Source organism: Diospyros lotus, chromosome 13 (genome assembly GCF_014633365.1).
Source record: "Diospyros lotus cultivar Yz01 chromosome 13, ASM1463336v1, whole genome shotgun sequence".
NCBI lineage: Eukaryota > Viridiplantae > Streptophyta > Magnoliopsida > Ericales > Ebenaceae > Diospyros > Diospyros lotus.
Genome location: NC_068350.1, coordinates 13651436 through 13795614, shown reverse-complemented (window position 1 = coordinate 13795614; position 144179 = coordinate 13651436). Strand labels below are relative to the sequence as shown.

The following is a 144179-nucleotide window of genomic DNA, read 5'->3' as shown; positions in this document are numbered from 1 at the left end:
TAGTCATATATATATATATATAGAGCCAATAGGATTTTACCCATCATAAAACCCTATTAGGCCTACACTTATTTTACAAATCACATATGAATACAAATAGGCCTAAGCCTATTAAGGTGCACCAAACCCAATGTCTAATTATGATCACATATAATTCATTTGGGCCTCAAGACATTGTTAAGCTATAGCCCAACTGACTTTTTTTTAAAACAAGATCCAATTAATATTGCACACATAATCGAAAAATTCTAACACTAACATAGTACAAATGTCACTTTGTGGCAGTGATTGGTATAGAAACTTCCATTGCAATGAAAAGGAAACCAAAGGTAAGATCTGAAAATGCCATATGATGTGGGTAAATTTTAAAAAATTTCATCATATGAAAATCCAGAGAAATTCAATACAAACTATATGATAATTTAAATGTTTGAACAGAACAACATTAATACATTATATACAATAAACTGAATGCGTACCTGATAAAAGAAACTAATTGAATGCAGAAATTGTTTCTACATAAAGATCACTTTCTCCTGAAGTTATAGGGTCTAGCCTATCCACACCAATTTAGTCGCTCTGGAACCCTTCGTTGATTTCCTGTGCTAGACAAAATAAGGTGAGTGACAATACCGTTCCTTCAAACCCCGTTCATATCTCATAAACATCAACTGGCCGGATAGAGTGAAAGTGGCAAGAAGTTGAAAAAGCTATCGGCAACTCTTGCCAAAGCACATTGTCGGAAACTCGCCGGAGACAACCACCGGCAACTCTTGCCGACCTTGAAGCAACCACCGGTGAAACAAAACATCGATTCCATCGGCAACGGTTGCCGGTTATCGCAATAAACTATTTCTCCAGACTGCTCATCGCTGCAACAGCTCGCTAAACCGCTAGCCACCACAATTCCGTCCACTTGCAACCCCAGTCACCTGCATGCTATTTATCGCTGCAACTTTTGCGCTCGCCGGCAACCTTGCTGCTAATGATGATGGAGCTCACCAGAAACTGTAAACGCAACACCTCCGGCAACTTTTGCCACCGGCCACTAGCAACACTTATCGGCACTGGGATACTGCTATCGATGTTGCGTTACCGGAAGCCATACTGAAAAGGCCAAGAGGAAAGCCACCAGATCTGCTAGCAACTCTTGCCGGTGCTGGAGCTAAAAAACAGCTACTGCTTGCGACTGGCGCTGCTTGTTAGCCGCCACCCACGCTCACGCTGCCACACGCTCGCACACTGATCGCATGCTGCTGATAGGGTTTATTTTTACACATTTTTTTTTTTTTTTATCTAATCTCAAGCTTTAGCTTTGTGTTAATTTTTCTACTGTGAATTTTGATGTACTTTAGATACTCTTTTTGTAGGAATTAATTAAAGGAAATTAATTCAAAAAATTTGACATAAACAGATATCATAAGTTAATTTATAAAGTTAATTTCATAATTAATATTCTAATATAATTAAAGAATTAATTTTAATCAAGAAGAAAGAATTCTCGGCAAGCAAGGAATTCAAATTAAAAAAGTAGATCAAGGTGGAGATGAGGAAGAATTCAAAGTGGAGGAGGACTAGGGCAGCAGAATTATAATGTAAAAGAACTAATAGAAGTTGGGGCGGCCGATTATTAAAACAGAGGAAACAGAAATTAATTAACGAGAAAAACAGAGGAAGCTGCGGACAAACGAGAAGCAAGAGGAGAAGAACAGTGGCAATAGGAGAATTTTCAATTTGGTAGTTAGAGGCAACGTGGGGTAGTTCTGAAGCAAGCTCAAGCATGGCAGCAAGGCGTTGTGCGGCTGGGGCTCGTGCGGCGCAAGGCAGCAAGCTTGCGGCAACCAAGCAGCAATCATGGCCCAGGTAAGGCGCAGGAGACTTGCGACAGAAAGGCTGTGTGCAGCAACCAGGAGCAAGGCACGACCCACGGACAGATTCGGTTTGGATCTGGGTTCAGATCTGGGCAGGGAACCTCCTCTTCTTATAACGCCCCTAAATTCTCTCAATTTTGTCCTTTATACAAGTTCAGAAAATTATAGCGTCACCGTCATTGGAGACCCTGCATTCAAGAAATTCGAGAGGGTCCATCAAAAAAGATGACATATAGGCAAAACCCAATTAAAAGCGTCATACATATTCTTGGCTATTAACAATGGAAGCCATACTCATACATCATTACTCATAGACATACCTATTATATCCTATCAGGGGTACAATCTAAAACATAAACAAAACATAACTTAGTATTATACATCTTAAAAACACCCCTAAAGACCTTCCGGTTGGGACAACTCTATACACACTTTTACCCCACAACTCCAATGTCACTTGACTCGCCCAGCTTTTTAACCTTACCCTGATATGGAATGATACAAATAAATATGAGTCACAATATTTAGCAAGTATAACTGAAAGAAAGTAATCATTAGAACCATGGGTATCGAGAAGTAAACAGAATCATGAATAACATTTAAGGCACTCAAGCCACACATCTTTACATCATTCTACATGATAACAAGATGAAATATGCATTCATGCTCATATGCAATTTTTTAAAACCATAATCATGAGATCGAAGTTCATATCATAACTGTCGACGTGCGGAATTGGTCGATTGTGATTCGTCGGGCCGCACTGATGTAATGAATCCAAAAGGGAGAATGATGTGTGGTATGATTTTGTTTGTTGATCCGTCGGCCAGTCGACCCCTGCAAAATACTCCGACACTCAAGTAAGTAAGCAAGAAAAGAGATGCAAAGTATCAGGAAATTGTCAAAGAGAGAGCATACCATGGCTCTGGAGAGAGCTAACTGATATATAGGAGGAGGAGATGTCCTCCTGCATGTGCCGTACATCTGCAGGTGATGGGACAAAATATACGGTGCCGGCGGAGGTGCCTAGTGTAATACCCCATGTTTGTATGAGGTTACCACGTAATTTCGATAAGTTTGGAATACCGAAAAAATTAGTTTTATAGCAATTTTAAGTACTGAATCTACTGCAGGGAATGCCTCGGAGTGAAATTATCTAAGGAAAATGATATGATCTCGATAAGCATTCTGAGATAAGATTTATGGTATGGAAAGAAATCAGATCGGAAACAATTTTTGGTACAGCTAAAATGCAGCTACCATTTAGGCTGCAAAATCAAATCGTTATAGGAAACTCCCGGGAAATCAACGGAAGCTTGAGGGGGTTTCGATTTTTTGTAATGAGCAACCCTTCAGTGGTTTTGAGATGAAAAAATAGCCCGGTGAGGACACTGGGAAAAATTGCCCTTTTCGAGAAATATTGGATTATTAATTTTGTGTTTTCGGTATTGAAATGAAAATTTAATTCAGCATTTGAGGGCATATTTGCAATTAGGGAATTGCATAAATGAAATAGAAATGAATTTTAGAATTTAAATGTGAAAATTTTCTATTATTATGCTATAATATATATAATTATATATGTGTATATAGTCATGCGTGTGTGTACACGCAAACCCCGTACCCTCTGTAACTTCAAACCCATGCTCTGTAAGATTGAAGCCAAATCATGGCTGTCAGTGGAGGTTTTGCACGCCAAGAGGGTTCTTCACGTAAATAAGGTATGGGCAAGGCAAGCGTGAGGCGATGGAGATTGGCTATAAATAGGGAGTGAGCAGCTAAGAGCAATTGGAGAGAAGAAGAAGAAGCATGAGAGAAAGAGAGAGTGGGAGAAGAGAGCTAATGCGAGAGATATCAGAAGAGAGGGTGCTGGTGGCTGAAGCTGAGGCCGAGCTTGGGAGAGAGACGGTCGAACTTGGCCATGGCAGTGAGCTCCAAGAGGTCATGGCTGACGAGCGGAGCAAGAGCGGAGCAGCAGTACGTAGGAAGTTACAAGGTGGTGCGAAGGTGGCTGGAAGAAGCCGAAGGAGCGGCCATAGTCGCTAGTGGCAAGCGTGACGGAGCAGGCCGCGGTGATGGTGGCTCGGAACGGTGCATGCGCGCGTGGTGGCAAGGATGGTAAGGCCAATGGCAACCGGAGAAGACGGTCGACGGAGGCGGGAGGTGGCTGCGGGGTATGCGCAGGTAGTAGGAGGCAGGGGAGGAAGAAGAAAGGAAGAAGAAAAAAGAAAAAAATTCTAAAAAAATCCAAAAAAATAAAAAATAAATATTTATTAATATTTTAGAGATTTTGGGCAAGAAAATGGTTCGGGCAAGCTTTTTGAGATTAGGGCACGCATATCGAGAAAGCCAGAGAGGCCAAGTTAAGGTAAGCAAAATTCCCTAAAAAATTTCAGAAATTCAAAAATATTATTTTATGAATTTTCATAGTGAACTATTTGAGAAAATATTTAAAGAATATTTAGTTTGGATTTATTGAGGAAAAATAGGAAGAAATAGAGAGAAAATTAAAGAAAATGGAAGAAATTATGAAAAAATAGGCTTTAATGTTTATTTAAATAAATATGGTGATTAGGATGCTTTGAGGCTTAAAGTTGAAGTGACTTGCGTGAATTTTGAGGTTGGCACGCAAATTGAGGTGATGCATGTATTTCGAGGCAAGGCAAAGATATCGAGGTAGCCCGATAAGCTTGAGAAGGTAAGTGGCACTTCCCAACTGGATTTAGTTTTATGGAAAATGCTGGGTTTATAAGTGGTTCCACCCAAAAACCCGATTTTAAGTAAATGATTTTATCATTTTGTTATGTCTTGATGTGAATATGTCATGTAGATTACATTTACATGTTATGATGAAATGTGCATATGTACATGTTGATATCATTGATCACGTGCATGTTGTTCGTTGGGAGCACGAACTAGCACCGCTGCTTTACCAAGAGTGCCCCCATACACCTCGGTTTCAAAAGAGGTGGCCGTAAAAATGGCGAGTAGCATGAAGGGTGCAGTTGACCCCTATCATGAAGTAAGACATTGCATACATACATGATAAAATATTTTGTACCCTTACTTAGATGATTCATCATCTAACTTGGGGTTTGTCCTTAGAATATTCAAACGTTCCAGATGGAGATTATAGCAAATACGAGGATAAATGAGACATGAAATGGCATTTAGTAAAGTGCATGATGAGCTGAATGATGAATGAAATGTATGTAATGTAGCCCATGTATTTAAGTTCTGCTACTTTGAAATCTAAATGTTTTGAGGAATAATGATATATAACCACTTGGTTATTAATGATATAAAACCCTATTTAGAGTTAATGTTAATTGAGAACTTATGCTTTATATTAAATTATGTTGAGGATTGTTGATGTAAGAACTTATTTAATGTTGAAGTAAGATGTCAGGTTCAACCATTGCTTCTGCATTTGATGTGTGTAATAATTTTCTTTCGAGAAAATGATTGGGAATTCTGGTACGGATTCGAGGTATGATGTGATTTAGGATTAGTTTGAAAGAAAAAATTTATTGTCCCACAATTGTCCCAAGTTATAACGTGCCCAAGAAAGCGAGGCGTTTCACCCAGACTGCAGCATGGTACTGATGGGACCCTCATTAATGTGGATGGGATTCGTTATTAATATGGATGGGATCCATTATCAATGAGAATGGGATCTGAGGCAGGCGCGTGGAAACCCATAAGTGGTTGCAATGATGTTGTTGCAAGCGGGTACAAGGCTAGGATGGGTCCAGCACGGGTTAAGAAAATGGGTCGAGAAGGTGGGCCAGATTGGGCCTGGGCAATCCAATCAGAATAGCCCCTAACCCCCAGTTGTTCTTTAGTTACTCTATGGTCTGCAAGCTAATTAGTTAGGCTAGCGAGATGGAAGAGTCGTTAGGAGCTCTCTAAGAGTATTGCTGGGAGCTCGCTGGAAGTATCGTCGAGAGCTTGCTGGAATTATAGCCGGGAGCTCGCTAGAAGTATCATTGGGAGCTCGCTGGATCTGGTGATCTGAGCTTGGGTTTTAGTAGCGTGTGAGCTTGTTTCGACATGCTCGGTTAGGGCTTGCCGGGCCTTAGTCGATTGGGCCAGGCTGCCGGGTTGAGTCCAGTCCATAAAGAGTGGTGTGGGAAATACCCGTAACAATAACCATGGGACCAAAGTCCTTCTTTGAGTTGAAGCTTTCTCTACAGATATATTCTGTAGAACCTGTCCATTACGCATATTATGAAGCCTTTATACATTTTAAAACCCTTTTTATGTACATGCTCTATGCATCATCATAACCATGCATATTTACAATATCTTATCATATATAAGTGTCACACAATTACCCGAGCAACATACACACGAGAGAAAAACTCATGCAAGACAACATTAAATCCTTGCATATCCTCAACAAAGCATCATTCCCAAAGAAAGATAGGGTGATACAAAACCCAATTTGAGGCTCATTCGATATAAATGAGAACCATGAAAAGTTACCAGAGTAACCACATAGGCCACATGCAAGTTGATCCTTCCATAATCAAAGGTTTACTTATCCCAACTGAAGAAATCAAGGCACCGTAGAAGCAAGGGCAATAGAGTATTTAAGAGCTTGAAAGATAGAAGGAACATGAAATAATTTACTATAAAAGGGAAATAACTTGCAAAATGAGAAAAGAACTTGCCTTAGATATTTTCCCTTAACATTGATAACATACTAGGGTCCCTGGTGCCATAACTCAAGCATTTCCTTGACAAAATTAAGCCTACCCATGCCATCAAAATTTTCCCTAATTTCTTTCCAAAATTCTCCCATTTCACTCAAACATTCACTACATAATTATAAGCTAAGAAAAATGAGTGTTGTAAGAACATCGTGGCAACAAGGACAACCTATTCTGGTGGCAAAAAAGGCAATTTGGACATGTGACAGGGCGTAAGGTAACAGGTGGCAATAGGTGCAGCAAGGTTGTACCTAGCTGCGCTGGTGCCCACAGGCATGGGCGCCATTTAGCCCCTTGAAACGACATTATTTTGGCGCCTAGTTAAAACCCAGCCATTTTCCTTGCATGGCCGTGAGTTTGATCCCATGACTTTCACCAGCCCTTCATGCGCACACGCCAACTTGCCTACATGCTCCCTTGATTAAAATTGTGCATATTCTATATTTAAGGTGATTCGACCACCAATTTTCAAAATTACACTTAAACCCCAATATTTTTGAATAATTGCTAAAACTCTCTTGACCAAAAATACATTAATTTTAATTTCTTCTACTTAATTTCTTACACACAAATTTAATTAATTCATAAATAAATGGGTTATTACAAATCTCTCCCCCCCTAAAAGAATTTGGTCCTCCAAATTCGTACCTAGTTATTTAAACAACTGAGGGAATGAATGCTTCATTTCTTCCTTTAACTCCTATGTGGCTTTTTTTGGATCGTGATGTTGCCATTGGACCTTTACATAAGGAATAAATTGATGTCTCATCTCTCTCTTTTTTCATTCTAGAATAGCTACTAATAGTTCGTCAGATGATGCATTTTCTTTGACCCCAAGAGTTTGATAATCAATAATATGCTGAGGGTCTGGCATGTACTTTTGCAACATGGACACACGAAATATATTATGAACATTGGCTAATAGTAAAGGTAAGGCTAGTCGGTAGGCTAAGAATCCTACCCATTCCAATATCTCAAATGGTCCTACATATCAAGGACTGAGTTTTCCTAAGGTCTCGAATCTTTGCACGCCCTTCATAGGCATTACCTTCAGCCATACATGATCCTCAACAACAAACTTGAGATCACATCGATGTCTATCAACATAACTTTTTTCCCTATCCTAGGCCACCTTCATTCGAGCCTTAATGAGTCGGATCTTCTTAGAAGTCTACTCAATTATTTTTGGCTCGAGTAAAGCCCCGTCTCCTGCTTCTTCCTAACAAATGGGTGATCTACATGGCCTACCATAGAGTGCCTCATATGGTGGCATTCCAATACTGGAATGAAAATTATTTGTAACACCCCTCTCCTAAAACTGCCTGAGAAGATGTGCTATGGGGAAAATAGATATAATAAACTAAAACTCACCATAACACTAAAACTGAATCATCAATAACTCAACTGACTAATCATAATTGAAATATCTCAATCAACTGTAATAAAATTTCTGAGTCAATATAAACTGAAAACTATAATCACTGTCTAAGGTAATCCCTCAACTGGAAATATAAAGTACTCCTAAACTGACAAGACACAATAAAACTCCTAGTCATTTTTTGTTCTTGAGCGGCTCCACGTACACACACTACTGACCAACGCTACTAGGCCCCACATCTGTTACTCCCCCGCTAGGACCTAGAATGGTGAAGAGTACAAGGTGAATTACAAAGCTCAGTAAGTAATATATATGAAAGAATAACTGAAGCTGAATCGAAGAATATCAATACTCATACAATACCGATTGATCTTGTATTGAGATAATTGTACTCACTGAATGATGCATGAATAAAATATAAATGCACGTAATATGTAAACTAAATGCAGGTAATGCAACTTTAGCCATAGGCCCACGTAATCTGAAATACTTTGAAATCTATAATCATAAAAACTGTAAGCATACACTGTGGACAATATGCCCCTAGCCCCCGGGTCGTCACCAAGACGAGCAACACATAACTGAATTGTAACTGAATCTGATGGGATCCCCATGGACTAGCTTCCTGGAAAGCATAATGCAATGCAATGCTCATATACATGCTCGCACATGATATGCAGTGCTCCATAGAAAGTCATGCTCAATGCTCATTCCAAGATGTATGCATATAACATCAAACATGCCATATAATAATGTTAAACATGATATATGTGATCGAGGCTGTCGAACCGACCAGATTAGTGTATGTATTAGGACTGGTTTGCAGCTAGGATGCTCCCCAGGTCGTCTCCCAATGAACTGCCAAAACAAGATTAAACGAGGGGGGGTTGTGATGAAAACTGAACTTAAAAACGCTCAAGAATGAAACAAATATGAATTCTTGACCAACTAAAACGTAACCTGCTACAAACCCTACCTTCTTACCATGGTAATCCTCGTCTCACCTATGAAAATAATCTGTTTGGTTGATTTTATTCCTCTACAACCGTAAAAGATTAAATCAAAACTAGCAATCGCTCATACAATTTATAAAATACCATTTCTTTCTAATCAAATCCTCAACCGAGCACGTCAATTAAACCCATCCAAATATCATGCATGCATTCACACAACCGCGTAAAAGAAACATACATAAACTTAGAGAAGGAAAAGAAATGAAATCATCAATAAAAACATGAGAATCGAGTTCCAAACCGGATTCGACTACATGATCGAGACTCAAATCGGGCAAGGGGTACGAGAATGTAGCAGATTACAAACGAATTAGCCTTCCATAGCTTCTAGGTTGAAACCCGAGAATCCTCCCAAAATCGGCCACCCTTAATGCCTCTTTGCTAGCTCTTATTTATAGGGTTTTGGAAAAGAAAAACCTAGGCTAAATGGGCTTAGGGTTTTTAATACAAATGGCCCATAATTTAATTAATTAAAAAGGGCCCAATGGATTCTAAATTTTCCCATAACCCATAATGAAGTATGGTTGCCTCTTTCAGACTCGATGTCCATCCACCTTGCGAAGCCCACTTGCGCCTCTATCAAAATAGCTCAAATCTGCGGCCCAAATCTGCCAAATAAGAATAAAAATAGTGTGAAGCCCAATAAAATATAAAATAAAATAAACACAAGACAAATGAAATAACCTAAATAGAGTGCAATGAAGATGGAATAAGAGGGATAAATAATATAAAATATGCGCGCCATCAATATGATAATCATCTATATATTGGAATACACTGATTTACGAGTTATGGGCGTGTTACATTTATTATAAATGTCATACGATTCCAATATTTGAGGATATTTAATCTTTATTTAGCTAATAACTTGGATTGGGGTTCACTGGAAAGCATATTTAAAATTATGGAAAAACCATCCGGATATGAATGAAGATATCCGGATATGAGATAAGCCATCCAGATATGAATCAAGTCATCCGGATACACTAGAACTTCATAACACGAGTCATTTGAATATGCTGAGATGTATTCAAATGTAGCATAGGACATCCGGATATGATTCAAGCCATTCGAATATCTCACTAATTCATTCACATGCTACAAGAGGTTCATTCAAATGGGGATTCAATTTTTATGAGAGGACATCCGGATATGGAAACAAGACATCCAGATATGCTGAACCTATCTGGATAGAAGAAAAGGGCATCTAGATATGAGCTTTGACCTATCCGGATGCATGAGGAACCATTGAATATCACACTGAATATATATTGGACACATCTGAATACGATACAAGGTATTTGGATATCACTCACAAAATTGGATAGACACATCCGGATACTACTCAAGATATCTGGATATCACTCACAAACACCATTGGACACATTCGGATATGAAAAAGAAGCATCCGAATATTACAAGACCATCCGAATGCGAATAAGGGTTATCCGGATGTTACTCACAAAAAACAAATAAGCCATCTGGATATGAAAGGACCTATCTGAATGCTACTCACAAATCTTGACAATACCATCCGGATATGAGGGGACTCATCTAGATGTCTGAAACTATATAACCCAGAAACGAATGTTACAAGGACTCTGATTTCTGATTCAAAACTTAACAAATCTACACCATTCCGAAAGAAATCTTGGGAAAACAATCTCAATCAACATGAAACAACTTTAAGGATGATTCAACGATCATATATAAAGGAATCACTATAAAGAAATCATGCATATCTTGCTTGTAAACTCACTACATGCTGATATATAATACATACATATATATATGCATACTGACTGTAAAAAACATCTGAGAAGAAGACTAAAGAACCTTGAATAAATTGAGAATAATACTAAAACATAATTCCATAAGAAGGATTTACAGGGATAGATACTTGCCTTTCAATTCTTTAGATTGGATTCAACGCTTTGGACTGCAACTTCTCCTACCCAGAACTCGCAGAGAATTGTTCTTCTTCAATGCTTTGTTTCTTATGCGGCATGAAGAAATATGCATTCTATGGCTATATATATATAAGAAACAACCCTAAAAGCCATCTCATTCTCCTATTATAACTTGGAGACCTTATTCTTAATTAAGTTGGATAATTTCCACTTAATCCTTCTCACTCATGGATTCTCACTTAAATACATAATATCACTAATAAATAATTTCTAATAAAAGAAATTATTATTAAAACTCCAGAATTACCATCCTACCCTTGCATTTAATTTTCACATAATTTAAATGCCTTTAAATGTTATTTTCTCACTTAAAGATTCTTAAATTGCCACCTAGGAAAATTATTTTTTAACCCAAAAATTAAATAAGCCCTTAAATAATGCTAAACAAATTCTAGACCCTTACATTATTATTATAGGCAAATTCCACTAATGGCAAATGATCATTCCAGCTAGTGTAAAAATCTAGCACACAAGCTCTCAACACATCTTCCAAGGTCCAAATAGTCCGTTTTGTCTGCCAGTTAGTTTGCGGATGGAATGCAGTACTACATTTTAATTGAGTCCTTAAAATTTCATGTAGGGCCCCCTAGAACAAATACAATACTGGCTGAACTCCCATGTAACCTTAGCACCTCCTCAATATAAAACTTAGACAACCAATTTGAGGGAAATGTCTTCTTAATTGGCAAGAAGTGGCTTGATTTCGTTAGTCAATCTACTATTACCCATATTGCATGATACCCCTTTGAAGTTCTAGGCAACCATGTGATAAAATCCATAACAATGTGATCCCACTTCCATTCTGGGATTGACAGTAAGGGTAACAAACTAGCGGGTTTCTGGTGCTCTATTTTCACTTGCTGACACACTCGACATTCTGAGACAAACTTGGCCACGTCCCTCCTTATACCATTTCACTAAAATTATTGTTGTAGATCCTGATACATTTTTGTCGTGCTTGGATGAATGGTATAACGAACTTTATAAGTTTCAGTTATAATTTCTTGTCTCAATTCTTTGTTCTCTGGCACACAAATTTTCCCTTGAAAAAGGAATAGTTCATCGCCCCTTTGGCTGTATCCTACAACCTCAAATTTTTTCATGTTGGCTAAAACTTTGGCTAGCGTCTCATTAGTAAACTATTGGACCTGAATCTGTTCAACTAATTCTGATTGCACCTTTATATAACCGCAAAACACAATCGGTCTTTCCTCAAAAACAGAGATAGAAAAACCACTCAACTGTTCTAACATTAACCATTCCTGCACCATCATAGTTGCAATGGATGCTCCCCATTGACTCAGAGCATGAGCCACCACATTTGTTTTCCCTGGGTGATATAAAATGTCACAATCATAGTCTTTAAATAGCTCCACCCACCGACGTTGCCTCATATTTAATTCCTTTTGGGAGAAAAGGTACTTTAAGTTTTTATGGTCTATGTAAACCTCTACCTTCTCACCATATAGGTAGTGTCTCCAAATTTTGAATGCAAACACCACGAAAGCCAATTCCAAATCATGTATTGGGTAGTTCATTTCGTGTTTTTCAATTGCATCGAGGCATAGGAATTTACGCGACCATTCTACATTAACACACATCCCAACCCTGTATGAGAAGCATCACTATATATCGTAAATTTCTCTCTCCTCCTAGGGATATCTAACACTGGGGTGGTAGTCAGTTTTTGTTTCAATTCTTGGAAGCAGGTTTCACATGCCTCATCCCACTCGAACTTCACCCCTTCCACATTAATTTAGTCATAGGAGTAGATAAACGGGTGAAGCCTTCTATAAGTCTTCGGTAATAGATAGCCAAACCAAGGAAACTACGAATCCTAGTCACTATCATAGGCCTCGGCCAATCAACCACTGCCTTAACCTTCACAAGGTCAACTAAAATACTCTCACCACTACAAAAAAATGAATTTTAATGAGAAGAAATTAACGAGAGGACAAATATCCCTTCGTTAAAAACGTAATTTTCATAATTATAGCGAGGGATTATTTATACTCTCGTTAAATGTGATGTAAAATTAGTTTTCTAACGACGAGTATTTAAAGTTCTCACTATTAATTAAAAATCCCGTCATTATTGAATCTTAAAAATTAACTTGAATACTTCCCGCCAAATATATACTCATAATCTTAATTAGTTAATTTTTTTTCCCACCAAATATATACCTATAATCTTAATTAGGCAATTTTTTTTTATTAATTTCTCTTTTAACACTTCAACTTTATTTTTTTAAAATGTTATTTTATTAGTTTCTGTTCTAAATTTTCCAAACCCTTCTTCTAATTAACACAGCACTTCCATATCTTCTCCTTCCCACGCGTCCAACTCTGCCTCTCTTTCCGTTGAATCCAAATCCCGCCAATCCAAATCGCACTACCCTCTGCATAAATTGCCTTCTTCCCGTCAATCCATATCTGTCAATCGACGATCGAAGCTCCTGCATATCGCTGTTGCCTGCAGTGTCGTTGTTGATCTTGGTTTCGTGTAAGTTTCTCTATCTCTCTTCCAAGTTTTCTTTTGGTTCATTGTTTAGGTCTCAATTAGTTCGAATATGGGTTTCTTTCCTTTTGTTCAGTTTCAATATTCAGGTACTTAGTTATTAGAATCCTTCATCCCTTTGTATGTGTAGCGAAACCCTAGCTAACTGTTACTTTGTGATTTATACAATTGTGGTTGATTTTGAGGGTTTATGTTTTAATTTATGCTACATGTTAGGGCTTTTTGTGAATTTCCTTATTTTTGCTTCTTGATTGATACCTTATTTTGTCTTTCTTTTTCTGTATCCCTAATCTTATATATATATATATATATATAGGTGTAAAGATAAGTCTTAAGTTGTAGGCTTGGATTGTATTAACAAAAGCACAATTATATCAAATGTTATATTTATTGGTAAAGTGTGATTCTGGGGCATGTTGTCGTCATTAATGATAATTGGTTTGTGATTATGCAAGTTATGTTATATTTGATGCCCAATGTGTCGCATTCCGCCTTGATGTGCTACCATCAATGAGACACCTAACGGTTAAAGTAAAGAAATCATAAATAATCATAAAAGGCAATTTAAAATGGCTAAAACACGATAACAGTAGCAGGAATGCTCCTAGTTCAATCCGGCTCGTCGAGCTACCCTAAAAGCATATATTATGGGCTGAAAACGGACACTGTATGCGAACTCTACGCCCATAAGACCGAACACCAATCACTATGACCATATCTTTGAATTCTTTCCATCATGCTTGTCCAGATACGCTAATGCATCACGATCCCGTATCTCCACTCCTATTTTCCTTTTGAGAATGTGATGTGCTTGTAGTTGGGAAGAGCAAGGGTGGACTTTTATTGGAGACCTGGATGATTTGAGACTTTGGCATGGTTTTTTAAAGGTTTATATAGGTAGACTACAAATTTAATGTCCTTAAAACCCTGTGCAAGGCATCTTTTGTACCTTTGTTTTCATATATTACAGATAGTGGTTATGTCTACAATGGAGAGGAGCTTAGTTGAACATTGTGCATTATAATAGTGCCCTATTATTTCCTGTTGATGGTAATGCCTTTGATGTATTTCTTGTCCTTGTTATTTATACAATGTAGGAGCATGTTTCAACAAACATTCTGATTTGAAGTTTCATCACTAACTCAATATTTAAATAATACACAATTTTGACATGCAGTTACCCAATCTTTAAAATGATAATATCAGCTTAACCCCTTGTAAGAATTGGTGGTCAAAACGTGAATTAAAATCCAGTTACCCAATCTTTTTGACAAATTTTTCTTCTTCTAAATTGACATTTGGCAATATCTTGTTGGATAGAGGGATGAAATGGCATGTGAGTAATCATCTTTTCTGATCAGAAATGAACTACTAGTTGTGATTATTATAAAATGTTGAATTTTGTTTCACCCTGTAGAGTGTTTACTTTACCTGTTGTGTCTACTTCAACTTTGCTTTGTAATTTGGGCATTGAATTTTGCTGGAATCTCTAGTGGTATGGTAGACTACAACTATTTGTTGACTTGATGATTCCATCAATTTCTGTTGCTTTGCAACAAGTTGATTTATTTGGATCTTGCAACTTGCAAGGCAGGGGCTGTAGGAAAAGGTTATTTTTTTTTTATAAGAATCTTTCGCATTTTTTATATGAATTTGAATTCCTACAGTAAAACACTTGTGATGGGTTTTTGGTATAGTAGTGATAGTCCCTTGACAGCTTGAATTCCCACAGCCAGTTCCTACAATAAAACACTTGTCCATATGCTAATCCTTGGGGAAATAAGTTGGGTTATCTTGTTGAGATGCAAGCTATTAGTATTTTAGAGCCATTATTTATATTATAACTCTGCATGAGATGCAAGCTATCAGTATCAGTATTGGATAGGGAATTATTTTGATCGATCAATCATGAAATCCCCACCTTTCCTCAAATTCTATCAAAAAATGTAGCGATTGTTTGGTGGAAGTTTCATGGAGTACTCAATGTTCAAATTCAATCATTTTTTCATATGTATGTAAAGATGCATGTACATTTCTTTTTCTTTCTATTAAAAAATCCTTGTTTGGAACACAATTTAAGGCCTTTCCCTATTTCTATGAACTTGACACATTGGTTTACTTATTCCAGTACAAGTTACTAGAAGGCTCCTTCTCTTTGTATTAAATTAGATGACTAAAAAGTACAAGTTCCAAGAAGGACTTTTGACTCAAGATCAGCGTTGCACGAAGACTCTTTTCTCAGATTCAGCATTGTGCAACACAACCAACACTCTCTACAGATTTCCCTCATGTTGTCCCCTTCTTTTCTAGGCAGACTGCCATTGCTGCACTGTCTCCAGCACCAACGCACCACATCCAGTGCCTACAACATCAGTTCTGTTAAGATCTGGCACCGCCAGATCTGTGTTCTCTTCATCATATCTATGCTCTCTTCTCTTCCAGCTTGCTAAAGCAACCTTCAGTCCAAAATCTGAAGAATATCGTCCACAACCAATGATACCCCAGATTCCACTTCATCAACAACAGTCACAAACTTATCAACAATAGAAACCGTCCCTCATTTTTCCAGCTTAGGATTCATGACTAGTCATACTAAGCTTGAGACGGGGTGAGATAGGACAGTGCTAGACTGGTGTTTTTCTATGTAAAAGGGACGAGAACCCATTCAAATCACATTAAAGATTGGTCTAAAATCATTAAGAATTCATCCAAGCTTACCTTTTAGGATTCATTGAATCTGTACGTTACCAAGGACTAACAAAAACCTGCTCCCACAAAATCAATGCTTAATTTAATATACTACAAAAACAATTCCAAAGGAATAATTCACAACATTCAAACAGAGTAATTATTAGAAAAAAGTAATTATCTGTCAGAAAACTTAATCAAAAATTTTCTACAGAATGTATCTGAGATTGTTGGGCTTAATTTTTTAGATACAACAATAATAATCATTGCAAAGCATCTCCTTACAACTTGAGGAGCATCTAAATCACTTTTCTCCACCTAGATAATTCAAGTATATACTAAAACTCACATATCAGGTTAATAAAAACACAAACTGTAACTTTATTTATGCAAAATCTCCTATAGTATAAAGGTTGAGATAAAGGAATTGATGAAGCCAGAAGTGATAAAAAGTATTTACTAAAAATCAGACATTTGGTTTAAAGAAACACAAAGAAAGTGTAACTTTGTTTGCACAAGATCCCTTGAGAAGAGAAATGCCGACATATAGTGTTGATAAAACCAAAAGTAATTAAAAAGAAGAAAGAAGAAAGAAGAAAGAAAATAAAAAAGCCTACTGTTGAACTAAACTAATTTAGTAGAATAAGAAATCAAAACAAAGAAAACCAATACCTTGAGTTTATTATATGCTGCATAGTAGTGTGGGTACCTTCTTATGGGCCCTCCCAATGCTTCTTGCCATGTATCTATCAAAATTAATATTTTCTCCCTTACATTTAAATCAATCTGCATATAAAAATTACAAGTATCAAATGTCCAATATTTTAGGATTTGACACGAAAAAAGAAACGCAAGATCATGGAGAAGGATATATCACAACCTTCTTCTTTGCTATTTTGACCATTTCACTTAGGATATCTCGCTCAACAATTTTCTGGAAAATGTTTTCCCCACAGTTCTTACTAATGGTCTCCAAAACCTGCATGAGAAATTTCCAAAACAAAAAAATCTGTTAGCCAATTATTTTTCATGAAAGTACCAAAAATGGATAAAGTGGAGATGGAGTATACTCAAACTTCAGTAAGTTAAGATATGGACAAGATGTGATGAGAGAAGGGGCGTTTGGGATCTGATTTACAAGTCTAATACCGAGTATACCTAAAACCAACTTATCCCATCAAGAGCTGATCCAGTTCACCCTGAACTAATTGACTAAAACACCCACACTCAATTAGAAGATATAGCAGATTAGGGCCTCACAATTAGCTTTTATGCAGTAAATTTTCTGCCATGCATCAAATTATGAGTTGAGGCAGGAGAGTTCTAGTTTACACAACCAGAAAGTAAAAACCATGTATTGGTAATGCATCATCGCGAACACTAATGAAAGGCATTCTCACTGGCCCAAAGAAGCATGCCAAAAAGATGGGGCATTAGCATGCCACACAAACTAGATTACTTTTTAAGTACTCAGAAAGTTTCTAGTGCCATAAAAGTATATAAAATAAGGGACTTCCCTTGCCCCATGTATACCTCATAAAAGTATATGGAGATTGATCAAAACCTTCATCAATCTCTATTTTTCAATGCAATTCAAATTAGGCCAGCCTTTGGGGTATCATTGATTATAGCGTATCATTTCTCTATTTAGAAATGTTACTTGAATACTTATATTATGAGTATATTATATGTCTAATCAATGCAAATGTACAAATATATTAATGTAGAAATATTATACTAATATATTACTTCAAAGTGTTTAGAGGTAACATTTTCAAATAAGATGTTAGAAGGAGAGAATTTAATAATTACTGCTTTGTGAGATGGGATGGTATGATGATAAAAGAGAGAGAGAGAGAGAGAGATTTGATGGAATGGGGACTTAAATATAGAACTAAACTTCTTCAAGAGTCTAATCAACATTTAGCACTGCCTTAACTTCAAAATTCAATTGGTTATTAATAAGTGGAACCTAATTCAAAGTTTGACTCCGCCTCGTCGCGGAGTCAAAATATTAATTCAGAGCCATAAATCTAGGTCTGTATATTAATTTTTTTTAATATTGCATTAAAATGATTATAAACTCAGAATTCAATTAAATAGTTGATAAATAGATAAATTAAGAGAAAATGATAATTCACATGTATATATGTGTATAAAGTGCCCGTCTCTTTTTATTGACAATTCACATGTAAGCTATCAGTATTTTAGGTCTAAGCATATTTCTTCCTTTGAACCCATTACATAACAACAGAAATTTGAATTACACTTGGAGATGTCCTGTATGTAATATTTAGGTTGATTTTGATTTATTTATACAAATTGGTGATCATCATATCTGTGCTCCATCTTTTAAATTTGGGTAATTTCTCAAATTCAAAATTCAGAATTAGATAGGAATTAAATCTTTTACTGTTATGTCAGTTTAAATTTGTCATTCAAAATTAGATAGGAATTAAATCTTTTATTGTTCCTTGTGCATCCTTTCATATCCTTAAATGTATTTGAATTAGGCATACTTATTTACTTATTTGATTCTTATTGATAGATTGAAACTCATTATATTTTTGTTTGATGTTGGAACTCTCAGATTAGTGTCATATTAGTAATGGCACCCGATAAGCAGTAGATGAATCTTGTTAATGATCGGCTAAGTGAAACATATCAATTTGGCATTAAGGAATTTTTAAGATATGCTATCAAAAAGGTGGGAGATTGTGACATTCGATGTCCATGTGTCAAGTGTAATAACACTTACTTAAGAAGTCATGAAATGGTTGAAACCCATCTAACAGTTTATGGCATAGTCCAAAATTATACATTTTGGTATCATCATGGAGAAAAGGTTAGGTGAATCTGACTCTGAATCTGAATATGGATCTGAGGATGAAGAAGATGAGGTATTAGAAACTAGAGGAGAGGAAGATATTCATGGGATTATGAGGGACTTTTTTCCTACTTTAGATGCTTTCAACAAAAATAGAGCAGATTTTGGTGGCCCAAGCAATAATATGCAAAAAGAGGACCCTAATGATGAAGCAAAGAAATTTTATAGGCTATTGACATATTTGGAGCAACCATTATATGAAGGTTCTGAGAGTTCAAAATTGTCTACTATAATCAAGCTATTACATATCAAGAGCCTTGGTCGCTGGAGTAACGAGTCATTTACTATGTTATTACAAATATTACAAGATGAATTACTCCCTGATGGTTCGACTTTGCCAAATTCATATTATGAGGCAAAGAAGATTAATCAAGATGTTGGACTTTCGTACAAGAAAATAGATGCATGTGTTAATAATTGTATGCTATATTGGAAGAAAGATGAGAAGTCTGACTTTTGTAGTATATGTGGAGCTTCGAGATGGAAAAATGATAATTGTAGCGGAGAAATCAAAGTTGGAAGGAATGGTAAAAGAAAACTTGTAAAAATATTACGATATTTCCCATTAAAGCTGAGGCTTGAAAGGTTATTTATGTCTAGCAAGATAGCATCCTTTATGAGATGGCACCATGACAAAAGAGTAGATGATGGAGTAATGAGGCATTTAGCTGATTCTTTACAATGGAAATCTTTTGATGAAATGCATGAAAATTTTGCTTCAGAGCCTCGTAATGTGAGACTTGGTCTTGCAAGTGACGGGTTCCAACCATTTGCACATTCCAAAACTTCATACAGTATTTAGCCAGTATTCCTTATTCCATACAATTTGCTTCCTTGGATGTGCATGAAAGACTCTAATTTCATTTTGTCAATGCTCATTCCAGGTCCTGAGGGACCAGGGGATGCTATTGATGTCTATCTCTAACCTTTAATAGAAGAATTACAAGAGCTGTGGAAAGTAGGAGTTGAAACATTTGATGCATCAATTCACCAGAATTTCAAGATGCATGCAGCTTTACTATGGACCATTAATGATTTTCCTGCATATGGAAACTTGTCAGGTTGGAGCACTAAGGGTAAATTGGCTTGTCCTTGTTGTAACAAGGATACCTTTTCTATGAGGTTAGACAATAGCAGAAAGCAATGTTTCATGCGCCATCGTCGCTATCTTCCAATGAATCACAAATGGCGCATTGACAAGAAATCATTTGATGGCACAAAAGAGTATGGATTACCACCAAAACCTGTTACTGGTGAGGATATTCTAAATCAAGTGAAACATCTTGAAGGAGTCATTTTATCTAAAGATGTTAGTAAAAAGACAAAAGTTTCACATGATAATAGAGGGGATAATTGGAATAAGAAAAGCATTTTTTTCAAACTTCCAAACTGGAGTAGTCTTTTGTTGCGACATAATTTGGATGTGATGCATATTGAGAAAAACATATGTGATAATGTGCTTGGAACAATTATGAACATTAAAGGGAAGACCAAAGATACTGTTAAATCTCGTCTTGATTTGGAAGCAATGAATATCAGACAAGAGTTGCACCCAATACAAAAAGGAGACAAGCTTGTGTTGCCAGCTGCAACTTACACATTAACTCCACAAGAAGAGCATACATTTTGTATGTTTTTAAAGTAATTAAAAGTGCCAGATGGGTTTTCATCTAATATTTCACATTGTGTTAATATTAAAGAACATAAGATTTCTGGCTTGAAGAGTCATGATTACTATATTCTCTTATAACACTTACTTCCTCTTGCATTACGTGGTCTTCTTCCCAAGTCAATATGTGAACCACTTTTTAAATTGTCTTTGTTTTTCAAAATTTTGGGTGCAAAGACTTTACGAGTGGATGAGTTGGAGTAGATTGAATCTCAAATTCCCATGACTCTTTGTAAATTGGAAATGAACTTTCCCCCTTCATTTTTTGATGTGATGGTCCATTTGCCTATTCATTTAGCCCTTGAAGCCAAAATTGCTAGACCTGTCCAATATCGATGGATGTACCCTATTGAGCGAGAGTTGTATGAGTTAAAACAACTCATTCGTAACTTAGCTTATCCTGAGGGCTCAATTACAAAGGGTTACATTGCAAAAGAATGTATGACACTTTGCTCAAGATACTTCACTAACATTGAGACAAAGTTTAATCATCTTAATCGAAATCATGATGATGGTTGTCAAGAATACAAAAGTGAATTATTAATATTTTCACAACCTGGACATACATTGGGATCTGGTATGACTCGGGATCTTCACATGGATGAGTGGGAACAAGCTCATCTTTTTGTTATGAAGAATTGTGATGCAGTTCAACCTTTTTTAGAGTACGTCATCATCAATAAATAATTTCTTTTATGTACGTTGTTTTATGAAAATATTGTTAATAATTTTGCTTCTTATTGTTCATATGATATAGGGAGTATTTGCAAGTCCAAGCTAGAGCACCACTACAAATGTCAAATGAGGAAAGTGATAGAAGGTTTATTAATTGGTTTAAAATTAGAGTAAGTGAATTCATGTTTCAACATATTTATAATCATCATCAATAAGCATATATTGAAATTGATTTAGTACTTTATTTTGTAATTTGTAGGTTGCAACGCTACATAAACATGACAATCGTAAAATAACAGAGGAATTGCTCTCTTTGTCACGTGGTCCCTCCCAATCTGTTTATTGCTTCAATGGTTATGTTGTGAATGGGTATAGGTTTCGTGTAGAGTGTCATGACAAAGGATTTAGAACACAAAATTGTGGGTTGGTTGTGAGTGGTGACATTGGGTTTGAAATGGGAAATATAGATTACTATGGAATCTTAACTGAGATTATTGAGTTGCAATATCTTGGTGGTAGAAGGGTGGTACTCTTTCGCTGTAAATGGTTTGTTATGCATGATAAGGAAAGGGGGGCCAAAGTAGATGAGTATGGTTTCACCACTATAAATTGTGATCGCTTGTTAAAAACAAATGAGCCATTTGTCTTGGCATACCAAGCATTCCAAGTATTTTATGCCATTGACACTATCAATAAAGGTTGGAAGGTTGTTTTGAAAACAAAACCACGTGATTCTTATGACTTGCCTTTACAAATGGATGATAGTTGTGATGAGATGGATAATGTTAGTGAAGCGTATCAACAAGAGGAATCATTCAATTGTAAAGAGGCAAACCCCATTTCAACTACAATAAACAAAGATATCAATTGGGCAAGGGAAAATGTGGAGCCAATGGCGGTTGAAGTAGCAACTAAAAGAAAGAAAAGAAAAAGATGTTAGAAAATTCATTTTGTCTTTTGTAAAGGTAATATATATATGTGTGTGCATATATCCTTTAAAATCTCATTTTTTGTTGCACCTTAATCTGTTGTGTTTATTTTTAACTCCAAGTTTATTATTTTTGTCTTACTCTAAGTTTAAGTAAATGATGCAAAAGATCAAAGCTAGAAAAAGGTTGACGACCATGGCAAACAAGTTTATAGCCCCAGGTGCATTGGGTAAGGGATTCGAACAGGGATTAAAACAATTACAGTCAATAAGAGATTTAAATGGTGTTACAGATTTACGAAGAGGATATTCAAATGGTGCTATTAGAATATATGCTAGATCAGGTAAATATTATGTAGCTTCTAATTTCTCACAAATGTAAAACTTCTAATGATTGCATTTTGTTTTTTTTTTTTTTAGGTGAACTCACATCCCGCCATCTTTTTGTTCACTTTGGCGAACTGTATTATTTTGACAATGACTTTCAACGAGATTGTAGCTCTTTCATTGACATTTTGAATATATGCCAAAAATTCATGGACATATACTCATCTGGTGTGAAAATCTCCTATGGGGATGGGAAGCAACTAACTGGGGATGCTGATGTTTATGCTATGTTTAACGACCATAAATGTATAAGAGACATCCATATCTATGTTGAGGAAGATACAGAAATGGATGTTATCCCTTTTAGACTGCCACATGATAATCCAAGTTCTGGTATAGTTCTCTATTAATGTCTACATTCTACCATTATATTTACCTTGTTCTGTAATCTATCAAATGTTTATTGATTGTCTATATGTTTCATAATTACTAGAACCTCCAAAGGTAACAAATTTGAAGATACAAGGTGATCTCCAAGTGAATAATAAAATAATCATTACTGGCACTGTTATTGGAGGGGCTGAAGCTGCTAGTGTAGTTCAGTGGTATAAAACCACTACAACACAATTAGATATTCAAAATGGTCTTGAAGAGATCAGCATGTCTAGTACTGAAAAGGCATGTATATATTATGCAAGGCTATTTATTTTTGAATTCAATTTTGTTGTGTATATATTAACTTGTAATTTTGATCTATAATATTAAATGATATTGCAAAATATTTTAGGAATTTCTCTTACCAATAGCAATCGTTGGGTATTACATTGTTACAAAGTAAACTCCTATGACTCATGATGGTAAATCAGGTGAACCAGTGTTTGTTACCTCAGAACAAGTTGTCAAGGGTAAGTATATGCAATTCAAGTCTTAATTTGGTTTATATTTAATTATATGTATTTTAATCTTTCTTTAATTTTCAAATTCTTAAAGGTGAAATTCATACTTAAAAAAAGAAAGTTCGAGGAAAAAATCAGAACAAGAAAGTAGCTAGGATCAAAAGTGGAGAAAAGCTTCCAATTATATTCTACAACAATCAAGCAGTGGGACAGAATCATCAATTATGGTCAAGGCACTTGGGAAGAATTGTGCGTGATCGAACCATTTGTCCTATATAAGTAAAATCTTGGAAAGAAATAGGGGAAAATGAAAAAAAATCACATGTGGGAAGCGGTTAAGGTAAATTATCCATTTTACTCTATCTTTTAGTGAAATTTATTTTAATGGGAGTAATTTTCACAAGTAGTTGATGTTTTGACTAATGGAGTGTGTTTTGACTTGCTATTTTACCTTGACATAGTTAGGGTTCCTTGGCTGTATCTTTGAGGAATTTGAAGAGGCCATCTGGGTCACTTAAAAGCATTGCTATGGTAATTTTATAACACATTGTGAGTTGATGTTATTTATTTGTTGCCACTGGACAACAGTTGAAATAGGAATGCTACTTCATAGTGATTTTGGAAAAGAATATTTTATTTAAATGTGATATAACTAGTAAATTTCGCTAATGAAAAAGCTGCAACAACATACAACTCAAATGATATTTGATCTTATAGAAGTTTATTTTTAGTTCCTGATTTTGCTATAAAAACATGAATGGTTGCCAAACTGATATTGGTAATTATAGTTTCATTTGTAATAATATTTGTGTTTGATGGAGCTTTCATTTAATAGGGAGAGTTCTTTTTGGCAAAAAAAGTTTTTGGGTTTTAGTTTGCAATTTTTCTTTAAAATAGGCTTAAAATTTTAAAAATAAGCTTAAATTTAAGAAGTTTGATGGCAATTATGTATCTTTTCTATTTCTTGCTTCATTCATACCAGATGTGATTTTCCTAAGATAGTTTTGAGATCTTTCATGCCAAATTAAATGAATGAAAGGGTAGGTCAATTATAGTTTTAAGATTGGAAATAATAAATTCTCACTCAGTATTTTGCCTGCCATGTACACAAATTTGGAGTATGTTTGATGCAAATTAACTTGTACAGTGAGATTACATAAATCAGTTGAAATATTTCTAGCCTCATTTACATATTTCATTATTAAGACTATACTCGTACTAGAAGCTCAAGCTATAGTTTCTTTTGAGTTCTTAAACTTGATCTTACGTTGTGGATGAAATGAATTAGAAACACATGGAATCAATTTCCACCTTGTTGGTTATCTTACATCTTAAGTACTCCAGTGAAAGTTTCATGCTGCTCCTTTTTGTTTCTCTGCTAGTACAAGGTTCCCTTTTGAATTGCTACCGCACCACCTTTTTAATTGGTTTGAGTATACCATGGATAATGAATTGTCTAAACTATTTTCTTTGTTACCCTTGCTTGTAATAATTTGGCACCTTTTTGACTTAATGCTCATTAATCAATATGGGGTCACTGATAGCATGCATATTTATGCTATATTTTGGCATTTCACCTCAGTCTTATTATGCCATTTGAAGTAATTTTTGCTGATCTTTCATGGTTTCTATTTTATTATACTTCAAATCGTCCTTACACTATTTTCTATCTTACTTCTATGGATCCAAGCTTGCTTAACTTTAGGGAATATTGGATGGGCTAGAGAAGCAGCTGGAAAAGACTTGAAGTGGCTTATTTCGGACTTCATGAGGGTAGGCCGGCCTTGGGCAATTGTGGGACTCATCTAAAGGAGCTTGGGCTCACTTTCAAGGAGCAGATTTGGGCTGCTGGATTTTGCTGTTTTGGGCTCATTTATCTCTCTTTTGTTTCTTCTCTTTTCTGTTGGACTAGGCCCAAACCTAGCCTTCCTAGCTCTTCCTTTCTTAGTCATGTATTTAAGGCCTCTTAGCACTTATTTCCAGGAAGAGGGGGAGAGGAGAAAAAAGAGGAGACTCTAGCCATTTTTCTTGTTGTTAGCATTTTTCTGTTTTATTCATTTTGTCTCCATTTTGTCTTCCTTGCTGTAATGAAAGGCTAGAGCTATTGTAACTGGTTGTGTATCTTGAACCCGTGTGGAATCTGAGTCCCGGATGAGCTGCAAAAACCTAGTTTGTTTATTTTAATCTTATTCATTTCCATTTGGTTTAGTTTGAGCAGATTTTCGAATGCATGGAGTTCATGGCAAGTTTGTGTGAATTTGCATGGATTCATTTTCTATTAAATGCTTAAGAGAACAGAGTGCTGTAACCGGTTGGTATAACATCTTGGAAATGAATATGATGTGCTTGAATGGTTGTTCTTGCATAGCTCCGGATGGGTTGAATAGAGAGTGAATGGTTGCATTTTGTTTATAAGAGATTTCTATATTCATTTTGTTGTTCCAATCATTCTAATCCTTGGACGGTTGTTGGGGATGCTTTAAGTTTGATATCCAGAGATTAAAACATCTAACAAGCCAAGATTTATAGGTTGGACGAGGAAGATTTCACAGTGGGGACAAATACACAGCTGGTTGCATTTCATTTACTGATTTTCATCTATCCTTGTCTTTCTATTTTGTTACTTAGTTTTCTGTCAAACCCCCCCCCTAAACAAATTGTTGTTTATATTGGTTCTCCTTGTTGGTAGAAGAAAGTGAGGCTCCTTGTGAGAGACGACCTAGGGTGCACTTTGCCTTTGCTGCAAACTAGAGAAGAGATACATAGATATCTAATCTGGAGTGGTTCGACAGCCGCTGGCCAGTCACTAATAATAATCTTCAAGGAATAGGGAAAAATAAGAAAAGGAGAAAACTTTCAAGACTGATACAATAACCAACCCAAATACTTTAGAGTTTAGAAGGATTTGTTAGCCTAAAATGAAATCTTAGAAGAATTGAAGGGAAAATTAGCAAACCAGAAAAGACCTTGACAAAGAAAGAAATATCCATGGTGGTGTTCCTTTTTGTTGGTTTGCCGTATATGTATTTTTTCCCCAATTTTGGGGTATTATGGGAATTTTATTTTGATGTTCTCAACAAAATTGATTCTTGATTCTACTTGGTATTTTTTTCAAAGAAGGCCTTGCTGAGATGTGATAATAATTTGCATTGCTTCCATCTTCATATAGTTTTGTGACATTTTAATTGGGGTTTGATGTGTTTAGTCATTTTGTGTGAAGTATGATTTTGTGTCCATGAGTTAGTGATTGACTTTCATGTTTTTAAGGGTATTTAGGAAGAGTTTTATAATCTAAATTATGTAGTTTTACAAGCATGTTTTGATTTGAATTTACTTTTTACTATGGTGAAAATTGCTTAATTGTAATTAATGCAGTCTGAAAATATTGTTGTTCATTGGAAGTCTTCAAACATTTACTTTGTTTGAAGTTATTCAGTGATAATCTAGATGTAAACTATTTATTGCATGGATTTTATTTTCTCTGCAGTGGGCATTTTTGTTGATATTTAGAAGTTTACTACTGGCCGATACCTAACTTACTGGAATGCTCATTTTTAATAGGATAAATTTGATAATCCTAACATAGAGTTGTATCGTGACCACACCTTGGAATATATGAATGTCTTGTGGTCGAATTGGAGATCAAGTTTAAATACTATGTATGTTAAACTTTGCAAAACTGTAGCTGAGGCTTTGAAAAATAAGCCACAAAGTATGGATAAGGAGGATTGGGAATGGCTTCTGACTGAATATTTTTTAATTGAGAATTTTCAGGTATGATCTAATTTTAAAATTCAAGTGCAAAATGGTTTTAATGTTGTGATTCTTTATTGTTACATGTATCTGATGATTATTTTTTGGTTCTTATATAGAAAATAAGCTCTCAGGCTTCTCAAAATAGAGCTAAATCTTCAATGCCTCATCACACGGGTAGTAAGCCTCGTAGAGATCTTTATGAAATGGTAATAAATACTAATTTATTTATTTATGATGTTTATTGTTCAATATAATTTTCTTGATGATTTTATATATAATTTTTGAAAGGGAGGAAAAGAAGGTAATCCACCTGATATGGGAAAGATTTTTTTGAAACTCGAAAGAAGAATGGAAAGTTTGTTGAGCCTGAAACTGAAGAAAAACATGTAAGTTCTACTACTTTAACTTTGATTAAAGTTTCTTTGAATAGTATTATCTTATTCTATTTTAAGTCTTTAAATTTTGCAGGATCAAATTGTGGAGACCATTCAAGCAGAGCCAACACTTTCCAATATTGAGGTAATTCAAAAATGTTTTGGAGCACAACGTCATAGCCATGTGTTTGGCTATGGGGGTGGAATCAAACGAAAGAACTTCAAAGATCTTAGTAAAAAGAGGATGGAAGAGCTTCAAACTAAATTTAATGATAAGGATGAAGAAAATCGCATCCTAAAGAGGCACATTGTAGAGTTTGAAGAGAGATTGAGAAGAGTTGAATCTGTCATACAACAAAATCCAAATGCTTCAACTAAATTTTCCCCATCTTCCCTTGATGAAGATGTTCATGAGGTTCTATTCATTTGAAGTCATTGATACATTTTTCAGTTTGCATGTTTCCTTTGCTATGTGCCTTTTTTCACATGAGGTTCTATTCATTTCATGTAGGGATTTATTTATTTTTTCATTACTTTATGGTGTAATACTATTTTTAGATACATGATTACTTGTGATTCTAAAGTTTTTTTTTTTTTTATTGAATGATTTAAATTTTTGCAAGACAATGTTCAAAGCTAGACCATATGAAAGTTTTTTGGCAACTTCTTATTAAATAGGTATGACATTTTTAAAACTCTTACATGAGGTTAATGGTGAACTTAATTAATCGCTAATAACATTGATTATTGAGTAGAGATAGTGTTAATCATGGGATTAATGTATTCAAGTTTTTATGGAGTTTATTGAGTAGAGATAGTGTTAGAAATTTAGTACTACTATTCTGAAAGATGATGAGTAATATGATTTTCTCTTTGCAATTTGTAGGTACTTGAAGATACAAGTTTAGCAGGGAACACTTGGTATTGGTTGTGACTATAATACATGGATTCTAATGACACTTGTAACAATGTTTTGATTTTGATTATAGGGAGAGATTAGGATAATATGAAACCTGTAATTTTTTTTCCCTCATTTCTATGATTGTGGACGTATGGAAGTTTTTAAGATGATTGTAATTAGTACATAATCAATGTCAATGATAATATTTTGCATATATCTTGTTTTTATTAAATTAATTGAGAATTATATTTTTATTATTAGTATCTCTCTTGCCAAAATTACTAGGTACAAAATAAATTTTTATATAATAATAAAAATAATCATTAGAATTGTAATAATGATAAATAAATATAGATATAACGATAGAAATATTCATCATTGATATTATGTTTAGTGACTGGTAAATATATATATAGTTATAATAATGGGATTATTTATCGTTTAGATCATGTTTAGTGACTAAAAAATATTACAATAACGACGGGAATATCTATCGTTGATATTATATTTAATGATTGATAAATATTGCAATAACGACGGAAATATCCATTGCTAATAATGTTTTCAACGACCATACATATTATTATAGCGACGGAAATATTTGTTGTCGTTATTATTTTTAATGATGGGACTTTTGCCTCTCACTACTTGTATTAACGATGGTACTTTTCTTCCGTCGTTAATACTATTAACAACGGAAGCTTTAACGACGGATGACGACGGGATTTTTTCCGTCGTTAAAACTCTTTAACGATGGGAAACTGACTTTTAATGACTAATTTTCCCCTCGTTAAAAACTTTTTTTTTTTGTAGTGCACCAAAGACTACATAACCTAGAAATCCTACTTGTCACTGCCAGAAGTCACACTTCCTGAGTTTGACATATAATTGTTTTTCCCTAAGTCTCTACAAGATTAGTCTAAGATGGACCTCATGCTCCTCTAGACTTGGTGAGTAAATCAAAATGTCATTGATGGAGACAATTATGAAGTAGTCTAGATACTCCTTAAAGACTTGATTCATCGGGTCTATGAAAACTGTCAGGGCATTAGTTAACCCAAAGGGCATAACCACGAACTCATAATGCCCTTAGCGGGTTTGGAAAGCTATCTTTGCACATCTTCCTTTCTAACACGCACTTGATGATAACCAAACTTCAAATCAATTTTTTAGAATACTGATGCCCCTCGAAGTTGATCTAGTAAATCATCCACATGCAACAATGGGTATTTATTCTTTATGGTAACTTAATTCAACTAACGATAATCAATACGCAATCTCATCGATCCATCATTTTTCCATACAAACAATACCAAAGCACCCCATGGCGACGCACCAGGATGAATGAACCCCTTAGCAATCAACTCTTGCATCTGAGTCTTTAACTCTTTCAATTTATTTGAGGCCATTCTCTAAGGAGTTTTTGAAATAAGTTGGGTGCTTGGCACTAAATCAATACAAAATTCAACCTCTCTTCGAGGTGGCAATCCTAGAAATTCATCTGGGAACATGTTAGGGAACTCAAAAACTACTAGAAGCTCTGATAATTTTGCCTTATTGTTCCCATTAGTAGTCACAAAGGCAAGGTACGCCTCACAACCGTGTCGTACCAACTTTTTTGGCTTCATTATCGAGACCATTGGGATTGAACTCATCGGCTTAATACCCCTATACACAATAACTGGTTGCTGGGGTAACTCAAAATGAATCACATTTCTCCGAAAATCAACCTTAGCATAGTATTGAGATAATCGATCCATACATAAGATAAGATCAAAGTCCCTGAAACCCAGCACCATTAAGTTGTCAGGACATTCCTTGTCATACACCTTAATTTCACAATTCTAAAGTACCTCACTACCCATTAATATCATATCCCCAGGTGTAAACACAACCAGGTGATATAACAAAATAGTTCTAAGGATGGGAACATGACATATAACATGCGGTGCAATAAGAGAATGAGTAGAACCAGTATCAAAAATCACACGCACATCGACACCATATAAAGAAAGAATACCTTGAATAATCTCATTCCCTTCCTCTATGTTTGCTGTCGTTAAGGCGAATACCTTTCCCTGCACACGGGGTCTATCTACAGTAGCAGGTCGCTGAGGTATCGTCATCTATAGGACTCTTCCTTGTGCCCTAGGTGCTGCTGGCCTTTAGTTAAGCTAAGGTCCTTATCCTTTGAATCTCTACCTTCATACTAAGATTGGGCCGGTTACGGATAATTATTTGCTTGGTGCCCTTTTGACCACATCGAAAGCACTTCACCTCTACCTTAGTCATTGCCCTATCTTGACTACGAGGACATTCCCTTCGTACATGCCTCGCCTGTCCTCATAAATAGCAAACTCCACTACTAAAACGACAATGTTCCTTATGTCTCTTGCCACACTTACCACATGGAGAAATTCTTATCATCCCACTTCTCGGACGTGCTTCCCATTTTCTCTTCTTATTACCCATTCTTTTTTGCACCCTTTGTCCATTCCCAAATTCAGTCTTGTCTCACTCAATGATGTAAGCTCTCTGTACCACAATCGAGTAACTTAGAATCCTTGCTCCAGCTAGTGCATATGGGATGTCAACTCGTAGACCCCTCTGGAATTTCACCGTTTTCTTCCCTTCAGTCGATGCTAATCTGGGGCAAATCTAGCTAAAGAAATTAACTCAGTTTCATACTAGACCACTGACTTATTTCCTTGCACTAGCTCAATAAACTCATATGTCTTGTCCTCTCAAATCCAATCAAGGAAGAATTGCTCATTGAGTGCTTCTTGAAACTCTGCCCATAATGGTTCCTTGCCAATGTACCTCTGACGAGCTGTTTCCCACCACCTTTTGGCATCCCCTCTCAAAAGAAAGGAGGCAAATTGCACTTCTGTGCATCACTGCATCACATAGTTCAAAGATATTTTTCCATAGATAACATCCAATTTTTCATGACCAAAACATCTACGCCTCCATAGTATTCAGGAGGTCGAAGTGCTATAAAATTTGTTAACAATTAGCCTCCTACATTACCCCCCATCCCTTGAACCACTAGATTGGAGACTTGACCATTATTATTCTTGGCCTCCCGATGTACTTGATCCTGCCCCTGATCATGCCTTAACTGGTTGGCAGTAAGCATATCAACCGTCATCCATATCCGTGCTAAAGCTTCTTACACCTCACTCATCTCTTATCGAAACCCTCCACTAGACTCCCCTAAAGTGTCAGGTATAGGTGTGGGTGCAGGTTGGCCACGGCCTAGGCTCTAGGTTGGTGGCCTTCCTCGATGAGCACTCATCTTCTTGTACAACTACCTATTTAGATTCGAATTCTCATTTAAACTCATATCTATTTGTTAAAAACACCCTTAATTCTACCCAACATTCCTATGTGTATAAAGACTCATCCCAAACTTGGCTCTGATACCACAAATGTAACGCCCTTAAATTTCTCCTTTAGACAAGCTTAAAAAATTATAGCGTCCCCATTACCGAAGACCCCGCATTCGAGGAATTTGAGAGGGTCCGTCAGAAAGGATGGCACATATGCAAAACCCAACTAGAAGCATCATGCATATTCCTTACAATTAACAATGGAAGCCATACTCATATGTCATTAGTCATAGACATATACATAATAGGGTTAACATACCCACCACATCCCTTCAGGGGTACAACCTAAAACATAAACAAAACATAACTTAGTATTACACATCTCAAAACACCCCTAAGGACCTTTCGGTTGGGGCAATTATGTACATACTTCTATCCCACGACTCTAACGTCACTTGACATGCCCACCTCTTTAGTCTTAGCCTTACCTGGAATGATGCAAACAAATATGAGCCACAACTCCCAGCAAGTATAACTAAAAGAATGTGAGCATGAGAACCATGGGTATCGAGAAGCAAATAGAATCATGAATAACTGTGAGATCCCCCGCCTGGGGATCCCGGGAACCCGTGGGCCCTAAACGAAAGTTTTAGAAAAATGAGGTAAGACATCCTAAAAGGAATCCCTGATAGAAAACATGCTAAAGGAATAATATACTAGCACAACGCAAGCATGGTATATACATACATACAAACAGTAAAGTAGTGGGGTGGCAACATCTGTGCACCCTCCAGCAAAACTTGGGCACAAGAATCATGACATGCAAGCACAACTAATAATCTCCTGTACCCTAAAACCACAAAAACAACCCCATGACAGTCAGCTAAGATAACCTTATACAAATAGCTACCCAAGCACTCAGACGCTGTTGCCCTCACCTTCAACCCTCGCTTTTCCTGTACCTGGAATGATGTAAAGCAAGGGTGAGTCACAAGACTCAGCAAGCAGATAAAAGAATAATGGTAGGGCTAGGAATCAAATTCCCACACTGTCAACCACTTACAACATGTCATGTAGTGAAATAAATGCCACACCAAACCATGTATTAGGAACTTAAGACCCCACAAATATAAATACCAATGCACATAATGGTTCCTGGGGCCCACATAAGAAATGCACAACCTGACACCCAAGTCCCGGCATACAAACCTGCCGTAGCCATGGACTGGCTAGCATAAGGCACAACACAATCCACACAAGCCAGAAGCTCCTATCAGAACCACATACCGAAGTCCCCGAGTCATAGCTATCTAGAGCCCAGCTCCCACTCATAGCTATCGAGGGTCAACTCCATACCACAATCCATATTAAACAAGAACCATATAATGCAGCAAGTAATAAATGCAATTGCTTTTGAAACATTAACATGATGACAAAACCCCCATAAGCCAAGCATCAGGCCATGTTACGCCCACGTAGGAATTCACAAGCGAATGCTCTAAATGCATATACTCACCCAAGATACGCAAGTCAACACTCAACAGGCCAATTGTGTCATGCCAATGTTCACACTCCCAACACATACAAACATGACCTCCAATGAATGCAAAACCCAATCCCATGCACTGTAATGTTATGCGAAATGTCATATAATGACAGAGCTGGTTGACAATAACCAGGCACCGATCGATAATTGGTGACTAGGAATAGCCGATTGATAGCCTTCCTCGGCTAATCAACGATCTGCACCTTCATCACCAGATGATCAACGCTTACCTCACTGTTCGACAGCTCATACCCCTTGTCACGACCGCTCACACTGAAGGGACCCATAACTGAATTCCAACCTCTAAGAATCTAATCCTGGAATTGGTTCGGCATCATTCCCAAAGAAATAGAGGCGTTACAATGCCCCACAAGTATTTAACAAATAAAACTTCAGTGAATCTCACATTTAATTCAAATGAATTTATACTAATGAAATCCTTAATCCAAATAATTAATACTCGGAACCAAATCGAATTAAGGAATGGTATTAACAAAACCATGAAGGCTTGTAAAAGGGGTAAAGAGCTTGCCTTTAGTAAGCTATTTTCAACGTTTTTATGCCCACACGTCGTTACGTTAATACACGCTGTAAAATAGTATAACTTCCCAAAATTAATAAAAATGAACCCAAAATTAAATTCTAATCATAAGGAATTATTAATGTATTTTCCCCTATTTACCTAGCTACTTAAACATGGATTAAACTAAGTTTAAACCTTGAATTTCTCAAAATTTTCCCACTCCGTGTGCCTTCTTCTTCCCCATATTTCACCTTTCTGATGTTGTAAAAAATTAACCCCAATTCACGCTAAAATCAGGGGTTTAAAAGGCAAAGGTTGGGCTGCCCAGTGTGTGTCGCGTGGTAGCAGCTACCTGCCAATTGCCTAGCCCCAAAATGACGCCGTTTTGGGTTGGGTTGCTGATTAAAATCAACATTTCTCCTAGCCGCACGCACCTCCAGCCCAACTCGATCCCTCGACCTCCAGCATCCCCTCTCGCGCGCGTGCCATCTCACCTAGCAGCTTCTTCACTCTATATATGCACATAATTAATTCTAAAGTGATCCTCAGCCAAGTTTCGAAATTTACACCTAGACCCCATAATTTTCAGAAAATATCACACATAACCCACTTAATAATAACACTTAAACCCCAATTCTTCCAAATAATTTTCTAATTCCCTAAATTAAAATTATTTAATATTTTCTTTAATTTAACACCCTAATTTATTTAAATAAATTAAATTACAATCTAAGTAGGTTTACAATAACATTTAAGGCACTCACGCCACACCTCTTTACATCATTTTACATGATAACAAGATGAAACATGCATTCATGCTCATATGAAATCTTTTAAAACCATAACCATGGGATCGAAGTTCAAAACCATAGGATCGAAGTCCATATCATAACCATGGGACCAAATGTAACGGCCCACTCCCACTTACAGGCGCCACCGATGAATAATCGGCTGGATTACTCACACAACAAACCAACAACTGAAGGGTTGGACTATATTTCAACAGGAAACGCCCTAGGTGGGAATTAGGCTTCATCATTTCCTTCACTCTACTAGAGGAATCAGTCCCAAACACAACAAGGAAACACAGCGAAATGGGATCTGAAACTCGAGAGGTGGGTAATTTCATGCTTTAACCAATAATGTGCACTACTCGAGTCCACACCTCAAGCTTAACAAAGCACACACCATACCACTCTCCTAACTAGGAATTCTTTCCATGCTCAACAAAGATACTAAGGCTTTTCTTATTAGCCGATACCACTAGCCAACTGGGGTCACTTACCCACATCTTGGACTCTCGTCAAGCAACCCCTCTTAAATGTTTTGCACCCATACCTCAATTTTTTTTTTCCACAATCGTGTCCCATGTTAGGCCTTACTCTGGCTGTTAAACTCTACAACAAGTAAGTGATCCTACAATTTTTCTTTAAGGTCGTTGCACTTTTAACCATAGCCCTTGCCATCCCCTACTGTCCATGCTATAAATCTTTAGCCCCTGCCCACCCGTATAATCACTGTGTTGCCCTGTGCATTAGGTGAGCCAACACCCAGTCCTCACGACCGTGTTGCTCCCATACAGCACATCGGGGCCCAACACCAGTCTCCAGCAGCATGGCTCAAGTCTGTTACTGATTGCATCACACTCGTAGTATGACTCTGAGCCTTTAGGTCCCATCTCCACTAGCTCAAGCCATCATGGTTACACCACTACCCATGTAACGATTTTCTAGCCAAGTTTACTAGCCTATTTTCAATTCCATTCAATCATTTCTATATTCCACAATTCTTCGACACAGCCTCACCCTCACCGGGCACAAGACTTCATGGTCATCCCCTAACAGCGTACTTCTCAATTCACAATTGACACCTGACCTTGAGACTCTACCATACACAATGGTACTCTTTGTCCTCCTCGACAATGTCCTCACCATGACCACAACGAGACTCTTCCCAAGGTTGTTGCATCTTAAATTTCACAGGTCGTCTTAACCTCCATGACCAAAATCTTGGATTAACCTTTCCCCCATTACTCTGTCATTCATTGAATAGCTTACTAATCCTCGAGAAACTCTGACTTCTCCCGGATTCTCCTTATACCTTTCATTTCAGTCGGGCTCACAGCATCTGGTTAGCAGCCATATTGGCTCTAATGTTACCATCACCGACGAAGACGGCCTCCTGCAGATGTTCATCGCCACATCCAGCCACAATCGATGCTCCTGAGCCACCAGCACCGCTGACTGACTACTCTTACGACGTTGCATGACTATGGCTGGCCCCTGCTCGTCGTTGTCGCTATCACCGATTAGCACTTCTGGTCGCCACCAGCCTCTTCCAATCGACCCCACTAGCTGTAGAAACCCTCTCGAGCTTAGTCGCTTGGCAGCTCGGCCCTCTGCCAGCTTAGCAGCTCGACGTTCCACCAGCTCGACAACTAGGCCCTCTACCAACTAGGCAGCTCAGCCTTTCACCAACACCTTCCACCAGCTCGGTAACTCGAACTTCTACCAGCTAGATAGCTCGGCCTTTCACCAGCTCGATAACTTGGCCTTCCACCAGCTCGGCCTTTCACCAGCACCTTCCACCAGATCTCGTTGAACCCTCATACTAGTGGCATACACGGCAATCAACAAAGCCTTACTTCACAGTTCTCGAGCCTCACATTCCCAACATTGCCATTATAGGTGCTACTGATATGGGAATTTATTCACATTTATTGGTTATAATTGAATAGTATTTTAAGTATTTTATATGTGTTTTATCTATAATTGTCTAGTATTTTGAGTTTCTTTTTTATATATTTAATTTTTAGTATTTTTTGTTATTTTACATGAATGTTACTTTGTGCTTGGGTTAAAAAAATAAAAATAAAAATAAAAAAGATATTATAAAGTTAATATTAGAAATTAATATTATAATATAAATAAAAAATAAATATTATAAATAATAGTATATTAAATATTAATTATTATATTATATATTATATTATTTATATATAATATATATTATAGATTATATATATTATATATACGTGTGTGTGAAGTGGTGAATGCATGAGTGATCAGTGTGTGCATAATAATATATTATAAAATAAATGAAGTCCAATTGCAATGCAATTGGAACTCCATGCCCTAAGTATTTAAAGAATAAAATTGCAGAAGCTTGGGGGGCCATTAAGGAAATTGATTTGGCAAGAGGGCGGCAGACTCAAGGAAACAGAAGGAACCAAAGGTAGGAATTGGATTATGCAGAGGCTTGCACACGGAAGTTGAAGAAGGCTACGGCAGAAATTGGCAGATTGGAGATTAAAGAGTGCAGCAGAAGCAAGCAGCAAGCATAGGGAGATGCGAGCGAGAGACTGTTTAACCCAGATCTGATTCAGATCTGGGCTAGGGAATTTCTGACTTCTCCTTCCTTGTTTAATTAACTTTCTTATGCTTTCGTTGTTACTTTAGATTTTAATTAATTCTACCATGAACTAATCTATTGAACTAAGGCCATGTATTGGCTGAAACTATGATGATGCATTTTTTATAATTTTATGTGATTGAATAATTTGAGTTATGTTGAGTTATGTGATATTGAATTTAATGCTTATAAATAATTGGCCACTATTTACATGATTTGATGCCTAATCTTGAGACCAAAAGGAGATAGCTTGGGGATTGCATCGTAAGTACCATACACCATAAAGTAAAATCGACTAGAAATACAACTCAATTTCTTTGTGCGGCTTTTAGTGATATGCTAGAAATTTCACAAATTGTAATGCGTTTTCATTTAGTTAAACTTTCATAGAAATATAGGAAGTTATTAAATGAGAATAGACTCGTTATAACCCAGAAATAGGGTAACGAATGCATTAGGAGATTTCGCCGTCACATACTCAATTTACCAATTCATTCACATAAAAATATATGATTTGCATTGCATAGTTAGGTTTATACATGTGCCTTAGTTATTAAAATCCACTTATTTCTTTTATTCAAGTTTTCTTCCAAATCAATTTTATTTTATTAATTAATTAATTTTTTTTATTTTTTATTAAATTTGAAATTTTTTATTGTCTAAATAATAAAGAGGGTTTAAAAATTTGGTATTTGAAATCTTTCCTCGTGGGAACGATATTCTGACTTACTATTATATTACTTTTTCGACCCGTACACTTGCGGTATATTTTAGGGTGATCAGCTACCACTTGGCAATAGATCCTGTGTCACCAACTGGAAATCTATCCAATGTAATATAAGGATGCCTCCTCATAATCACATTGACACATTCAAGATTAACACTCGACTGTACAACTGTGACCTTTCACAGATCCCGCAACCATGCCATAGCCACTTGTTTAGCCTATCACAACTCACGTCATAGGTTTAGAGATCCATATACCTAAAACCCCAATACGTCTCATGGTTGGGTTTCATCTCGCAAATCTCGCCCTTTACGGCACTTACTTCACCTCCTGAGGCCACTTTCCAACTTTTTTAGTCAACCCTTTATCCCCGCATCGCATAATGTCACATTGCGTCCATCACCCCAATTTACCTTATCACTCCCAATCACAATCAACTCTAGACACAAATGTGCTAAGATCCTTTAACAAGGAACATCATTACACGTCTTTTCATCATCCCACAAGACATCACTTAACCGCTTCACAAACTTTCAAACTACCATGACAAGCTAGCGGCACTAGCACGACACTTCAGTCCCCATGGAACTTAGGCTTAGCCTTAGCCTGGACATAACCTACAGTTCACTCTAGGTCTTCGACGTTTAATCATCTACACAACAGATTAGTTATCCCACATTGAGGGTCACGATCCCTCGTCATGAGATAACCTAATGGCCACCTGCCATTTGCATTCAATGGTCCCTAGCATTAGACCTGTCACTAATAGGCATCACCTGCAACATTATTCCATGCTAGAGCCATTCCTCGTTCCTTAGGTTCCACTTTTGGACATCCTGACCCACCATACGACTTCAACATTCGTCAGACCATTCCATCGCTTAACTACAGCAAAGGATTTAAACCCCACTTGGGCCTTAGTGCACTTTACCCAACTTAACCTCAATGTACTTACTTGACCTACAACTCTCAGCTACTCAACTGAGCTCGCCTTTTGACACTAAACGATTAATCACCACGATACACGAGACATTATCGTTAACCGAGCTACCCCAATCTCATGGTCACCTTCACCTTCACGGAAGATTATCGGTCCTACAAAACCTAGACCCTTACCCGACACAATTCTTGTGGTACTACTCCAGATCTTTGGCATCTGATCGTCACCTACAGTTCACTAAGTTGCTTCAGCCAATGGGCCACCTGCCTTACCGCGAGCTAACTCATTAGTCCTCTGCCACATGGTCCATAGCATCAGATCCACCACTACGAGCCTTGCACCCATAACAATAATGCCATGATGAAGCCTCTGCAAGCTACGTTGGTTTCACCACCAATAAACGAAAACCATCTCATTGGGTTATCCTTGCCTTGATAACCTCAAGCTCACTCCATGAGCCTTATTCCTTAAGACTTTATATCTCTAACAACCCTCAAGAATCTCAAACCATTTCAACTCTTGAGGCCTCTTGATCTTACCCCACAAGATTATACCTCACGGCTTTTTAACCAACATCTGAAAGTTCCAATTTTCCATAACATTGGATCTTGATCCATCACGAACCACTTTGCCACCGAGCTCATCCCAAAGCTTGACTACCTCAGGTTCCGACACCCATCATCCGGCGCACATACTGACTACCTGATGAGGAGTTAATTTTTCTAAATCTTAATGAATTATATCCCTATTTTTTATCTTATATTAATGTTTAATTTGAATAATTATGCACATTATGTACTATTGTTAAAATGATATGAAGAAATTGACATTTACCGAGTAATTGAAATGTTAAAGAGTCAATCGGATGGCCAACGTTACTACTCAAAATCTAGTGCAATTGGGTCAACTATTCAATGGAGTCCAACTAAAGAAGGCCCAAGCATTTTTAATTCTAGGAAAGGCCCAAATCCAACATAAAAAAGACCCAAAACCCAACTTGTAAAAATTTATTTTTTTATTTTTATTTTTAAATATTTGCTTTATGAGTACTTCTTTAGGTGTGTCTTTTAGCTAAAATTCATTTAACTTTAGGTGTGTATTTTAGCTAAAATCCATTTAACTTTAGGTGTGCGAGTGCCCATTAGATATAATTATGTCTAGTTGAATAATTGAAATTGTGTGGTTTGTATTGCATCTTGTGGGCTATAAATAGCTCACTTGGTTGCACTTGTAAGAGGTGATTATTATTCTTGATTCAAAGCTTAATTGTTTTATTAGATTTTCTTTTTGAGAATTGCTCTTGTTCTCTATTCTTTTCTCTATTATTTTCTCATGTGATCATATTTTCTTTTTTTCTTCTCTTGAATTCTTATATCATTTATTGTTACTTTATTATCTACCGCCTAAATGGCCTGTTAATTTCTGTCTTTAAATTTCTACAATTTTAATTCACGTCTTTTTATTATCCACCGCCTAAATGGCCGATCAATTTCTGCTATTTTAATTCCTGTCATTTAAATTCTGTTATTTAAATTACGCCGTTTAAATTCTTGTCAATTAACTTTTAAATAGAGATGAGTAGCTAAATCCAATCTTGGGTTAAGGCAAGGACAGTGTCCAATGCCAATGATTCCCAAAGAAAGCTGAGCTTTAAATGAGTGACATTAATTTAATTTCAGTATGAGTGTGTATTAATTATTGAGAAATCACTAGGTTTGGATTGGAGCGTAAGCCTAACTTAGAGCTTTCATGCCACGCATGAGAGTTACTAGAACTAGAAACGCTATCATACCCAAACCCGGATGATTAATTTAGTTATTTTGTGTATTAATTACAATCGAATTTATGGTAGTTGCTTAAACTAGAACTATCATCATCTCTAATTGCATTTAATAACAAACCCTCATATTTGAAATTAAATTAATGTTACTAATCTTTTTTGCTAAAAATTAGGGATCAATGGGTTGGTGCTGAAATTGTCTTAACTCAAGTGCTATTCAATTTCATATTCTCACATTCAACATTTATTTTAACTTCTACCTCGCTTTATTTCCTAGTATCTGTTATCTAAAAATCCATAAAAAAATCTTGCTGTCAATTCGTCCAAATACGTGTGCATGTGTGTGACATTCTTTTTCTTTTGCCATAAATAAATCTCTCAGTGGACGACCTAGACTCATCCAAAAAATACAAATTTAAATTTGAACTACAACTACACTCGTACACTGATGAGTATAAACCTCTCACCAAAATAAAGAAAAAAATACAAAGGTTTTATTGTATTTTAATTGCAGAGTGAGAGTGCAGCCACTACCTCAGACCACACAACTCGTTTATACCTTTCATTGGGTGACCTCCTCATCATTCCAACAAGGATCTCGTGATCTTAGGCGTCATCCCCGACCCCAAGCATCACAATAAGGGTCTATTCGTTCCTCATCTCCCGTAACCTTAGGCGTCCCCTGACCCCAAGCATCACAATGAGGATTTGCCTGATCCTTCACCACAAGCACATGAACGATTCTCGGCCCTTCACAACATGAACTTCTAATCCAATGGCTTTCACATACACGCCGACACATGCCCCAATTCAATCATCCCCGAATCGGGTTCCTTTGAATTCCAGCTCAACTTGCTAGAGCTTTTCCAGCTCATACCAATGCCCACTAGGGTCGAATCGCAACACACCTATCCTTTCCTAAGATAGACCTCAATTCACCTTGAAAACAACTAGGGTCCACTCATACGCTAGGCACATCCCCTCCAGGATCATCATAACGATACGATCACATCGCCACATACATCTAACATGCATACATCACACATGACTCCTCTCGGAGTCATTCCAAAAGCTACTTACGCCATGCCTACACTGGCTATGACATGTACATGCATTACATGCACGCTTCCCTTAGAGCCTCACTGCAAGCAACCTTACTCCCTTCCTCGAGCTCGTCACATGGCTTGTTGATGACCCTTTTCCTTGAGCTTCGAGCTAAATCCCACTTTAGCTCACTCTATCTCTAGCGCACAAGCCTTATTGCACAATTTTTCAGGGAAAAACTCTATTCTCTCATACATGCTTGGCCAAATCCCCAACATAGGGACGTTCCACTAATCCCCTCCCGAATTAGATATGCCAGGCTCTTCTCACCCTTCATGACTCTTGCCTTGCTTTGACTTCATGTCCCCACACAAAGCCTCAACACTTCAATCTCAAGGAACTCTCACCTTTAGAATGCTTAGTATCCTCCAAATTTCCACATTCGGGTCTTTTGACACCAACACCCACACTTGGGATTTCAGTTCTTCATTGCCCCAATCCATATACCTCTTACGGGTATATCATCTGAACCCATGATATTTTTCAATTCTTATAACAAGAATATCTGAGCATACCCTTCAAACCATCACAGGCCTCAATGCCTCAATGCCTCAAACCACCTATCCATACTTTCGAGACCATTGAATCAACCTCACATTCGAATCTCAACATTACCCACCAATTGTTCCCATTCCCAACTTAGCAACTAGGACATTCTGACTCACATCCAACTTATGCCAGACATCCTCGATTCAAAATTCTAGCAATCGCTCACATCAATCGCTTAATCAACCATACATAACACGCCAACACGCTAGCTTTGCCCACTCATACTACTAGCCATGCTCTGATACCAACTATAACGGCCTGCTCCTACTTATGGGCGCCACCGGTGAATAATCGATCGGATTACTTACATGACAAACCAACAATTGAAGGGTTAGACTATGTTTCAACAGGAAACGTCCTAGATGGGCACAAGGCTTTGTCCTTCCCTTCGCTCCACTAGAGAAATCGGTACCAAACATAGATAAGAAAACACAACGAAACGGGACCCAACACCCAAGTGAGCCTCACCTTTCTTCAGCTTGCCTCACAGCAAGCCAAATGTGACCCAGGCACAAAACTAGTGCATCAAACATCCACTGAGTACTGGAGATTTATGGGAACATACATTTTCAATGCTTACCTAATCTGAAACTCGACTCCACTAACAAAAGCCATATACCTTAAGCAATCTCACAATCACCCATCACACTATGACAATTACAACAACTAGATACATCTAGCATAGAACAACATTTACATTCAAACACATGAATCCATATATGACTATATACCACATACAAACTCAGGCAACAACACTAGTCGTCACATCATCTTCCCAACGCCATCCCTACTTGCATCTAGCCTCGCAACATCAACAACATTAGGTAAAACCTTATGAGTTATAAAGACTCAGTAAGGGTGCAAATGCATAAGTAAATGAAACATGAGAAAGTATGTAATGCAAAACTGCAATGCAAAATGGGTAGTCTTCCACGCCCTCATAACCTCCATAGGTTAAGGCATCAACCAACCCTTCCCATAACACTAGTCCTTCATATGGCCATAGGTACATTATAACTTATCATGCAAGTGTAACCACTACATGCAACTCATAAAGAAAACCCTTTACAAATGCATTCAAGACCCCCACCCTTGGGGTCATCTCTTACCTAGCTCAAAGCCTCTCTCAACCATGAGTGAGAATGCTCGCCTACACTCCAAGCTCTTCTAAGATCATCGTCTTCCCGGTCGAAGCTAGATGCAACACAAAACCCAACAACAACACAAATTAAACCAAGGTCTATGGTTTTTCCATTCATCGCAAAAACCCACCCATCGACAATTCCAAACAACCCCAACCAAGGATTTTATCCAACCAACACTCATTCCACATTATCTCGCATAATGTAATTAACTCAAAAGAAAATAACTTATTTACCTCAACCAATCTGGGGAAGAAAATCGCTCAAATGCCCACACCAGCGTTGCCTTCTTGACTGCCATCTTATGCCCAAATCTTTGATTTCAAGCCTTTGGCACACTCCTCAAGTCCTAAAATAATTTTCAAACTTTTCCCTAATTTTTTTGAAATTTTTCAAAAAAAATTTCTCCCTTTTTTCTTATTTTCCAATTTTATTTTATTTTATTTTATTTTTATTTTTCTTTATTTCTTCTTTCTTCTACACCTTCCTCTGCTTCTTCTCCACCAAGCATGCGCACCAGCACCACTGCCCATTGCCATTTCAGCCATCGCCGACCACGTTATGTTGCCGGCTCCGCCATCGACGGCCGATGCTGTCTCCACCTGTTTCTACGGCACCGCCGCCATCAGCGTTGCTACTGCCCAACATCCATTGTTGCTTCAGCTCCACTGGCCCCCATCGTAAGTGCTTTAAGCGGTCGCTGCTGCCTCCTAGTCATCACTCGTCATTGCCGTTGGTCGCCCCTCAACCACCCGCACTGCCATCGACCTTCATTGCGCAGCCATGATCGCGGCTTCGTTATTTCAGCCTGCCACCGACCACGCCCCGATCATCGCTTCAGCCACCATCTCTCCATCTCTCGAGGTCTCTATCTCTTGGCCCGAGCTCTCTCTCGAGCCTTCCTCTATCTCAAGCTCTCTCTCTCTTTCTCTGTGTGTGTGTGTGTGTTTCAAAATATCAAAGGAAAGGTACAAAGCTTCCTCCCTAAGTTTGTGCACGCACATATAAATTACACATTAACCCCTTCTATATTCTCATAATCCCACTTGAGGATTTTTATAATTCCACTTGGACCCTCCAAGACTTAAATTAATTACATCAAAACGACATAATAACTTGATTTCTAAACAATTAATTATCAACGTTTACTCAAGAATATCAATTTCGTCCCTACGCTTACATGGGACCTTTATTCTACTCGAATACCTTTCAGGGTTGCCTTACTTGCAAAATTAGACCACCCCTAGGGTCCCCTTAGCTTCCAGAAGGTCCCCTACAACCATTCGGTACCAGCACCCATTCGAGTTTATACAGAAATTATTCTCAGTCTGACTGCTTCTAGGTCATTAACCTCGTGTCGGGATACTCACCAATCTCATGCCCTTTTCCCTAGACATCAAAGTCCCGGGGCATTCCCTATCGTTGAGTCGATAAATTTTATTAATTAATTCCTTGAAATCGACCTTTGGCTTCCTGGACCACCCAAGGTCCTTTCAAAAAAATCAAAAATCATATCTTTTCCAATACCATATAATACCGGGTATTAAACCAAAGTCCTTATTTGAGCCGAAGCTTTCTCTGTAGATATATCCTTTGGAACCTGTTCACTGCGCGCATCATGAAGCCTTTATACATTTTAAAACCCTTTTTCATGTACATGATCCATGCATCATCATAACAATGCATATTTATAATGTCTTATCATATATAATTGTCACACAATTACCCGTCCAACATACACACGAGAGCAAAACTCATGCAAGACAACATTAAACCCTTGCATGTCCTCAAGAAAGCATAATTCCCAATAGAAGATAGGGTGATACAAAACCCTATTTGAGACTCAGTAGGTATAAATGAGAACCATGAAAAGTTGCCAAAGTAACCACATAGACCACATGCAAGTCGATCCTTCCATAATCAAGGGTTTACTTATCCCAACTTAAGAAATCAAGGTATCGTAGAAGCAAAGGCAATAGAGTATTTAAGAGCTTGCAAGATAGAAGGAACATGAAATAATTTACTAGAAAAAGGAAATAACTTGCAAAATGAGAAAATAACTTGCCTTAGATATTTTTCCTTAACCCTCGCAACGTACCAGGGTCGTTGGTGTCAGAACTCAAGCCTTTTCTTGACAAAATTAAATCTACCCATGCCACTAAAATTACCCCTAATTTCTTTCCAAAATTTTCCCATTTCACTCAAACATTCACTACATATTTATAGGCCGAGAGGAATGAGTGTTGTAAGAACATCATGGTAGCAAGGGAAACCCATTCTGGGGGCAAAAAGGTAGTTTGGAAACGTGGTAGGGCATAAGGCGATAGGTGGCAATAGGTGGTAGTGGTTGGAAACCATATGGCGAGCAGCACAGCCACGCAAGCACTTGTGTGCATTGGCATGCCATCTGGCGCTCTGAAACAGTGTCGTTTTGGTGTCTGGCTTGTATGGCTGTGGGTTTGATCCCGCAACCTCCCCAGCCCTTCACGCATACATGCCAACTTGCCTACATGCTTCCTTGATTAAAATTGTGCATATTCTATATTTAAGGTGATTCAGCTACCATTTTTTAAAATTACACTTAAACCCCAATCTTTTCAAATAATTGCTAAAACTCCCTCGACAAAAAATACATTAATTTTAATTTCTTCTACTTAATTTCTTACACACAAATTTACATTAATTCATAAATAAATGGGTCATTACACTTCTTCTTCTTCTTCCTTGTTTAATTAATTTCCTTATGCTCCTACTATTGATTTGGATTTTGATTAATTTTGCTAACAGGGAACATCTAGCCCAAAAGTGTATGAAAAAAGCCAGATGACCCTTTCAATTTCCTGGTGCAATTAGGATGTCTTTTAGTTTTCCTACTATAATTAAGATTTTAGTTTTAATTTTCTACTTCAATTAGAATTTTAATTTTCTACTTTAATTAAGATTTGACTTTTGTCTTTCTCTTCATGATTCAACTAGGAATCCATTTTTTCTAGTGAATTAAGGTTTTCGGTAGCCTATAAATATTTTTGTTCCAAGTATTAGAAAATAGTTTTAGAATAATATAAGATTTCTTCTCTTAAATTTGATTTTTTCTTCACTTTTAACATGGAACTAGTTTAAATCTCTTCTTACATTCCATCAGTTGGTATCAAAACAGGCAAGCTCACCCAATTAGATGGCTAGTGACGACAACATTTGTGGCAACGATTCCCTTCATAGTGATCAGGGTACTAAGGCCTCAAATCTTGAGGCAACATTAAAGGCCATGGACAACAGGATAGATATCCAATTCTAATGCCTAAAGTGGTGTTTCAAAGAGGGCTTGGATGCCTTAGCCCTAAGTGCCAACAAAGATCAAGAAAAGGAGGCATTACTTGTAAGAGATGAAGTTGCTTATACACACGATGGTCATTTCAGCAAACTTGGTCCTGCAAATTAATGAAGGCAGCCTACGTATGATGACGATACAAAAGATGAAAACCTAGAGGAACTTGTGAGAAATTATTGCATAAATAATCAATATAATCGAGGTTACTAAAGAAACGTTTACAAGGACAAAGATGAGTTTAAGTTGAATGTAGACATTCCATACTTCAGTGGTAACCTAAATATCGAAGAATTCCTAAATTTGATTATTGAAATTGACAGGTTCTTTGAATATATGGAAATACCTGAAAATAAGAGAGTAAAGCTGGTGGCATGTCAATTAAAAATGGGTGCTTCCACCTGGAGAAATTTTAGTGGTCGCTACTAACTAATTATCATAAATGATGACTTTTGAGTGGCCACCCCAATTGGGAGTCACAAATGACTCAATTTCAATGGTTGCCCATGACTAACTGTCACAAATGAGTCAATTTTAGTGGTTGATGAGTCTTGGCCATCACTAATTATCAACTTTCAGCGGCCAATTTTGTTCAGTCGCCATTAAAGATGTACTTTCAATGACAAAGGTTTACGACTACCACCAATAGTTGTATTCAATGACAGTTATCTTCTGGTTGCCACTGAAAGTCGCTTTTCTTATAGTGCATGTAGACTTCATTCAAGGTCATGAATAACCTCATAGACTTCTCCCTCATTCATACTTCATCTTTGGGATTGGGATTGACTTCATCAAGGGTGGCAATCTAGATTTGTTCTATGTTTGTCACTTCTGATCTAGGAATGACTTCTCCAACTTTAGCATTCCTAATCATTCTACATTTGGTCTTCATGATTAGGATTTCGTGGTGGAGATTCTCCAAGTAGTGTACCTTCTTTAATGCCATAAGTGATTCTCCTCCATTATTAACTTGAGGTTGGTTGTTATGTCTAGTATTGCTACTTGTTCCTTGATTATTAATAAGAATTTGGACTTGTCTACTTAGTTTGTTTAATTATTTGAGAAAAGCTAAGTGATCTGGGGTTTCTAGAAGTTCATCTAATTGTCTTTCTTTATGTTGAGTTTCTAGATTGGGCGAATAGTGATCGTCAATGATAGGTGTTAGTGATATGCCTTAATGCTAGATTTAGATGACATCTAAATGGAAATTTAAATGTATCCTTGTATTTAGTAAATGGTAGCTTATCTTCATTAATGACTCTCCAATTTTATATGAATGAGTCCTCAAATTTCTTGTTAAAGATCTCATTCTTAAGTTATTGAGAATATGATAACAAGATTCTTCAGTTCAAGAAATTTTAAATTGTTCGTAATCCTTAGCTTTCTTAAATGAGGACTGTAAGCAAGCAACTACGGACAAGCACAATTGTTTACTGCTTTCATTAGTATGAGGTACTAAGGATAAAGGGAGGTGAGTCACATGCCACAAAGCATTAGATTCTTATAGTAAATGTGTGGGTGGTTATTTGTTAAATAATGCACCAAACGTGACATTGATAACAATTCACATGGCTAAAAGGATTAATGATTTGTTATCAGTTGTGATTATGTAACTGATCATTTGACTTAGAGCAACATGGTTGTCTTGTGTATTAGTGTGTGAGATTCGCTAGTGATATGGACTCATCCAATGATGAAGTGAGAATGTTCATTGTGTGGTCTCATTTGATTGGTATATAGAGGATGTGATTGCCATATAGGATCCATTACCTCTGTTGTGAGATGAACGTCCTATGCAATCTTCTGTTGGTTTGTAATAAGAGAAGTCCTTGGTAAAGGCATGAATGATTGAAAATGAGTTTTTAATGTCATTTCATCACTCCGACTAAGATCTATCACATAGAACTGAGTTAATGAGTTTGATTAGTCCATGGATCTCATTGGATTGAAATGTTAGTAATGAAAGAACTGAATTACATGGTACTCATCAACAAAATGGGTTCAATATGAATTAACTTCATTGCCATTTAGGTTATCTTGATATGTTGTTAGACTTCACTCAAGATCATTAAAGTGTTTTGACAAGATGGAGAGATTCTTAGAACATATTGAAGTGTTTGATTAACATCAAAAAGAGTTTAATGTTTCTTGATTGTTGTTTGGTGGTGAACCTAGAAAGTCACACACCCAAAGCAAAGTGATCGAAATAAGAATTGTGTTGCTCATATATATTATGTTTTCGATGCCTTTAAGAGTTAATGGAGGGTCTAATTATCATTGAAAGTTAATAATAGTTTTGTATGCGATAAAGGAATGGCCTTACAGTATTGAACACCAAACTGTTGACTCCTTTCATGAACGATTGACAATTTTTCAAAAGTTGAAAGTTATCTACTACTTGATGAATATTGTCGATAATTTTTGTTCTGTAGATAATGCATGGAAGTTTTGGGAGTCAGTGGATTGTCCACTTACTCCCCTGCTACCTGTTAATCTCTAAAATTGCATGGTTTTGAGGTGCAAAATCATTGATTAGCCTTGCAATTAGCATATAAAGTGAGATTAGAAGTTTACAGAAGTGGTTGGAAACTTACTATTTTCTACAGAATTTCTTGCCCCTTCTCAGCAACTTCTTTTCTCTTTCTTGTTCTTAATGGAAAACCCGTGCATGAGCATGGAGAATTTTAAAATTTTTATGCACATTAGATGTGGGACCCCCACCCAGATCCTCCAACCAAGCTGAAGAACCCTAGCAGGTGGCCCCGAGGGGAAAAAAAAAACAAAACAAAAGGAGGCAAACTTGCCATGCATGCACACCTGGATTCACATATACTTAAGAATAAATCTGGCAACAGAAGCATAACCATAATCAAGGCCTGCATCTCAAAACACAACTGGCCCACAGGGCTACAACATTTACATATTTACAAGACAACTCAAACAACTCAAAAGACACAACAACCCTGTCATACAACATTGCCACATGGTAAGGTCAACGTGGATTTCCCTGTACACCAACTCATTAGGTAGGCCATTAACCACTAGACTCACCCTCAACTTTGGCCTTTCCTTTACCTGGAATGAAGAGAAGTAAGAGTGAGTACAAGACTCAGTAAGCATATAAGAAGGAAAGGCTAACAAGAGCAATGAGCTAAAGAGTAACCTGCACGCAAGTACAAAACTCATGCAAAGCATGTCAATCAATCATAAAAGAAATAACAGGTACCAACTAAATAATAAAGATATGCACAAACTAAATCTTAGGGCCCAAATAAAAATGTACTAGCACCCAAGTCCATATCACAAACCTGCTACTACCTTGAAGGCAAGCTATACTTGTGACTAGAGTCGAAGCTCACTCTGGTGGGAGCGACCAACACCCGTAACTTGAGTCGAAGCTCACTCGGCATGCTAAAATGTCTATAATTATAATCTCAGTTCTGATTAACCGACATCGTACAGTTTTAATACGAGAATCGACGCTAAGAACCATGCAAATGCATACAAATAAGATGGTGGCGTAATAGACCATAACGTGATACAAAGCCCCCATAAACCTTGCATCAAGCTAAGCCTCCCTTATATAGGAATACACATACTAATGTCGTGCTCGTGCCTAATATACCAACTTAATAATACTTGCACGTGTAACACATTCAAGCCATGTGAACCTCATAACGCATAACCCATACCATGCATTCAACTGGCATGTACAACTCACAAATAAGAAGCAACTGAATATGTAAGCAACTTAAAATGCACCCTCGACAAGCCCACGTTGGCATTACCAAAGGATTTTCCTAACTTCATTCCATGAAAAAAAGGGAGAGTGAACAAATCCTCCCGAGCCATTTCAAGGACTCCATATATCATCCCAATTGACCCCCAAAAGATATAAAAGCCCTCAAAAGGGAAATCTCCTGAGACCAGCAATAAATTTCCATTGATTCAACCCAACCCTGCTTACTAAGGTATATACAACATACATAAATAAATATATATATACACACACATAATAATTTAACGCTATAGGATCTCAGCCATGCATAGGGTTTCAACATATCTACATAATTTTGCATCACTCACCATGCAAATAGAGACTCGACTATATATATATATATATGACCCACCCTTCAACCATTTAATTCAAAGTATGTGCATGCTTCTTGGCCATGTCTACAAGCATGTATATATATATAAACATGCCTAGCAGAGAATAACCCCCATCCATGCAAGCTGAGATCCAAAGGCACACCATCTAGTTAACCACCAAAAGAAATGAAAAAAGGGAAAAAGAAAGATGGAAGCTTGCCTGCATAAAGGATGAACTTTCTTCTTCTTCTTCTTCTTCTTCTCACTACTCTCAGCCACTCTCTCTGAAAACAATTCCCTCTCTCGACTCCACCTTAATATATATATAAGGAACAAGGAGAAGTGGAGGAAAACACATGGCAAGAATGGGGAACAAAGCTCCTGGCATATTCCCTGAAAAGCAGCTTATGGATCGAGAAAAATGGCTTGGGTATTACTGAAAGTGGAGGGTATCTGGATATGGCAAGAGTCATTCAGATGCAAGAGACAAGGCTGGGGAAAGCTGATGTGAGTAATATCCGGATGTAGGGAAGGGCCATCTGGATATGAGAGGCATTAATTAAAAAAATGGAGGTTCTGGACATATTTGACACATCATAGTATTTTGGAAATAACTCTCTGGTCCAAGCTCCGATTGAGATGATTCAAGACTCTGTGGAAAGAAAAGAGAAATATTTATAACTTTCATATTTTAAGTTTTTTTATATTTAGACTGAATCAAGGTCAAAATTAGTCTATAATGTGGAAACCGCATTGTTGAAACATGGTCATCCGAATGCAAAAGCTCATATCCTTATATCATCAATTCATATCCTGATACTACAGTCCCATATCTGGATGTTACTCACAAAAAATCAAAGAGACATCCAGATATGCCACCAACCATCCGGATATCACTCACATAACTCAAAAAAGTCACCCGAATACTCCACACCAGATCCGGATAACCATGACTACCTATCCGAATATAAATCACCCTCATCCAGATATCTCACCACCCTATCCGGATGCATCTTTTCCTATCTGAATAGCCTCATACCCCATCTGGATATTTCAATAAATTTTTAAATATATACACAAACACCACACACTAACATCCAAATACTAAAAAAAAAAAAACAAAAAACTACCCATTACACATTTAGGCTAACTGATTCAACCTCAACGCATAATAAACATTGCATAATTAGATTTAGGTCATTACATTACATGTGCGCAATAGAATATATACATGCATGTCATTGATGCAATTTGGGTATTTAAGCAACACGCATATTCATCACATGAATATAAATACACACATACTTGCAACCCAATGTAAGGTTGGTACATAAACTATTTCTATACTGAGACCGTTCCACCTTAAGATGTGATAGTCCTAGTCGGTCCACATTGTAATGACTCGCTCCCATTTACGGGCGCCACCGGTAAATAATCGACCGGATTACTCACCCGACAACCATCACTGAAGGGTTGGACTATGTTTCAACAATAAACTCCCTAGGTGGGAACTAGGCTTCGTCTTTCCCTTCGCTCCACTCAGGAATTGGTCCCAAATTAAACAAGAAAACTCAGCGGATCGAGACCCGAAACCCGAGTGAGCTTCACCTCTCTTCAGCGCGCCTCAAAGGAGTTTCGGACCAAGTAAAGATCAGTGAGGTAAGTTCTCATAAATCCTCAATACTCAGCGAAGTGTTTGTTATGCTAGCTTTGTGCCTGGGTCACCTCTGGGTTTCGAGTTTCGGGTTTCGGGTCTCGGTCCGCTGAGTTTTCTTGTTTAATTTGAGACCGATTCCTGAGTGGAGCGAAGGGAAAGATGAAGCTTAGTTCCCACCTAGGGAGTTTCTTATTGAAACATAGTCCAACCCTTCAATGATGGTTGTCGGGTGAGTAATCCGGTCAATTATTTACTGGTGGCGCCCATAAGTGGAAGCGGGTCGTTACAGTTGGTATTAAAGCCAGGTTTCGATCCTGGAACCTATGGGTTATGGGCCCACCACGCTTCCGCTACGCCACTCTGATAACCGAACCACCCCTAAGGTCCCATCAACTTCCAAGAGGTCCCCTGCAACCATTCAGTATTGGCACCCACTCGGACTTATATAGAATTTATTCCGTAAATTATTCCCAGTCGGACAGCCACTAGCGTCATTGGCGTCATCTTGAGACGCTCACCAATTTCTTGCCCTCTTCCCCAGTTATCCAAGTTCCAAGGCACTCCTTGTCGCCAACTCGACAAATTTCATTAATTAATTTCTCGAAATTAATCATTGGGCTTCCCGGACCATCCTAGGTCCTGCCAAAATAATCCAAGAATTATTTATTTTTAATACCATGTAATACCGGGTATTACATTATCACATTCTTAGGCTACTCTTTGAATCTCCTACTCGAGAATCTCGTAGCCGAACCTTTAAGTGCTTTCGGGTCGAATAAAGGTCTCATGCAGGCGCAGGGATGAGGTCGGTATTCCCGAGTAGCGGTCGGTTATTAATTTCGAATAAATCGAGATTTTGAGTGGCTTAATTATAATTAATTTAAGCATTGGGAGGGCCCAAGTGTAATTATAAAGATCTTCAAGAGCAATTATTAATTGTTTAAGTGAAATTTTGAGATATATGGAGGGTTTATATGTAATTAGTGTATTATATATATATGTATATATATTCCTGCGTGAGAGGAAGCTTCTTATGTAATGATCTCTGCCATTTTGAAATGGCCGAGAAATGCAAAGCGGGAGAAGGCTTGGCCGTGAGAGGATTGCGCTTGCGAGAGAGAGTGAGAGTTAGAGCATGTGAGAGAGAGGAAAAGATCGGCCATGGCAAAAGCCGCCATGGCCAACGATTGAAGCAATGACCGCGGCCGAGGCAGAGACAGCCATGGCGTGCTCGGCGGTGGGTAGTGCTGCGAGCAGGAAGCTGATGGCTGGCTAGTGGCTAGAGGCGGCTGGAATCAGCGACCGGTGGCAGTGAGAGGCAGCGACGTTGGTCGCTGCTGTTGCAGCGATAGCGATGGCAGGGGGTCGGTGGCTGGAGGTTCGCGGGAGGCTAGCGGCGGCGGCTCTCATGGAAGCGTTCGGCGTTGAGGCTGGCTGAGGTAGCAGTTGTCGCCGCTAGAAGCATCGAGGCGGACGTCCATGGAAGACCAGAGGAGGAAGCGTGCGCTCGGGGGAGGCCAGCCGCAGTGGAGACGGCGCAGGCCGGTGGTGGCGCGATGTAGGCCGGTGGTGGTGTGGCTATGGGGTGCGGCTGGTGATGGTCGCAGGCGAGCGGTGGCCGCCGACGGTTGGCGCACACGCAGGTCGGCTGTGCGAAGATGACAATGAACAGTAGCCCCGCGCGCATGAGAGAAGATGGAAAAGAAGAGAAGGGAAAAGAGAAATAAAAAAATAAATAAATAAAAGAAAAGAAAATCTGGAAATAAAGGAGAAAAATAAGGAAAAATCCCAAAAAATTTCAGAAAAATTGGGGAAAAGTCTGAAAATTAATTTGAGACATGAGGAGCGTGTCAGAAGCTTGAAATCGGAATTTTAGGTGCGAGGTGGCGGCTCAGGAGGCATCATCGGAGTAAGCATTTTTGGATTTCTCCTCCAGATTAGTTGATGTAAATTTATAATTTCTTTTCGAGTTAATTTTCCATATTTGAGATAGTGATATAATGTGAAGTGTTGATTGGTTTAAACCCTCGGTTGGGGTTGTTTGGAAATTTGTTGATGAGTGGCGTTATGGTGTGGCAAAATCATAGGCTTGGGATTAATGCCTGATATGAGTGGGTTTTTGTGTGTGGTTGCTTTTAGGTCCGACCGTGAAGGCAGTGACTCTAGAGGAACTGGAGATTCAGGCTGGAATTCATGCCGAGGCAGAGATGAGGCTTCGAGCCAAGTAAGGGATGGCCCCATGTGGAGGTGGTCTTGCAAGTTGGTAAATATGTTTGATAATATTTTTATGTTGCATTGGCATGTAGTGGTTATATCTTGTGTGATGCAAGATCTAGTGAACCTATGGCCGTATGGAGGACTACTGTTGTGAGGACTGATAGGTTGATGCCTCAAACCTTAGTGGGTTGTGAGGATGTGTGGGCCTAGCCTTATTTGCATGCATTTGGAATACATAAACATGATTATATTCATATTTACATGCACTGCACCCTTACTGAGTCTTTATGACTCATGAGGTTTTACCTCATGTGTAGATTATGCAAGTCCAGATGCAAGCAGGGATGGCGTCGGGAGGCTGTTGTGGCAACTAGCTGTGTTGCCCGAGTTTTGTATTTTACTACCTCTTGTACGTAGCCATGTGGTGTGATGTATGTATACCCTTGTGAGTAAATGTATGTGTTATTGAGCGTTAAATGTATTTAATTGTTGTAATCATCAGTGTGATAGATGATTGTGAGTCTGCATGATTTATATGTGGCTTGAGTTGTTGAAGCCAAGTTCGGACCGTGTAAAGATCAGCAAGGTATGTTCTCATAAATCTCCAATACTCAGCAAAGTGTTAGTTATGCTAGCTTTGTACTTGGGTCACCTTTGGCTTGCTATGAGGCGAGCTGAAGAGAGGTGAAGCTCACTCGGGTTTCAGGTCTCGGTCTGCTGTGTTTTCTTGTTTGAATTGGGACCGATTCCTAAGTGGAGCGAAGGGAAGGACGAAGCCTAGTTCCCACCTAGGGCGTTTCCTGTTGAAACATAATCTAACCCTTCAATTGTTGTTCCTCGGGGAGTAATCCAATCGATTATTTACCGGTGATGCCCGTAAATGGGAGCGGGTCGTTACACACACCTAGCATGTTGTCTGGTACCGTTTCGATTTTCCCTTCCCTAGCTAAACACAAGAGTTGTTGTATCACTTGTACTCGCGTCTCAAATCTCCCCGTATAACTGTTACATGTATTGAATTTTTGGGGACTACAAAATTTTCAGAAGCAAAAGAAGACACAGAAGTCAAGCAATAAACTTTCTACTTCTCCAAATTCGACCACCACCTTAACCCCCAGCCCTTCTCCAATCAACCAACACGTTGCACCCAATTGGAGTAGCAGTTGAGTGACCAAAAGTCGACTCTTGCCTTAGCGAAAGTCAACTTCCGCCATAGGAAAGTCGACTCTCTAGGCCAGCAAGTCAACATTTGACTCGCTAATCCCTGAGAAGCTTTGGGCATAAGATGTGGTTACCAGATACGACATTATATGGTGTGTGTGACTTCCTAGGTTCATTACCTGCTAGCAATTAGATAGCATCGAAACCCCTTTCGGTACTAGTTAACTCCTTGATCCATCACCAAAATCTCCCCATGTTCTGATGACGATCCAAGAGTTCTTGAATAACGCTTAGCTACGGTTTAGGACAATATAGGTGGTAGTGAAGTCTCACTTGAAGTGAATCTATTACAAGTAATAACTCGACTGAGCAAGAGTTATGGAGTAATAAACTTACAAACTCAGTAACTATGTGACTGACCTCGTTAATGTGACTAGATGACACCTCATGACACTCATTTCTTGATATTCAATCTGCCTTAGTAAGGGATGTCTTATCACATTAACAATAGATCACATAGGATATTCATCCCATCAATTATCAATGAGGACGACGGATCCTATTCCCAACACTTGTTTCTATATACCAACAATATGGAACCATATAGATGAATCTCTCCACCTCTCAATTAGATGGTTTGGCTCATTAGCAAATCTCGCACACCAACATACAAAACAACCGTGTTGGTTCAAGTCCAAGGATCAATATACCATCCCAACCTAATGACAAGACCATTATCCACCATACCATGTGGTCTATCATTAGCGTCACATTCAGATGGTTGTTCCCCAACAACTACCCGCAGGTCTACTAGCAATATCTCATGTCACGTGGCGTGTGACACACCACCCTCCCCTCAGTATCCCATATTGAATGAGGCAGTAACCCCTGAAATAGTTTGTAACGCCCCACTTTTCCAAATACACAACATGGAATATAAGCAGACATCACCTATGGGCGTTATGGAAACCCTTACCAACGAAAGCATTGGATCGAACCTGAAAGCTTAACCAAAGCTAAATAAAGGGGGTTTCCACTAGATTTCCTTTACAAGTATAAGAAAAGCTCACGACATCCAATACTCCAAAAATAACTCAACACATAAACCATAAGTACAATTGTAGGACACCCACATACGCACACCTTTTACAATCTTGAGTACCTTAGCTGCTATTACAATACATCATTGTGGTATAATTACATGGGTACGTAATAACTCAAAAAAAAACCCAAAGCTAGCCAAGCATCATCTCCTTGCTCACGCTCGAACTAGAACCTGAAACACCTAGCACTTCCAACATACCTGGAACGTTAAACGTTCCAGGGGCATCAACCCATGTTAGATATTACATCTAAGTGAGTGAATCAAATAATGAAGTACAAGCGTGCAGATGCAATAAAGTCATAATGAAATCCACCCTTGTGGTAGCAATGTCAAGGTGTTGCAATCACCCATGCGGTCATCATAATCACCCCTGGCTCACCGTAAGAGCACGAGATCTTCCATGATGTCCCAACAACTAGCCACAGTCACCAACACAAACATGATATATGACAAAGCAGAAGGAATATGCATAAACAAGGGAAAATATGACATGTAAGCCACGAAGGCATGATATGCAAGCCAACACCCTCACCCAATGAAGCCAAAATGATAGGGATGTAGCAAAAGAATGCAAGAAACACTCGCTTTGCTGGTTTGGAAGCGTTAAGTTACTGTTCACAGGGTTTGGGAATGCTTTTCTGCAACAATAACATACTTTTGAAACTCAAACCTAAAATATTTTTACATGGGGTCCTGAGAATAAATTTAAGGGCCAAGACTACAAAATTTGGGGCCAAGGGGGCCCCTCACGCGCTCTCATGCGCTGAGGGAAGGACCCCCATGACTTGCACTCGCGGCAGTCAAGTGGCGCGTGAACTGCACACGGCGCCCCTCCAGCTTTGACGTCTTGAGGTTTTTCGGCCCGTTCTCCCTCGTTCGGACTCCGATTTGACTTCTGTTTGAACCCACGTGACCCTTATTCAATTATCTATCGAACTACGAAAAGAAATTAGAATTACCTCACTATTTTGAATCTGTTTAACTCCTTTTACGGTGGCAGTCCAACTTTTTCGACGAAGTGTTTTACCACTCTATTTTTGGGCAGAGTTTCTCCTCTCAACTCACCTTCTCTTTTCCTCTTGATTAATGGTGAGATTTTCCCTTCCAAGGCCTTGGTATTTATAGGCATTTATGGCCAATCCAAGAGTGCCATGTGTCACTTGCCATGTGTTACTTAGATAAGGTTGTAATCATTACTTTTCGTAGGATCGTGCCACGTGTCCCTTAAGATTTGAGCCACTTCTCCCCCTTGCGATATGTGTCCTTTGAAACATGTGCCACCACATGTTAATTAGTTTTTCAAGATTCCTCATGATTATGTCTCCTAACTAAGTTAGCTTATTTGGTTCCTTTAACTAACTAGTCACAAGATATTTTTAACTTCTTACAAATACCTCTTTAACCCAAAACTTCTTTGCACTTATATCCCTTCAGCCCTAGAACTCCTTAAACTTCTCCAAAATATCTTAGATGATGCCCCCTTGCAATAGTTTCCATGATTTTTTGGAAAACCCTTCATTCATTCCTTGGCGATTACCCTGAAACTTCACATGTATCATTTGATTTCTAAGAAAACATTGTACTTAATGCCTAGAAAAACTTGGGGTATTACATCCTCTCCCCCTTAAAAAAAGATTTCGTCCTCGAAATTGCACCTCATTCTTCAAGATTATGGTGTCCCCAGAACACCTTCCTCAAGAGATATCATCCCACTCCTGAAGACCCACATTATGACGGATAACGCACTTGGTTGGGTGTGCCTCACCCAGCATGGTCGTCCCAACTTCTGGCCCTAGGCATTTAAATTCGTCTTTGAAAACAAAGTGTTTTATTCGAAAATCAATATCAGGGTTTTCTACCCATTCCCAATTGTCAACCCATGACTACACATTCGAGTATCCTAGAATAGCTTTCCAGATTTGTTTGTCAAATGAGAGTGAATCGCCAAACTAACGACGTAAACATATGTTCCCTTAGGAATCGCTTCCACGAATGAATGGCTGATAAGTTTCCACCAACCTCCATCCTTGGGCCACTAGAACAGGCTATCAAAGCAGGCTCATCCCTACACTAGCCACTACGTTCACCCTCCCGAGGTGGTACTAGATCACACAACCCTTTAAAACTCTATCCATCGTCGCTACCCCACATTCAAATCCCTCTGAAAGAACAAACACCTCAGACAATCATGAAGACCTTGACCTTTTCACATAGGACTGCCAAAGCATGCCCACCACTGCATTATATTTGCGTTACAAGGGAAGAATTCAGGATAATCAAGCTAGAGCTAGTTGCTCACAATTTCTAGGGTGTATAACAATTTGCATACCAAACCGAAGGTTAGGTTGGTAACCAGAATAAAATTTCCCTTCCCCTAAGGCCAAGTATGGGAACCGCAATCCCATTACTTGCTATTACGAGAAAACACATTTCCTAAGCAAGCTCATAACACGTCACATGCCCATATCGGGGGAAACATTCCATTCACAGTTACGACCTACCCCGACCCATGTATACAATATCAATTGCCATCACCCCTTCCCAAACCCCTAAATTCCCAAGCCCACACAACATATTGCATAATAGTCATACCCCTAATACTGCCACTTCCTCACCCATGAATATAAGTACACAAATACAATCACAACTTTATATTTTGAATCCCTTTATTCATTAAATTTGTAAGGGTTGGTTAACTCAAACATCATCACCAGACACAATAATTCATAGCAAGTTCTAAAGTAACTTTGCCATGCCTTCCTTTTGCTCCTCAATTACATTTCTTAAAATCACAACCCATAACCAAAGTTACAATTAACACACATTGACTAACAATATTCCTTAACTCACAACTACCCAACTTACTATTCGACATCCCTTATTCTGCCAAAATATAAGTTAACACGTCATATCACCATTCCCTAGGTGATGTGCCAATGCATGTGAATGGCTCAACCTGGGTTTGACTAACACTCGCACTAATGCATCAAAGAGAAATCGATGTACCTTGAACAACCGTTTGATTGGTATCGGCACCTTCTCCCATCAGACTGAACACACGACCCCGCTGCGGTGCTCAGCCTCCCTGGTTCACCTGAGATTGATTGACCTCTCTTCTTTGCGGGTAGTCCTTAGAGATATGGCCCATCCGCTAGCAATTAAAGCACACAGGTCCTTTGGGGCAATCCCAAGACATATGGTCCTTTCCTCCACAAGTATAACATTTTTTATTCCCTCGATCACAAGGTTTCCCGGGATGAAATTTTTGACATCTAGGACAGTTCTTTTTGTGTTTGAAATTTTCTCCTTGAACCCTAAGATCATGCCTTTTCCCAAGTTTCTTGTCCTCAAGTTCTCGAAATTCTGTCTTCAAGGTGTTCATTCGGTGGAGGTTGCTTTCCACAGTTAGCGCTTGTAGAACCACTTCAGCATATGTGCGGGCTCCCAAAGAGCTCAATGCCAGTTGAATTTCCAACTTCAGTCTACTAAGGAATTTTTGGGCCTTTGCCTCCTCATCCAAATTGTAAATGGGCATATACTTGATCAACTGAGTAAAACTATCTTCATACTGGGTGATGGACATATCCCCAGTCTGTTTTAGGTTCATAAATTCCCGGACTTTTTCCAACTTATTACATAAGGGAAAATATTTAGTATTGAAAAGTTCCTTAAATTGCACCCATGAAACACTAGGCGTACCTTGCCCTTTAGGGTCTTGCTGGGTCCTTTGCATGGTTTTCCACCATTGATCAGCCTCATCCCGAACCATGAATGTAGCACAACCAACCTTGTCTGCCTCCTCACATCCAATGAAATCAAGGATCTTTTCAATCTATTCCAACCAATACTCACTCTCATAGGGGTCGGTTCCTGCCCTTCCTTGAAATGTGGGCAAGTTTAACCGTTGGAACCTGTCACTAACATCAGAGTTTCGGGAATTAACCTAACCTGCTGGTCGTGTCCCTTGCATGATAGCGACCATAATCCCTAGGACTCGTTCCATCTAGTCCATATGGTTACTTCCTCTTTGGTTTCCTTCTGGCAGTGGGTTACCTTAGGGTGTCTTCGTCCCTTCCTCGTGGAGGTCTTGCATCTCCTCCTCTTGAACGTTGTTTCCACGACTAGGGTTCCTAGTTCGGCGAGTATTTACCATTTGTAAAATAATCACACTCTGAAATTATGAGTTCAACACGCACACCTTAGTAGTAAAACGACCCGAAATAATCACAAACCAATTAATGGAAACTCAAAGTTCATAAATTCTCCACTTCCCCAACTCACGTGGATCTAGCTAACTACTACACAACAAACCCCACATAACCATATCTAGAAACGTTCACAAGGATTTCATGAACTAGGTACCTACTAGACCTTTATCGCGTTCATATCCTTAACTCGGGAAACTTCCAAATTCTTGTGAAGAAATGAGAAAGATGATTTCTCTCCACCTACAACCATTTAGTAATTCTAATGAACCTCAATTCAAGCACTTGTATTATTTCCTAACTCACTCATCAAACCCTCTATGTCTTTCAAGCTATCATCTACTTTTTTTTTCACCATAAAGCCTTCATGGTTAGTTCTTCTAATATGGTAGCAAGCAAATACAACTCATAGGGAATTTTCACTATTACATATGTACATAGCCACTTCTAGTGCACCACTTTATTTGCACATTTCGTACATATCCACAAGTCTACTTCCTCAAACAACAAAATTTGTTCCTTAGGATAAAGTTACTCTTCCTCGTTTTCTGATCCTGGGGGTCGCGTAAGATCTCATTCTTCAGGTTCCTCTTCACAACTCTGGTTTGTTGCTTCCCCCATAGGGTCTAGGTATGCCTCTACCTCGCGTAGGTGAGTAATAAAAGTTACAAAATCATCATAGGGTCCCAAAATGCGAAGATCATTTCCAGCACCTTGCCACTCTGGGTTAGTAAGGAAATCAAAAAGAATATTTGTAAGTCCACCATATAGTGATTCATCACATAGGTCAGAAACTGTTGTAAAGTAAGGGTAACTAAATTCAGAAAATCTCCTAACTTCTCCCCCGGATGCATATATCGTCCTCCTAGCAATGCGGTCCATCCTCCCATGATGGCACGCTGAAATTGATTTTCTTCTATCTGTGGATCCATTCTTGTCATAGACCAAGATATCTGCCAAAATTAGTCATATCATAACTCAAAATAACTCATATCACTATTGCATCTTCAAAGTTAATTAACTCAAACCCAAACCAAACTATTTATTCTAGCTCTAATACCAACTGTAACGCCCCACTTTTCCAAATACACAACAACATGGAATATAAGCAGACATCACCTATGGGCGTTATGGAAACCCTTACCAACGGAAGCGTTGGATCGAATCTGAAAGCTTAACCAAAGCTAAATAAGGGGGGTTTCCACTAGATTTCCTTTACAAGTATAAGAAAAGCTCACGACATCCAATACTCCAAAAATGACTCAACACATAAACCGTAAGTACAGTTGTAGGACACCCACATACGCACACCTCTTATAATCTTGAGTACTCTAGCTGCTATTACAATACATCATTGTGGTACAATTACATGGGTATGTAATAACTCAAAAAAAAAACCCAAAGCTAGCCAAGCATCATCTCCTTGCTCACGCTCAAACTAGAACCTGAAACACCTGGCACTTCCAACATACCTGGAACGTTAAACGTTCCAGGGGCATCAACCCAAGTTAGATATTACATCTAAGTGAGTAAATCAAATAATGAAGTACATGCGTGTAGATGCAATAAGGTCATAATGAAATCCACCCCTGTGGTAGCAATGCCAAGGTGTTGCAATCACCCCCGCAGTCATCATAGTCACCCATGGCTCACCGTAAGAGCACTAGATCTTCCATGATATCCCAACAACTAGCCACAGTCACCAACACAAACATGATATATGACAAAGCAGAAGGAATATGCATAAACAAGGGAAAATATGACATGTAAGCCACGAAGGCATGATATGTAAGCCAACACCCTCACCCAATGAAGCTAAAATGATAGGGATGTAGCAAAAGGATGCAAGAAACACTCACCTTGCTGGTTTGGAAGTGTTAAGTTACTGTTCACAGGGTTCGGGAATGCTTTTCTGCAAAATAACATACTTTCGAAACTCAAACCTAAAATATTTTTGCATAGGGTCCTAGGAATAAATTTAAGGGCCAAGACTATAAAATTTGGGGCCAAGGGGGCCCCCCTCACACGCCCTCACGTGCTGGGGGAAGGGCCCCCACATGCTGCACTCGCGGAAGTCAGGTGGCGCGTGAACTGAAGGATCATGAACGAGGATCAAAAGCATGCAACGGAAGCGTTTTAAAATAAAAAACGATCCTCGTATTGGTTAGAGTCTAGGAGACTTACTTTTACGGCGGATTACCGGACGGAATGGAGCGATGGGAGCTTCTTCGCGTGGAGGAGACGACGGCTATCCTGCTAGCCTTCGGCTCCGTCGCATCAGAACTCAAACGCCCCCTTTCGATCTTCCGGAGTATGACTCGAACTCGTGGCCTCTCTTCGGTGAAGAAGAAAAAACGACTTTTGATCAAAAAACAACTAAAGAGAGATTTATATAGGGAGAACCCTAGGGTTAAAACCCTAGTGGGCCAAACCCTAATGGGCCAAGATCTTTTAATTAATTTTCTAATTGGGTTAGCCCAATTAATTAATTAAAACCCTAATGAACTATTATTTTATTTTAGCCCAATGGACCATTCTAAATAAAATAATTCTCTCTTAATGTAATTCATCCAACAAGCCAAATGTATTAAAAATACATGAGTTACATCGAGCTACCCCGGGGACCAAAAGACAAATTATTCACGGCTACTAAAATGACCAAAATATCCCTGCTACCTAGTAGCTATATTTTGTCATTCTAAGTGTTCCAACTATCACCATATGGTAACACTGACCCCACGAATAATTTTGCATATGCCATGTCTTTGACCTACTAGTGTAATGACGAAAATACCCCTCTGCGTAACACCCATTATTTAGAAAGGAATAATGTACTAAACCCTTTCTAAATGACTTCTACCATCCTTAGATCACTAGTCCAATAATCCGTGACTACTCGAATGTACTTGCTTATCATTGGGAGCTACCCAGAAGCACACACTCATAAGTCACGTTCCCAGGGCCCTGGATTATTCGATTATTCTTGGACAATCACAAGGGGGTGAATCACAGAAACTATCTTGTATTAGTCTGTCTTAGCTAATTAGAAACCATACTCCCAACTCAAAAGGATATTGATCTTTGATAGACCTCACCTACAATGAATCTAAGAATATAGCTCTAGGTTCACTAGACCACCAACTAATACTCAAGTATTAGAGTACTCGTCCACGTAGTAGCAGTGATAGACTAGCTCCATGATAATTAGTACTTTGTCATTAGCTTCTATCACAGGTCCACTCTACGCATTCCAAATGCGCTTGTACAATTAGAGTAAACGGACTGTTTACTGGCTAAGGCAAGCCATCCTCCATTAGGATCTATTGTACAATGATCTTATCATGATAGAATGCCCAGTTCTATCAAAAGATCAAGAGTAATATTTTCTTGCTTATTAAGTACCCATGATTCATGCCTAACTGTGAAGAACGACCCATCACATGAATCACTTACTTAATAGCATGGACACCTTTCCAACAATTAAATGCAAATAATATATGTGCCATAAACTGAATAAAAGAAACATCATTACCATAAATTAAACAAAACGTGTCTTTAGGGCATACATTTCCAACATGAACTGCACGCGCCGCCCCTCCAGCTTTGACGTCTTGAGATTTTTCAGCCCGTTCTCTCTCATCCGGACTCCAATTTGACTTCCATTTGAACCCACGCTACCCTTATTCAATTATCTATTGAACTACGGAAATAAATTAGAATTACCTTGCTGTTTTGATGATGTTTAACTCCTTTTATAGTGACTATCCAACTTTTCCGACGAAGTGTTTTACCACTCTATTTTTAGGCAAAGTTTCTCCTCTCAACTCACCTTCTCTTTTCCTCTTGATTAATGGTGAGATTTTCCCTTCCAAGACCTTGCTATTTATAGGCATTTATGGCCAATCCAAGAGTGCCATGTGTCACTTGCCATGTGTCACTTAGATAAAGTTGTAATCATTGCTTTTCATAGGATTGCGCCACGTGTCCCTTGAGATTTGAGCCACTTCTCCCTCTTGCGACATGTGTCCTTTGAAACATGTGCCACCACATGTTAATTAGTTTTTTCAAGATTCCTCATGATTATGTCTCCTAACTAAGTTAGCTTATTTTGTTCCTTTAACTAACTAGTCACAAGATATTTTTAACTTCTTACAAATACCTCTTTAGCCCAAAACTTCTTTGCACTTATATCCCTTCAGCCCTAGAACTCCTTAAACTTCTCCAAAATACCTTAGATGATGCCCCCTTGCAATAGTTTCCACGATTTTTCGAAAAACCCTTCATTCGTTCCTCGGCGATTATCCCAAAATTTCACGTGTATCCTTTGATTTCCAAGAAAACATTGTACTTAATGCCTAGAAAAACTTGGGGTATTACATAGTCCATACTCAACTAATCGAAGTCATCATCCAAAGAATCTAAGGACTAAAAATAGTTTAAGACATCCTATTACTAGAGAATATTGTCACACGGTCTCAATTCCTTGAGAATAAGATTCCCAAACAGAATATCTAAGGACTCGTTCGTGTGTTAAATTGGAGATCTCATGAATGAATAAACTTGCATTTTATAAATATATACAAAGATACAATAAATGTGACAAGTTATACGTCCGCTAGATGTCATCTAAATCTAGTATTATGGCACACAACATGAACAGTTCTTACTATTCTTCCTTTCTTAATTTGCTCAATGAGTTGAGATAGTTTTGAAAATAAGTAAAGCAACAAGACAATACATTCCTTGTGGATTTTAGCTAGCACAAAAGGAAGCACTAAGGAGTTTTGAAAGCTTCCTTGTGTTGGCCAACTAGGCCCTTCACACTTCAAGAGGAAAGAGATCAACTTGTGAAGCTACTTCTACTTTATTCTTTGATTCTTCAAATAGTTATTTTACTAAATTATTCAATTTTACATTCAATAAATATTGCACATTGGTTAAATACTCAAGTTTTATATGATTTTGCATTTAATTTTACTGTGGACATGGTATGTAAAAAGTTTTAAAACCTACACAACCATATGAGATCTCCAACAAGGTATCAGAGCCTTAACTCGGGTTTGATGCATGTGCCTATGTGTTTGTGTCATGTTTTGAGCTATTTGGAACTCTTGGTTATGTGCCATATGCAATCACTGTCGATTGGATTTAACTTGTACTGTGCACATGTAAATAAAAAAATATTTTTTAAATAAAATAAATTTTAGTATGATGGTAAACTATTCATATATTAGTTGTTAATTAGAAGTCTTATTAACATAGTTAATTTTTTGTTCTTAAAACAAAATACATAAAAAAATATTTTAAGAAATTACTTTATTAACAGAGTTTTATAACATTAAATTAAGGTGTTTTTTATATAATAATATAGATCTTCATAATAAACAATAACCTAAAATACAAACTCTGGTTTTTCATAAAATAGATTTTAGTAAAATATCTTATTTACTGTTTGGATTTTTACTAATATGTATGACATATGTTTAGGGAAAACTTTATCCACGCCTCCACAGATTTGACAAAATTTAAGGGGCAACCCCGTAATCTTGAAAAATTAAACTGACCTCCCATGTAAAAAAAAAAAAAATTAAATTCTCTCTCCTCACTCACTTTTTCTCCCTCACCTCCCAATGTACAACAAAAATAAAAAATAAAACAAATTGCATGTGATCATCCATTGTCACAACTGCTTGACAACCACAAGATGATTTGTATGAGTTTATCTCCGTGCAGATCATGATAATATGTGTTTATTTGAAAGAAGTATATATGGTTTGACTCTAGACTCATAATTCATCTATCTATTTGCTCAAATAAGGACATGATAAATTGTGAATTTTAGAGAGAGTAGCACAATCCCTACCAAAAATGATAAATTGATCGGAACCCTCAAGTTTCTTGAAAAAAAAAAAGAAAAAGAAAAACACAAGATTATAAGTCCTACTAAAGTTAAAGGTTGTTCGCAGAGGTGATTTTGTTGCCCGTGTCAAACACGGGTATGCAGGGGATAGGGGTGGGGCCAAGCCTTCCCTTTGAGTTTGCCTACATTTGAGAAACGTTACAATGTTTGACGCGAATAATATAACATTTTACGAATTGTTCGATCATACTTTTTATTTTTAATGACAAATAAGAAGAAAGAGAACCCCAACAATTCGTAAATGTCTAAAGAAATGGCTATGTCATGCGTCAGTCACTCACTTATAATCAAGTATACATTTATTATTATTTTAGCTAATTTTTATATAAAATCTATGTACATATTATTTTCTAATAAAAACATTTGACAAGATAGAGTTCCTTGTTGAAAGTTTGGTAGACGCACTCACACAAAGAGAAGAACCAAGAGAAAGAAAGCTTTCAATTATAAACTTGGAGTTGGCTAGCTGATAAAAATTGAGTTGCCTTGCTCAGAAGATGTTGCGCCTCAGTCCTTTGAGTGTAGCTTTCATTTGTTGTTTATGGCTTACTGGTGTCTCTGTCTTCATTACATAGACCACGACTTTAAATAGTTAACGTTTATTAAGGATAAAACTGAAAGTGAGTGTTTAACCTGAATCTGTGTAAGAGCATACATACGGACACTCTCTTGATATAGTTAATTTACTCACTGAATTACCCATGTATATTCTAAAATTTCTTTCTTTTTACCCAAAAACAAAGGGAGAAAGAAAATAATAGGCCAAAGACCAATTTGGTTTATGTAATATGTGCCAATGTCTAGTATTTAGTCAATTGTTAGCCACCGTGATCTTCATTAGTTAAACTAATAGTCCACTAACAAGAGATATAAAATTCATGACCTCTTTCAAAAGTTTAAGCATTAATTTGACCTAATTTTATATTTATAAATTTAACTTATTTATTGAGCTAAATAAACTAATTTTTTGTGTAAATAAAAATTAGGTTAATTTAATACTTAAAATTTAAAAAAATGAGTCAATTTCATACTGTTTGTCAGTCAATCCTTAGTTTAACTAACGACAATTAACAGAAAATTAAAAATTCACTGAATACAAGTACTAAGTTGACATAATTTTAAACTTTTAAGTACCAAACTAATAAAAAATTTACTAAACTGATACGGAGACCAAATTGACCTTTGCCCAAAATATTATAAACCTGGTAATGTTACAATTTTCACATAGCCACGAACATTGATACAAGAACCCATTATTTTACTTAACAAAACCTTCCAAACACGTAGCTAAACTTGTCAATTCTCAAGAGCACCAGAATGTCGTTTCCCTGCTTGCTTGGGCTGTTTCTGGAATGGCAGAATTGAGCTTCTCCAAATACTTCTACTTTGTCATTTCTCTGCTCAATATATATATATGTATCAGACTATATGAAAGAATGGCGTTTTTTTGATATTTGATATTTTTTTTTTATAGTAAAGTTAACAAATAAAAAGTTGAAGAACATTTTCTGCAACTGAGAATTTAGTTGCAAATTCAATCGAAGATGGGAGCATTAATTACCTGAGGTTGCGGATGGCTGCTACGAGAGACGAGAAGAAGACGATGAAAGCAACGCAGAAAGCGATGTATGCCCACGGAGTCGAAAAATTGTTCCGCCGTAGATGAGCCACCGCATGCGGCCAAAACCGCCTGCTGTACTTGGCGGCTTGCTCGCACGCGTCGGCGAAGTAGAAATGCTCTATTGCAACTTCGGAGCATAATTTATTGAACAGATCAGAAGCGTCTTTATGGGACCCTAAATAGTTGCACATAATCCCAGCTTTTTGGAGCACATCCACGTCCTTGGCGGTGTTGATCAGCCTGTCCATGACGAACGCGTACGACGTAACGTAGCTCTTAATGAGGGGGCAGAACTGCTCGAAGGCGATGAGGTTTCTCAAGAACAGCTCCGTCGAGTCGTTGATGTGCAACTTCGGAATTTTGAAGGAAGCTCTGCAAAACCACAACCGTTTCAGGCCGGAAGGGGCTTCGAATTTGACCTGGAATGGGCTTATGGCTTCGTGGGACTCGAACTTGACACCGGCGTAGTCGAGGTCTATAGCAGATTGAATGAATTGGTGGCAAGTCTTGGGGTCCGGCAGAGGTTCCGGAAGGTAGTGCTTGTGAAGAAGATGGAGGATGTGAAACGTTTCGCCATCTTCTTTTGCTTCAGGTTGGATGATTTGCGGACTCAACAGATCACGAAAAAATGTTAGTACGTATTCAACCAGGGACACGCCGCTTGCGTCAGCAGCTTTAGCCTCCGTGAGCCGGAAGAGTTCGCGGAGAACAAAGAAAGGAAGCTGGTTCTCAAGCAACAGCAAGTCCCGCTGTACAGTGTGGTAAGTCAAGGCGCTGTCTATGCCGAGATCAAAGAAAGGAAGCTGGCTCTCAAGCAACAGCAAGTCCCGCTGTACAGTGTGGTAAGTCAAGGCGCTGTCTTTGCCGAGATCGAGAAGCTCATTCCCATTTGTCTTCTTCCGACCATAGTAATGGCTGCAGAGCAACTCCAGAATTAAACAGCCATCCAGCAAAAGCATCTCCTCGTTCAGCGCCTCCGCAGCTTCTTCTGGCAGGTAGTGCTTCTTGGCTTCGTTGACGTAGTCCTTCATCTTTGTCAGACACTTGTCCAGTAGTTTCTTTGCTTCCTCAGGGGATTTGGCGGCCCTGTAAATGAGTGATTTGACGCAATTCTTCTTGGTCTTGTTGACGCTTGAGTTTTTGAGGTGTTCGTCTTGGCTGTGAAGAGGGCCGATGGAGACTAAGCGAGGGGCATAGGCACTTTTCTTGAGGTCGCGAAGATCCTCGGGAACTCTGCAAATTCGAGCAAAAGAGATGCATTTGAGGCTCTGAGTAGAATTAGGGCCGTTGCCGATTTGGATGCGGATGTCTTCTGTAACGCTCCCCGGAGCAGTAGGCCTGTTGGCATCTTCTTGAGCTCCCGCCATGGCTTCGGACTGAAACTCAAGGCCAATGACTGATAATTGTATTGGGTGCTTGGTCTCGGCTGGAGCAGAAGCACAACTAATTGTCGTTTATTTATAATTGGGGTTGGTTCAAACAATATCAAATAAATATTTTTGACGTTTACAAGCCAACGTCACGACTGAAATAGAAGCCCTCAGTAGCGTGGCTAGTTACTCGAAGTGTACTACTTTTTAGTTTGATAAAGTTAATGCATTAACTACTTAAAATATTTTAAAAAAAACTCTTATTGGGATTGTAGAATGGTGCGGTGTATTAAATAATAAATTATTTAATTATTTTATAATATATTACTTAAACTTTGCGACTTTGTATTTGAGCCACACCATCCTCTCGGTCCCACCAACTTGTATATCCCCTTTCATTTACTTTGGACACTATATTGTTGCAACAACAACTTCCATTGAAATTGAAGACTCCTTTTTGAAGTCTTCAAATTATTATTATATGATAATATTAATTATTATTTCAAAGATAATAACTAAGCTCTAATTAGTGTAGATTATTTAATAAATATATTTTATTTTTTATCTTACATAATTCAGCTAATTTAAAACCAATATATTAATATATATTTTATCTAAAAATAAAACATATTTGATACTTAATTATTATCATAATAAAATAATTAAAATTACCCTTTAAAATTAATAATTAACATTATATATCTTTTACAATAATTTTGGGACCAACAATCGCGTCTGGATGTTCTCACTTTTTCTTCTACTCGAATACGACAGATTTTCTGTCAATCTCCACTTTTACTTTATATTATTTTAATTTATGTAAAATGTTATATTATAATAAATTTCATAAATTAATGTAGTATATATAAACTCATAATTAATTGAAAATTATTAAATTTATGTAAAACTCGTGTATTAGAATAATTAATTAAAAATTATTAAATTTATGACGCAAAAAGTTTCATCGTTAACCGTGAAACCGTGATAGTCATGCAGCCATTTCCTCTCGACTCTCGACCCCGCCACCATCTGATTTTGCTTTGGACAATCTGTCATACTCATCCAAACTGAAATATTATATTATATATATATATATATATATAATTTATGATCCAAGTGTCCGAGCTGCATTTGAGGCTCTGAGTAAAATTAGGGCCTTGGCCGATTTGGGTGCGGATGGCGTCTGTAAGGCTCTGTGGAGTAGAATTAGGGCCTTGGCCGATTTGGATGCGGATGGCATCTGTAAGGCTCCGTGGAGCAGTAGGCTTGTTGGCATCTTCTTGAGCGCCCGCCATGGCTTCGGACTGGAACTCAAGGCCAATGACTGGTAATAGTATTGGGTGGTTGGCTTCGATCGGCTGGAGCAGAAACACACCTAATGGTCGTTTATTTGATTCAAACTATATCAAATAAATATTTTTGACGTTCATATACCAAAAAAATAAATTCTTCACATTTACAAGCCAACGTCACGACTCAAATAGAAGCCCTTTCAACTTTTAGACTCAATAATTAGGATGGTAGGGCGGCTATTTGCTTCCACTGCCCCCTATCTACCACAATCACGATCTTTAGATTTTTGTATTATTATTATTTATTAAACACGTGACTTACCTAATACCATTTGTGTGTCACACAAACACATTTAGAATGCAATATGCAAAAATTAAATATAACCGAGTGAATTATTAATTATCTTTAAATGGGAAAGAAGAAAACGATACAAGGTAGATGACATGACGAGTGATGCTGACTGTCTACTGTTCTTGTGAAATTGTCCTTGTTGGTGGTCCAGCCCCAGCAACAAATTAACTCACAGTGAAGACCGCCCGTAGACTTGCTCGAAAAAATAACAAAATAGATATAAAGTTATGTGACAGTAAGGAAAATGGCTGGAGATAAGTCTCTCTGAGAATTACTCCCCAAGTGTACTACTTTTTAGTTTGATAAAGTTAATGCATTAACTATTTAAAATATTAAAAAAAAAAACTCTTTTTGGGATTGTAGTATGGTGCTGTGTATTAAATAATAAATTACTTAATTTTTTTTTATAATATATTACTTCAACTTTTTGAAGTCTTTCTACCCCACCTTTCCTTTATATTATTGGGATCAGGAGAATACGCCAGGTTTTTCTGTCAACACCCACTTTTGCTTTATATTATTTTAATTTGTGTGAAATGTTATACTATAATAAATTTCATAAACAATTTTTATAAATTAATGTAGTATTAATAAACTCATAATTATTTCATACAAACTTATAATAACTTTATTATAGATTTATTTACTATGATAAATTATTATGAATTTTGATAAAATTATTATAAATTTTATTTATATTATTTTAATTTATAAAAATTATTTGTTAAAATTTATATGTGGATATAATATTTTTGAACATGCGAAGAGTTATTTTTGCTTAAATAATGGTAAAAATGATGACTAATGATTCGTGACACTTTTTGGTTAAGAGAAAGTAAAGGAAATTATGCGTCATTGTCTTCTCTATCTAGTATCTCCTCCAATAAAGATGCGACACGTGACTTCTAACATTATTTTGTGTGTTTTTATGATAAAAAAATTATAATTATTATTTTAAGAGTTTAATAATAATGGAATGTAGGGGGAGGTTTTTAGTAGTAAGTAAATCTCGTGTATTAGAATAATTAATTAAAAATTATTAAATTTATGATGTAAAAAAGTTCGATTGTGAACCATGGAACCGTGATATAAAAAGATATCATGTTTTCAGGACATAAATCGAATAGTCGGATAAATAATATATCGATCTCAATTTAGTGGATTGAGAATTTAATTCTCACCTTATACAAAGATTAAATATCTAATCCTTAATTTATTTTACATAAGATAATTGAGGACTCAAATATCAAAAGTCGCACGACCCGTAATCCCAAAAAGATATCATTCATTTCTGTTCCTGTCGTTTCCGCACTAGGCATGCAGCCATTCCCTCTCAAGTCTCTATCTTGACCCCGCCACCATTTGTTTTCGCTTTGGACAATCAGTCATCCTCATCCAAACTGAAATATTATATTATATTATTGTATTTACGGAAAGGCACTGATTTCTATATTTTGTTTAAAATTTGTCTTTTCTTTCAAATTTTCCCATATTATTTCAAAAATCACATTCACAAGTACTGCAGCCCATATTAAAATTTGTTTCTTGTTTGGAATATATTCCAACCAAGATTGTGTACAATTCTCTTTATCTTTATTATTAATTTCTCAATTACAAAGAAAAAATTCATAAGCGAAGAGTGTCTCAATACTTTGTTATTTCCTTTCATGGGTTAACGTGATCGACGACGAAAAAAGATAAAAGGGTGATTATGAAGTGAAAAATTGTAAGAATAAAGTATTCTTCTATTGCGATTTTTCCCACATCAAATTCATTGGCTAAGCATCATTATATACAAATGTAATAGCTTAATTCTAGCAGCTAATCATGTTATATACAAGGCAAATAATAAACTTCCTTAATTAGGAAGATTCCTACCTAAATAATTCTTCATCAATTGCCGTGATCAAGATTACAATCCCATAATTTGCGTTAACACTCCCCCTCAAGTGGAGCATGAATATCAAGCATGCTCAACTTGCCTATTAGCTCTTGAAACATATTTTTGCCCAATGGTTTGGTGAACACGTTGGCTAGTTGTAGACAAGATGGGATGAACTTTATTACTATATGCCCTTATTGAATCTTCTCTCTTACAACATGGCAGTTAATTTCTATATGTTTAGTACGCTCATGATATACTGGATTAGTGGCAATGTGTAAAGCAGCTTGATTATCACAAAATAGATGAGCGGGTTTTAATAAGACATGAAGATCCTTGAATATATACCTGAGCCATGTAAGTTCACAAGTTGCAGTAGCCATAAACCTATATTCAGCCTCAACAGACGATCTTGAGACAGTTTTTTGTTTTCTTGTTTTCCAAGATATTAAAGAATTTCCAAGAAATATACAGTAACCTGACTTAGATCGTCTTGTCATGGGACAGTTTGCCAAGTTTGCATCACAATAAGCTCTTAATTCCAGTGAACTGTCTGCTAAAAAAATAAACCAAGACCAGGGTTATTCTTTAAGTATTTTACAACCCGTAGTGCTGCATCCCAGTGTGATTTTCTCGGTTCATGCATGAATTGGCTTAGAATATTGACTTAGTACATGATGTCTGGCTTGGTAATAGTTAGATAAATCAACCTGCCAACAACAAGTCTTCTGTAGCGAGCAAGATCATGAAGTAAATCTCCTATATCAATTGTCAACTTGAGATTTTGCTCCATGGGAAACTCACAAGGTTGAGCTCTAAGAAACCCCACATCATCCAATATTTCTAGTGTATATTTCGCTGAGATATAGTAATGCCATTTTTTGATCTTGCAACTTCCAAGCCCAAAAAATATTTTAATGAACCAAGATCCTTGATATGAAACTGAGTGTGAAGAAAGTGCTTGAGTTCTTCAATGGCCTTAGCATCGTTCCCTATAATAATTATATCATCTACATAAAGTAGAATTATAGTTATAGTAAAGCATTTTTTTAAGTACAAAGAGAGAGTGATCAGTTTTGGATTGAATAAACCTAGCTTTCTACACAGCTTGAGTAAATTTAAAAAACCAGTTCATGGGTGCTTGTTTATGCCCATAGAGAGATTTGTGCAGTCAACAAACCTGATTCCCCCTTTATCGACAGAGCCCAGGAGGTGGAGTCATATACACCTCTTCAGCTAATTCATCATGCAAGAAGGCATTGTGAACATCCATCTGGAAAAGAGGCCAGTGACGCACAGCAACAAAAGCAAGGAGGCAATGGACAGTGGTAATTTTTGCAACTGGGGCTAAAGTTTCATGATAATCAATCCCAGCCTGCTGTATGAATCCTTTAGCTACTAGACGAGCCTTGTATCGCTCAATGGACCCATCTAACTTATATTTAATTTGAAACACCCACTTGCTCCCAATAGGTCGATGACCAGAAGGTAAAGGAACTAAGGACCACGTCTTCTAATGTTGTAAAGCATGGAGTTCATGTGCAATGGCTTCACGCCAATTGGGATCTTGAATGGCCTACTCATAAGAAGTGGATTTGACGGTACTAGAAATGGTGTTAACAAAGTGATGGTGTGTAGGCGACAATTGATGATAAGAAATAACACTGGAGAGAGAATAGCGAGTACCTTTCTTGGAAGAGTGTGATTGACCCGTGGTGACAGTATGAGGTGAGGCTTGCACATTTGCGCAATGAAAATCTCGAAGAAAAACAGACGATTGACAAACTCGAGTGTTGCATCGCAAAGAGGGATTATAGTGATTGTCGTCTATGGGAACTAAAGGGGGCGGGACAGAAGATGGTGGTTGGATTGACATGTCATTGGGAATGTGTTGAGCTTGTAAGGAAGAATCATGGGATGGTGGAGTATGGACAACAGGTGGCAGAGCAAGCAAGGTGGTATCAAAATTGGGACATGTGGATTCAGGTGTGACAGTTTTGGATGGAGGTGGAAGGGTGTTTTGGTAAGGAAATGTAAATTCATGGAAAACCACATCCCGACTAGTGAAAAATTGGTGAGTTTCTATGTCATATGTGTAGTAAGCCTTTTGGCCAACTGGGTACCCAACAAAAGTACAACGTCTAGCTCGAGGAAGAAATTTGCCTGCAGAATGGACAATGGTTGCATAACAAAGACATCCAAAGACTCTCAAGTGGGAGTAAAAAGGCAGATGACCATATAGTAATTCATAAGGTGTTTGGTTGTGCAAGATGGAAGATGGTAGCTGATTAATGATATATGCAGCTGTTAAAATACCTTCTCCCCAAAAAGAAATAGGCAAGTGAGAGTGATAAAGCAAGGCTCTACCAACATTAAGTAAATGACAATGTTTACGTTCCACCACACCATTTTGTTGTGGTGTGTGTGGACTAGAGCTTTGAAAAATAATGCCTAGGTCTGCAAAGTAAGATTTAAGAAAGGTAAATTCCAACCCATTATCACTTCGAACATGCTTAATTGGACAATGAAATTGCGTGTGAGTAAAGGCTAGGAATTATTTTAACAAACCCTGTGTTTCAGACTTAGACTTCATTAAAAAAAAACCAAGTAAAACGTGTGTAATCATCCACAATTGTCAAAAAATAATGAGCACCGGATTTGGAAGGGGTTTTTTGGGGACCCCATATATCACAATGAATGAGTTTAAAAAAGGTTTTGGTATGAATTGAACTAGATGGAAACTTCAATCTTGATTGTTTGGCCAAAGGGAACACATCACATACAAAAGAGGAATCATGAGTAAAACTAGAAATAGTTTTGGACAAAATTTCATAAGAAAGAGTTGAGGGATGACCCATCCTATAGTGCTAGAGAGGAGCAGACTTGACTAAAACCTGAGAAATAATAGGAAAGGCTGGCTTGAATCGGGAGGAATGCAGCAAGTAGTACAAGCCTTTATGTTGTCTCCCCAGGCCAATCATCCTTTTCGAAGCTAGGTCCTGCAAGACACAGAAGGAAGGAAAAAATGAGCTGAGCATCGTAAAGAACGAGTTAATTGGCTGATAGATAGGAGGTTAACATGAAATGAAGGAGCACACGAAATATCATTGACATTTAAGATTGGAGATAATTGTATTGAACCAACACTTGTGATGGGAGCATTAGATCCATCAAGAAGCTGCACATGAGATAAAGGTGAAGGACGAGTGGTAATGGAAAGGGAATGAGCAATGTGATTAGTAGCTCCATTGTCAAGGATCTAAGAAATAGATTTATGTGGTATAGTAAAGAAACCAGAAGGAAATTTTTTACCAGTAAAATTGGCAGACATAGGAGCATTGCTTTGACGAAGTAAGGATTTGAGTTGGGACAATTCCTCGATAGTCAACATATCAGAAGAGGAATTGGAAAGAGAATTCTCATCAATAAGATTGGCTTGGACTCCACACCGATTTGGAGAAAGAACGATTTTTCCATGCAGTTTATGTTCAATTAAAAACCCATTCAAATAAAAACAACAGTCCACAATATGAGTAATGTCGTCACAATAAGTATAGTGTAAAGGCTTGCGATTCTCCGTCTTGCTATTTCCATTCGTGCCAGATCGAGTGGTCCCTATACGATTTGTGGTTTTTACATGCAAAGCATGGAATTGATCTGACACAGTGTTTTCAGCAATGCCTCGCTGTTTTTCTTCCTCGCACAAGAGGGAATAGGCTTTCTTGATAGTAGGCAATGGATCCATCAACATGATTTGTCCACGAACACTAGCATAAAAGTCATTGAGACCCATAAGAAATTGACCAAGTTTAATTCGTTCATTTGCAGCTGTAAGAGTTTTAAGACCACAAGTACAAGAAAAAATAGAACTGCATAGTTTTAACTCATCCTAAAGCATTTTTAATTTAGAATAATATTGAAAAATACTATCCTGATTTTGCTTCAACTCCACTGTTGGGTTTTGTGTTTCCTAATGAGGCCCAAGGCGATGACAATGGTTCGGGTTAGCTTCATAGGCTTCGGCCCGGGATTGAAGCAACGGTTCAACCCACTTATTGGCAGCCTATTTATAGAAGTCAGGTCATAAGCCCTTAACCCTCCATTTGGAGGAGAAATGGACCTTGACCCATTTGCTCAAGGGAGGGAGAAAGCCCATGAAGCCCAAGTCCATGAAGCCCAAGCCCATTTCCTCTCTTGCCCTAACCCCACAATATAAAAGGGAATGTGTTTCTCTTCCTTGCCCTATGCGGCGGCCGATTGTGCTCTCTCCCTTATTCCCTCTCCCGGCCTAATCTCCTTTCATTGATGGCGATCCTCTTGGGGTTTCTTTCCTTCTCGATCAGATGCTTCTTTCCTTTGTTGTGTGCCGCACTTTCCTTGTGCGTGGTGGCTGTTCGTCAATGGCGTTTGCAACGCCTATTTAGTCTGAGTTGCTGTCTTCTTTTTAAGGTAAGTTTTTCGGCCATTGTTGAACCCATATCTTTGTGATTTCCCTCTGTTCCCTGGTGGATCCTACTGTGTGTGGAAGCTTGTGTGGCTTGGATAAGAGGTGTCGATCGGTCGAGAGATTTGGGGGTTTGAGGGTTTCGGTTCTTAGGGCTTTTGGGCTCCTTTGTGGCTTGGTGTCCCTATTCGTTGGTTGTTGCCTAAGTGGTGTTTGAACGAGCCCAGATCTAAGCCTTGAAGCAGTCTTCGTGACTGTCATTGTTGTTAAACAGGGAGTTTAATTTTCTGCCTTGATTTGTTCTTGCATTCGGTTATTTTTTGGTTTGATTTCGATTGAGTTCTAACCCACTGTTTTGTAGAGTTTTTCGCAACAATTGGTATCAGAGCCTTGTGTGGCTCCTGGGTTACTCGAAATCAAGACTGAATCTAGAATCCCCTTTTCGATTTTGGGTTCGATTTCATGGTAAGGGTTTTTACGTTGAAAAACCGAATATGTTCTTCTTCTTTTGCTGTGTGCAGGGGCTTGAGTTGGGGTGAATCAACCCCATAGCCATAATCGACCATCCGAGGGGGTTTTCCTCTGACCGGTGCATTCCAGCCTACTCATCAGCCTGCGACAACGTGTGGGGCTGCAGCGGTGACGTGTGAGGCAGCGTGTAGAGGCTGACAAGTGCCTTCCTCAACTCCAAGATCCGTACCAGATCTGACCCTCTTCAACTTCAGATCTCAGTTCTGAGATTTGTGTGGTAACCTCTATGGTTTCAGATTTCTTTAAGTGATTTATTTGTACTTATTCAATTGCTTGGTGCCTTTGATTATTGCTTAGTAAATCTGTGATATCTGTGAAGTCTGCATTATTTCTTAGTGCCTCATAAATCTATTAGGTATTAGAATTATTTATGATCTTTATCCAGTTTTCAACTTGGTATTTTTGTTTGATACCTTTATGATTTACCTGCGCCTGTTTAAATTGCTAAGTGCATTTAAACATAGCTAACTTTGTTTGCTGCTGCATGTAATAAGTTATTTTGGTACCATTTTTGTTGGAATTGACTCTAAGTGAATCTGTTGCCTAAGTTTTAAATTGAAACTTTGTGTTTTTTGTATGTCCACTTAGGTAGCATCATATCTGTGTTTATTTTGCTGCTGCCATATTGTGATTTTTTTTTTAGATTTATCTGTGGCTATTTTAATTGCTTAGTGCTTTAAAATTGTGCCTAGAAAATCAGTATTATCCTTGTTAAAATCTGCTCTTGATTGAATCTGTTTTGTGCATACCCATTGTTTAGGATATAGTGTGAAAAAAAAAAAACTTAGTGTTTTATAGGTTACACTACTTATTTGTGTTGAACATATTCTTTGAGAACATGGTTAAACATTTTGAAATGGGGATGTTCAATGGGAAGGGTGATTTTTCTATTTGGCAACAGAAAATGAAAGGGATTTTAGTTCAACAAAAAGTATCAAAAGCCATTGATGGTAAATATCCTGAAATCACAGCAGCTGAACGGAAATTAGAAATAGATGAACTTGCCTATACTTCTATAATCCTGCATCTTTCTGATTCAGTGTTAAGGAAAGTATGAAAACTTGACACAACTAAAGAACTTTGAGAAAAATTGAAAAAATTATATGTTAAGAAATCCATTCCAAATAAGCTTTATTTGCTTGAAAGTTTCTTTAGTTTTAAGATTGACTCCTCTAGGGACCTAGATGACAACTTAGATGTCTTTAACAAGTTGGTTCAAGATATCACGAATTGTGGTGAAAAAGTGTCTGAGGAATATAAGGCTGTAATTCATTTGAATGCCATTCCTGATGCCTTTAAGGAGGTAAAAAATGCCATTAAGTATGGTAGGGATACTCTAACAGCAGAAATTGTCATAGATTATCTTAGGAGTAAAGAAATGGAACTTGAAAGTGAGAGAAAATATGGTGAGGTCCACGTGATGAGGGGTAGGTCTCAGTTAAAGAGTCAAAAGGAAGGTAGCAAGAAAGGGAAAGGTAGGTCAAAGTCCAAAACCGGAGGGAAGGGTAAGAAGTGTTACGGTTGTGGGAAAACCGAACATTTTATTAAGGATTGTTATGTCAAGAAGGACAAACAAATGGGAAAAGAAAAGGAAGAGACTAATGTAGTGATTTCCTATGACCCTAGTGAGGTTGGCGAGGTGTTTACACTCTTAGAGCATTATTAAGTGTCATGAATAGAACCTCAAGCAAGGTGGAGAGTCTTAGCCAACTCATTTTAAAGTGAGATGCTAACCTAAGTGGTAGGATGAGTTAGATCCTAGTCTAAGTGGGAGGATTAGAGAGATCCTAGTCTAAGTGGAAAGATGAGAGAAGGCCTTAAAAACATGTTTATGCATTTGTTGAATTTCCTATGTGGATGATATGCATTTGTTGCATTTCCTATGTGGATAATATGCATTTGTTGCAAGTTCATGCATTTGTTGCATATTTAAGCTTTTGTTGCTTGTCTAAGCATTTGTTGCCTATCCTATGCATTTGTTGCATGTTTTGCATCTGTTACATGCTTTGCATTTGTTGCATGTGCTTGTTTCGTGTTGCCTGTGTGTGCTGGCCTCATTAGGAATCAAGGTGGAGATTGTTGGGTTTTGTGTTTCCTAATGAGGTCCAAGGCGATGACGATAGTTCGGGTTAGCTTCATAGGCTTCATCCCGGGATTGAAGCAACGGTTCAACCCACTTATTGGCAGCCCATTTATAGAAGTCGGGCTATAAGCCCTTAACCCTCCCTTTGGAGGAGAAATAGGCCTTGACCCATTTGCTTAAGGGAGGGAGGAAGCCCATGAAGCCTAAGTCCATGAAGCCCAAGCCCATTTCCTCTCTTGCCCTAACCCCACAATATAAAAGGGAATGTGTTTCTCTTCCTTGTCCCTATGCGGCAGCCAACTATGCTCTCTCCCTTGTTCCCTCTCTCAGCCAAATCTTTTTTCATTGATGGCGATCCTCTTGGGGTTTCTTTCCTTCTCGGTCAGATGCTTCTTTCCTTTGCTGTGTGCCACACTTTCCTTGTGCGTGGTGGCTGTTCGTCAATGGCATTTGCAACGCCTATTTAGTCCGAGTTGTTGTCTTCTCTTTAAGGTAAGTTTTTCAGTCATTGTTGAACCCATATCTTTGTGATTTCCCTCTGTTCCTTGGTGGATCCTACTGTGTGTGGAAGCTTGTGTGGCTTGGGTAAGGGGTGTTAATCGGCCGAGAGATTTGGGGGTTTGAGGGCTTCGGTTCTTAGGGCTTTTGGGCTCCTTTGTGGCTTGGTGTCCCTATTCGTTGGTTGTTGCCTAAGTCGTGTTTGAACAAGCCCAGATCTGAGCCTTGAAGCAATTTTCGTGACTGCCATTGTTGCTAAACAGGGAGTTTAATTTTCTGCCTTGATTTGTTCTTGCATTTGGTTATTTTTTGGTTTGATTTTGATTGAGTTCTAACCCACTGTTTTGTAGAGTTTTTCGCAACATCCACGATTGAGCATTGTAGTTGATAATGGTGAGAGAAGTCACCTTGAGAAAACCACTCTTAAAGATCCAACCATACCTCGACGGGTGTCTCAATATAGAGAACACTGTTGGCTAAGTCAGGACTAAGTGAATTAAGAATCCAGGACAGAACCATGTCGTTGCAACATTGCCACAAGGCATGTCGAGGATCTGTAGGAGCTGGAGTGGGGATTGTTCCTGTGATGAAGCCTAGCTTGTTTTTAGCACTGAGGCTCACCAACATGGATCGTCGCCACAAGGGGTAATTCCTGCCATCCAAGACCTTTGGAACCATAAGCATGTTTGGGTGATCAGAGGCATAGAGTAGAAGAGGGTCAGACAGATCGAGAACGGTAACTAGGATGGTGGCAGAAGGAGGTGACCCAGAATTGGTGGTAAATGAAGAGGATGTTGCAGGAATGGTGGTAGGGATTTGATAGGGTGTCGTCATGGCAAAAATTATGAAAAAATAAGAAGATGAGAAAATTAGTGCTCTGATACCATGAAAAATTGTAAGAATAAAATATTCTTCTGTTGTGATTTTTACCACATCAAATTCACCAACTAAGTATCATTATATACAAGTATAATAGCTTAATTCTAGTAGCTAATCATGTGATATACAAGGCAAATAATAAACTTCCTTAATTAGGAAGATTTCTACCTAAATAATTCTTCATCAATTGCCGTGATCAATATTACAATCCCATAATTTGCGTTAACATAAAGAAACTAATTATTAATCCAAATATAATACCAGAAAGAAGGGCTGAGGGATGACCCCAAGAATCACAATTACCAACTCTCTATTATAAAATGTAATGCAACAGCTCAGTACCCATAAAGTTGGGCTTTGGGTCTGATTAATCACGAAGCCTTTCCAAAAAGTCTCCAATTATTGTTCCACTGGGGCCTAAATGTCTTTGTCTAACCACGATAATGGGTATTTTAATTGATGTTTATTATTTATTTAAAAATTAAAATAAGTATACAAATTAAGATATAGGCATCAGAATTATTTAAAAAATTTATTAAAATAAATATGTAAATGAGTAAATGGACAACTTATTATCATTCCTGTAGCTCTATCTAAAAGATAAATAAGTAATCTCAGTAAAATTTGTATAACTCAACATTGGGAATGAAATTATTTTGGACTAAGGGGATTTGTTATTTGATGGAAAAAAAAAAAATCAATCACCAATAATAATTTAATGTTGACTTGTAGTTGGGTTTATAAAGAGAGTATTTATTTATGTTCAGTGCTTCAAATGTTTAGTGGTTGCCATTGATCACAACATGATGTTATCTTACTATTTATTCGAGATGATTCTTTGATGGTTAATCAGATGACATTAAGAAGAGAATAAGGAGCTAACTAATAATTGTGGAATATATAATTAATGATGAGAGAGAATGCTCATATGTTGAGAGTTGATAAAGTCTTATATATCGTTATACTTGTGAAGGCTTGTTTCAATTTGAAGTCCATACATATCCCCGGAACTATGAGTGAATATTCTCCTTTTGACGATGTGGGGGAGATTCAGAGATAAGGGAAGACAAGTTGTGGCTCCAGGGTTCAACCGTTGCCTGGATATGGACTTCAGTGACGTGGAGCCGAGGTAAAAAAATGAAGCAGCAGAGGCGACACAGGGCAAAACTATGCCCTGCAATAAATTTTGATTTTCTCTATGAAAATTTTTGTATTTAAAAATTTAATTTTTGTAGCAAAAAACAATCAACTACGAAATTTTATTTGTAGCGTGAATCGTAGTCAAAATCAAGCTAATTGTATTTAGCTACGATTTAAGATTTCATAGAAAATAATACACTTTTCGCTATAGTCAGATAAACGTAGAGAAAACATTAATTTTCTACTACGACATATATCATAGCTAATTATATCGATTTTTGTAGATAATGAGGCTGATTTTCATAGTTGATGTTAATTTTTGTAACAAATAACATAGTTTTTACTACAAATATCAAACCATAGAGAAAACATTTATTTTTAACTATAACAAATCGTAACTAATTGTACCAAATTTCGTAGCAAATTGATTTTCATATACCAATTTTTGTAATAAATTTTCATAGCAAATTAATTTTCTCTACCAATATTTTTGTAATCAAAAGTTAAATTTTCATAGTTAATTTTATATACAACTAATAATCTACTACGATATCACTAAATTCAATTTCGTAGTCAAAAAAATAAAATCCCTCTTTTTGGGAATAATATTTTTCTCTAAACCTACATCAGCACTTTCAATTTAGATTAAATTTAAAACACAATACATAACTTCAAAATCTTTCAATTAATCATATAAAATAAAATTAATGTCCGCCATAATCTCCAACTGTTTTGAATGTGGCTAGTACATAAAACCAATACATGTAATATTGATAATAACATTAAATTCTAAAATGAAAATAGTTAAAAATTTGACACTATAAAAATTTATCTCCAAGTGTCGTTCTTTCTTTGCTGCTTTCACTTTCTTCTTTTATTACTTATGCATGGCAAGAATCTGGAAAACAAAAGTCAATACAAATCAAATGAAGAAATAAATAAAATATTTTTTGAACTCAACTCTATGATGGAAAAAGAAAGGGTCGTGCATACGTACTGAGATGATTACTCTAGTAATTCTATAGAATTAAGATTCCAAAGCAAGAAATTTCGGCAGAGTCTCCCCTGTAAATTGGACTTAACTAACCTATAAAAGGATACCACATCCACAATACAACTAAAGACACCTAATCACACTCATCCAACACCTCAACTACCACAAAATAATTCAAGTTTCAATCCCCAACCTCACAACAACAGAAATATTAACCAACTAAGTATATAAACGAAACAGGGTTGCTCTCCTTCTGGAATGGGTTTGCACAAAGAGGGCAGTTGCACGAGAGGGAGAATGGAAGGGTTTGCACGATTTGCACAGAGAGGAAGGTTGCAAAGGTTGCACAAGAGGGAGGGTTTTCACTGAAATTTTGCACGAGAGGGAACATTTGCTACAATTAATTTTTATATTTTTTATATTTTTTATATTTTTTTAAAAATAAAATATTCCCCGCTCTTTTTTTAATACCAAATGTTCCCCGCACTTTTTTTATATTTTTTAATTTTTATTATTTTTAATTTAAAAAATTAAACTTATCATTTAACTACAATTTAATAATTTTGTAGCAAAATCTTATTTTTTTATTTATCATCTTTTTGAGATGTCCCTAATATGCCATGCAAATAGCAAGCCATTTAAATATAGAGTAGATCTAAGTGACAGATTTGGGTCAAATCTATAAAAGGACAATTGGTGCAAACACATGCATAAATGGGTTGAAATCAATAATGCAAGGCAAAACGAGCAAACAAGAGATAAAGCGAAGCCAAAAATCAAACCATGACCGAGTAGGGGGGTACCCACTTGATCCACTCTATCATGGATGTTTCAAGGCACACTCGTGAAAGATGTCCCCTTGATTCAATGATGAATAGCAACTTACAAAACAAAGCAATGTTGATCAAATCAAGCAAGCGGAAGGCAAGGCAATGACTGAGTGGCCACTTAGTCAAGAAGATCAACACAACAAAAGATGGCCCATTAAGTGATAAACAATGAGCAAAAATGAAACGAATCGAACAAAGAGAAGAGCAAAAAGCCAAGGAAAGCAATAAAGCAACGTTGCTTGGCAAATGACCTAGTGGCCACTCTATCATGATGTAATATTTCAGATTTTCAAAAGGGCTCAAAAGTAATTTTAACGTGGGTCATAGGTGATTATCAAAAGATTTGGGACTTAAGTATAATTTCTTACAATTATCAGTATCGAATCGATTGCAGGGAATGCCTCGAAGTGTAGTTGTCTAAGGAAAATGATATGGTCTCGATGAGCGTTCCAAGATAGGATTTATGGTATTAAAAGAAATTAGAATTATTATTGATAATTTTTGAACCACCTCTTATGGACTAGACGTTACCGAGCAGGCTGGCCCAACCTCCCAAAGTCCAATGGGCCTAAGGCCGAGGACACCTCAGCAAGGTCGTAGATCGCTGAAATCCGAGTTCTAACAGCGAGAGTAAGCGAGCTCTCAGCAAGGTCATTTGCCAAAACTTCATGCACCTCGTCCATCCCTTGTTACAGTCCTCCCTTGGACTCCCCCAAAGTATCAGGCACAGGTGAAGATGTGGGTGCAGGTTGGCCACGGCCTAGGCTCTGGGTCAATGGCCTTCCTCGACGAGCACTCATTTTCCTACACAACTAACATTTTTGGAGTATAATTCTTACTTAGTCACACATCTATTTGCTAGAAATACCCTTAACTCTACCCAACATTCCTATGTGTATAGAGACTCGTCCCAAACCTCGCTCTGATACCACTAATTGTAGGCGCCCCTAGCCAGGGACCCACAATAAGATGACATAAATGCCAAAACCCATTAAAACATTACACATCCTCCTTGATATTGACAACGAAAGCCATACTCATACATTTTTACTCATAGACAAACGCAATAGTGTTCACATGCTCGCATAAACAAGAGCAACTCAATATTACACACCATATCAGGGTCCATAAACCCACCATATCTTCTCAGGGTACAATCTAAAACAAAAACAAGCATAATTTAATATTACACAATACAAAACACCCCCAGAGACCTTTGAATGAGATTGCTCTATACACACTGCTACCCCATGGATCCTGATTCACTTGGCTCACCCTCTACTTTAGCCTTACCCTTACTTGGAATAATGCAAGCAAACATGAGCCACAAGACCCAGCAAGTATAACTGAAAGAAAGCGAGCATAAGAGCCATGGGTATCAAGAAGCAAAAGAGACATGAATGCCATTTAAGGTATTTTCACATGATAAAATGATGAAACATGCATCCATACTCATATGTAGTACTTTTTAGAGCTATAAACATGGGACCGAAGTCCAACTTTGAGCTCAACACTTTCTCTGTGGATATATCCTGCGGACTTGTCTGCTGCGCATATCATGAGGCCTTTACACATTTATTTAAAAACCATTTTCATGCACATGCTTCTTCCATCCTCATAACATGCATATTTGTAATAACTTCTCATATATAATTGGCATGCAATTAACGAAACAATATGCACAATGGGGTAACATTCATGCAAGACAACATCAAACTCTTGCATGTCCACAATAAAGCATCATTTCCAATGAAAGATAGGGTGATACAAACCCTATTTGAGATTCAATAGGTATAAATGTAAATCATGGAATAACATGCATATTCATAATAACTTCTCATATATAACTGACATGCAATTAACGAAGCAAGATACAAAATGGGACAACATTCATGCAAGACAACATCAAACTCTTGCATGTCAACAATAAAGCATCATTCCCAAGGAAAGATAGGGTGATACAAACCCTATTTGAGATTCAATAGGTATAAATGTAAATCATGGAATAATTTACTGGCAAGAGGGAAATAACTTGTAAAATATGAAAATATTATGGAATTTAGAAAATTAAGAGGTAGGATCTTGCAATGATAAGAGTTAGAAAATAAAACTTGTAATTTAAAACATGTCTTGAGAAAAGATGATCTGAACTTGTAAAATATGAGAAGAACTTGCAATTTAAAAGATCATGAACTAAGAGCTTGCATAATAATAAGAAAACTGAGATCTTATCCCTTAAATGGAACAAAGAGGAAGAAGAATTTGTCTTAATAAGAATAAGAACTTGCAAATTAAAAACATGAACTTAAGAAGAGGGAGAAACTGAACTTGCAAGATAGGAATAAGAACTTGCAAAAACTAAGAAGAGAACTTGCCTTAAATATCTTCTTAATTCTTGCAGCATACTCGGGTGGCTATGCCACAACCCAAACTTACACGGATAGAATTTCCCTTAATTTCTCTAAAATTCTCCCTAATTTCTCCCTAAAATCCTCCATTTTACTCAATGTTATGGCCTATTTATAGGCTAAGGGGGTAGGACAATGTAGGGGTTATGTGGGGGCAAAGGGATTAAAAAATTTCTAATGAAAAAAAGTGTTTTTAGACATCTGGCGCGCCACTTGGCAGTGGTTGGTGCGCAGCAGGCCGCGTGGCGGGCATGCGTGGGCATGGCCTCGTGGCCATGCAGAGGCCCCCACTGGGCCACACGTGCGCGTGCATGGGCACTCTTGCTGGGTTTTAAAAACCCAGCTGCAACTTTTGCTTGGCTGCGGGGTTTGATCCCACAACCTCGCCTTCCTCCTTTGCACCCCCGACCATCTCTCCTACAGCCCTCCTTGCTCCTCATTGCAATCAATTTATTTTTAAGGCATTTTCAATTTCCAAAATTTCATTTTTAATGCCAATAACTTTCAGAAATTACCCTAAATTAATTTATTCTATTCTCTCAATAAATACTTTCAAACAAAATAATTAATTACACATTTCCTCAAAATAACCTCAAATAATTATTTTAATCCAAAAAACATACCAAATTTAATATTTTTCTCACATAACTCAATAAATCCCATAAAACCCATAAATTAATTATTTCCTTAAATCCTCAAATGTTCAATACCATAATTAATAATAGCTATTTGTCTTCAAAAATTCTGGGATGTTACATTATCCTTCTATATTTAGAAGTCATTAAAATTGTAAACACCCCACTCTATAAATAGGGGTCGAAAAACCATTGTATAGGCATGATCAATTACATACTGTTACTCTACCAAAATTATCAGATAACAGTCGTGGAGTAAGCATCATTCTGGCCGAACCATGTAAAAATTCTCTTACGTATAGTTTGTTATTTGTGTTATTTGTTTCTTCTCTTTGCATTCGTGTTTATTTTATCAGTGCGGGCGGACGAATCATGGTCGATCAATTCTGAACATCGATAGGAATAGAGATAGTTTTCGATACAGTTTCAATTCAAGTTGAAAAATCGAATTGTCGTAGGGAACTTCCAGAAAGTCAACAAAATTCTAAGGGGGTTCTGATTTTATGTGAGAATCAACCCTGAAATAGTTTTAGGACAAAACATGGGTCCTGTGAAGGCGTATGGATGAAATCGTCCTTATTGAGTAAGCCTTGAGTTATTAATTTTGCATTTTACGTATCATAATGCAAATTAATTTGAATGATAGAGGGTGCATTTGCAATTTGAGATGTTCCCAAATGAAATAAGGATGAAATATGGGAATTAAATGTGTATTTTTCTATAATTATATTAGTGTAATATATATAAATATATACATATATGCACGCATGATGGCAAGGAATGGCAAACAGTGGATGATAGATATACACGCATGATGGGGCAAATTTGTAGCATTTGAGGGACATGCTTGCACCATTTGAGGGCATTGGGACAAGGGATTGCAGAGTGATTGGAGGAAGAAATTCTGGAGGAGTTGTCTGGAGAGATAAGGCTCGTGTATATATAAATTCAAGAAGTGAAAGAAATGAAGAAGAAATGTGAAGAAGCAAAGAGCAAATGGATGTGAGGTTTGAAACAGACAAATTGAGAGGGGCCAGAGCACTGAATGAGAGAGAGAGAGGAGGTGCTCGCAAGTGATCGTTCGGGGAAGGCCGTTGGCTGCCGAAGCCGCGACCATGGCTACGCCATGAAGATCGATGGCAACGCGGGTGGCTGCGGCTGATGGCGACGGTGGCGTTGGTCGTCGGTGGTGGAATCGAAAGCAAGAGGGCTATCAGCGAAGCAAGCGCGACCATGGCTGCAAGCGGTTGCAACAACATAGCAACCAGTCATGGTCGGCATCGGCTAGCAGCGGTGTGGCAGCCGAAGTCACCTGGCAAGGGCGCCTGGCGTGCTGGCAGCGGTGGGCGTGAAGCTGGTTGGCGTAGGGAGGAGCAGGGGAGGAAAAAGAAGAGAAGAAGGAAAAGAAAAAAAGGAAAGAAAAAGAAATGGAAAAAAAAAAGAAAAGAAAAGAAAAATGAAAGAAAATGAAGAAAAATAAGAAAAAATAGGGAAAACGTTCCGAAAAATCTTAGAAAATTCTAGGAACTAATTTGGGGGCTTGAGGAGCATGACCAGGGCTATAAAATTATCTAGGCACGTGTTTCGAGGTTAGGGCACAGATATTGAGGAAGCCTGAAGGGCTAAGTTAAGGTGAGTAAAATTTTCAAAAAATTAGGAAATTTATTTTTTGAATTGTTATAGAGAAATATTTGAGAAAATATTTTAGAGATATTTACTTTGGATTTTTTGAGGAAAAATAGGAGGAAATGGAGGAAAATTATGAGGAAATTAGTGGAAAAAAATAAAATATTGATATTCTTGAATAAATATGATGGCCAAGGTATATTGAGGTTCCGAATTGAGTACATTAGAAGTTTGACATGAGAATCGATATATTTTGAGATACGCTTGAGGTAAGTGGTTTAACCCAAAACCTAGTTTCATGCAAACGTTTTGTTATCATATCGTCATGTTTTGGTATGTTATGCATCATGTAGAATGCATTTACATTTTCTGATGATAAAATATGCATATGTGCACGATGAGATTATTGATCATACATTGCATAGGTTTGGGATTAGGGACTGGCGTCATTGCTTTGCCAAGAGTGCACCTATACACCTCAGTCTGGCAGGGAGACTATAAAAATGGAGGGCAACAGTTGGGTGTGGTCTACCCAAACATAGAGTAATGATGAATGTGCACTGTGTTGCTCTAGACCCAATCAAATTGGACATGTTATACACTGACAATTGCAATCATATTTATTATTGAATAAGGAGTTATTCAATTTCGTAAGAAGTCGTTCTATTAGTTTCTTATTATTATTGTAATGACCAGATAAAATTAGATAGAAGTTCATATGATGTATACTGTGATTAATCTATAAAGACGTGAGATAATACATCACAATTTCTCGACATCATTAAATGTTCCAAGTTGTAGCAATGTCAAGAATGGACATTAACAATTATAGTAAGACTTGTATTTATTATGTTTTTGCTACGTGATAGCAATAGGGGTCTCACACCCATAGGCATGGGGATGTCTAGACAAGTACATGTGTGACTAATGTTAGAGAACGTGTCACTGGGCATGACTCGCCATGAGAATCCGTTTTAGTTATATGTTAATAGAATTCTCATACGAGATGGGTGTAATTAATTCTTGGACCTAAGCTTGTCATGGTCATCTCATAAGAAGATCAGTATGGTTTGACATCATTTCGATGGGTCTAGACAAAGGCTGTACGTGGACGATCATTGGGCATATCGTGAGTATAACACCCCGCCTCGCCAGGCATGTCACTATAAGGGTATTTTTGGGAATCTTTTTTTTTTTTTTCAAGTTTATCACACGCGGTGATTTCAAGAACAATCTTCACATGCGGACAACGAATCTCGAGAACCACAGTCTTACCCGTTTAACTAACAAGATCAATAATCTTAACAACTAAACGAGACATACCATAACGCAGCGGATACATTAACATCAAACACCATGATTCTTACATAGTATTTCCATAACAAAATACGTAATACAGATAACCAAATGATAACAACGTTATCGTACAACTATTCGTACACAAGCTGAAATACATACTAAAACCCCAAAAGGTTACAACGACTATCAATCTAAGCACCGTCCACCTTCAACTGGCCATGTCCTTACCCTCGCAGCAGTCCCTGGCTGGAACATTGAACATTCCAGGGGCATAACCTAGGTTAGATGACAAAACATCTAAGTGACGGCATGAAACAGTTTACACAGTTTACATAATGCATGAAAAACTTACGAGCATGGCATACATAGACAAAACGACATCATGCAAACACGTTTAACTTGAGAAATCTCCCTGACATAGTCAACCTCCCGTGGAAAATCCATTCCACACACCGTTGGGATTGACCTTGTCGCGACATACTTAATCTCTCGAGTGCCCTACCATGTCACTCGTTCACCTGGATTAACCTTGTCCCATTCTCAAGAAGACCCCATCCCGTCCCACACGGACCCCACAACAACACGAAAAATAATACTCCGATGATATGAAAATCACACGCCATGCACCGACTCTTTTACAAATAAAAACAGTTGATGCAATATACCACATGATCAATATGAAAATAATGCCATAAATACATGAATAAAACGCATAAACATAGCATCCCAAGTTCTGGTAAGACCGCTCACCTGAACTCACTACGCTTACACCAAGACATTTCCAAAACAAGGGTAAAACTAGAGTCAAACCACTCACCTTATTTGACAAGTCAATTTTTGCCTCGAAATGTGCGTCTGAGTAATGTCCTGGCTTTGGCATGCTCCCATAGCCTCAAATTAATCCTCATAATTTTCTGAGATTTTTCCGAGAATTTTTCCCAATTTTTCCTATTTTTCTTCCTTTTCTTTTCTTTTCTTTCTTTCTTCTCCCCTGCTTCTTCTTCCTCGCGACCTGCAACTCCCGCGCTTGCCATGCGCGCACAGCCAGCTTTTCTAGCCGCCGCACCACCGTGTTTTCGGCCTTGCCATCGTCTTCTCCGGGCGCCCTTGGCCTTGCCGTTCTCGCTGCCACGTACGCACTCTTGCCCACGGCCGTCGTTGGCTGCATCTAGTTACTGATCGTTGCGCGCAACCGGTTGCACCTATGGCTCCCATGGCTGCGCTTGCTTTCATCGGCCCCCTCCTCAGCCTCAACCGAGCTTCTTCAGACCTATCGCATCGCTGTTGGGCCATCGCCTTGGCCGTTGCCAGCCGCTCCAGCCAGTTCGAGCATGCTGGAAGCTTGCGACCATGGCTGTCGCAAGCTGGTTCGGCTTGCTCCGGCTGCTTCCGGCCATCCCCGCGGCTACCTCCGACCTTGTGTATCACCTCCAAGCTTCTCCTCGATTACCTCCACCATTTGCTCACCCAAGCTCGCTCTCTGTTTGGCCATAGCTGGCTGCAACTCTCGGCCACTTCCTTCTCCTCCTCTCTCCATTTCTCTCAACTTCTTCACCTATTTATAGCAAATCCACCGCCTTAAGGAGTCTTGGCCACCATTCCTCCAGAAAAACTTGGCCATTACTCCACGAAATTCGGCCATGAAGCTTCACAGAAACCAGCCATCACGCACACACGTACATGCATATTTTATATATATGTATATATCTATATATTACACTATTAATATAAAGAAATTTCACATTAACCCCCTAATTTCAATCTTAATTTCACTTAGCCAATTCCCTTATTGCAACTATACCCTTAAACACTGAATTAATTTACATTACAATACCGAAAATACAAAATTAATAACTTCAAAGCTACTTGATAATGGCGATTTCGCCCCAGTGCCTTCATCGGGCTATTGTTTCATCCAAAAACCACTGAAGGGTTGTTCCTTACAAAAAACCAGAGCCCCTTCAGGCTTCCGTTGACCTCCTGAAAGACCCCTATAACGATTCGGTTTCTGAGCTTGATTCGCAGCTGCATTTAAGCTGTACCAAAAATTGTTTCCGATCCCACCTCTTTCATCACCAAAAATCATAACTTGAATCATTTTTCGATACTATATTATTTTCCTTGGCTATCTAAGGTCTGGGGTACTCCCTCCAGTTTATTCGGTCATTTAAAGTCGCGTTAGTGTACCCTACAGCCTTATCCTTTCGATAATTCCAGTTATACTTTTCATCAAATACCATTTATAACCTCAAATAATTCCTGGATATTACAGTGAGGCTTATGGAGATGGGTGCATAACCAAGATAGGACTCGTCTATCCCTTGATAGAGGATGGTGTATCTAAGGAGCTTTCGGTGGATATTCACTTTAAATCCATGGCCATGGTGAAAGAGATCAATAAAGAATTATTGATTCACTTTCTATTAAGTGAGGATGTTCGGAAGATCGAAGAAAACTTATGTAATCGTAATCAAACAACATATCACCAACTAGAGATCACATAGGATACATTGACGAAAGGATCGAATTACATAGTAACCATGCTCGTGAAAGGTTATTTGCGGATTATGAATCATTTTGAATAATTGAGTAGGCATGATGCATTGCTAAAGGCTAATCTTGTCTTATGTGTTCATACCGACACATTGCCAACATATTCAGAAGGCTAATGAGTCATATGCAATAGGCACGGTCCATAACTTAAACCAGGAAAGCGGACGTATAGTTAAGTGGAACATTTTGGCAAGAAGTTGTGCCATCGTAGGTTCTCACGGAAAAAGAACAAATAGACGTAATAACGTCGATATAACGAGGGTTTGTCATAAAGGAAAAAGTTTCCTAAAATGACAATTGATTAAATTAGAAAGGAATTTCTAATTTAATAATTTTCTATTTGTTAGAGTGGTAACTAGGAAATAAAATATATTTGAGCTTAAATTAATATTTGATCTAAATAAAGTATTTGGGATAAATATTAAATTAAATTAATATTTAGGCTAAATTAGATTTGGGCCAAATATTAAATTAAATATTATATTTAGGCTTGAATTAGATTTGGGTCAAATATTTTTATTTAAACTTATAATTGGATTTGGGCTATTTAATTAAACTTCTAGTTGGACTAGAATAAACTCATTTAATTAAGTTCCTAGTTGGACTAGGATAAATGGGTCGGCCCAATACATTAAGGCTTAAGAAACCCTATGAGGCTTCTCTATAAATACCCCTTTAAGGGTTGCCCAAATTATGATTTTATTTTATGATTTTTCAAGAGTTGAAAATTTCCCATACATTCTCTCCAGTTTCTATTCCGCATCGATTTGAAACAGGACATTCTTTCCGTGCATACACAAGCCGCAAAAAGGAGAATGAGCTAACACTCTTATTTTGCTCTCCTCACCAACAAACGCGTGCCACATATCACGAGTTAGAGGCCCGATGCTTAGACAGTTCGAATCCACAAATGACTCAAAAATCTAAAGGTTAGATTTATTTTATTTTGTATGTAATTGATTTGATTTTGACGTTCATCCAATCGCTAGGATCGGGGTAAGGTTCAAAAATTTTTGAACTACGTTACTTACCCTATAGTGATCTTGCTTTACTTTCACATTGCATATATAAATGTGCATTAAATGATGTACCCTTACTTAGATGATTCATCATCTAACTTGGGCTTTGCCCCTGAAATATTCAAACTTTCTAGATGGAGATTATAGCAGAAACGAGGATGAATGAGGTATGAAATGACACTTAGCAAAGTGCATAATAAATTGAATGTATGTTATGTAGCTCATATATTTAAGTTCTGCTACTTTGAATTCTAAACGTTTTGAGGAACGATGATGTATAACCTTATTAATGATTAATGTTAAAGTTGAGGTTCGATTCTAGCTTCTGCATTTGATGTTTATGATGATTCTCATTCGAGATAGATGAAAATTTTGGGATAGATATAAGGAATGATATGATTTGCGTTAAATTTGAAAGAAAAAAAAACATGTTATCCCAGAATTGTCTCAAGTTATAACACGCCTAGAAAGTAGGGTGTTACAGATGGTATCAAAGCGAACTAGTAAAACCCCAATTGGAGATTCAGGGGGACCGCTATTTGAAAACTTAGAAAAGTCTGACTTGGTGATTAGCTATTATTTTAATTGAGGATTTTCAGAGTTTAACCCTATTTGGAGAATTAGGGAATAGCAACTTGGGGACTTAAGGGAATATGATACAGTTAGAGCCAAATAGTAGAAACCCAAGGAGAGGCTTAGGGGAAAAGAGACTAATGGTTCGTAGAATGAAATACCTATTTAGAGATTTAGGGATTGACAGTTGAAGTCTTAAAGGTTATTAATGTGAGGATATTGACCTTGTTAAGAGTACAATAGGTCGAAATGAGCTAGTTATTAAAGTTAGGGTTCGATGCTATGGTTCAAATGCAAGGTTGATTCGGTAACCATGATCATGGATCTATGAGATTTAGAGACTGTTGATTTGAGGTTATTAGTCAAGATCATTACAATGAATGATAGGATAATTAGTAGTTATCAAAGATGATTGAATCATGAATAGTTATCTGATGTGACATTTCCTAGCTGTTGAGCTAGGATTAGATGATAAATATTTTTGAGATTCATTCAGTGACTCTAGAAAAGAGACATATAGATTAAGGATCCAAAGAATTGGGTCGAGCGAGAGACCGAAGGTGGTCAAGTAATGGTGTGTGAGTTACGCCAGTTGAAGAAGCGACGGTGGTGCAACCACAATGACTCTCAGAGACGGGATAAGGAACCCTTGCAGCGTGACAACACTACTAGTTTGGTGTTCGCAGTGAACAAGTCTGGATCTAGGGACCCACTACAAAGGGCTGATGGATGGCTTGTCGTAAGGTACGGGATACCCATTGACAAAAGCATCATAGCAAATGGCATGGGAGATGATCAGATGCTGAAGATCTGGAACAACACAGTAGGGTTTATACCTTGTATGGGATCCATGTTCTAATGAACTGAGGTGCGAGGTGTTCCACTAGCTGGTTGAAAGAGGCTAAAAGCCTAGGGAATTGACCCAGAATAAGATGAATCATATTTGTGGAGACAAGATCTAAAGGGAAAGAAGCTAGTGATGTCTTGAATGTGGATGGTGTGTCTTATTGCATCTAGCTTTATGGTCATCTTGTGAGTTGGTAAATGAGACGAGCATTATGAGGCTCAAGGGGTAGATTAATCTCGATGTCTGGGATGGAAATGCTAATTGATATCATGAGCGGGTCGTGTTTGTATTTGTCTCGAGGATATGGTTGGGTTGCATAGTAAGAGCTATCCAACATGTGAAATGGACATGGTAGACTTAATGTATAGGTGCTACCTATGCGGTGACGTGATCACCAGCATTGATGAGAGACTTAGGTGACAGAATTTGTACCTACAGTTTAGTATGCCAAGTAGAGTTGGGATTCAGAAATCTATAAGAAAGGACATGTGACTAAGTGCAACCACGTGAGACTTGAATTATTATGAGATTTAAGATACACTTGAGTAAAGAGTCTTTAGAGATTTTTGAGGTTCGGTAACCATTCACAGAAGATAGTTAGAACCAGATATTATGATTTGATTTGAGGTCTTCGGAGATAAATCTGTTGGACTGGGAGGTGCTATGGCACACACCAAGAGGGGGGTGAATTGGTTATTTTAAAAATAGCTTGAAAACCTTGAAATCTTTTTCAAAACAAATAGGAATATAATGAAAGATTGATATGTGAAACAAGTGAGGAATGGATAGGTGCTTGACAATAAAAAGAATTTAAATAACACAGGCACACAAGAACACTAAGATATATAGTGGTTCGGCTTAACCCAATCTTAATCCACTGCGTACCTTAGCTTCTCACTAAGGATTTTCCAAACAATCCACTAAAACCCCCTACTTAAACTAGTAGGTTCTCTAATCCAAGACTAGGAATTACAACCTCCTACTTATACAAGTAGGCCCTCTAGCTACACAAGCTAGAAAATATAAGAAATGTACAATAGGAGAGAATCTAAAAGATGAATCTTTTAGTTACAATGTCTCTCAAAATTATACAAGGCTTGAAGTAAATAATTACAAGTGAAGATCAAAGCCTTGAAGAGAGAAAATTGAAGCATAGTTAATGTAAATATAGATAAATATAAGATGTAAGTTTAAATCAATTTCTATCCCATTGATTAATTGTTAGACCGGGAGGTAGTTTTTCAAAAATGAAAACATTTTCTTATATGTCTCCTTATAATACACTAATCTTCCAGACTTAGAAAAATTATATTAAAGGTAAAAACATCAACTATCCAATTATTCAAAACCAATTTGGTGAAATCATTTAGGAGATTCTTTTAGATCTTAAAACTTGTTTGTGAAAATCTCCATCTTAGAGAATAAATTGATTTTGTTTTTTATCATCAAAACCGAATACAAGAGAAAAATATCAATCTCCCATTTTTTTATAATGACAAAAACCTTTCTTTTTCAAAATCAATTTTCAACATATCTCTTCCCCTTTTGTCATAAATAAAAATTTTGGGTTTTCAAAAATTAAGCTCAAGGAAATGTTTACAATCATTTTATATTCAAAAACTCCCCCTTAAACAAGTCATTGAAAAGATTTAACCATATTTTAAGTATGACTTCATAAGAACAAACTATGACACTTCGACGAAATACTCCCCCTAAAACTAACAATTCAAGAATAGTGGAGATTTAGGGATACTTACATGAGATTTCACGAACTCCCCCTTAAGATGATATAACCAACAAGGTTAGAGGATCAACAATCAATAAGCACATAATCTATACATTCATACATTCATATACATGTGAACAAACCATATACAAGTTCCCAATTAAGGAATCAAAATTGATAAGTTATGCAATGTGTGCACAATCCATATACATGAGTCATTCATAAGTCTTTCACATAATAAGCCATAATAATCTTCAAATAATTCAAAAAATTTGATACCATATATATCACTCCATTTACTCACATGATAATTGCTTTAAAATGCATAGCCATATATCATATAAGAGGCATATACTTTAAAAGATGATCAACATAGGAGTAATATATATCATTATAAGGAAAGAAATTAAGGGAAATACTCCCCTTGGAGATGAAAACTCCCCCTTAATATGATATAACATTTAGTTATAAAACTTAAAATTTCCTCTTAAGAGATAGATCATTAATATTATATTCAATCAATAGAATTACATTAGAGGCACAAAATGAAAGAATGAACCACATGTACGCATTTTCCATCTATTCAAAGGATAAGTGTTCATTCATCATACAAAACCAAACAATGATACCAATTGATACTAACTGATAGACTTGGGTAGCAAAGGAAAATTTCATACAAAAAAAAAAAAAATATTGTAAGTGATTCGAGGCATAATCATCAAAGTTCCAAAAAATATGACATTCAATCATATATTTAGTGTCTTTATAAGGGATCAAGCCATAGGTACCATATCCTAAACTTAGGATTATAACATAGGATCATTACATATAAAGATCTACATTAAGCAAGATGATCCTTTAATCTTTAAAGACAAAGCATATATTAGAATAATTTCTTACTCAAGCATTACACAAGAGTAAATATCAATTAGCTCAATAAGCATACATGCATGTCTATTATAGCCAAAACGCAAAAAACAAGTTTGGCTTTTGACAATTTAGATCATAAATCACAAGATTTGTGTATATTTTCAAGGGATATAAGATTTTGCATATCACACCCAATTATTAAGCATAATCAATCAATTACATATTTTTCACAAATATCAAGACGTACAATCCTTAGTAGTTCATTTATCTTAGGATTGGATTGAAGTCTAGCATCTAGGTAAACACTAAACATAATGTTCAACCTATTAGCTATCAAATATAGTAATGATCCAATCATACTTCCATATAATTTGTTATTCATAACTTGACTTATCTCATCTTTGTCTAAGTACAATGCACTACTCATAGGGGTGGCTAATGATTTGCTTTCAAGAATATTTGAATTTCTTAAGAAGATGTTTTATGTATTTTTTTTTAAGAATATATAAATCTTTTCATCTTCTTGCCTAAGTTGTAATCCTAGAAAATATTTTAACTCTCATCATATTCATGTCAAATTCCCTTTGCATTAGATTTTCAAATTGATTACATAGGGATTTATTTGTTGAACAAAAATATCCTTGTCATGGGTTCTAACAAACAATATATGTCTATTTGACCTCTCTTAATTTATTTTTCTAAAAGACATTTGCTAAGTCTCTCATACATGCCCTAGGGCCTTGCTTTAAATCATGTAGTGCCTTAGTGAGTTTGAACATATGACCCTTATATTGAGGATTCTCAAAACTAAGAGATTTATGCACATATACTTCCTTATTTATATCCATTCAATAAAAACACTTTTAACATTTATGTGAAATAATTCTTGTGGCATGCAAATGCCAACAACATTCTTAAGACTTCCAATCTTACCATAGGGGAATAGATATCATCATAGTCAATCCCTTTTTTCTTGACTACACCCTTGAGATATTAATCTATCTTTGTTTTTAACAACCATTCCATTTTCATCTATTTTGTTTCTAAACACCCATATGGTTGGGTGCTCTTTAGGTCTTGAAATCAATTGCCACAATTTATGTCTTTCAAATTGATTTAGCTCTTCTTACATGGCAATGATCCAATTTTCATCATTTAGGGTTTCCTTAATATTTTTATATTCTATTTGAGAAATAAAGCTGCACATTGACATTCATTCTAAATAGATGATCTAGTCCTTATTTCTTTAGAAGGATCTTCTATTATCTCATTATCTTGCACATATTTTTTTCTTAGAAATGATGATTTTCTCTCTTCATTAGCTACATTTTCTTCATTAAGCATTTAAACATATTATCATTTGATAGATTTGATTCTTTTGATTTGACGAATTTTTTTCAAATCTTTATCCTAATTCTTTATCACCACCTTCCTTAGGTTTTGAAACTTCAATACTCACATAATTAACTATAATTAGATTAGATTCTTCTACAATTAGAGTCCTATTATTCAATACTCTATATGCTTTTCTTTGAGTAGAATATCTTAAGAAAATTCCTTGCTCACTCTTACCATCAAATTTGTCTAGAGAATCTTCACCATTGTTAAGGGTAAAACATGTACTACCAAAAACATAAAAATATGGAATATTTGGTTTATAACTCATAGGGGTTTTCTTTAAGATATGCTTTATGGAATCCATATTCAACATGTAGCATGAGGTGATAATGGCTTAGACCAAATATTTTTGTCACATAACATAATTTTAACCATTTCTTCTAAAGATCTATTTTTCTTTTCAACTACCCCATATTTTGTTAAGGTAATCTAGCACAAGAAAATTATGATTAATACCATTTCTCTCACAATAGTGCTTGATTTGTTTATTTCAAAATCTCCCCCATGATCACTTCTAATGTTTTGAAATATATATATATACCTTTATCAAAATATTTCAAATTGTCTAAACATTTAATTTTTTGAAGTAAGAACCATTTCCAATTGAATCAAAAATAGTCATTTATAATGACAAGAGTATAATGTTTTCCATCTAGGCTTTGGATTCTCATAAGTCCAACAAGATCTAAATGAGGTAAGGTTAGAGGCCTAGAGGTTGAAACTTCATTTGTTTTGAGACAAGATACTTCACATGATTTGGCATTAAAACATACTTTATGTCTCACAATTAACTTATGCTATTTAGGTTGCTTAAGACCTTCTACTAAGACAACATTTACTAGCACAAAATTTAGGGAAACAAATTTTATTCTCCCTTTTAGTCAATGCCTATATCAAAACACTATAAATATCCCTTAATTTTGAAAATCAATAAACTTTTTCAACAAAATCATAAAGGAAAACTTATAGATCCACATCATCAAAATTATAAACATAGAGTTTAGGGAATATACCACCAAGGATGAAATTTAAATCTCTTACTCTTGGTTGGTAAAATAAGAGGTGGTATTCTTCTTCACCTTCCTCTTCTCTTCATGTTTGATACATCCATACAAATTTCACTTTGAATTCCATTTGGATGTCAAGCAACTCTGCAAAAATAGATCATCCACAAGCTTTTGGTGCCCAAACCACTTTGGGTTCACCAATGTTAGCATAGAACTCCTTCTTAGGAACCCAAATTTGTTTAAGCTTATATGGAGTATTTCTTATGAAACTTTTATGTTCAAAATGATACCAATAGTTAGAATGTGAAGTAAAGGATTTTTGTTTCCTTTTTATGAAGATTGTTTGCTTCTTATCCTTATGCACATTCCTCTTAAAATGAAAATGTTTAGGTATAAAACCATGCTTGGATCCTTAGAGTTTAATATGAGAAACATTAGATACTTTAGTTGTAAGGGCTTACTCCCGAATAGTCCCGCTAGCATAGGATATTCGAAAGGAGGTCATCACAGCGATGATATAGAACAAGACCATATTAAAACAAACCACTCACTTCATTACTAGCAGCTGAATATAATTAGAGTTCCAATACTTCATAAGTCTAAATGCGAATGCTATACATATAATTAAAAGCCTCTAGAGAGTTAACAAAATAAATAAAAAAAATCATCTCATTACAAGCCTCAACGAAATACCACTAAGGATCTGCAAGCTAGGACGTGTCTCCGTACACCACTATTTCTGGGCCTTAGTCCCACTGGACTCGCCCCTAATAATAGTCTTTCCTTTACCTAAAATGGTAAAGAAGATCAAGTGAGCCACAAGGCTCAGCAAGTTAGAGAACAATGAATGGTAAATAAGATTCAAGAATATGGTGACACCAAAAAGAATAATCAAGGACTCAATAGTTATATAAGACCCATAATTTATGACTTGATCCATTTCAAGTTAAATGCCACGTATCATCATGTATAACTATGCAAATGAGAAATCTTTATCCGTGATAATATCACAATTCCCATGGGCTCGTAAGCCATCATGCCAAGCATGCATAATGCACCATGTTAAAAGTACACACAAACAATAGCGAGCACTACCTGTCGGGATATGGCCACCTCGTCCCGTGCCACGCGCTCCTAGGGTACCCTTTTCTACCCTCGCAAAATATCAAGTGCGCTAACTTATAAATAAATGATGCATCATAATGAAATTATCTACTTATGCATTTCATATTAGGTTCCCAATAATATTGTCATGCTCACAACATATGTATATACCCACATGATTTAAGTTCATAAGCGGATGATATGTAACGTCTCGATATTTTGGAAGAATAATAATAAGAAAATTATTTTGGGGCTTAAGATATTTTATGTATTATTGTTGGAGGATTTATGAAAATTTATTTAGTTTAAAATGGGAGGTTGGTATTTATATTGTATGTAATTAATTTTTTTTTTTTTTTGTGTGTGTGGTTATTCATCAAAGGGGGGGTGATGATAGCCCAAGTTGTTGAAGTGGGCTAGAGTGTAATGAGTGGATCTGGAATAAAGTCTCGGTGGGTTTAATTGTTGGGAATAACATTTTAATTGAGGTAGTTCAAGGAAAAGGATTAAAATTAAATTGGGCATTTAATACAATAAAGTAGCAGCGCACTACTTCAATCCTCAGTTCTTTCCTCCTGTTCTGCCGCTTCTGTTCTCCTCCCTCTCATCTCCAATTGATTCTCCATATAATATTATATATATGCTGCCCTACCTTTCCACCAAGTCCACTTTAAATTCCACCTTCCTTTAATATTTTATTATATATATATATATATATTGCATGCCCCAACCTTTTTAGTCCAATTCCATGTTCACTTCTATTATTATTATCGCCCCCTTATTACTCCACGTTCATGTCACTTTAGTGTAATATATAATACATATATATATATAAATAGAATACCATAATATATAAGATAATACAACATTATATTAATTATAACCTGCACGGACGGTGCCATTTTAGGCGCCAGGAGAGGGCTGCTATGCATGGCCAGCCACGCCACGTGGCGCACGCTGGCGGGCTGCGCTATTGCTTCCAATTTTCAGCATTTTTGCTGAAATCTGATGTAATTTTCTCACCACTTTCAATGCAATAATAGCCTAATAAATTGGGATATGGATGCTTGATTTAAAGGGGCAGATGTGGCTGGAAATTAGCCAAGTAATTGAGTATTTTTGAGAGGGTAATGATGTGGGATATGGGCACAGAAAATGTATATTTGGACACAGAAACGAGCAAAGCCTCGTATCCTCCTCTAAATCAAAACACATACCATTCATTGAAGAACGCTGGGTGAAATAAACCCTATTTGAGAACACAGTGAAACTTATAGAAAATACAGAAATAACTCACTAAAATTACTTCAACCAAGAGTAGACCCAGATGTGTTATCAGAAAATAAATACAGTAATATATATATATAATGACGAGAACAACAACCAGAAGACCTGCATCAGCAAAAGAATTATTGAGGAGTTTGCACTAAAATAAAATATGGTGCAAGAAGAACTTGCCTTGATAAATGATTAAATTTGGAGAAGAGAAAACCTACCAAATGCTATAATTTACACCACTTGAAGCTATTACCATAGAAGAAGAAGAAAAGTAGTAGAAGAAGAAGTCGTAGGAGAAGAATAAAAAGAAGAAGGGAAAAAATAAAAAGAATGAGAAATCATTTGGGTGGAGTCAAAAGAGAAGAAAATGAGAGAACAATGGGACAAAAAAGAAAAGTAAAGAGAAATTTTGGGGATGTCTACCACCCCACCTCCCACAAATCCCTTTCTAGTTTTACCTTTCCCAATTGCACACATGCACGATATTAGCTATGCCCCTTTATGACATTTACTAACCCATTTTCTATTTCTTTATTTAATTATTCATCACACACAAATCTCTAAATTTCTTAATGGGTACAAACCCACTTATGAGTCCACCATCTAATTAATTTAGGCCTATTAGGCTCAACTCACTACTTCAACTCATAAAATTGTTTAGCCATTTTATTATAAGCCCAATGAATTTATTCTCATCCCTAGAAATTTATATCATTAGAATTTTATCAGTGATGTATTTATTGATGATACACTGGTATACTCCTCAAATAGGGAGGTGCATGAGGAACATTTGAGGATAATGTCGGGGAACATGAAATCAAAATTGATTGTCATAGGTACCATGAACTTAGGGGGTTCAAATGAAGTCAGGATTTATGCTATGGATTCAATGTTGTGCCATGATATATGAATCTAAGATCAAGATAGTAGGTCTTGTAAGGTGTGGTAAATTATAACAAAAGAAATCGAATGATTTCAAAATATGACTATAGTTGATTGGTGTAAGGTGATGCCTTAAGTGTCTCTTGGGGACTAAGCATTTGATTATGCCAACAATAGATATTATTTAGAAGAATTAAGCATGATTTAGAGTGTTGATTCAAGGATTAAAGGATGTAGGAATTAATTTGATAACATAGAATGTTATATTTAAGGATCACTTCGAAAAATGTGATGAACTTGGATTTGATGAATTGTGGTAAATTGAGAAAATACAAGACCTACAGTTAATGAGATTAGTCAGATATGAAAATTGGATTATGGGTTGGTTTGTCAACCAAGAAAGTCATATATATAAATTCTTATCATGAAAAAAGAAGTGATAAAAGAGGGAACCATTGCAGCTTGGAGAGATGGGACGAGGAGCTCTAGCATAACGATAGCACCATAGGTGCATAACCTATAATAAGGGACCTGAGGCTAAGGACCCAAGGCAGAGGACTGGTGGTTAGCTCGTGAGGAATGATGACCGGAGCAGCCACAATGGAAGGACTGTAAGTTAGCTTGCAGCAAGGGTGCAAGACCCAAATAGTCATAACAACACAATGTACTATAAGAGACGGTTAGGTGTCGAAGTTTGGATAACACCGTGGATGTTATGTTAAGGTTAGAATCCAATTTTCCAAGAAACCAGAGCGATGTGTAAAAATAATCCATCATGTGTAGTAGGCCAAGGGGCTACAATGGTCAAAGGGAAAAAGTTCGAGAAAACTACCTAGTACTAGTAATGATAGTACAGGCAAAAGCCTTACCTAAGTGACAAGATATCTGACGATGCATATTGTGATGTTCATGAAATAGTTTGATGTCATAAAATATTTCTTTGGGGATCAATTCGATAGAAGTTAAGATGTATCAAGAACAAGGACTTTTGTGTTAAGATTGGAAGACTATCAAAGCATGATAAATGACGTCATGGGAAATCGGCATTAGAGAAGTGACATGTATAAGGATATCGATTGGATGACTTAGTGAAAAACAAATTGAAAATTGATGATATGAGAGTCGTGAGCTCATTATAAGGATGTGTGTACTGGCTTAGATGTGAGCTTGAGTTTAGACTCATGGCCTAAGGACTGGGTTATATGGTTAGGGGCTTTGAAAGAGAGATTCGAAAGGCATGCGAGATTGACAAGTGTATAGATTGATGAACATTGTCAGCCCAAGAGTTTTGATTTTTAAGATGCACGATGGTATTCTCAAGTTTTGAATAGGATATACGTGCCAGAGATCTTATGATTAAGAGATGATTATAGACGGTATAGTTTCCTTGGAATATGTGATTGCCTGTGTAGAGTTGCAACATGATTATTTGAAACAAGGTAATGAGGTATGTTCTTCCCTTGTTATTTGATCAGTCAGGTGCTAATTTTGAGAATGTAATTTTGAGATTTAGAATATATGGCAAATTTCAATGACAAAATTTTTATATGGGGGGAGAATGTAATATCCTAGATTTTTAAATGGGCTTAAGAGTAATTTAACGTGGGCTATAGGTGAAATTATCAAAAGAATAATTTCTTACAATTATTAATACCGAATTGACTACAAGGAATGCCCCGAAGTATAGTTGTCTAAGGAAAATGATATGGTCTCGATGAGCATTCCGAGATAGGATTTATGGTATTAAAAGAAATTGGAATTTAGACAATTTTCGGTAAAACTTTGATTCGGACTGAAAAATTGAATCATCGTAGGGGATTTTCGGGAAGTCAACAGAACTCTGAAGGGGCTCCAATTTTGCATGAGGATCAACCCTAAAATGGTTTCAGGACGAAACAAGGGTCTCGTGAGGGTGCAGGGACGAAATCGTCCTTATCGAGTAAGCCTTGAGTTATTAATTTTAGATTTCCAGTATCACAATACAAATTAATTTGAATGATAGAGGGTGTATTTGCAATTAGAGAAGTTCCCAAATGAAATAAGGATGAAATATGGGAATTAAATTTGTATTTTTCCATAATTATATTAGTGTAATATATATAAATATATACATATATGCACTCATGATGACAAGGAATGATAGATAGTGGGTGATAGATATGCAAGTGTGATTGGGGCAAATTTGCAGCATTTAAGGGATATGCTTGCACCATTTGAGGGCATTGGGACAAGGGATTGTAGAGTGATTGGAGGAAGAAATTTTGGAGGAGTTGTCTGGAGAAATAAGGCTCTTGTATATATATATATATATATATATTCAAGAAGTGAAAGAAATGAAGAAGAAATGTGAAGAAGCAGAGAGCAAATGGTCGTGAGGTCTGAAGTAGAGAAATTGAAGGGGGCCAAAGCATCAAGAGAGAGAAAAAGAAAGAAAAAGAGGAGGTGCTCGCAAGTGACCGTCCGAGGAAGGCCGGTGGCCGCCGAAGCTGTGGCCATGGTTGTGCGATGAAGGTCAATAGCAGTGTGGGTGGTTGTGGCTGATGGCGGCGGTGGAGCGAAGATCGGCGAAGGCAGTGTCGGTTGTCGATAGAGGAGCCAGCAGCAGGAAGGCGACCGACAAACCAAGTGCTATTATGGCAACAATGGCCGCAAGCGGTTGTGGCAACGCAGCAACCAGCTGTGGCCTGCAATGGCCACGAGTAGCAGCTAGCGGCAATGCGGCGGTTGGAGTAGTGGTCAGCGGCAGTCAGCAAGGGCGAGAACGGCACCTGGCACATGGGCGATAGTAGGTGTGAAGCTGGTTCGCGCAGGGAGGAGCAAGAAAAGAAGAAGAAGAGAAGAAGGAGAAGAAAAAAGGAAAGAAAAAGATAAAAAAGAAAAAAGAAAGAAAATGAAGAAAAATAAGAAAAAAATAGGAAAAATATTTTAAAAAATCGTAAAAAATTCTATAAACTAATTTGGGGCTTGAGGAGCATGCCCGAGGGCAGGAATTTATTTAGGCACTCATTTCGAGGTCAAAGCACGCATACTAAGAAAGCCTGAAGGGCTAAGTTAAGGTGAGTAAAATTTCCTAGAAATTTTCAGAAAATCAGAAAAATTATTTTATGAATGGTTATAAAGAAATATTTGAGAAATATTTAATTTGAATTTATTGAGAAAAAATAGGAGGAAATGGAGAAAAATTATGAGAAAATTAGGAAAAAAATAGAATATTTATATTATTGAATAAATATGATGGCCAGGGTATGTTGAGGTTTCGAATTGAGTACGTTAGAAGTTTAGCACGAGAATCAAAATATTTTGATATACGTTTAAGGTAAGTGGTTCAATCCAAAACCTAGTTTCATGCAAACGTTTTGTTATCATGTCGTCATGTCTTGGTATGTTATGCATCACGTAGAGTGCATTTACATTTTATGATGATGAAATATGCATATGTGCACGATTAGATTATCAGGCATACGTTGCATGGGTTTGGGATTAGGGACCGGCGTCGTTGCTTTACCAAGGGTGCACCCATACCCCCAAGTCTGGCAAGGAGACTGTAAAAATGGCGAGCAACAGTTGGGTGCGATCGACCAAAACATAGAGTAATGATGAATGTGCATTGCATACATACATGTGTATTAAATGATGTACCCTTACTTAGATGATTCATCATCTAACTTAAGCTTTGTCCCTGAAATATTCAAACGTTCTAGATGGAGATTGTAGCAGAAACGATGATGAATGAGGCATGAAATAACACTTAGCAAAGTGCATGATAAATTGAATGTATGTTATGTAGCTCATATATTTAAGTTCTGCTACTTTGAATTCTAAACATTTTGAGAAACGATGATGTATAACCTTATTAATGGTTAATGTTAAAGTTGAGGTTCGATTCTGGCTTCCGCATTTGATGTTTATGATGATTCTCATTCGAGATAGATGGCAATTTTGGGATAGATATAAGGAATGATATGATTTGCGTTAGATTTGAAAGAAAAAAAACATGTTATCCCAGAATTATCCCAAGTTATAACATGCTTGGAAAGTGGGGTGTTACACATGATGCCCTAGTTGTTTCCATCCTTCACCCCTGGGAGCCTCTCTTGTAACCGACAAACCCTCCCAGGGCGTTCCTTAAATCGAACTCAGGAGCTTCTTTTCAAGACCCTCATTGGGACCCACAAGAATATTTTACGATTTCACAAAATATGCTAGGAATATTCCATCCTAAAAACATGGGATAGTTGCCACACATTCTTCTCCATTTTCTATAAATAGGAGGACCTCCTCCTCTCTCAAGTAAGTTCACACTACCACTCCAACTCCATTTCTTATGCTCAAGCACCCGGAGACTAACTTAAGCATCAGAGGGTTTGTGCAAGGGACCTCCACCCTTGCCCTTAAACCGGTGGTTCATTTCAACAGGCCTCTCAATCATCAAGGGCCTCTCGGTTATTAGCAGCCACTAGTTCATTAGCAAGCCCTCTATTCATTAGGGCACCAGATCATTGCAACAAGACCCCCAAGTCTCTTGATCATTTTAACAAAACCCCTAAGTCTCCTAATCATCGTCACACAAGACTATCAAGATCATCTTTCTCACATTACAAATTCATTGTTGTATTTTGGCAACAATAAATGGTGTCTTCTATGAGAAACAAGAACAAAAAGTCAAGCAAAGATTGCTCTTGATGGCTAACACCAAAGGCAATAGTCACTACAAGAAAATAATCAATTTGAGATGGTTTTTCAGTTTGACACGAATTTTGAGCCATCGAAAAAGTTCTTGTCACAAAATTTGAGATGGATTTTTTTCGTCTCTAATTTGAGACGAATTTTTCAGACAAATTTTGAGAGGGATTTTTTTATCTCAAATTAGAGATGAAATAATTCCGTCTCTAATTTGAGATGAATTTTTTCATTTGTAATTTGAGATGGGTTTTTCCATCTGTAATTTGAGACAAATTTTTTTTGTCTCTAATTTGTGACAGATTTTTAGTCCGATTTGTAGATGTATTTTTAGATAAAAAAAATTCATCTCTAATTTTAGATGAAATTTGAATTTTAGATGGATTTTTTCTATGTCAAAATACGTCTCAAATTTAAACAAAATTAAAAAAAATAAAAATAATTTTCTTTTAAAATTAAACCTAATACACACAATATATGAATTGAATACAAAATCATGCATAAATATAAATTCATCACAATAAATCCATGCATAAAATATATAACATCATTCATGAATAGATCTATCTAATTTGAGATACAACCTAAAATCTATCCATGCCAATGGCAAATCCTCCTAATGATCTAAAGGATTCGAGGGCGACAATAATGAAGAAGGGTTTCAGACTCTATCTTCCAAGATTGACAAATACTTGTTTATGGGATCCACAACTTCCCTAATATCTTGTCGAATCTGGTCCATGACAGAGGATGACGACGACGGTGGCAATGGTGACGATATCTGGTAGGAACGATCAACGGGGATAACATGAATTTCTAACTCTATCCCATACACGTGGCCCTTTTTCTTCCCACCTGCAACCTCCAACCATAAGGATGTCTCGTCAATAGCTAACTGTGAGGGCTGGTTAGCGTCACTACGTTTCAGTGGGCCACCTACCAATGCTTGTGATGATGCATCCTGTTGTTGCGTCTGAAAGTCAGCTTGCAATGATCATGGATACATGGAATAATTTGTATTATCAATGGGCCAGTTAAGCATACACAACTAATGTATGCTAACATAAGTTTTCTCGGACCTCTTATCGACGAATCTTGAATTATCCTTTCTTTTTGTGCGTGGCGAGGAATAATTCAGCCTGCGTGGGTGGGCGACCAAGTTGCATAGTTTGGAAGGGGAAAAAAAGGTGTTCGTGCAACCATACTTATTTTAAAAAGGTAATTAAGTGAAATAAAAATAATAAAAAATATCAAATATTATCAGTCTCCTCTTGTGCTCGAACATAGGTACGCAACCACATGTGTGCATAGTATCTCCAACATCTGAAGCCCTATTTTTTTGACTTTTTCAGACTTGTTCTTAAATTGTGTAATATTCCAATACTCATTTAATGCTTCGAATACTGTAGGATACATCCAACTTGGTTTTTTCATTAAGTCCTTTCTTACACGAAATAGAATGTTAGGAATATAGTCTGAGGTCGTCTTCTCAAAGTTTTTCCTTTTTTTATGTTATTTTCCAGGCTCCTAAGACCACTTTTTCTAGAATGTCAAGGAAAAGTAAAGTTTATAAAAATGTTGATTTAGCATAAATAAATAAAGTGACACATAATTATATAGTTCTGAATAATATATACTTATTCAAAAGCATTCACCTTACTTCAAACTTGCCAAACCACATATCTCTTACAGCAGCGCCTATCTTTTTCTAACTCGCGTATAGATGCTCAAACTTAGATTGGATTATTTATGTAATATCCTGTTTGCAATTAATGTTATCAAATCTCATTACAAAAAATTAGAGTTTTAGCGATGAAAATTTTCGTTGCTAAAACATTAAAATCCGTCGCTAAATTTTTTAGTGACGGGGGCCTACCCATCGCTAAAGTTGGCGTCACTAAATTTTAGTGACGGAATATAACGACTGGGGGTGTTTTGCGATGAGGAAGGTACCCATCGCTGATCAACGACAGGTACGAGACCCGTCGCTGATAAGCGACGAGTATGATACCCGTCGCTAATCAGCTGATTTTTGTGAAAAAAAATAAATTGAAAAAAAATAAATTGTGACGGGTTGTTTACCTGTCGCTAATCAACTGTAAAATAAAAAATAAATAAACGTAAATAAAAATTAAAATTATTAATAATTTATATAAATAAAAAATTTTAAAATGTTAAAAAAACAAAATAAAAAAATTATTTTCTATAATAATTTTAAAAGATAAAATAAAAAAAATTTAACGTAAATTAAAAAAAATTATAAAAATTTACAATACATAAAAATTTATTTATAAAAAAATTCATATTTAATTATTATTCAATTTTTTTTATATTTTATATTTATTTAAAATAAAATTTATATATAAATGAAATTAATGATAATTAACAATTTATTTTAATTAATTAAATAAAAATTACAATATATTATTTTTAAAAAAATAAAAATTCATATTAATTATTAAAATAACAAAACTGAATTTGTAAGTCAAACTGATTAATTCATAAATATTCAGTTACAATTATCATCATTACAATCATCACCATTTTGTTCCTCATCATCAAAAAACTAATTACTCGATCCTAGTTGAATCAACGGTCTAAGTTGCTGATAAGACGGGCCAGGTTGTAACGTCATTATTTGTCTATTCATCTGGTCCTACCACGCCATCATCTATTGTTGCCACTGACGCAACTGCACATTCTCATTTCTCACCTCTGTCACCTCGGTTCGAGTAGTATGCAACTCTGCGTCCATCCGAGACTAGGTGGATTGCAGCTAATTTTCCACCTCAACCACCTTGGTTTGAGCGAAATGTAACTCCTCGTTCATCTGGGTGACCCTCAATCTCATTTGTTCTAATTCCGACGATAACTCATATGAACCACTGGAACTGATATCGGATCCAATTGGGAAGGACTGCCTACCTTGAGAGCCAAGACCGTAGACACAACCCTTCTTATTCATACTAGATATAGCTTGATAAAAAATCTGACGTTCTTCGATTGTAGGTGGAGAGGACGACTCACTACCGTTGGCTGATGCTGAAGATGCCTCTGCATTTAATCTCTCGAACGCCTCCTATATATATAAATTAAAATATTGACATTGTCAATTAATAAAAAAAATCATTAAATTGTAATGTTAATTAAATTGTACAAAATATAATTATCGCGACGGCCTTTGATCTATTATCAACCCACACTTCTTGTCCTTGATTATCCTTTCGAGTGTGGGTTCTCCTGAAAATCTCAAATTCATTGGATTTGTGGTTTAATTCCCTTGCCTGCATGACAAATATATGAAATAAATAAAAAATAATATAAACCATTATATAAATTTATAAAATTTACATTTAATTAGTAAAAAAAACTAATTACCATCCTTCTTCGACTCTCTGTGAAAGGAATGGATCCACCTGTGTAGACTGACCCACCAGTCTCGAATACGCGATTCTTTTTGTTTTGTTTTGTTCTACTCTCTTCTTGTATTCATCTTCATCCCACTTGGCCTGTAATGCTCGCCGCACCATCGAATCCATCCACTTTCCTTTATTTACACCTCCTTTAATTTTGTTCAAATTATTTCTAAAACTTTTTTGACCAAATTTATTCCAAGTGATCCATATACGATCACTCTCATCGGGTTGCCACTTAAACTCCTTCTACAAGAAATTAAAAATGAATAAATATGTATACAATTTTAAATTGAAACTTTCTATAATTAAGAATTGCAATTAGACTTACTCTAAATTTGTCCAGCCACATCCGTCGTGTTAATTCAGGCATGTCATCCCAATGAAGCCAAGCTTCAGTGTACCGTCGCTTCCAAATCTTGGACTATACACCTGGTGGGCCAACCTCAGGGAAAAAACTGTAAAACTAATATTTATCAAATAAGAAATTGCATTTATATGTAAAACAATCACAAACAATTAATTAATTTTTTTCATATAAGATACTGATCACAGTTCTGATTGCAGGATAACTCTACTCGATGATCAGCTCGGTCGGTATTAATTGGCTCAGATGGAGTCGGGTCAATATTCTACGCAGGAAAAGATGTCGAAGAATGTCCATGTGGTGTCAACATAAATGAGTATGGGTATGAACCTCCTATGGGATGAAAAGTAGACCCAAGATAGGGGACAAAATGTGGTGCAGTCTCAGGTGGGTGGGATGTGGATGGGATTGTAGTATAACCCATATGATATAGCATAGAGGGGAATGGTTGTTGGAACTGAGGCATGGGAACAAAAGCATGTGGGTACGATGGCTGAGGATATAAAGGAGCAGATGGAACAGTATGTGTGGAGACAGAATGAGAAGACTGTGAACTAGCATTACTAGGATCTGGGGAATGTGTGTCCCAATAAGATCGACGTCTTCCTCTACCCCTACTACCCTTACCCCTGCTTGGTTTGGGAGATGAATGTCCTGACATCTGTTTTTGAAATTACATGAAACATAAAAACACGGTAAAATGTACAAGGTCACGAACATTAAAAAATACAAAAGATATTATATCATAATATATATATTTGAATTCACATGTATTCATAAATATATCAATCTTCTTCTACAAATTCATCATTATTTATGTCATCAGACAATAACTCTTCTTCATCGTCTTCTGATATAGATTCTTCCTTTGCCACATCATCTTCTTCTTGCTGAACAATATTTGAAACATCTATTTCCTCGACTATCTCATCTAAATCTTGTAAACTACCTCTAAGGTCATCATTTTGATCAATTTGCGGAAGTTCTGGTATTTCATCCTCCTGGAAAAGTTGTAATACCCCGAGAGCCCAGAGAAGTTAGAATATATCGAGGATAGTGTAAGAAAGGAAATAACACCAGTTGGATACCTTTTGGGCTGAATGTTGGCAAAGAACTCCCAAGTTAAGCGTGCTTGACCTAGGGTAATCCAGGGATGGGTGACCCCCCTGGGAAGTTCGTGTAGGTCCATCAGGGTAAGTTGTTCCGGTTCTTCCTATCACTCGAACGGGACGTTACTGGTGGTATCAAATTGTAATGACCCTAAATTGGGTCTAGGTGTTTTTTTTTTAATATTTAATTTTAGCTCAAGGGCATTCTAAATGTGGGTCGAAGTATTTTAACAATTTATGATGTATTGTTTTGATGGCATAACATGATTATGGATTAATATGAAATTTTCTTGATTCATGTGATCATGAATTTAAGGGTATGGGCCTATTTTTAAAATTTGGGAAATAAATGTTTTGGACTCCATTTGAATAGTTAAATGAGTTCATGGGTTTTCCAAGTAGGTTAAATAAATTGTTGGGTTTGGGCTTGGGCTTGGGCCCAATGGTAGAGGGGATTTAAATTGTGTTATGTAAAAATATATATATATATATAAAAGAAGAAAAGAAGAAAATAAATTAAATTAGCAATTGTCAATAAAATCCCTAACAATTTTTGCCTATTATATGATAAAAATGTCATTTTGGTAAAATTTCCTCAATATTGGCATGCGATCTGTACACAGAAATTTGCAGCCTTCTCTGTGTACAAATCTTCTAATTTTAGTGCATATCGTCTCTCTATTTTCTTCACTTTTCCATTTCTTTCCTCATCCCCTCAGCATCATCTTATACTTCACCTCCTCCTTGTGTTTCTGTTCAATTCATTGTGCGCTGCTCTTCATTACATTGGTGGAGTTCTCTCGCTAGCATCTTCTTCAGGCAAGTTTCTCTCTAATCTCTCTGTTGATGCCTTGTTGCAAGTTCTTCCTACCTTCTCAGTTATATTATGTAAATTCTGTGTATTTGATCTCTTCTTGGGTTATTGTCTGTTGCCTAGATGAATGTAAAATTCTATATCCCTACTAACTTCTCCTCCTTCCTCCTCTTGCTATATAGCATCACTTACTGTTTACTTTCTGCGAATGGCTACCTTTGTTTCAGTCGATACAGCAGCCTTGTTCATCTCTGTATCAAAAAAATTGGCTACATGTATATATACACCCATATACATATATGTATATTCACACCAGATGAGTAGCCTCTTACTTGGATATATAGCCGTATAGATATATGCTTCATGCGGATCACCATTGGTATACGTACATGCACACCTCCACTAAAATGCCCCCTGTTTCAATCAACCACTTGACCCATTTATATATATATACACATGTATACACTTTGTTACACTTGCCATTCCAATGCCCTGTTCCTATTCGGCCACCCATATATTCATATATACATATATACATAAGCAAATCTGAATGCTCCCTTGTTCTAGCCTACCCACACCCACATATATATACTTATATAATTATACGCATCAGAGCAGCCAGTTGAATGGGAGCTCTCCCTCTGCCTCTACCCATACATATATATAATCTTATACGCTGAAAGTGTAGCTGAAAGTGCAGCTGTGTATCAGGTGTTTACTGGAAGCCTTCCCTTTCTCTGTCCAAACCACTTGTCTATATATATATATGTATATATGCGCACCAGTAGAGAGAGAAAGTGAGGGCATTAAAATCCAAGGAAATAAAAATATATATATATGTATACCCATTCATGCACCAGCTCCACAAACCCACTTATAATTATATATATATATATATACACATCCAAGCTAATGCCCTGCTCCAAGAAACCCATTTATATTTATATGTATGTATATATATATATATGTGTGTGTGTGTGTGTACACGGCCACGCTGCTCTGCTTTAAGCAACCCAATTTCATTTATATATATGTATATATAAGCACATGTCACTGGATGCAAACTTATTTACATTCATTTATATATATATATTATATATATTCACATTCAAGCCAAAGCCATGGATGCTCTGTTCCAAGCAACCCACTTATATATAGATATATTTATACACTTAAGTCTTTAAACATCCATGCCTCTCTTCTGAGTACACGCCATCCTTACCCACTTAATTATATTATATATATATATTATCCTTTTGTTATTGTTATTCCATAAATAACGTAAATCATATATCAAATATATATATATATAAAACTTGGACTCATTTAAATAAATTGTAAAGAATTCATGAGCTTCTTGGAAATTGATTAAATAAATTCTTGGGTAAATCATTGTGTCTCGTGTGCATAATTGATGTGAGTGGGAAACTATCAAGTAGTGTGAGATAGACAGAAAAATATATATAAGTATAGCAATAGTTGTGAGTTGAAATTTCATGATATTTACATGGGAATGAATGCATGTCACGTTTGTACATACTTAGTATGTTCATGTTATGATGTTTCGTATTACATAGCTTTGCGCACCTATTATTTTGCGCGGAGGGAAATGGTACCTTAGAGCACTTGGCGCGGGACGAGGTGGCCATAGCCCGGCAGGTTGGCTCCATATTTATTTGTGATGTTTTATGAAACTTATACACTTTCGCATGCATTGATTTATGGCTTGAGAGCTAGGAAAATTGATATTGGTAATGAAATGACGTACTCTTGCATGTATTGAATGATGGCTTGCGAGCCTGTGGGAATTGATAATGATATTGGAATTTTATATACAATTGCATAGTGATACATGGTGACATGATCTATTAAGTTGAATTGATAAATTCACGAATTATGAATCTTGTATATAATTGTGGAGTTCTTGATTACTCTTTTTGGTGTCATCGTATTCTTGGATCCTATATATTGTTCCTTGTTCCTCGAACTTGCTGAGCCTTGTGGCTCACTTGATCTTCTTTGCCATTCCAGGTAAAGAAAAGACGGTTATTGGGGGCGAGTCCAATAGGACTGCAACCAAGGGATAGTGGTGTACGGAGACACGTCCTAACTTTAAAGATCCTAGTTAGTGATTTGGTGAGGTTTGTAACAATGAGAATTTGTTATGTTATGGGCATTTGAGCCTCTTATTATTTTGTATGGTATTTGAGCCTAGAGTTATGAGATGTTGAGAATGTAATTAAATCTTATTTAAACTTCCGCTGCTAGAAATGAAATGAGTTGAGTTCAGTTTTGTTCTATATCATCTTTGTAATGACCTTCTTTCGAGTATTCGGAAGTGGGCCTTACAAAGGTTCTTCCATATTAGCCTCGGGAGCCGTTATTGTAGGTCGTGCCTTTGTTTTAGTAACAACCATCCAATCACGTTTATCACGGCAAGTGTCAGGGTATGACGCGTAATACACTTGTTCAGCTTGTTGAGCAAAAATGAAAGGATCATATTTCTTATACCTTCTTGATGATCGAACCTCAATAATACCATACTTTTCGTGGATTTTGGTTCCCCTAAGACTTGGATCATACCATTCACATTTGAACATAACTACCCTTTTGATTGGTAAGCCTGCATATTCCAATTTAATAATATCTAAAAAAAATTCGTAATAATAGGTCTCTGAGGATCCAACCCCTGTCCCAGGCACGCAAACACCAAAATTTTCAGTAGATCTACCAATACTCCATTTGACGGTATGAAATTTATATCCGTTCACGAAATACATTAGCCAATATCGCACGTTTGGAGTCGGTCCCCATCTTATATTCTGAATTAATGGATCTGTAACAACTTGAGTATTCGAATTAACCTGAGAAAATATTTGAATCACTTAATGTATTTTTAAAATTCAATTAAAAAATAATATAATATGAAATAACATACTTGATGATGGAACCACTTAGGAAAATGTTTCTCGAATTTTTTGTTTAGTTCTGCATCTGTGATATTTGAATATAGATGACGCAATAGATTGGTGTACATGTTGTAAAATTTAAATGATATATCAATCATTTAATATGAACAAAGTATGAACTTATAAATATATTCATTTAAATTTTAATTTTTACTCGATATAAAGTTTGACCTCCGGAGTATTCAACAAGACATATAATTTGGCGACTTCAAACTATTTCCCATCCATCTACCTGATTTTCATTGCTCTCGCAGCACGGCCTGGATAATTGAACAAGAAAATTTGTGGATATGAAGAATCTCCCCCATCGTCATTTCGAGGGACTCTCGGTCTTCTTGATGGAACATTTGGTGCAAAATAATATGAACCAAATGTAGACGTCTCCTCAATTAAATATGCCTCACATATAGATCCTTCTACACGAGCTTTATTGCGGACCTTCTTCTTTAAAGTGTTGAGAAACCTAAATCATTCGAAAATCTCCTCAATATAAAAGAATTTTATTATCTTTAAAAATTAACGATTCAAATTATATCAGATGTACCTTTCAAACAGATACATCCATCTGCATTGTATTGGTCCCCCCCACCTTTGCTTCGTAAATTAAGTGCACTAGGAGATGCTCCATTGGGTTAAACCATCCGGGAGGAAATACACGCTCTAATTTGCATAAAATGATGGGTATATTTTGTTCCATGATATCTAGGTGTTCAATCCTCAATATTGTTGAGCAAATGTCTTTGAAAAACTGGCATAACTCAGTAACCAGATTCCAAATTCGATCTGGTAATGCTGCAAATGTCGTTGGAAGTAATCGCTCCATGAGAACATAGCAATCATGACTTTTCAACCCAAATAACTTTGCGTTTCTCATATCAATGCACTTACCTAATCTGGAAGCATATCCATCAGGGAGCTTAAGTTCTTTTATCCACGTAAAAATACTTAACTTTTGTTCTCTTGTGAACATGTATTGGGCCTTAGGTTTCCAATATTTGCCCCTGCCATGGTCTATTAGTTCAAGTTCTTTGTGCCTACAATATTCTTTAAGGTCTATTATAACCTTGGTATTATCTTTATTTTTACCCTTCAAATCCATAATTGTATTGAAAATATTGTCAAAAATATTTTTCTCAATATGCATGACATCTAAGTTATGTCGGATCAGATTATTTTTCCAATATGGCAATTTCCAAAAAATGTTTCATTTTGTCCAATTGTGCTCAACACCATACCTAGGCATCGCACAGTCTTGTAACTGGAGGATAGAAGAAAAATTACAGACTCTCTGAAAAACAGTATCTCTAGTTAACCGTGGTGGTGAAGAAGAATTATCGACTCAGTTTTTTCTAAATGCACTTGTATTTCTTTGGAATGCGTGATCCATAGGCAAGAATTGTCCGTGATAATCAAAAAATGACGTCTTTCCACCATACTTGAGGTTGAAAGCTTTAGTTTTCTCCATACAATATGGACATGCTAATCTACCCGATGTCATCCAACCAAATAACATTCCATAAGCAGGAAAATCATTGACGGTCCACAATAGAGCAGCCTTCATGAAAAATTATTTTTTATTGATATATCATAAGTCAGAACACCTTCGTACCATAACAATTTTAGTTCATCAATTAAAGGCTGTAAGAACACATCTATCTTGTTTTTCGAATTTGATAGACTTAGAATAATAACAATCAGAAAAAGAAACTCTCTTTTCAAACATAATTCAGGAGGCAAGTTATATGGCTTCACAATAACCGGCCAACAAGAATACGACCGACCCGATTTACCATATAGAGTGAATCCATCTGCACAAAGACCAAGCCTCACTTTTCTAGGATCGGAGGAGAAGTTAGGATATGTCTGATCAAAATATTTCCATGCTTCCCCGTCAGACGGGTGAGACAAGACACTAGGCTCCCTCCGACTTTCATGATGCCATCTCATGCTCGCATCTATAACCGTAGAAGCATATTTTCTCTGCAGTCTTGGTATGAGAGACAAATACCATAATTTTTTATAAGAAATTTATTTAAATTTCCCTTTCCCACTTCTTACAGGTTTAAAACGAGGATGACCGCAAAACCTGCAACTCATCTCAGATTCATCATCCTTGTAATACAACATATACCCATTTGAACAACAATCAATCTTCTGATAATTGAGACCAAGTTACGAAACTAATTTCTTAGTATGATAAAAATCAATTGGCACACGATTACCAGTTGACATTGTTTGATGTATACACTGCATGATTTCATTATATCCAACTTCGAGAATATTGTAATCAGACTTTATACTCAACATCCTAACTGCAGTAGAAAGTTCACTTTTTACTTCGCAGTTTGGATACAATGGAGCTTGTGCAGTAGACAACATGTCATAAAATGTTTGTGCCTTTTCATTCGGTGCTTCATCTACATTGTAAGTCTGATAACCACTTCCAGTACTAGTCTCGTGCATTATATATGGTGCATTTGATGGCTCAGCTGCATCAATTACCATCTGTTTGTAGGAATTAAACTGATCCCTAAAATTTTCTTCTCTATAATATTCATTTTCAACAACCGAATGAGGGACAACAGACACTTCTTCACCATGATGTGTCTAATAATAATAACCTTTCATAAATCCATGTTTACAAATATCTCTTTTCATTTCATTGACTGCTTTAAATCTTAGACACTCGCATTTCATCCAAGGGCACTTTAACTTTCCTTCTAATCTTATAAAACTTTCTTGGGTAGACGTAAATTGAATGAACTCATCAACACCCTCATAAAATTCTCTAGTAATCCTGCCACTTCTTGGGTTACACTTATTATCAATCCACTTACAATACGACGGAATTTTTATTTTAAATTAAATAATATGTATGACGAAAAAAATTATTCTGAAAATTCACAAAAGCATCCTTTAGTACTACAAACCAACATAATTTATAATTGCACTTTCAGACATACACTACTTTAAATTTTTTACCAAGTAACAAAAGTTTAACCAAATAATAACATTATATTTGTAGTTAAAATCTTAAAATTATATTAAATAAATAACTAACTCGACAACTATATTATCGGACATTCAACTGTTATATTTAAATATATTATTTATCGTTAAACTAATCATTTTTTACAATTAAACTAGACTAGATCACAAGTTTTTATTTATTTTAATTATGTATTATTGTATAATTTTGTTAAGATTAGTCTTCATTAAATCTAAAGTTAAACCCTGTTTAAATCTTGAAAACCACCCATTATTATTAAAAAATTAAAAAACATATATTTAATATTTTTAATTTATAATATATAATTAAAAAAATTAAAAAATTAAATTCTTTTAATTTCTGATAAGAGATTTAATAAAAAATTAAGTTAAAAACTTAGGCTATATTCTTAACAAAAAAACTAATACACAAAGTTTTTTTTTTGTGAATAATTATTTTAATTAAAATTAAAGTCAAAATATCAAAATTAATTAAGAAAATATTGATTTGGCCCTAAAAAAATTATTTAACAACCAAATTTATAATAATATTAATAACTTAATAAAAATTTAATATAAATTATTTTATAAATTTAAATTTTATTTCAAATTTACAATTAACCAAACCCTTATGAACCAAAGCCCCGCCACACCACATTTAAAACTCTAATTGTGATTATTATTAATTTAATTAAAATTATATATTATTATCTAATTTTATTAAGATTATACATTTAAAACCCCCTGTGCAAAATAATTTTACTTTTACCTACTAAAATTATTTAACTATATTATTAATATTAATAAGATGAAAATTTATAATTAATACTAAATATAAAATTAAAATTTTATTTAAAATTTATTATTGAAACACTCCCCACCTGAACCCTAATTGGCCCCATTTTATTATTTAATTATAATTTTTTAATAATTAAAATTAAATTTATAATTTAAATTTAACATTAATTAAACTCCATATATCTTATATATCCCAAAACATGAGACATGTAAGAAAATTATATAACTCTTCAAACTTTGCCATTAATTTTTTGCATTCCAATTCATTAGCATTTGAAAATGTTGAGTATGAGATAAATTAATTTGATACCTCATAACCCTCACAATCAACATGCCAAACATAAATACAACTCCACACCTAATGCCAAACATAAATTAATTTATGAATTTTGTCCAAGCAATTGCAATTATAGTGAGATCAACATAGAATATTCCATGTTTGATTCCAATGCTTGACGTGTCAGTGGCTAGAGCATTGAATTGAATGATCACATCACAAATTAAATCATTTTTCAGCTACAAATTAAATCACATCATAAATTTTAAATTAAAACATTCAAGAATCCACCTCATTTAATGTTTTCATTTTAATTCTAATGTTTAATGTTTTGATTTCTCTTTAATTCTAATTTGCCTAATTAATATTGATTAAACTTTTAGACTTAATCAACGACTTAGAAACTAAACAAAATCACCTAATATACATATATTATTAAAAATTAAAACTCCTTTTCTTATTATTCATTCTATGTGTCAAAAAAAAATGAAATTAAAAACAGTTTCATCCACAAAGAAATTAAAAATGAAAAAAAAAATCTGTTTTAACTTAAAACAAAAGAAAATTCCCAGACGAAATTTTACTCAAAAATTTTAATTTTTTAAAATTTGTTTAAAATCATTATAAAATTTATATCTATTTTTAGATTGAATAATTATTTTTGATATTAAAAATAATAATTACAAAAAACTCTTATATTTGTTGATTTATAATTTTTTTCTATTTAAAATATCATCTATCTATTTTTATTCATTTCTCATCTTCCTTATAATCTAAAATTTAACGTATAAAAGGCACAGAGAGAAGAAATTTTAATTTTTCCTGTGTTAAAACTCTCACTAATTTATACGTTAAAACTTTAATCATTATAACTTTATAAGTTTAAAACTTTCACTAATTATTTAATTTCCTATATTAAAACTTCTATTTTTATTCATTTCTCCTATTTTTAATCATTTCACTAATTATTTAATATAATATTTTTTATATTAAACTTATATTTTAACCCCCCTAACAGCCGCCCCCAACAATACTAAGTTTTTAACTATATATTATTTTAAATTTAATTTATTTATTTAAATGACATAATACATAATAATAATTTTTACAGAATATATCATAACCCCCCCAACAGCCGCCCGTCCCCCCCCCCCCCCCCCCCTACACAGTCAGTAAGTTTTTAACTATATATTATTTTAAATTTAATTTATTTATTTAAATCACATAATACATAATAATAATTTATACAAAATATATCATAATATATAATAATATATAACAATATAAAATATATAAAATAAACAATAATAAACATTCAATATTGTAATTTACTACTTAACATAAATAACAGAAATAAATATAAATAAACAGATTATATTCATTACTTAAAAAATATTAACATTAATAAATAACAGTTAATTAATATTATAATAAATATTAACATTAACAGTTAACAAAAATATTAACATTAACAACATTAATAGAAATATTAACATTAACAACTATTTACAACTTAACAATTAATCAAATAATACCTATTATGTAAAAAACATTCAATATTGTAATTTAAATTTTAAATAATTAACAACTAAAAATAAAAAATACCTTCAATTCTTGATGAGTTTCGAATGTAAATCACACCAAAATAAAGCCACTATCGTGATTTCAATGAGAGTGAGATAGAGACAATGAGGAACGAAGAAGATAAAGTAAGAGGAAATGAAATTAGGAGCAAAACACTTGGGAAGAAATTGCAGAGAAGAGATGGAGAGGATCGGAGGGAGAGGGAGGAAGCTTTAAAGGGGAGAGGGGACGGGGCACAAGTGTCAAGAGGAGGGGGGCAAAAATGGGGCACCTGTCAACAGAAGAGGGTGGGAGGGAGGGGGGTGGGGGGCAGTGCCCGCCAGAATCAGCGACGGACACTACTCATCGCTAATATATATATATATAAATATATATTAATAAATTATTTTAAATTAATATATATTATTTTAAAAATAAATATATATTTTTTAACTACTTTAAAATATAATTAATTTATAGTTATTTAATTTTACAAATTAAACTAATCAGGAAAAAAATATTTTATAATCAGGAGAGAAGAAAAATTAAAAACATTTAATAAAAATAAATCAATTAAAATTATTTAAAGAATAATGACCAAAAAATAAATAAAATATTTTTTAAGAATTTGAAATTTATTATTAATTCTAGAAGAAGAGATAAAAATGTATTTTTTATTTTTTAAATGATTAATAATATTTATGTTATAAATAAATATAATTTTATAAAATATTCTACTAATTAATTTAAATTAAAAATTACATATATTTTGTAAACTAAAAATGATAAGTCTTTTGAGAGGAAACTAAAATCAACAATCATCTGCGACGGACAGTCACCCATCGCAGAAAGAGAATTAGTGCCGGGTGATTGTTCGTAGTTGGAAAATAAATTTTTAAAAATTAATATATATTTTTTAACTAATAAAATTAATATATTTCTGTTATAAATATTTGATTTTACGACTTTACATTAATTAAAAAAAATAAGTATAAAAGATAAAGAACTAAGGAAAAAAAGTAATAAAAATAAAATACTGAAGAGTAATTATTTATTCCAAGTGCATTTAATGCAGCTCAACCGTCTTCAATAGTTCAACCGTCAACTATAAATACTTGAATGGTGCAGCATTAATTAATTATGGGGTTAGAGAACATTCATTACAAGTGTTCGAGTGTTTTAACTTACGAGTTCTTATATTTTATCTCTAATGCTTTAAATTGACACAATTTTTCAATTACTATTGTTGCATTCATTATTATATGTTTATTTTGTAAGCCTTTAATCAATTGAGAAATATTGTAACTGAGAATTTTAATTCTCATATTAATTATCTCTTTTGATTGAAGCATTTTGTTTTTTGTATTACTTAGCAATAGCATGTGCTATAGGCCTTACAAATATTGTAGCAGGTTGTATGATCTAGCATTATTGATAGAAAACCTATATTGTGTGTAACAGCCCGCCTTCTTGGGCATGTTATGCCTTAGGAAATTTGGTTAAATTTTTTTTTTTGAACATTATTTTAAAATTCCCTAAGACCGTATCTAGTGCCAGATGAGATATCTAGACTAGAAAAAAATGTAAAGCGGAAGCTGAATCGAACTTGCTCATGGTAATGCATAATTTAATAATTGTACATGGCATTTAATACAAGTTAATACATAAAGCGTTTGATAATGGAACAATATACATAAATCTTAAACTAATCATATTATAACATGGTACATTTACTCGCATCTTGATGTCTCGTGTCACTACACATTACCAATCTCTGAACCATCTCTGCAAGTCCCGGCTAGAACGTTGAATGTCCCAGGGGCGAACCCATGTTAGATGATGAACCATCTAAGTAAGAATACCAAATGCAATGCTATGAGTGTATGCAATGTCTTTCATCGTAGGTGTCAACTACACCCCTCATGCTGCCTATCATTTTAGCGGCCACCTCCTTCGAGGCCGGGGTGTATGGGTGCACCCTTGATAGGTCAGCGGTGCCAGTTCGTACTCCCTACGGCCTCATATGCGTGTGATCAACAATATCGTTATGCATGTGTGCATTTCATAGTCATGCCATTGATGTAGTCTATGTGATGATTTCATATCATAGCATGCCAATATGATAAGAGCAATTACATTTATAACTGTATTAAATTTGGGCAGCATACTTACAGCTAATTCATCTCGAACTACGTGCCAAGCGACTATCCCTTAATCTCCTTGCTCACAAGGACCCCTACAGCATAGATTTATGTTTAGAATACCATTTGCTAATTTTTCATAATTTTTTCCATTTTTTTTTCTAAGCTTTATCTCTTCAAAATACATAATAATTATCTAAGTTTCATAAAAATTTAATCTCTCTTTACCAATATTCCTTAAATAATATTCCTAGTATTCTGGAATTTTATTAGAATTTTCTAACTTAAATTCCTACTCTTTCCCTTATTTCCTAATAGCTAAATATGTAATTATTACATAATAATTACCTAATCTTTCAATTTATTAAATTTCTCTTCACTAATATTTCTTAAATAATACTTATAACATTCTGAAATTTTCTTGGAATTTTCAGAATTAAAATCCTATTTTTCTTTATTTCTATAATAGAAAAATCTACTTAAATTACATAATAATTACCTAATATTTCATTTATTCAATTTATTTTCACTAATATTTCTTAAATAACACTTATAACATTCTGAAATTTTTCTTGGAATTTTCAGAATTAAAATCCTATTTTTCTTTATTTCCATAATAGAAAAATCTACTTAAATAATTAGTAATTTTGGCATTTTCAGAAAATTGCTTTACCAATATACCATAAACAACATTTCAAATTTAATAAAAAAATTTCAAAATTTTACTCTTTTTTTTTAAAAAAAAATTTCCTGACGGGCGCGTGAGCCGCACGCGCCTTCTTCCCACTTGCGGGCGCGTGCAACTCATGCACCTGACTGGTTCTTCTTCTCCGGCGAGAGCTTCGCCACCAGCCGGCCATTTGACCTCTAAACTCGATTTTTCTACTCCTAATCTCTAGATCTCGACATTACGAACACATTGATACAAAAATTACAAAAAAATAGGATCGAACTTACCTCGAATCGGCCGAATATCCCTCGGCTCTGGCGAGTCGTGCGTTTTCCGACGAAGCTTCGATTCGCCTTCTCCTTTGCTCCGTTGGCCTCCAAATTCTCCAGAAACGAAGCCCACGACTTGAAGATCAGAACCCCACTCTCCAATATCACAAAATCACTCCCAATCGACTGATCTAGGCCTCGAAATTTTCGGATGGGTTGGGCAGCGCGAACTTGGCTATTTATAGCCCATTTTCGACGTGCTTTGCTTCCCCATCGACGGCCACGCGTCCCAGAGGCCATTCCCCGGTCATATCAGCATTTAAATCCCCTCCTTTGCCCTCAAGAAACAATTTGCAGGCGCGGCCATGCTCTGGCCACGCACTGCTCTGCAAAATCTGATTTTTGGATTTTTTTTAATATATATATGTATATATATTTACATATATACAAAAGAAAAATTATGATTTTCTTTAATTTTAAATCATATTATGATTTCATTTAATCCTTTTTAATCTTAAATCATATTTATATATATATTTATATTTTTCATAAGCACACTTTAGGTAAATTTAATTAACTAAATTAATTACATACACCTAATAAATCATTTAACATAACTTAATTAAATTTATTTATAAAACTTAGGGTATTACATTGTGGATAGGATATGTCTCTTAAGAGGAAAATAAAATGAATAATCATTTATTTAAAAGTGTTCTCTTTGAAATAAAGATGAATATAAAATTATTTATTAAAGAATAAAATTTTATATTATTATATTGTTCAAATGAGTAAAACAATATAAATATTATATAGTAGCAAAAAAGATTTTGTAGTCTTGCTTTTATATTTTTCACTAAAAATACTTTAAAATATTATGAAAAATTATTATTCATCTCAATTATACAATTAATTGGAGTGTAGCATAGTCAAAAATATAGTTACCTCATTAAATATATATTTTTTAGTATATATGATATTACAATTAATAAACTATTATATTAAATATATATATTTTTAGTATATATATATTTTTAGTATATATGATATTACAATTAATAAATTATATTTTTTAGCATACTCATTCTGAATTTTAATTTGTAATTTCATGTTTTATTAATTACAACTTAAAAAAAGAATATTCCCTCACTAATTTTGAATTTAATTGAAATTTGTATAAATTATATATTTAACTATAAAAATTTGCATTTTCAAATCAAATTTTAAATTTAATTTAAATATTTTATAAATTTCACGTTAAATTTTTATTAATATTTTGTTAAAGGTTAATTTCAACAACATTACTAAATTATATAGCATGATATCATATAGTAATTGATGACATATTACTCAATAATGAAGATCAATATCTTTAAAAAATGTATGTGTATATAAGACACATTTAGATTTTTATTTATGTACTATTACATTTTTTTTGTACAGTCATTTTAATTTTTTGTTTCTTAATTACACTTATTTATTTACATTTTTAAGTTAAATTTATTTTTATATATGTATTTTTAATTTAATTTAACCACTTTACTTTAATATGTAAAAAGAAGAAGAAGATAAATACAAGTAAATAGATGTAATCAAAATAAAGTAATATATCAGTTATCACAATTAAAAATGTATATTTAAATAAATTGTGTCAACAATATAAATTTAATTACTAAACTGTGAAATTAAAGTTTGAATTTCACATTTTATAATTTTTTTTCAAAATTTTACACAACTTTTAAAGTGTAAAAATTATGTTTTGAAATTAAAAGTTTTTTATTTTCTTTTTTCTTGGGACATATTTATTCCATTGCTAAAGTTTTTTAATTTTTTATTTTTTTAGCGACGAATTCCATCGCTAAATTCAATGCAGCCCCAAAATTTAACGGGCGTCAGCTCCTACCCTCCCCTCATGAGCCCGTCGCGTGGTAGCGTTGGGATATTAATCCCAGCAATAATTAAAAGTGTTGCACCTTGGAATCGAATTGCCAAAGTTTTGCGACAGATGCGTTCTCGTCGCTAAAGTATCGTATTTTAAATTTATATTTTTTTCTTTTTTCGCAATGGATGCATTCTCATTGTTAATTTTTAATTTTAAATTTATTTATTTTTTGTTCTTTTTTAGTAGATCTGCTTGCCACGTGGCAGCGCTGGAATATTATTCCCAGCTATTATCTCAGACTCTCTATTGGATTTGAACCCCCAACCTCATGACCAAATTTCATGCGCGAGCTACCAATCTGAAAGTCTTTTTGTTTATTGATGTATATAAAATATATTTATAGTATTTTCTTCTATATATTTCTGAATTATATTTATACAACAAAATTTCTCAAACTTATTTAATGATATTAATTTTAATATTAATGTTAGTAAAGGGAAATGAATATTAATTTTAATTTTATTTAGTTATTAATTCAAATAAAACTTTATTAATTATTATATTAGCATTGAAAAATTATGTTATGTTTAAATGTCAAGTTTTTAATTAAATTTTTAACTTTTTTTTATTTTTTAGCGATGGGGTAACCCGGTCGCTAAATTTTAATTTTATTTATATTTTTTAGCGACGAGGTTGTTCTCGTCGTTAAATTTGAATTACTTATCTTATGTTCGCTAAATTTGAAATGTTTTATTTATTTATTTTTATTTTTTAGCGACGAGTCACACCTGTCGCTAAATTTGAAATTTTTTATTTAATTTCTTTTATTTTTTAGCTACGGGTTTGGCCCCGTCCCTAAATTTGATATTTTTTATTTAATTTCTTTTACTTTTTAGGGACGAGTTTGGCTCCGTCGTTAAAATTGATATTTTTTATTTAATTTCTTTTATTTTTTAGCGGCGGGTTTGGCCCCGTTGCTAAATTTGATATTTTTTTATTTAATTTATTTTATTTTTTAGAGACGGGTTTAGCCCTGTCGCTAAATTTGATATTTTTTATTTTTTTATTTTTTATTTTTTAGAGATGGGATTGGCCCCGTCGCTAAATTTGATATTTTTTTATTTAATTTCTTTTATTGTTTACCGACAGGATTAGCCTCATCACTAAATTTGAATTTTTTTTATTTAATTTCTTTTATTTTTTAGCAAAGAGTTTGGCCCCATCGCTAAATTTGAATTTTTTTATTTCATTTTTTTTTATTTTTTAGCGATGGCATTTTCGTCGTCGATTCCATCGCTAAATTTAGTGACAGGTTGTCCATCACTAATTTCTTCGCTAAATTAAAAAAATATTTAAAAAATTTAATGACGGAATAGTTCCGTCACTAAATTCCCTCATTAAACACTAATTTTCTTGTAATGTCTATTGAAGCACACATTAGTGTTTGAACTCATAAGTAAAAATGATTAGTAAATAAGGAATACTTACGAGGAATCCAACGACTGTGTCATTAGACGGTATTGAGGGGCAGAAGTGGACGTGGATGAACCCCTGACTTCAAGTGGCAACGAAGAAGGCGGCATGGATCCGACAGTGCTAGAATGGGAAGTTTGTGGGTTAAGGGAATCAAATTTCATATTGGACAGAGATGAATGTCCCCTTACAAAAATAAATGATTGTTACAAGTTCAACATGTAATTAAAGAAATTTACAATTTAATTTAAATTAAAAAATTAATTAAAAAAATAAAAATGAAAAGAAATTTAACAAAATTTTAATATATAAAATTTTAATAATTTTAAAAAATATATAAAATCTTTTTTATTTTTTAATTAATGAATTTATTTAATTTAATTCAATTAATTTATTTTTAATTTATTCCTTTATTCTTTTAAAAAATAATAAATTCATTAATATTTTTTAATTTATATTAAAAAATATAAAATATAATTCTAAAAAATAGTGGTTAGATTAGTATATAATTTATATGCACAAAAATATATTAAGATCGCTTGGCAGATTAGATGATTTCGCGCGCGCATGTGTATAGATGAGGTCCTGAGTTCAAAACTAGGGAAGGGGAAGGGATCTAGCATCGGCCATGTGGCGTGCAAGGTCCAGGCAAGCGTGTGTGACTGGGGAGCTCGCTAGTCCACACACCGGTCTAGGCGCAGGCGCGACCACGCCTATGAGAAATTAACATTTTATTTTTTTTTAATTTTTACAACGATTCTAAGAACTGCCACTAAAATTAAAAATTTTATTTTTTTTAATTTTTGTGGAGATTCTAAAAACTACCGTTAAAATTAAAAATTTTATTTTGTTTTAAATTTTTATGACGGTTCAAAACCGCCGCTAAATATTTTAAAAATTGCTGCTAAATCACTAATTTTACTGTGGTATAAAAATCGTTGCAAAAAATATAATTTGTGGTGGTTACTCTAGTAGTTACTGAAAATTGTCGCTAAATACTCCGCGACATCTGTACTTAGTGACGGTTAAAAATTGCTGTTAAAATAAAAAAAAAATTATCTCTAAATGCTATTCTTTTTTTTATAGTAATAGGATAAAGATGGAATGGATATATATATGCATATGATCCTTGCTATTAGTCTCTCTAAATTGTCCAAGTCGCATAGCCTGATGATATAATGATTTGCGTGACATATCTTGTCATAATAGACAAACAACAATTGCATAATATCATTTGAGGTATAGAGAATATAATTTGGTTTATGTAATATGTGCCAATGTCTAATATCCGTTAGCCACCGTGATCTTCATTAGTTAAACTAATAGTCCACTAACAAGAGATAAAATTGACCTCTTTCGAAAGTTTCAGCATTAAGTTGACCTAATTTTATATTTATAAATTTAACTTATTTATTGAGCTAAATAAACTAATTTTTTGTGTAAATAAAAATTAGGTTAATTTAATACTTAAAATTTAAAAAATGAGTCAATTTCATATTTTTTGTCAGTCAATCCTTAGTTTAACTAACGACAATTAACAGCAGATTAAAAATTCACTGAAAACAAGTACTAAGCTTACATAATTTTAAACTTTTAAGTACCGAACTAACTAAACTGATACGGAGACCAAATTGACCTTTGCCCAAAATATTATAAGCCTGGTAATGTTACAATTTTCACATAGCCACGAACATTGATACAAGAACCCATTATTTTAATTACTTAACCTTCCAAACACGTAGCTAAACTTGTCAATTCTCAAGAGCACCAGAATGTCGTTTCCCTGCTTGCTTGGGCTGTTTCTGGCATGGCAGAAGAGCTTCTCCAAATCCTTCTACTTTGTCATTTCTCTGCTCAATATATATATATATATATGTATCTCTCTGCTCAATATATATATATGTATCAGACTATATGAAAGAATGGCGTTTTTTTGATATTTGATATTTTTTTTTATAGTAAAGTTAACAAATAAAAAGTCGAAGAACATTTTCTGCAACTGAGAATTTAGTTGCAAATTCAATCGAAGATGGGAGCATTAGTTACCTGAGGTTGCGGATGGCTGCTACGAGAGACGAGAAGAAAACGATGAAAGCAACGCAGAAAGCGATGTATGCCCACGGAGTCGAAAAATTGTTCCGCCGTAGATGAGCCACCGCATGCGGCCAAAACCGCCTGCTGTACTTGGCGGCTTGCTCGCACGTGTCGGCGAAGTAGAAATGCTCTATTGCAACTTCGGAGCATAGTTTATTGAACAGATCAGAAGCGTCATTATGGGACCCTAAATAGTTGCACATAATCCCAGCTTTTTGGAGCGCATCCACGTCCTTGGCGGTGTTGATCAGCCTGTCCATGACGAACGCGTACGACGTAACGTAGCTCTTAATGAGGGGGCAGAACTGCTCGAAGGCGATGAGGTTTCTCAAGAACAGCTCCGTCGAGTCGTTGATGTGCAACTTCGGAATTTTGAAGGAAGCTCTGCAAAACCACAACCGTTTCAGGCCGGAAGGGGCTTCGAATTTGACCTGGAATGGGCTTATGGCTTCGTGGGACTCAAACTTGACACCGGCGTAGTCGAGGTCTTTAGCAGATTGAATGAATTGGTGGCAAGTCTTGGGCTCCGGCAGACCTTCCGGAAGGTAGTGCTTGTGAAGAAGATGGAGGATGTGAAACGTTTCGCCATCTTCTTTAGCTTCAGGTTGGATGATTTGCGGACTCAACAGATCACGAAAAAATGTTAGCACGTATTCAACCAGGGACACGCCGCTTGCGTCAGCGGCTTTAGCCTCCGTGAGCCGGAAGAGTTCGCGGAGAACAAAGAAAGGAAGCTGGTTCTCAAGCAACAGCAAGTCCCGCTGTACAGTGTGGTAAGTCAAGGCGCTGTCGATGCCGAGAACAAAGAAAGGAAGCTGGTTCTCAAGCAACAGCAAGTCCCGCTGTACAGTGTGGTAAGTCAAGAAGCTGTTTTTGCCGAGATCGAGAAGCTCATTCCCATTTGTCTTCTTCCGAGCATAGTAATGCCTGCAGAGCAACTCCAGAATTAAACAGCCATCCAGCAAAAGCATCTCCTCGTTCAGCGCCTCCGCGGCTTCTTCTGGCAGGTAGTACTTCTTGGCTGCGTTGACGTAGTCCCTCATCTTCGTCAGACACTTGTCCAGTAGTTTCGTTGCTTCATCAGGGGATTTGGCGGCCCTGTAAATGAGTGATATGACGCAATTCTTCTTGGTCTTGTTGACGCTTGAGTTTTTGAGGTGTTCGTCTTGGCTGTGAAGAGGGCCGATGGAAACTAAGCGAGGGGCATAGGCACTTTCCTTGAGGTCGCGAAGATCGTCGGGAACTCTGCAAATTCGAGCAGAAGAGATGCATTTGAGGCTCTGAGTAGAATTAGGGCCGTGGCCGATTTGGATGCGGATGTCTTCTGTAACGCTCTGTGAAGCAGTAGGCCTGTTGGCATCTTCTTGAGCTCCCGCCATGGCTTCGGACTGAAACTTAAGGCCAATGACTGATAATTGTATTGGGTGCTTGGTCTCGGCTGGAGCATAAGCACAAGAAATTGTCGTTTATTTATAGTTGGGGTTGGTACAAACTATATCAAATAAATATTTTTGACGTTTACAAGCCAACGTCACGACTCAAATAGAAGCCCTCGGTGGCGTGGCTATTTGCTTCCACTGCCCCCTATCAACCACAATCACAATCTTTAGATTTTTTTTTATTATTTATTAAACTCTTGACTTACCTACATTGTTTCTCTCATAAGAAAAAAAATATTACTTGTATAAATAATTGAGTTATCGAGAGAATGATGAAGATGTCAAATAACAAAAATGTCCTTTTACCACTAGAGCCTATAGATGACGCCTAGGGCTTTATCCTGGAGGATTATGCTACATGAACTAACAGCTAGACAAACAGGTGGACAACTGCAACAAAATTACAAATGTATCCTCAATTTAAATTACAAATATATCCTTAACCTTTCAGCTCAAATTGAATACCCAGGTTCTTCTTCCTCAACTACTTTCTCTCTCTCTCTCTCTCTCTCTCTCCCCCTTGCATTCTGTCATTCCCGCCCAATTTCTTCTTCTTCTTCTCTCTCTCTTTATATTTTTCCTTCCCCCCTCTCTCTCATTTGCTACACTTCTTATGGTCATCATTTGCCTTTGACACAGTCGTACTCGCCGCTGCCTCCATCACATTTTCCACCATTGAAGCCTCCGCCATCAATGGTTCTTATCGTTGTTCGCCTCTGTTGCAGCCTCCATCACCGTCCACCTCCGCCATTCCAGCCACCACTGACGTCTCCATCTCTTTCTCTCTCTCTCTATCTCTCTCTTGCCCACGGCTTCTCCTCTCCTATCCCTGTTCATTGTTTCCTGTTGTTCGTCGCCGTTGCAGCAATTTTATATACAACTTAGTATGAATATATCTTGATAAAACTTAGTATTTTTAACTTTCATAGAGATTTTATATACAACTTATATAATAAACTCCTCATTAAAAACAAAGATTAAAAGGAACCATCTATCATCATCAGCAGCAGCAGCAGCACAATAACAACCCAAATAAACCCATTGAAATATTCAATTTGTAGCATTTTTGTATACTGTTAATCATTTTGAAAACTCTTCCAGAATCGGACATTATCGATTTTGAGCTTCCCTAAAATATCTCTGACTGGAGATCAAAAAATGTAGAGTAATCTGATAAATTTTCTGAGACAGAGATGCTCAGAACAAGAAAGATTAGATCCGTCTGCAAACAACTCCGGCTTCTGTTCTAACGTCGATTCTAAATTCGATATTGCGAAACTAGGTTCCTCAGTGGAATTTCTAGGTTGTTCAAGTCTAGGAACAACATTTTTCAAGTTAATCTCAAGTAAATCTTCCTCATCCCTTGTTTTTACTCCTCTGGACTTGAAAATTTATTAGGAAGCGTTTGAACGCAAGAGACGTTAGAAGTCAAAATCGTTTCCGAACCTTTGACTTCCCCAAATTTTGGGGCGTTTATGTCCGAAGAAGCGTAGCAGACGCTAGAGAAAAAGAAAAGAGAGAGATAAAGGAGGACCGACGACGGTAACACTACAATGTCACGTCGGAGGTGGACACGCGGTGGAGAAACAGAGTGAGAGAGACATAATAGGTGAAGGGGCGGGTGAATGGGACCATCTTGCTGGTGAGGATCGACGGCGGCAGCACTGTAACGTTATGCTAGAGGTTTTCAAGCGGTGGAGATACAGAGAGAGAGATTTCCGATGGAGAGAGTGAGAGGAACAAATTGGATCATTCGAAAAGAGAGAGGGTGGAGGGAATAAGTGGGTGGGATTCAAATTATTTTACACAAATTATCGTGATAATTTAACTTCAAAATATCGCGATAATTTATAGTTGTTCACCTGTTTGTCTAGCCATTAGTTCGTATAGCATAATCCTATCCTGAATGAAACCCCAGGCTTCATGAAGCAAGTTTGGACTTTTTTTATCTACGGTACCTTAATGATCGATAATGGAGTCTATTTCTATATGTAGCACGGTCGATCCCCAAACACAACTTGAATGCAATATACAAAAATTAAATCTAATGGAGTGAATTATTAATTATCTTTAAATGGTAAAGAAGAAAACGATACAAGGTAGATGACATGACGAGTGATGCTGGCTGGCTACCACTCTGGCGATGCATAACCCCCAAATGGGCTTCTCTCCCCGCTACCTCTGCCTTGTTGAATTCGTCCACTCATAGCATCAACCCTTCTACGCGTTCAATCGAAACAGTCTTTATATTCGTCCTCGGCGACGAGGGATTGCGAACCAACGATGTGGTGCTATCCTTTAGCCATTGGTTCAAGTCTCGAAAGAATCCTTTGTTCAAGTCAATTTACTTATTTATTCAAAATTAAAAAAATTATTTTTTGAATAATTAAATTTATTTAATAAAATATCATTAAAAAATTATTTTTAAAATTTCAAACAGAACGCATTTTCTAGTTTTTTGTTTTGAAAAATAATTTTTCAAAATAACAAAAAGAACGAATTTTAATTTTCTAAAAATAGACTACTAAAACAAAAAACTAAAAATGAATTCAAAAGTCAAAATTAAAAATTGAAAAGTAAAGAGAACTCAAGCTAATATATTTAATTTTTTCGAAATTCAAATTAGACTCTTCAAGTGTTTTTCATCAATAATGATCAAATCAATTGAATCCTAACATAATTCAAAATAAATTTTTGAGTGTTAATTGAATGAAAATTAATTGAATCATAGCATTCAATTTTATAGTAGAATATAAATACAAATTGAAATTAAAAAAAAAATGACAATAGATAAAAGAGGGTTGATGACACCATTACACTCTTTTAAAGTTTCTAGATTTAAACCACAATAGTATAATTAGTCACTTTTTAACAAATATCAAATCATAAATTTAAACGACAATAAACAAACTCTTTTTAAAATTAAATTTAATTCAGTAACTTAAATTACGAATTATTTGAATAGAATTTATTTAAAAATTGAGTTCAATTTCTGTACGCCCATTATTTAAATTTCATAAACATACTGTTCAATAAAAAAATGCACACACATTGATGAATCCAATCAATGATTTAATCTCAAAAAATTGACAATAAACACTGATTTAATACAAACACAAAGATCCATAAAAGTGAAAGTGACAATAGGCAAAGCACCGATTTAATAACTTTCATCTTCACCCATAACGAGTATGTAAAAGTATAAAACAAAAATATTTGAAATTGGATCAAAGATTGAATGGCCTTATCGGCTTATCTTTGAGCATCTAATCTAAACACCCAAAACTTCTCCTTTCTTTCTCAAAGTAATTCTCACAAACAGAGCATAAGCATACTAAGTTACTAACAAACTCAGAATCAGTGAATCATATAGTCAAAATGAACCGCTATTTATTTGTTCTTCTTGTGCCCTAATTTGTCGAAACACTTTGATTGGAAACGCGTTTTAGATTTTTACTTCTAATTTTAGTGAGCGCTTGTTAATCATCAATTGAACGGAACCAAGATTGGGACATGAACTTGTATGAAATAAAGGAAGGAAAGTGTTAATCAATGTAACATTGTTTACAGGTCTGTTGTCAGTAAAAGGAAAGACAGCTAATCACAACAAATTAAAGCCAAAGATACACCCATACAAGAACACCTACAAAGCCTCAAGAACAACACACCTAGAAACAAAAGTTAAAAGTAAAAAGAAATCAAAGCGCATACTGAAGTAACCGAACACAGATGTTGATTGTTGAAGCGGGAAGCCTGAAGGCTAAACTTGAAGCGAGGCTGCGACTCGGACCTGAGAGAGAGGGCCAGAACCCAGAAACACCAAAGTGTCGGCCCCGAACTTGAATGATTCGAACAGTACGCAAAGTTGCAAACAGTAATAGTGTAACACAGATGTTGAACCAGAAAAAGCACTAAAACAGTGAAGAGAGAGAGAAAGAGACTAAGAAGAATTGAAGAAGAACACAGATGCTGCTACTGAAGCGCGCGTGCGCGAGAGAGAGAAGTGAAAAAAGTGGGTTTAACGAGAATTGGGACCGATAGAGACAACAATAAAGAAAGAAAGACAAAAGGTCAATAAGATTGTATTTTGTATTTAATTTTTTAAATACAATATTTATTATTAAAATATATATATATATTACAAAATTTTCAAATATGAGGTTTTAGGCGGCCGCCTAAGTTAATTTACTGTTGACCCGACTCTGCTTATGTATTCTTTCATTTACTTTTGAGTTAATACATCTTAAAGTTCCTCAATTATTATAAAATATGACATTAAGTCCCTCGTCTAAAAAAATCTCAAGATTCAATTTTTAAATTATTAAAAAAAAAATACATTTTTAGTCATTGCCATTTACATCCATTTGTACATGACATCACGCATTGTTTAAGGTGCGTGACATAACTAATTTATGTATATAATATTATTAATATTTTGTGTAATTCAAAATAATTTTATATTATTTTAATTACTGTTACTATATTCTTGCATTTAATTGTATTATGCTGTTGTTCTAAACCCTCCCATAGCCGCGACCATCACCTTCTCCCGCCATGGCCATGGCCCCCTCTTTTTATATATATACTACACAGACCCACCCCCTATATATATATACTGCAAAATATATCAGACCCACCCATCTCCCATGGCTGTGACCCTCTCTCTCTCTCTCTCTCTCTATATATATATATATATTGTACAGCCTATCACCCGCCCCCGGCCAGCTCTCTTTCTCTCGCAACGATAGCCGCGTTCATCGCGGCTGCCATGGTGGGTGGGTGACAGCTGTGTTCATAGCAGCCATATGTGTGTGTGTTTGTGTATATTGAGGGGGTGGGTGATGGCCATTCTTGGGGGTGATGGCCGCAACCATGGCGGCTGGCGATGACGGCCATGGCCGCGACCCCCTCCTCCTCTCTCTCTTTATATATATATATATATATACTGCAAAATATACCAGACCCACCCCCCTCCTATGGTCGTGGCTCTCTCTCTCTCTCTCTATATATATATATATGATGAGGAGAACACCCTCGGTCCCATAATTACGCCAAGACGGATACCCAGTGGCGGTTAGAAGATACGTTTCCCAATAGGGAGTTTAGTCTGTGATCTTCTTGTTTAAATCTAGAAGATACATGACAGACAAGCATCGCCACGTCAATCGGATAGGCACTCAATAAAGAAATCTCCGAGGCCGTAGGAACAGGCTAACCCACCGAAGGTCACGGAGGCAACAGCTATCCCGAACTCCTCGGAGACGGATATTATTGCAAAATCCTTATCGGGAAAGTTTCGAAGAAGGCGGAGGGGAGATCCCGAAGATCCCTCCATGATCCCTATCTCGAGAAAAGGTAAGAGAAAAAGGTGGGGGATTCTTCTTATCCTCTGCTGGAGCATATAGTTTAAAAGAGACAATTAATCCACAATTGAGGGAGAACTAACTTGATCGTCGGAGATCGACCGGGGGAACAAGTCCCCGTCTCCATTGCAGGTACCTTCGGAGAGGCAAGAAGGGAGCAAGCGGCTACCACTTCATAAAATTAATCATCAATTGGCGCCCACTGTGGGGCCGACATTCTTCTCTTCTGTCTCTCCAGTGCAGCAAACAATCTTGCCTTTTTTCTTTGCCTTGAATGGCAACCAGAAGACAGCCGTCTAGGGCCGCGGGGGGCAACCCCGTTCCAGAGCCGAGTCAGCAGAACCCTCCCCGAAGCCCGCCGGGGAGGGCTCGAAGTCCGGAGGGCCCTCCGCCTTCGCCCGATCGAATAGCACTCCTGGAGGGTCAAGTGCAACGATTGACGGAGTTACTCATGGGTTTTCTAGATCGCCAGCATCAGCAAGCCCAGCATTCTCGGGCGGAAGAAAGGCACGAGCCCCCAAGAGAAGAGGAGTCCTATTGAAGGGATGAGAATCCGCAAAGGCTGGGACAAGATGATGGTCATGGCGAGGCGGCCGAGTCTTTTGACTTGTCGTTTGTGCAGCAGTGGCAGGAAAGAAGATTGCGGCAGTTAGAGGAGGAGATGGCCGCCCTAAAGCCGAAGACCGGAGAGGCTCAGGGACCAAGGATAAATTAGCCCCTTAGCCCAGAGATCATGGCGGCCATACCACCAGAGCGTCTCCATATCCCGGCCATTAAGCCTTACGCAGGGACCTCTGACCCGATGGATCACCTTGATCTCTTTACCTCTCATATGATGGTACAGGACATCTCAGACGTGATGTGGTGTAGGGTTTTCTTGGCCACCCTGGAGGGGCATGCACGGGCTTGGTATTCAAATCTGGCTCATCATTCCATCGTAAGTTTTGCGCAACTCCGAGGCAGCTTTCTAGCGCATTTTGCACCTCTCCGAAGACACCGAAGGTCCACCATGGCCTTGGTAAGTATGAAGCAGAACCAAGAAGAGCCCTTGAAGGATTTCGTTTCACGATTTAATATGGAAGCCTTGAGCATAGAGAACTTTGACCACAGCGTAGCTATGGTGGCATTCCAGAACGCCTTAAGGCCCGGCCCTTTCGCCCAATCATTTGCCAAAATGCCTCCGAGTACGTTCACGGACGTATTGGGCCGGGCCACGAAGTACATAAATGTCGAGGAGGTCATGCAGGCTAAGAGGGCGGAGCATGTGGAAAAGAAGGATAAAAAGAAGCATCCAGAGGAAAGGAGGAGTGACGACCGAAGGGAAAAACATCGTCCTCGGTGGGATTCGGGGGGCTTCACTCCTCTGAATGCCCCGAGGGCAGAGATCCTTGCTACTATTGAGGGTAAAGACTACTTGAAAAAGCCTCGGCCGATGAAGGCACCAACCGACAAAAGGAACAGAAGTAAATATTGCCGATTTCATCGAGATCATGGTCATGACACGGAGGAATGTCACCAATTAAAGGAGGAGATTCAGGAACTTATCAATCGGGGTTTCCTGAGGAGCTACGTGGCTAAAGCAGGTGATTCTCGGGGGAGAAAGGATCAACGGTCGCGATTGAGAAGCCCCCCCAAGAGGGACCGCACGGAGGATCAAAATCGGGCTCAGCGGGAGAGATCACATCGAGGGGAAGACGATCATCCTCAGCCTCCGATATTCCATACACTCGCAGTAGGGGAGGTCCCAGTCATGAAGGATGAAAAGAGTAGTGCTGTCCGGCTGAAAAGATCGAGGAGTGTGGATCCAATCTCTTTTTTAGATAGCGACCTCCCGGGATACCCGACTCGAAATGACCCACTGGTGATAACAGCTGAACTCGGGAAGTGGGAACTTCAGCGGATCCTCGTGGATCCAGGAAGCTCTTCAGAAATCTTGTATCGACAAGCCTTCTTAGGCATGGGGTATGAAATGACACAGTTAAGGGCAGCGAGGGTCCCTTTGGTGGGATTTGATGGTGAAGCCGTATACTCAGAAGGGATCATTCAGCTCCCATTGACGGTAGGGAGAGGTTCCCGAACTTCTCGAGTTATGCTAGACATCCTGGTAGCAGACGTGCCTTCGGCTTACAACATGATTCTAGGAAGATCTGGTCGCAATGCCCTTCGAGCCATCCCAAGAACATATCATATGATGATGAAGTTTCCCACAGATAGGGGGACGGGCAAAGTGCGGGGAGATTTGCGCTTAGCCCGTGAGTGTTACATGGCCTCTATAGGCATTGCGAAGGGTAAAGAAGCAGGGTCGCAAAAGGACGCTGACCCCCCAAAGGAGGTCAGTTTTTTACTAGAAGGACCCAAAGATCCCAAAATAGCAGAGCCGGTGGATGAATTGGAAGAAGTACCTCTGGAAGAAGATTGCCCAAGCCGATGCGTAAGAGTGAGTATGGAGTTAAAGGACCCGCTAAGGGGTCAGATAATATCACTCCTTAGACAGTATGCGGATATCTTCGCATGGACAACCCGGGACATGCCAGGAGTAAATCCAGAGGTAATGACACATAGACTGGGGGTCCGACCAAGTTTTCAGCCTGTCAGGCAGAAGAAGCGAAGCTTCGCCCCAGATAGAGCTCGGGCAATCGAGGAGGAGATTGCAAAGTTAGCAAAAGCGCGCCACATTCGGGAGGTGGATTATCCAGATTGGTTAGCAAATGTCGTGCTGGTTCCCAAAGGGCAGAGCAAGTGGAGACTTTGTATCGATTTCACCGATCTTAATAAAGCCTGCCCAAAGGATAGTTACCCACTCCCGAGGATTGACGCCTTAATTGATGGAACTGCTGGATGTTCACTCATGAGTTTCTTAGATGCTTTTCAGGGATATCACCAGATTCCATTGCACCCAGAGGACCAAGAGAAGACGGCATTTATTACCAATAAGGCAACCTACTGCTACACCGTAATGCCTTTCGGTTTAAAGAACGCAGGAGCCACTTACCAACGCTTGGTAAATAAGCTTTTTCACCACCAGCTCGGGAGAAATATGGAGGCATACGTCGACGACATGCTGGTAAAAAGCCTGGTAGCCGAATGTCATCTGGAGGATCTGGAGGAGTGCTTCAAAACCCTTCGTAAGTTCCATATGAAACTTAATCCTGTCAAATGTGCTTTCGGCGTTTCTGCAGGAAAGTTCCTGGGCTACATAGTACACCACCGAGGGATTGAGGTAAACCCTGCGAAGGTCAAAGCTATCATGGATATGCTGGCCCCGAGGAATGTGAAAGAGGTACAAAGCCTTACGGGCAGGATGACAGCCCTTGGCAGATTCCTTTCTCGTTTGGCAGAAAAAAGTCTTCCTTTCTACAAGGTCTTATCGAAGGCAAACAACTTCGAATGGAATTCTGAATGCCAGCGAGCTTTCGAAAAGCTGAAGGAGCACCTAACCACGCCCCCGGTTCTTACCAAGCCGAAGCCTGGAGAACCATTATACATATATCTGGCGGTGGCCAATGAGGCCGTAAGCTAGGTGTTGATACGAGAAGAAAATAAGATCCAGAGGCCTGTTTATTATGCGAGTAAATGATTGTCGGGAGCTGAGGTTCGGTATCTTCTTATGGAAAAACTGGCTTTCGCCTTAATAATATCGGCGAGGAAACTCCGACCTTACCTTCAAGCTCATACGATTATAATGCTTACTAATCAACCTTTGAAGCAAGTTCTTAGCAAACCAGAGCTTTCAGGACGGATGTTGAAGTGGGCAGTGGAGCTCACCACCTTCGACATTGAGTATAGGCCGCGACCGGCTATTAAGACGCAGTCATTAGCAGACTTCATTGCCGAAGGGATAGGAGCTCCCAAAGGCCCCGAAGAAAATCAGAAACCATGGTTGGTGGCGGTAGACGAAAGCTCGACCTCGAGGGGTGGCGGAGCAGGATTAATGATAAAAAGTCCCGAAGGGCAAATATGGCCTTATGCTTTACATTTTGAATTCCGAGCGTCTAACAACGAAGCAGAATATGAGGCTTTATTGGCTGGGCTGAGATTGGCTGAGCAATTGGGAGCTCAAAACGTCAAGGTGAGTTCAGATTCTAACTTAGTAGTGCAGCAGGTGAATGGAGAATATGAAGCTCGAGAAAGTCACATGGCGCGATACTTGACCATAGTCAAAGAGCTGATGGCACGTTTTCAACACGTAAAGGTGGAGTACGTCCCTCGGGCTATGAATACAGAGGCAGACTTGCTGTCCCGAATCGCTTCTTCCTCTTTCCCTACGAGCTCTCGGGAAATTCGGATCGAATCTCTTCCACAAAAGAGTATCGAAGAAGTCGTGGACCAGTTATGTGTAAATGACGAACCTAGCTGGATGGACCCTCTGTTGTTATATTTGAGAGAAGAGAGACTCCCCGAAGACGACTTGGAGGCATGGGAGGTCAAACGAAAAGCCCGAAATTTCGTGTTAGTTAGTAGGGAGCTATACAGAAGGTCTTTTTCACAACCGCTACTCAAATATATCCGACCTCGCGAAGCAGATTATATCCTACGGGAGATTCATGAAGGAATATGTGGAAACCACATCGGGGCTCGGGCTCTTAGTCAAAAGGCTCTGCGGCAGGGGTATTATTGGCCAACGATGGTACGAGATTCCGAGCAGCTAGTCAGGACTTGCGATCGATGCCAAAAAACGTCTAATTTGGTCCACGTGCCGGCAGTCGCACTGGCTCATCTCGCTACACTATGCCCCTTCGCTCAATGGGGTATAGACATCCTGGGGCCTTTTCCCCCAGCAGCTGGACAAGTCAAATATATCATGGCTGCTATCGATTATTTCACAAAGTGGGTCGAAGCTGAAGCAGTGGCCTCTATTACTGCCCGGCGGGTGAAACAATTTCTATGGAAGAATGTAGTCTGTCGTTTCGGAGTTCCTCGGGTGCTGATCTCAGACAACGGCACTCAATTTTCTGATCGGTCTGTTCAGGAATGGTGCCAGGAGTTGGGAATCAGGCAACAATTCACCTTGGTAGCTCATCCACAGGCTAATGGCCAAATTGAGCTCGCCAACAGGACTCTATTGCGCGGTTTAAAAGTAAGAGTAGATAAGGCGAATGGTAGCTGGGTGGAAGAACTATCGAGCATCCTGTGGTCTTATCGAACCACGGTGAAGGTCTCCATGGGAGAAACTCCTTTCAGTCTATGCTACGGCTCAGAAGCGTTAATCCTAGTTGAAATTGGAGTACCTACGCTAAGAGTAGAGCTGTTCAACCCTGAATCTAATGAGCAAAGTTTGAGGGACAACCTAGACCTCCTTGATGAATTTCGTGATCAAGCGAAGATTCGACAAGCTGCTTATAATCAGCGCATAGAGAGATACTACAATCGACGAGTTAGAGCACGAAATTTTCTACCGGGAGATTTGGTATTAAGGCGAGCAGATGTT

The 144179-nt window shown here is 36.7% G+C and overlaps 2 protein-coding genes across 2 annotated transcripts; both read right to left on the bottom strand.

Annotated features, from left to right (window-relative positions):
• Positions 1 to 68476: 68476 nt before the first annotated feature.
• LOC127788424 (UPF0481 protein At3g47200-like) lies at positions 68477 to 70369 on the bottom strand. The gene is made up of 2 exons (XM_052316663.1): positions 68863 to 70369; positions 68477 to 68698 (listed from the first exon to the last, which is right to left on the bottom strand). Exons 1-2 carry the CDS (start codon positions 70287 to 70289, stop codon positions 68683 to 68685), a joined length of 1443 nt encoding a protein of 480 aa, XP_052172623.1. The 5' UTR covers positions 70290 to 70369; the 3' UTR covers positions 68477 to 68682.
• On the bottom strand, positions 68477 to 133328 carry LOC127788059 (UPF0481 protein At3g47200-like). The gene is made up of 3 exons (XM_052316179.1): positions 131902 to 133328; positions 131583 to 131705; positions 68477 to 68573 (listed from the first exon to the last, which is right to left on the bottom strand). Exons 1-2 carry the CDS (start codon positions 133326 to 133328, stop codon positions 131690 to 131692), a joined length of 1443 nt encoding a protein of 480 aa, XP_052172139.1. The 3' UTR covers positions 68477 to 68573; positions 131583 to 131689.
• Between the last annotated feature and the right edge of the window lie 10851 nt (positions 133329 to 144179).

Coding starts and splice junctions, on each gene's coding strand:
- LOC127788424 (XM_052316663.1), bottom strand. CDS start 70,289: ATGGCGGGAGCTCAAGAAGATGCCAACAGGCCTACTGCTCCGGGGAGC.
- LOC127788059 (XM_052316179.1), bottom strand. CDS start 133,328: ATGGCGGGAGCTCAAGAAGATGCCAACAGGCCTACTGCTTCACAGAGC.